We start from the raw sequence: 138,274 nt of genomic DNA, 5'->3' as shown, positions 1-138,274 counted from the left end.
GAAAACATCCCCATCTTCTTCGAAAAGTTGCACGGAGGACTGCAGAGTGTTAAGCACGAAGCAAAAGACAGATGCCAAAATGTCCTTTTCGATAAGAATGTCAATGGAAGAGGCAGGAGACTGGGAAGCTACTGTTTTCTAGAAAGTTGGAAGGTGATGACAGAATGCCGGTGTTGTGCGGCTTGGTTCTTCGCCTTTCCGAAGCCGCCTTTCTCTCCGTCTCCCGAAGGCGAAGAAGCGGCATCTTTGAGCGCACAGCATGGTGCCGGTGGCAGGGAGCTCCGGAGAGCGGCTTGAGTGGAAAGACACCGGGGACCGGTGTTTTACTTGGGGGAGCTCCGAATTTCAGTCTTCTAGCTCTCTTGCTGCCTAACACTAAGTAAAAAGCTTTTCCACTACGTCTGGCAAGGAGAACCTGTGCCAGTACAGAAAATATCGCCGATCTTGTTCTAGATCTGCACGGAGGTCTGCAGAACGTTTAGCAAGGAGCAAAAGATAGTTGTCCAAAACTCTTTTCATTGGAATAGAAGGAGAATGGCAATGGGTGGAGAGTAGCAAGGGAGTGTTTTCTCTCAGTTTGGGAGCTGCCCTCAGTATGCGGCTCTTGCTCGTCTTGGTTCTTCGCCTTTCGGAAGCTGCTGCTCTCTCCGTCTCCTGGAGGCAAAGAAGTGGCTTCCTCGTCGCAGAGAGCGTTGTGCTGGTGGCGGTGAGCTCTAGACAGGGGCTTGTGCTCTGAGACCCCAGAGACCGGCGCTTAGCTTCGGTGAGCTCTGTATATCTTTGGCCTCTGCCTCTCTTGCCGCCTAACACTCAGCAAAGAGCTTCTCCTTCATATCTTGCAAGGAGAAACTCTGCCGCTAGAGAAAAGATCTCAGTCTCTTGCTAGAAATTGCACGGTGGTCTGCAGAGTGTTTAGAGAGAAGCACAAGACTGTTGCCAAAAACTCCTTCAATTCAAAAGTTCATGTCAATGGAAAAGGTAAAACAGTGGGAAAGTACTGGTTTTGTACATTTGAAAGCTGCTCAAACTATGCCGGGGTGTGCGTCTTGCTCCTTCGCCTTTCGAAAACTGCCCCTCTCTCCGTCTCCCGGAGGCGAAGAAATGGCATCTTTGCGCACAGAGCATGGTGGCGGTCGCTGGGAGCTGCGGAGAGCGGCTTATGCTGAAAAACACCAGGGACCGGCGTTTAACTTGGGAGAGCTCCGAATTCCGGTCTTCTGCCTCTCTTGCCGCCTAACACTTAGAAAAAGCTTTTCCACGACGTCTTGCGAGGAGAAACTGTGCTAGTGCAGAAAACAACCCGGATGTCATTCTCCAAGTGGCACAGAGGTCTGCAGAGTGTTTCGCAAGAAGCAAAAGATAGTTCTCCAAAAGCCCTTCTATTCCTTCTATAACGTGAATGAGAGTGGGAAGAGATTGGTAAAGTACAGTTTTGGATAAGGTTGAAAGCTGCCCTCACTATGCCGCTGTTGTGCGGCTTGGTTCTGCGCCTTTCGGAAGCTGCCACGCTCTCCGTCTCCCGGAGGCAAAGAAGTTGACTTCTTCGCGCGCAGAGCATTGTGCTTTGTGCGGTGAGCTGCGGAGCAAGGCTTGTGTGGAAATACGCCACGCACCGGCGATCAGCTTGGGAGAGCCCGGTATCGCGGTCTTCTCCCTCTCTTGTCGCCTAATAGTTAGCAAGAAGCTTTTCCACTCTGTTTTGAAGAAGAAAGTGTGCCAGTAAAGAAAACCTCCCCAGTCTTCGTCTAGAATGTACACGGAAGTCTTTCGAGTGTTTAGGAAGACGTAAAAGAGAAATGCCATAAAACTGCTTCAATTCCAATCCTAATGTCAATGGGAAAGGTAAAAGAGTGGGAAAGTACTGTTTTCTCTCCGTTTGAAAGCTGCTCACACTATGCCGGGGTGTGCGGCTTGCTTCTTCGCCTTTCGGAAGCTGCCCCTCACTCCGTCTCTTGGAGGGGAAGAAGCAGAATCTTTGCGCACAGAGCATTGTGCCGGTCGCAGGGAGCTGCGGAGAGCGGCTTGTGTGGAAAAACGCCAGGCACCTGCGATTAGCTTCGGAGAGCTGCGTATCTGCGTCTTCTGCCTCTCTTGTGGCCCTACATTTAGCAAAACCTTTTCCAATATGTCTGGCAAGGAGAAACTGTGCAAGTGCAGAAAACATCCCCATCTTCTTCGAAAAGTTGCACGGAGGACTGCAGAGTGTTAAGCACGAAGCAAAAGACAGATGCCAAAATGTCCTTTTCGATAAGAATGTCAATGGAAGAGGCAGGAGACTGGGAAGCTACTGTTTTCTAGAAAGTTGGAAGGTGATGACAGAATGCCGGTGTTGTGCGGCTTGGTTCTTCGCCTTTCCGAAGCCGCCTTTCTCTCCGTCTCCCGAAGGCGAAGAAGCGGCATCTTTGAGCGCACAGCATGGTGCCGGTGGCAGGGAGCTCCGGAGAGCGGCTTGAGTGGAAAGACACCGGGGACCGGTGTTTTACTTGGGGGAGCTCCGAATTTCAGTCTTCTAGCTCTCTTGCTGCCTAACACTAAGTAAAAAGCTTTTCCACTACGTCTGGCAAGGAGAACCTGTGCCAGTACAGAAAATATCGCCGATCTTGTTCTAGATCTGCACGGAGGTCTGCAGAACGTTTAGCAAGGAGCAAAAGATAGTTGTCCAAAACTCTTTTCATTGGAATAGAAGGAGAATGGCAATGGGTGGAGAGTAGCAAGGGAGTGTTTTCTCTCAGTTTGGGAGCTGCCCTCAGTATGCGGCTCTTGCTCGTCTTGGTTCTTCGCCTTTCGGAAGCTGCTGCTCTCTCCGTCTCCTGGAGGCAAAGAAGTGGCTTCCTCGTCGCAGAGAGCGTTGTGCTGGTGGCGGTGAGCTCTAGACAGGGGCTTGTGCTCTGAGACCCCAGAGACCGGCGCTTAGCTTCGGTGAGCTCTGTATATCTTTGGCCTCTGCCTCTCTTGCCGCCTAACACTCAGCAAAGAGCTTCTCCTTCATATCTTGCAAGGAGAAACTCTGCCGCTAGAGAAAAGATCTCAGTCTCTTGCTAGAAATTGCACGGTGGTCTGCAGAGTGTTTAGAGAGAAGCACAAGACTGTTGCCAAAAACTCCTTCAATTCAAAAGTTCATGTCAATGGAAAAGGTAAAACAGTGGGAAAGTACTGGTTTTGTACATTTGAAAGCTGCTCAAACTATGCCGGGGTGTGCGTCTTGCTCCTTCGCCTTTCGAAAACTGCCCCTCTCTCCGTCTCCCGGAGGCGAAGAAATGGCATCTTTGCGCACAGAGCATGGTGGCGGTCGCTGGGAGCTGCGGAGAGCGGCTTATGCTGAAAAACACCAGGGACCGGCGTTTAACTTGGGAGAGCTCCGAATTCCGGTCTTCTGCCTCTCTTGCCGCCTAACACTTAGAAAAAGCTTTTCCACGACGTCTTGCGAGGAGAAACTGTGCTAGTGCAGAAAACAACCCGGATGTCATTCTCCAAGTGGCACAGAGGTCTGCAGAGTGTTTCGCAAGAAGCAAAAGATAGTTCTCCAAAAGCCCTTCTATTCCTTCTATAACGTGAATGAGAGTGGGAAGAGATTGGTAAAGTACAGTTTTGGATAAGGTTGAAAGCTGCCCTCACTATGCCGCTGTTGTGCGGCTTGGTTCTGCGCCTTTCGGAAGCTGCCACGCTCTCCGTCTCCCGGAGGCAAAGAAGTTGACTTCTTCGCGCGCAGAGCATTGTGCTTTGTGCGGTGAGCTGCGGAGCAAGGCTTGTGTGGAAATACGCCACGCACCGGCGATCAGCTTGGGAGAGCCCGGTATCGCGGTCTTCTCCCTCTCTTGTCGCCTAATAGTTAGCAAGAAGCTTTTCCACTCTGTTTTGAAGAAGAAAGTGTGCCAGTAAAGAAAACCTCCCCAGTCTTCGTCTAGAATGTACACGGAAGTCTTTCGAGTGTTTAGGAAGACGTAAAAGAGAAATGCCATAAAACTGCTTCAATTCCAATCCTAATGTCAATGGGAAAGGTAAAAGAGTGGGAAAGTACTGTTTTCTCTCCGTTTGAAAGCTGCTCACACTATGCCGGGGTGTGCGGCTTGCTTCTTCGCCTTTCGGAAGCTGCCCCTCACTCCGTCTCTTGGAGGGGAAGAAGCAGAATCTTTGCGCACAGAGCATTGTGCCGGTCGCAGGGAGCTGCGGAGAGCGGCTTGTGTGGAAAAACGCCAGGCACCTGCGATTAGCTTCGGAGAGCTGCGTATCTGCGTCTTCTGCCTCTCTTGTGGCCCTACATTTAGCAAAACCTTTTCCAATATGTCTGGCAAGGAGAAACTGTGCAAGTGCAGAAAACATCCCCATCTTCTTCGAAAAGTTGCACGGAGGACTGCAGAGTGTTAAGCACGAAGCAAAAGACAGATGCCAAAATGTCCTTTTCGATAAGAATGTCAATGGAAGAGGCAGGAGACTGGGAAGCTACTGTTTTCTAGAAAGTTGGAAGGTGATGACAGAATGCCGGTGTTGTGCGGCTTGGTTCTTCGCCTTTCCGAAGCCGCCTTTCTCTCCGTCTCCCGAAGGCGAAGAAGCGGCATCTTTGAGCGCACAGCATGGTGCCGGTGGCAGGGAGCTCCGGAGAGCGGCTTGAGTGGAAAGACACCGGGGACCGGTGTTTTACTTGGGGGAGCTCCGAATTTCAGTCTTCTAGCTCTCTTGCTGCCTAACACTAAGTAAAAAGCTTTTCCACTACGTCTGGCAAGGAGAACCTGTGCCAGTACAGAAAATATCGCCGATCTTGTTCTAGATCTGCACGGAGGTCTGCAGAACGTTTAGCAAGGAGCAAAAGATAGTTGTCCAAAACTCTTTTCATTGGAATAGAAGGAGAATGGCAATGGGTGGAGAGTAGCAAGGGAGTGTTTTCTCTCAGTTTGGGAGCTGCCCTCAGTATGCGGCTCTTGCTCGTCTTGGTTCTTCGCCTTTCGGAAGCTGCTGCTCTCTCCGTCTCCTGGAGGCAAAGAAGTGGCTTCCTCGTCGCAGAGAGCGTTGTGCTGGTGGCGGTGAGCTCTAGACAGGGGCTTGTGCTCTGAGACCCCAGAGACCGGCGCTTAGCTTCGGTGAGCTCTGTATATCTTTGGCCTCTGCCTCTCTTGCCGCCTAACACTCAGCAAAGAGCTTCTCCTTCATATCTTGCAAGGAGAAACTCTGCCGCTAGAGAAAAGATCTCAGTCTCTTGCTAGAAATTGCACGGTGGTCTGCAGAGTGTTTAGAGAGAAGCACAAGACTGTTGCCAAAAACTCCTTCAATTCAAAAGTTCATGTCAATGGAAAAGGTAAAACAGTGGGAAAGTACTGGTTTTGTACATTTGAAAGCTGCTCAAACTATGCCGGGGTGTGCGTCTTGCTCCTTCGCCTTTCGAAAACTGCCCCTCTCTCCGTCTCCCGGAGGCGAAGAAATGGCATCTTTGCGCACAGAGCATGGTGGCGGTCGCTGGGAGCTGCGGAGAGCGGCTTATGCTGAAAAACACCAGGGACCGGCGTTTAACTTGGGAGAGCTCCGAATTCCGGTCTTCTGCCTCTCTTGCCGCCTAACACTTAGAAAAAGCTTTTCCACGACGTCTTGCGAGGAGAAACTGTGCTAGTGCAGAAAACAACCCGGATGTCATTCTCCAAGTGGCACAGAGGTCTGCAGAGTGTTTCGCAAGAAGCAAAAGATAGTTCTCCAAAAGCCCTTCTATTCCTTCTATAACGTGAATGAGAGTGGGAAGAGATTGGTAAAGTACAGTTTTGGATAAGGTTGAAAGCTGCCCTCACTATGCCGCTGTTGTGCGGCTTGGTTCTGCGCCTTTCGGAAGCTGCCACGCTCTCCGTCTCCCGGAGGCAAAGAAGTTGACTTCTTCGCGCGCAGAGCATTGTGCTTTGTGCGGTGAGCTGCGGAGCAAGGCTTGTGTGGAAATACGCCACGCACCGGCGATCAGCTTGGGAGAGCCCGGTATCGCGGTCTTCTCCCTCTCTTGTCGCCTAATAGTTAGCAAGAAGCTTTTCCACTCTGTTTTGAAGAAGAAAGTGTGCCAGTAAAGAAAACCTCCCCAGTCTTCGTCTAGAATGTACACGGAAGTCTTTCGAGTGTTTAGGAAGACGTAAAAGAGAAATGCCATAAAACTGCTTCAATTCCAATCCTAATGTCAATGGGAAAGGTAAAAGAGTGGGAAAGTACTGTTTTCTCTCCGTTTGAAAGCTGCTCACACTATGCCGGGGTGTGCGGCTTGCTTCTTCGCCTTTCGGAAGCTGCCCCTCACTCCGTCTCTTGGAGGGGAAGAAGCAGAATCTTTGCGCACAGAGCATTGTGCCGGTCGCAGGGAGCTGCGGAGAGCGGCTTGTGTGGAAAAACGCCAGGCACCTGCGATTAGCTTCGGAGAGCTGCGTATCTGCGTCTTCTGCCTCTCTTGTGGCCCTACATTTAGCAAAACCTTTTCCAATATGTCTGGCAAGGAGAAACTGTGCAAGTGCAGAAAACATCCCCATCTTCTTCGAAAAGTTGCACGGAGGACTGCAGAGTGTTAAGCACGAAGCAAAAGACAGATGCCAAAATGTCCTTTTCGATAAGAATGTCAATGGAAGAGGCAGGAGACTGGGAAGCTACTGTTTTCTAGAAAGTTGGAAGGTGATGACAGAATGCCGGTGTTGTGCGGCTTGGTTCTTCGCCTTTCCGAAGCCGCCTTTCTCTCCGTCTCCCGAAGGCGAAGAAGCGGCATCTTTGAGCGCACAGCATGGTGCCGGTGGCAGGGAGCTCCGGAGAGCGGCTTGAGTGGAAAGACACCGGGGACCGGTGTTTTACTTGGGGGAGCTCCGAATTTCAGTCTTCTAGCTCTCTTGCTGCCTAACACTAAGTAAAAAGCTTTTCCACTACGTCTGGCAAGGAGAACCTGTGCCAGTACAGAAAATATCGCCGATCTTGTTCTAGATCTGCACGGAGGTCTGCAGAACGTTTAGCAAGGAGCAAAAGATAGTTGTCCAAAACTCTTTTCATTGGAATAGAAGGAGAATGGCAATGGGTGGAGAGTAGCAAGGGAGTGTTTTCTCTCAGTTTGGGAGCTGCCCTCAGTATGCGGCTCTTGCTCGTCTTGGTTCTTCGCCTTTCGGAAGCTGCTGCTCTCTCCGTCTCCTGGAGGCAAAGAAGTGGCTTCCTCGTCGCAGAGAGCGTTGTGCTGGTGGCGGTGAGCTCTAGACAGGGGCTTGTGCTCTGAGACCCCAGAGACCGGCGCTTAGCTTCGGTGAGCTCTGTATATCTTTGGCCTCTGCCTCTCTTGCCGCCTAACACTCAGCAAAGAGCTTCTCCTTCATATCTTGCAAGGAGAAACTCTGCCGCTAGAGAAAAGATCTCAGTCTCTTGCTAGAAATTGCACGGTGGTCTGCAGAGTGTTTAGAGAGAAGCACAAGACTGTTGCCAAAAACTCCTTCAATTCAAAAGTTCATGTCAATGGAAAAGGTAAAACAGTGGGAAAGTACTGGTTTTGTACATTTGAAAGCTGCTCAAACTATGCCGGGGTGTGCGTCTTGCTCCTTCGCCTTTCGAAAACTGCCCCTCTCTCCGTCTCCCGGAGGCGAAGAAATGGCATCTTTGCGCACAGAGCATGGTGGCGGTCGCTGGGAGCTGCGGAGAGCGGCTTATGCTGAAAAACACCAGGGACCGGCGTTTAACTTGGGAGAGCTCCGAATTCCGGTCTTCTGCCTCTCTTGCCGCCTAACACTTAGAAAAAGCTTTTCCATGACGTCTTGCGAGGAGAAACTGTGCTAGTGCAGAAAACAACCCGGATGTCATTCTCCAAGTGGCACAGAGGTCTGCAGAGTGTTTCGCAAGAAGCAAAAGATAGTTCTCCAAAAGCCCTTCTATTCCTTCTATAACGTGAATGAGAGTGGGAAGAGATTGGTAAAGTACAGTTTTGGATAAGGTTGAAAGCTGCCCTCACTATGCCGCTGTTGTGCGGCTTGGTTCTGCGCCTTTCGGAAGCTGCCACGCTCTCCGTCTCCCGGAGGCAAAGAAGTTGACTTCTTCGCGCGCAGAGCATTGTGCTTTGTGCGGTGAGCTGCGGAGCAAGGCTTGTGTGGAAATACGCCACGCACCGGCGATCAGCTTGGGAGAGCCCGGTATCGCGGTCTTCTCCCTCTCTTGTCGCCTAATAGTTAGCAAGAAGCTTTTCCACTCTGTTTTGAAGAAGAAAGTGTGCCAGTAAAGAAAACCTCCCCAGTCTTCGTCTAGAATGTACACGGAAGTCTTTCGAGTGTTTAGGAAGACGTAAAAGAGAAATGCCATAAAACTGCTTCAATTCCAATCCTAATGTCAATGGGAAAGGTAAAAGAGTGGGAAAGTACTGTTTTCTCTCCGTTTGAAAGCTGCTCACACTATGCCGGGGTGTGCGGCTTGCTTCTTCGCCTTTCGGAAGCTGCCCCTCACTCCGTCTCTTGGAGGGGAAGAAGCAGAATCTTTGCGCACAGAGCATTGTGCCGGTCGCAGGGAGCTGCGGAGAGCGGCTTGTGTGGAAAAACGCCAGGCACCTGCGATTAGCTTCGGAGAGCTGCGTATCTGCGTCTTCTGCCTCTCTTGTGGCCCTACATTTAGCAAAACCTTTTCCAATATGTCTGGCAAGGAGAAACTGTGCAAGTGCAGAAAACATCCCCATCTTCTTCGAAAAGTTGCACGGAGGACTGCAGAGTGTTAAGCACGAAGCAAAAGACAGATGCCAAAATGTCCTTTTCGATAAGAATGTCAATGGAAGAGGCAGGAGACTGGGAAGCTACTGTTTTCTAGAAAGTTGGAAGGTGATGACAGAATGCCGGTGTTGTGCGGCTTGGTTCTTCGCCTTTCCGAAGCCGCCTTTCTCTCCGTCTCCCGAAGGCGAAGAAGCGGCATCTTTGAGCGCACAGCATGGTGCCGGTGGCAGGGAGCTCCGGAGAGCGGCTTGAGTGGAAAGACACCGGGGACCGGTGTTTTACTTGGGGGAGCTCCGAATTTCAGTCTTCTAGCTCTCTTGCTGCCTAACACTAAGTAAAAAGCTTTTCCACTACGTCTGGCAAGGAGAACCTGTGCCAGTACAGAAAATATCGCCGATCTTGTTCTAGATCTGCACGGAGGTCTGCAGAACGTTTAGCAAGGAGCAAAAGATAGTTGTCCAAAACTCTTTTCATTGGAATAGAAGGAGAATGGCAATGGGTGGAGAGTAGCAAGGGAGTGTTTTCTCTCAGTTTGGGAGCTGCCCTCAGTATGCGGCTCTTGCTCGTCTTGGTTCTTCGCCTTTCGGAAGCTGCTGCTCTCTCCGTCTCCTGGAGGCAAAGAAGTGGCTTCCTCGTCGCAGAGAGCGTTGTGCTGGTGGCGGTGAGCTCTAGACAGGGGCTTGTGCTCTGAGACCCCAGAGACCGGCGCTTAGCTTCGGTGAGCTCTGTATATCTTTGGCCTCTGCCTCTCTTGCCGCCTAACACTCAGCAAAGAGCTTCTCCTTCATATCTTGCAAGGAGAAACTCTGCCGCTAGAGAAAAGATCTCAGTCTCTTGCTAGAAATTGCACGGTGGTCTGCAGAGTGTTTAGAGAGAAGCACAAGACTGTTGCCAAAAACTCCTTCAATTCAAAAGTTCATGTCAATGGAAAAGGTAAAACAGTGGGAAAGTACTGGTTTTGTACATTTGAAAGCTGCTCAAACTATGCCGGGGTGTGCGTCTTGCTCCTTCGCCTTTCGAAAACTGCCCCTCTCTCCGTCTCCCGGAGGCGAAGAAATGGCATCTTTGCGCACAGAGCATGGTGGCGGTCGCTGGGAGCTGCGGAGAGCGGCTTATGCTGAAAAACACCAGGGACCGGCGTTTAACTTGGGAGAGCTCCGAATTCCGGTCTTCTGCCTCTCTTGCCGCCTAACACTTAGAAAAAGCTTTTCCACGACGTCTTGCGAGGAGAAACTGTGCTAGTGCAGAAAACAACCCGGATGTCATTCTCCAAGTGGCACAGAGGTCTGCAGAGTGTTTCGCAAGAAGCAAAAGATAGTTCTCCAAAAGCCCTTCTATTCCTTCTATAACGTGAATGAGAGTGGGAAGAGATTGGTAAAGTACAGTTTTGGATAAGGTTGAAAGCTGCCCTCACTATGCCGCTGTTGTGCGGCTTGGTTCTGCGCCTTTCGGAAGCTGCCACGCTCTCCGTCTCCCGGAGGCAAAGAAGTTGACTTCTTCGCGCGCAGAGCATTGTGCTTTGTGCGGTGAGCTGCGGAGCAAGGCTTGTGTGGAAATACGCCACGCACCGGCGATCAGCTTGGGAGAGCCCGGTATCGCGGTCTTCTCCCTCTCTTGTCGCCTAATAGTTAGCAAGAAGCTTTTCCACTCTGTTTTGAAGAAGAAAGTGTGCCAGTAAAGAAAACCTCCCCAGTCTTCGTCTAGAATGTACACGGAAGTCTTTCGAGTGTTTAGGAAGACGTAAAAGAGAAATGCCATAAAACTGCTTCAATTCCAATCCTAATGTCAATGGGAAAGGTAAAAGAGTGGGAAAGTACTGTTTTCTCTCCGTTTGAAAGCTGCTCACACTATGCCGGGGTGTGCGGCTTGCTTCTTCGCCTTTCGGAAGCTGCCCCTCACTCCGTCTCTTGGAGGGGAAGAAGCAGAATCTTTGCGCACAGAGCATTGTGCCGGTCGCAGGGAGCTGCGGAGAGCGGCTTGTGTGGAAAAACGCCAGGCACCTGCGATTAGCTTCGGAGAGCTGCGTATCTGCGTCTTCTGCCTCTCTTGTGGCCCTACATTTAGCAAAACCTTTTCCAATATGTCTGGCAAGGAGAAACTGTGCAAGTGCAGAAAACATCCCCATCTTCTTCGAAAAGTTGCACGGAGGACTGCAGAGTGTTAAGCACGAAGCAAAAGACAGATGCCAAAATGTCCTTTTCGATAAGAATGTCAATGGAAGAGGCAGGAGACTGGGAAGCTACTGTTTTCTAGAAAGTTGGAAGGTGATGACAGAATGCCGGTGTTGTGCGGCTTGGTTCTTCGCCTTTCCGAAGCCGCCTTTCTCTCCGTCTCCCGAAGGCGAAGAAGCGGCATCTTTGAGCGCACAGCATGGTGCCGGTGGCAGGGAGCTCCGGAGAGCGGCTTGAGTGGAAAGACACCGGGGACCGGTGTTTTACTTGGGGGAGCTCCGAATTTCAGTCTTCTAGCTCTCTTGCTGCCTAACACTAAGTAAAAAGCTTTTCCACTACGTCTGGCAAGGAGAACCTGTGCCAGTACAGAAAATATCGCCGATCTTGTTCTAGATCTGCACGGAGGTCTGCAGAACGTTTAGCAAGGAGCAAAAGATAGTTGTCCAAAACTCTTTTCATTGGAATAGAAGGAGAATGGCAATGGGTGGAGAGTAGCAAGGGAGTGTTTTCTCTCAGTTTGGGAGCTGCCCTCAGTATGCGGCTCTTGCTCGTCTTGGTTCTTCGCCTTTCGGAAGCTGCTGCTCTCTCCGTCTCCTGGAGGCAAAGAAGTGGCTTCCTCGTCGCAGAGAGCGTTGTGCTGGTGGCGGTGAGCTCTAGACAGGGGCTTGTGCTCTGAGACCCCAGAGACCGGCGCTTAGCTTCGGTGAGCTCTGTATATCTTTGGCCTCTGCCTCTCTTGCCGCCTAACACTCAGCAAAGAGCTTCTCCTTCATATCTTGCAAGGAGAAACTCTGCCGCTAGAGAAAAGATCTCAGTCTCTTGCTAGAAATTGCACGGTGGTCTGCAGAGTGTTTAGAGAGAAGCACAAGACTGTTGCCAAAAACTCCTTCAATTCAAAAGTTCATGTCAATGGAAAAGGTAAAACAGTGGGAAAGTACTGGTTTTGTACATTTGAAAGCTGCTCAAACTATGCCGGGGTGTGCGTCTTGCTCCTTCGCCTTTCGAAAACTGCCCCTCTCTCCGTCTCCCGGAGGCGAAGAAATGGCATCTTTGCGCACAGAGCATGGTGGCGGTCGCTGGGAGCTGCGGAGAGCGGCTTATGCTGAAAAACACCAGGGACCGGCGTTTAACTTGGGAGAGCTCCGAATTCCGGTCTTCTGCCTCTCTTGCCGCCTAACACTTAGAAAAAGCTTTTCCACGACGTCTTGCGAGGAGAAACTGTGCTAGTGCAGAAAACAACCCGGATGTCATTCTCCAAGTGGCACAGAGGTCTGCAGAGTGTTTCGCAAGAAGCAAAAGATAGTTCTCCAAAAGCCCTTCTATTCCTTCTATAACGTGAATGAGAGTGGGAAGAGATTGGTAAAGTACAGTTTTGGATAAGGTTGAAAGCTGCCCTCACTATGCCGCTGTTGTGCGGCTTGGTTCTGCGCCTTTCGGAAGCTGCCACGCTCTCCGTCTCCCGGAGGCAAAGAAGTTGACTTCTTCGCGCGCAGAGCATTGTGCTTTGTGCGGTGAGCTGCGGAGCAAGGCTTGTGTGGAAATACGCCACGCACCGGCGATCAGCTTGGGAGAGCCCGGTATCGCGGTCTTCTCCCTCTCTTGTCGCCTAATAGTTAGCAAGAAGCTTTTCCACTCTGTTTTGAAGAAGAAAGTGTGCCAGTAAAGAAAACCTCCCCAGTCTTCGTCTAGAATGTACACGGAAGTCTTTCGAGTGTTTAGGAAGACGTAAAAGAGAAATGCCATAAAACTGCTTCAATTCCAATCCTAATGTCAATGGGAAAGGTAAAAGAGTGGGAAAGTACTGTTTTCTCTCCGTTTGAAAGCTGCTCACACTATGCCGGGGTGTGCGGCTTGCTTCTTCGCCTTTCGGAAGCTGCCCCTCACTCCGTCTCTTGGAGGGGAAGAAGCAGAATCTTTGCGCACAGAGCATTGTGCCGGTCGCAGGGAGCTGCGGAGAGCGGCTTGTGTGGAAAAACGCCAGGCACCTGCGATTAGCTTCGGAGAGCTGCGTATCTGCGTCTTCTGCCTCTCTTGTGGCCCTACATTTAGCAAAACCTTTTCCAATATGTCTGGCAAGGAGAAACTGTGCAAGTGCAGAAAACATCCCCATCTTCTTCGAAAAGTTGCACGGAGGACTGCAGAGTGTTAAGCACGAAGCAAAAGACAGATGCCAAAATGTCCTTTTCGATAAGAATGTCAATGGAAGAGGCAGGAGACTGGGAAGCTACTGTTTTCTAGAAAGTTGGAAGGTGATGACAGAATGCCGGTGTTGTGCGGCTTGGTTCTTCGCCTTTCCGAAGCCGCCTTTCTCTCCGTCTCCCGAAGGCGAAGAAGCGGCATCTTTGAGCGCACAGCATGGTGCCGGTGGCAGGGAGCTCCGGAGAGCGGCTTGAGTGGAAAGACACCGGGGACCGGTGTTTTACTTGGGGGAGCTCCGAATTTCAGTCTTCTAGCTCTCTTGCTGCCTAACACTAAGTAAAAAGCTTTTCCACTACGTCTGGCAAGGAGAACCTGTGCCAGTACAGAAAATATCGCCGATCTTGTTCTAGATCTGCACGGAGGTCTGCAGAACGTTTAGCAAGGAGCAAAAGATAGTTGTCCAAAACTCTTTTCATTGGAATAGAAGGAGAATGGCAATGGGTGGAGAGTAGCAAGGGAGTGTTTTCTCTCAGTTTGGGAGCTGCCCTCAGTATGCGGCTCTTGCTCGTCTTGGTTCTTCGCCTTTCGGAAGCTGCTGCTCTCTCCGTCTCCTGGAGGCAAAGAAGTGGCTTCCTCGTCGCAGAGAGCGTTGTGCTGGTGGCGGTGAGCTCTAGACAGGGGCTTGTGCTCTGAGACCCCAGAGACCGGCGCTTAGCTTCGGTGAGCTCTGTATATCTTTGGCCTCTGCCTCTCTTGCCGCCTAACACTCAGCAAAGAGCTTCTCCTTCATATCTTGCAAGGAGAAACTCTGCCGCTAGAGAAAAGATCTCAGTCTCTTGCTAGAAATTGCACGGTGGTCTGCAGAGTGTTTAGAGAGAAGCACAAGACTGTTGCCAAAAACTCCTTCAATTCAAAAGTTCATGTCAATGGAAAAGGTAAAACAGTGGGAAAGTACTGGTTTTGTACATTTGAAAGCTGCTCAAACTATGCCGGGGTGTGCGTCTTGCTCCTTCGCCTTTCGAAAACTGCCCCTCTCTCCGTCTCCCGGAGGCGAAGAAATGGCATCTTTGCGCACAGAGCATGGTGGCGGTCGCTGGGAGCTGCGGAGAGCGGCTTATGCTGAAAAACACCAGGGACCGGCGTTTAACTTGGGAGAGCTCCGAATTCCGGTCTTCTGCCTCTCTTGCCGCCTAACACTTAGAAAAAGCTTTTCCACGACGTCTTGCGAGGAGAAACTGTGCTAGTGCAGAAAACAACCCGGATGTCATTCTCCAAGTGGCACAGAGGTCTGCAGAGTGTTTCGCAAGAAGCAAAAGATAGTTCTCCAAAAGCCCTTCTATTCCTTCTATAACGTGAATGAGAGTGGGAAGAGATTGGTAAAGTACAGTTTTGGATAAGGTTGAAAGCTGCCCTCACTATGCCGCTGTTGTGCGGCTTGGTTCTGCGCCTTTCGGAAGCTGCCACGCTCTCCGTCTCCCGGAGGCAAAGAAGTTGACTTCTTCGCGCGCAGAGCATTGTGCTTTGTGCGGTGAGCTGCGGAGCAAGGCTTGTGTGGAAATACGCCACGCACCGGCGATCAGCTTGGGAGAGCCCGGTATCGCGGTCTTCTCCCTCTCTTGTCGCCTAATAGTTAGCAAGAAGCTTTTCCACTCTGTTTTGAAGAAGAAAGTGTGCCAGTAAAGAAAACCTCCCCAGTCTTCGTCTAGAATGTACACGGAAGTCTTTCGAGTGTTTAGGAAGACGTAAAAGAGAAATGCCATAAAACTGCTTCAATTCCAATCCTAATGTCAATGGGAAAGGTAAAAGAGTGGGAAAGTACTGTTTTCTCTCCGTTTGAAAGCTGCTCACACTATGCCGGGGTGTGCGGCTTGCTTCTTCGCCTTTCGGAAGCTGCCCCTCACTCCGTCTCTTGGAGGGGAAGAAGCAGAATCTTTGCGCACAGAGCATTGTGCCGGTCGCAGGGAGCTGCGGAGAGCGGCTTGTGTGGAAAAACGCCAGGCACCTGCGATTAGCTTCGGAGAGCTGCGTATCTGCGTCTTCTGCCTCTCTTGTGGCCCTACATTTAGCAAAACCTTTTCCAATATGTCTGGCAAGGAGAAACTGTGCAAGTGCAGAAAACATCCCCATCTTCTTCGAAAAGTTGCACGGAGGACTGCAGAGTGTTAAGCACGAAGCAAAAGACAGATGCCAAAATGTCCTTTTCGATAAGAATGTCAATGGAAGAGGCAGGAGACTGGGAAGCTACTGTTTTCTAGAAAGTTGGAAGGTGATGACAGAATGCCGGTGTTGTGCGGCTTGGTTCTTCGCCTTTCCGAAGCCGCCTTTCTCTCCGTCTCCCGAAGGCGAAGAAGCGGCATCTTTGAGCGCACAGCATGGTGCCGGTGGCAGGGAGCTCCGGAGAGCGGCTTGAGTGGAAAGACACCGGGGACCGGTGTTTTACTTGGGGGAGCTCCGAATTTCAGTCTTCTAGCTCTCTTGCTGCCTAACACTAAGTAAAAAGCTTTTCCACTACGTCTGGCAAGGAGAACCTGTGCCAGTACAGAAAATATCGCCGATCTTGTTCTAGATCTGCACGGAGGTCTGCAGAACGTTTAGCAAGGAGCAAAAGATAGTTGTCCAAAACTCTTTTCATTGGAATAGAAGGAGAATGGCAATGGGTGGAGAGTAGCAAGGGAGTGTTTTCTCTCAGTTTGGGAGCTGCCCTCAGTATGCGGCTCTTGCTCGTCTTGGTTCTTCGCCTTTCGGAAGCTGCTGCTCTCTCCGTCTCCTGGAGGCAAAGAAGTGGCTTCCTCGTCGCAGAGAGCGTTGTGCTGGTGGCGGTGAGCTCTAGACAGGGGCTTGTGCTCTGAGACCCCAGAGACCGGCGCTTAGCTTCGGTGAGCTCTGTATATCTTTGGCCTCTGCCTCTCTTGCCGCCTAACACTCAGCAAAGAGCTTCTCCTTCATATCTTGCAAGGAGAAACTCTGCCGCTAGAGAAAAGATCTCAGTCTCTTGCTAGAAATTGCACGGTGGTCTGCAGAGTGTTTAGAGAGAAGCACAAGACTGTTGCCAAAAACTCCTTCAATTCAAAAGTTCATGTCAATGGAAAAGGTAAAACAGTGGGAAAGTACTGGTTTTGTACATTTGAAAGCTGCTCAAACTATGCCGGGGTGTGCGTCTTGCTCCTTCGCCTTTCGAAAACTGCCCCTCTCTCCGTCTCCCGGAGGCGAAGAAATGGCATCTTTGCGCACAGAGCATGGTGGCGGTCGCTGGGAGCTGCGGAGAGCGGCTTATGCTGAAAAACACCAGGGACCGGCGTTTAACTTGGGAGAGCTCCGAATTCCGGTCTTCTGCCTCTCTTGCCGCCTAACACTTAGAAAAAGCTTTTCCACGACGTCTTGCGAGGAGAAACTGTGCTAGTGCAGAAAACAACCCGGATGTCATTCTCCAAGTGGCACAGAGGTCTGCAGAGTGTTTCGCAAGAAGCAAAAGATAGTTCTCCAAAAGCCCTTCTATTCCTTCTATAACGTGAATGAGAGTGGGAAGAGATTGGTAAAGTACAGTTTTGGATAAGGTTGAAAGCTGCCCTCACTATGCCGCTGTTGTGCGGCTTGGTTCTGCGCCTTTCGGAAGCTGCCACGCTCTCCGTCTCCCGGAGGCAAAGAAGTTGACTTCTTCGCGCGCAGAGCATTGTGCTTTGTGCGGTGAGCTGCGGAGCAAGGCTTGTGTGGAAATACGCCACGCACCGGCGATCAGCTTGGGAGAGCCCGGTATCGCGGTCTTCTCCCTCTCTTGTCGCCTAATAGTTAGCAAGAAGCTTTTCCACTCTGTTTTGAAGAAGAAAGTGTGCCAGTAAAGAAAACCTCCCCAGTCTTCGTCTAGAATGTACACGGAAGTCTTTCGAGTGTTTAGGAAGACGTAAAAGAGAAATGCCATAAAACTGCTTCAATTCCAATCCTAATGTCAATGGGAAAGGTAAAAGAGTGGGAAAGTACTGTTTTCTCTCCGTTTGAAAGCTGCTCACACTATGCCGGGGTGTGCGGCTTGCTTCTTCGCCTTTCGGAAGCTGCCCCTCACTCCGTCTCTTGGAGGGGAAGAAGCAGAATCTTTGCGCACAGAGCATTGTGCCGGTCGCAGGGAGCTGCGGAGAGCGGCTTGTGTGGAAAAACGCCAGGCACCTGCGATTAGCTTCGGAGAGCTGCGTATCTGCGTCTTCTGCCTCTCTTGTGGCCCTACATTTAGCAAAACCTTTTCCAATATGTCTGGCAAGGAGAAACTGTGCAAGTGCAGAAAACATCCCCATCTTCTTCGAAAAGTTGCACGGAGGACTGCAGAGTGTTAAGCACGAAGCAAAAGACAGATGCCAAAATGTCCTTTTCGATAAGAATGTCAATGGAAGAGGCAGGAGACTGGGAAGCTACTGTTTTCTAGAAAGTTGGAAGGTGATGACAGAATGCCGGTGTTGTGCGGCTTGGTTCTTCGCCTTTCCGAAGCCGCCTTTCTCTCCGTCTCCCGAAGGCGAAGAAGCGGCATCTTTGAGCGCACAGCATGGTGCCGGTGGCAGGGAGCTCCGGAGAGCGGCTTGAGTGGAAAGACACCGGGGACCGGTGTTTTACTTGGGGGAGCTCCGAATTTCAGTCTTCTAGCTCTCTTGCTGCCTAACACTAAGTAAAAAGCTTTTCCACTACGTCTGGCAAGGAGAACCTGTGCCAGTACAGAAAATATCGCCGATCTTGTTCTAGATCTGCACGGAGGTCTGCAGAACGTTTAGCAAGGAGCAAAAGATAGTTGTCCAAAACTCTTTTCATTGGAATAGAAGGAGAATGGCAATGGGTGGAGAGTAGCAAGGGAGTGTTTTCTCTCAGTTTGGGAGCTGCCCTCAGTATGCGGCTCTTGCTCGTCTTGGTTCTTCGCCTTTCGGAAGCTGCTGCTCTCTCCGTCTCCTGGAGGCAAAGAAGTGGCTTCCTCGTCGCAGAGAGCGTTGTGCTGGTGGCGGTGAGCTCTAGACAGGGGCTTGTGCTCTGAGACCCCAGAGACCGGCGCTTAGCTTCGGTGAGCTCTGTATATCTTTGGCCTCTGCCTCTCTTGCCGCCTAACACTCAGCAAAGAGCTTCTCCTTCATATCTTGCAAGGAGAAACTCTGCCGCTAGAGAAAAGATCTCAGTCTCTTGCTAGAAATTGCACGGTGGTCTGCAGAGTGTTTAGAGAGAAGCACAAGACTGTTGCCAAAAACTCCTTCAATTCAAAAGTTCATGTCAATGGAAAAGGTAAAACAGTGGGAAAGTACTGGTTTTGTACATTTGAAAGCTGCTCAAACTATGCCGGGGTGTGCGTCTTGCTCCTTCGCCTTTCGAAAACTGCCCCTCTCTCCGTCTCCCGGAGGCGAAGAAATGGCATCTTTGCGCACAGAGCATGGTGGCGGTCGCTGGGAGCTGCGGAGAGCGGCTTATGCTGAAAAACACCAGGGACCGGCGTTTAACTTGGGAGAGCTCCGAATTCCGGTCTTCTGCCTCTCTTGCCGCCTAACACTTAGAAAAAGCTTTTCCACGACGTCTTGCGAGGAGAAACTGTGCTAGTGCAGAAAACAACCCGGATGTCATTCTCCAAGTGGCACAGAGGTCTGCAGAGTGTTTCGCAAGAAGCAAAAGATAGTTCTCCAAAAGCCCTTCTATTCCTTCTATAACGTGAATGAGAGTGGGAAGAGATTGGTAAAGTACAGTTTTGGATAAGGTTGAAAGCTGCCCTCACTATGCCGCTGTTGTGCGGCTTGGTTCTGCGCCTTTCGGAAGCTGCCACGCTCTCCGTCTCCCGGAGGCAAAGAAGTTGACTTCTTCGCGCGCAGAGCATTGTGCTTTGTGCGGTGAGCTGCGGAGCAAGGCTTGTGTGGAAATACGCCACGCACCGGCGATCAGCTTGGGAGAGCCCGGTATCGCGGTCTTCTCCCTCTCTTGTCGCCTAATAGTTAGCAAGAAGCTTTTCCACTCTGTTTTGAAGAAGAAAGTGTGCCAGTAAAGAAAACCTCCCCAGTCTTCGTCTAGAATGTACACGGAAGTCTTTCGAGTGTTTAGGAAGACGTAAAAGAGAAATGCCATAAAACTGCTTCAATTCCAATCCTAATGTCAATGGGAAAGGTAAAAGAGTGGGAAAGTACTGTTTTCTCTCCGTTTGAAAGCTGCTCACACTATGCCGGGGTGTGCGGCTTGCTTCTTCGCCTTTCGGAAGCTGCCCCTCACTCCGTCTCTTGGAGGGGAAGAAGCAGAATCTTTGCGCACAGAGCATTGTGCCGGTCGCAGGGAGCTGCGGAGAGCGGCTTGTGTGGAAAAACGCCAGGCACCTGCGATTAGCTTCGGAGAGCTGCGTATCTGCGTCTTCTGCCTCTCTTGTGGCCCTACATTTAGCAAAACCTTTTCCAATATGTCTGGCAAGGAGAAACTGTGCAAGTGCAGAAAACATCCCCATCTTCTTCGAAAAGTTGCACGGAGGACTGCAGAGTGTTAAGCACGAAGCAAAAGACAGATGCCAAAATGTCCTTTTCGATAAGAATGTCAATGGAAGAGGCAGGAGACTGGGAAGCTACTGTTTTCTAGAAAGTTGGAAGGTGATGACAGAATGCCGGTGTTGTGCGGCTTGGTTCTTCGCCTTTCCGAAGCCGCCTTTCTCTCCGTCTCCCGAAGGCGAAGAAGCGGCATCTTTGAGCGCACAGCATGGTGCCGGTGGCAGGGAGCTCCGGAGAGCGGCTTGAGTGGAAAGACACCGGGGACCGGTGTTTTACTTGGGGGAGCTCCGAATTTCAGTCTTCTAGCTCTCTTGCTGCCTAACACTAAGTAAAAAGCTTTTCCACTACGTCTGGCAAGGAGAACCTGTGCCAGTACAGAAAATATCGCCGATCTTGTTCTAGATCTGCACGGAGGTCTGCAGAACGTTTAGCAAGGAGCAAAAGATAGTTGTCCAAAACTCTTTTCATTGGAATAGAAGGAGAATGGCAATGGGTGGAGAGTAGCAAGGGAGTGTTTTCTCTCAGTTTGGGAGCTGCCCTCAGTATGCGGCTCTTGCTCGTCTTGGTTCTTCGCCTTTCGGAAGCTGCTGCTCTCTCCGTCTCCTGGAGGCAAAGAAGTGGCTTCCTCGTCGCAGAGAGCGTTGTGCTGGTGGCGGTGAGCTCTAGACAGGGGCTTGTGCTCTGAGACCCCAGAGACCGGCGCTTAGCTTCGGTGAGCTCTGTATATCTTTGGCCTCTGCCTCTCTTGCCGCCTAACACTCAGCAAAGAGCTTCTCCTTCATATCTTGCAAGGAGAAACTCTGCCGCTAGAGAAAAGATCTCAGTCTCTTGCTAGAAATTGCACGGTGGTCTGCAGAGTGTTTAGAGAGAAGCACAAGACTGTTGCCAAAAACTCCTTCAATTCAAAAGTTCATGTCAATGGAAAAGGTAAAACAGTGGGAAAGTACTGGTTTTGTACATTTGAAAGCTGCTCAAACTATGCCGGGGTGTGCGTCTTGCTCCTTCGCCTTTCGAAAACTGCCCCTCTCTCCGTCTCCCGGAGGCGAAGAAATGGCATCTTTGCGCACAGAGCATGGTGGCGGTCGCTGGGAGCTGCGGAGAGCGGCTTATGCTGAAAAACACCAGGGACCGGCGTTTAACTTGGGAGAGCTCCGAATTCCGGTCTTCTGCCTCTCTTGCCGCCTAACACTTAGAAAAAGCTTTTCCACGACGTCTTGCAAGGAGAAACTGTGCTAGTGCAGAAAACAACCCGGATGTCATTCTCCAAGTGGCACAGAGGTCTGCAGAGTGTTTCGCAAGAAGCAAAAGATAGTTCTCCAAAAGCCCTTCTATTCCTTCTATAACGTGAATGAGAGTGGGAAGAGATTGGTAAAGTACAGTTTTGGATAAGGTTGAAAGCTGCCCTCACTATGCCGCTGTTGTGCGGCTTGGTTCTGCGCCTTTCGGAAGCTGCCACGCTCTCCGTCTCCCGGAGGCAAAGAAGTTGACTTCTTCGCGCGCAGAGCATTGTGCTTTGTGCGGTGAGCTGCGGAGCAAGGCTTGTGTGGAAATACGCCACGCACCGGCGATCAGCTTGGGAGAGCCCGGTATCGCGGTCTTCTCCCTCTCTTGTCGCCTAATAGTTAGCAAGAAGCTTTTCCACTCTGTTTTGAAGAAGAAAGTGTGCCAGTAAAGAAAACCTCCCCAGTCTTCGTCTAGAATGTACACGGAAGTCTTTCGAGTGTTTAGGAAGACGTAAAAGAGAAATGCCATAAAACTGCTTCAATTCCAATCCTAATGTCAATGGGAAAGGTAAAAGAGTGGGAAAGTACTGTTTTCTCTCCGTTTGAAAGCTGCTCACACTATGCCGGGGTGCGCGGCTTGCTTCTTCGCCTTTCGGAAGCTGCCCCTCACTCCGTCTCTTGGAGGGGAAGAAGCAGAATCTTTGCGCACAGAGCATTGTGCCGGTCGCAGGGAGCTGCGGAGAGCGGCTTGTGTGGAAAAACGCCAGGCACCTGCGATTAGCTTCGGAGAGCTGCGTATCTGCGTCTTCTGCCTCTCTTGTGGCCCTACATTTAGCAAAACCTTTTCCAATATGTCTGGCAAGGAGAAACTGTGCAAGTGCAGAAAACATCCCCATCTTCTTCGAAAAGTTGCACGGAGGACTGCAGAGTGTTAAGCACGAAGCAAAAGACAGATGCCAAAATGTCCTTTTCGATAAGAATGTCAATGGAAGAGGCAGGAGACTGGGAAGCTACTGTTTTCTAGAAAGTTGGAAGGTGATGACAGAATGCCGGTGTTGTGCGGCTTGGTTCTTCGCCTTTCCGAAGCCGCCTTTCTCTCCGTCTCCCGAAGGCGAAGAAGCGGCATCTTTGAGCGCACAGCATGGTGCCGGTGGCAGGGAGCTCCGGAGAGCGGCTTGAGTGGAAAGACACCGGGGACCGGTGTTTTACTTGGGGGAGCTCCGAATTTCAGTCTTCTAGCTCTCTTGCTGCCTAACACTAAGTAAAAAGCTTTTCCACTACGTCTGGCAAGGAGAACCTGTGCCAGTACAGAAAATATCGCCGATCTTGTTCTAGATCTGCACGGAGGTCTGCAGAACGTTTAGCAAGGAGCAAAAGATAGTTGTCCAAAACTCTTTTCATTGGAATAGAAGGAGAATGGCAATGGGTGGAGAGTAGCAAGGGAGTGTTTTCTCTCAGTTTGGGAGCTGCCCTCAGTATGCGGCTCTTGCTCGTCTTGGTTCTTCGCCTTTCGGAAGCTGCTGCTCTCTCCGTCTCCTGGAGGCAAAGAAGTGGCTTCCTCGTCGCAGAGAGCGTTGTGCTGGTGGCGGTGAGCTCTAGACAGGGGCTTGTGCTCTGAGACCCCAGAGACCGGCGCTTAGCTTCGGTGAGCTCTGTATATCTTTGGCCTCTGCCTCTCTTGCCGCCTAACACTCAGCAAAGAGCTTCTCCTTCATATCTTGCAAGGAGAAACTCTGCCGCTAGAGAAAAGATCTCAGTCTCTTGCTAGAAATTGCACGGTGGTCTGCAGAGTGTTTAGAGAGAAGCACAAGACTGTTGCCAAAAACTCCTTCAATTCAAAAGTTCATGTCAATGGAAAAGGTAAAACAGTGGGAAAGTACTGGTTTTGTACATTTGAAAGCTGCTCAAACTATGCCGGGGTGTGCGTCTTGCTCCTTCGCCTTTCGAAAACTGCCCCTCTCTCCGTCTCCCGGAGGCGAAGAAATGGCATCTTTGCGCACAGAGCATGGTGGCGGTCGCTGGGAGCTGCGGAGAGCGGCTTATGCTGAAAAACACCAGGGACCGGCGTTTAACTTGGGAGAGCTCCGAATTCCGGTCTTCTGCCTCTCTTGCCGCCTAACACTTAGAAAAAGCTTTTCCACGACGTCTTGCGAGGAGAAACTGTGCTAGTGCAGAAAACAACCCGGATGTCATTCTCCAAGTGGCACAGAGGTCTGCAGAGTGTTTCGCAAGAAGCAAAAGATAGTTCTCCAAAAGCCCTTCTATTCCTTCTATAACGTGAATGAGAGTGGGAAGAGATTGGTAAAGTACAGTTTTGGATAAGGTTGAAAGCTGCCCTCACTATGCCGCTGTTGTGCGGCTTGGTTCTGCGCCTTTCGGAAGCTGCCACGCTCTCCGTCTCCCGGAGGCAAAGAAGTTGACTTCTTCGCGCGCAGAGCATTGTGCTTTGTGCGGTGAGCTGCGGAGCAAGGCTTGTGTGGAAATACGCCACGCACCGGCGATCAGCTTGGGAGAGCCCGGTATCGCGGTCTTCTCCCTCTCTTGTCGCCTAATAGTTAGCAAGAAGCTTTTCCACTCTGTTTTGAAGAAGAAAGTGTGCCAGTAAAGAAAACCTCCCCAGTCTTCGTCTAGAATGTACACGGAAGTCTTTCGAGTGTTTAGGAAGACGTAAAAGAGAAATGCCATAAAACTGCTTCAATTCCAATCCTAATGTCAATGGGAAAGGTAAAAGAGTGGGAAAGTACTGTTTTCTCTCCGTTTGAAAGCTGCTCACACTATGCCGGGGTGTGCGGCTTGCTTCTTCGCCTTTCGGAAGCTGCCCCTCACTCCGTCTCTTGGAGGGGAAGAAGCAGAATCTTTGCGCACAGAGCATTGTGCCGGTCGCAGGGAGCTGCGGAGAGCGGCTTGTGTGGAAAAACGCCAGGCACCTGCGATTAGCTTCGGAGAGCTGCGTATCTGCGTCTTCTGCCTCTCTTGTGGCCCTACATTTAGCAAAACCTTTTCCAATATGTCTGGCAAGGAGAAACTGTGCAAGTGCAGAAAACATCCCCATCTTCTTCGAAAAGTTGCACGGAGGACTGCAGAGTGTTAAGCACGAAGCAAAAGACAGATGCCAAAATGTCCTTTTCGATAAGAATGTCAATGGAAGAGGCAGGAGACTGGGAAGCTACTGTTTTCTAGAAAGTTGGAAGGTGATGACAGAATGCCGGTGTTGTGCGGCTTGGTTCTTCGCCTTTCCGAAGCCGCCTTTCTCTCCGTCTCCCGAAGGCGAAGAAGCGGCATCTTTGAGCGCACAGCATGGTGCCGGTGGCAGGGAGCTCCGGAGAGCGGCTTGAGTGGAAAGACACCGGGGACCGGTGTTTTACTTGGGGGAGCTCCGAATTTCAGTCTTCTAGCTCTCTTGCTGCCTAACACTAAGTAAAAAGCTTTTCCACTACGTCTGGCAAGGAGAACCTGTGCCAGTACAGAAAATATCGCCGATCTTGTTCTAGATCTGCACGGAGGTCTGCAGAACGTTTAGCAAGGAGCAAAAGATAGTTGTCCAAAACTCTTTTCATTGGAATAGAAGGAGAATGGCAATGGGTGGAGAGTAGCAAGGGAGTGTTTTCTCTCAGTTTGGGAGCTGCCCTCAGTATGCGGCTCTTGCTCGTCTTGGTTCTTCGCCTTTCGGAAGCTGCTGCTCTCTCCGTCTCCTGGAGGCAAAGAAGTGGCTTCCTCGTCGCAGAGAGCGTTGTGCTGGTGGCGGTGAGCTCTAGACAGGGGCTTGTGCTCTGAGACCCCAGAGACCGGCGCTTAGCTTCGGTGAGCTCTGTATATCTTTGGCCTCTGCCTCTCTTGCCGCCTAACACTCAGCAAAGAGCTTCTCCTTCATATCTTGCAAGGAGAAACTCTGCCGCTAGAGAAAAGATCTCAGTCTCTTGCTAGAAATTGCACGGTGGTCTGCAGAGTGTTTAGAGAGAAGCACAAGACTGTTGCCAAAAACTCCTTCAATTCAAAAGTTCATGTCAATGGAAAAGGTAAAACAGTGGGAAAGTACTGGTTTTGTACATTTGAAAGCTGCTCAAACTATGCCGGGGTGTGCGTCTTGCTCCTTCGCCTTTCGAAAACTGCCCCTCTCTCCGTCTCCCGGAGGCGAAGAAATGGCATCTTTGCGCACAGAGCATGGTGGCGGTCGCTGGGAGCTGCGGAGAGCGGCTTATGCTGAAAAACACCAGGGACCGGCGTTTAACTTGGGAGAGCTCCGAATTCCGGTCTTCTGCCTCTCTTGCCGCCTAACACTTAGAAAAAGCTTTTCCACGACGTCTTGCGAGGAGAAACTGTGCTAGTGCAGAAAACAACCCGGATGTCATTCTCCAAGTGGCACAGAGGTCTGCAGAGTGTTTCGCAAGAAGCAAAAGATAGTTCTCCAAAAGCCCTTCTATTCCTTCTATAACGTGAATGAGAGTGGGAAGAGATTGGTAAAGTACAGTTTTGGATAAGGTTGAAAGCTGCCCTCACTATGCCGCTGTTGTGCGGCTTGGTTCTGCGCCTTTCGGAAGCTGCCACGCTCTCCGTCTCCCGGAGGCAAAGAAGTTGACTTCTTCGCGCGCAGAGCATTGTGCTTTGTGCGGTGAGCTGCGGAGCAAGGCTTGTGTGGAAATACGCCACGCACCGGCGATCAGCTTGGGAGAGCCCGGTATCGCGGTCTTCTCCCTCTCTTGTCGCCTAATAGTTAGCAAGAAGCTTTTCCACTCTGTTTTGAAGAAGAAAGTGTGCCAGTAAAGAAAACCTCCCCAGTCTTCGTCTAGAATGTACACGGAAGTCTTTCGAGTGTTTAGGAAGACGTAAAAGAGAAATGCCATAAAACTGCTTCAATTCCAATCCTAATGTCAATGGGAAAGGTAAAAGAGTGGGAAAGTACTGTTTTCTCTCCGTTTGAAAGCTGCTCACACTATGCCGGGGTGTGCGGCTTGCTTCTTCGCCTTTCGGAAGCTGCCCCTCACTCCGTCTCTTGGAGGGGAAGAAGCAGAATCTTTGCGCACAGAGCATTGTGCCGGTCGCAGGGAGCTGCGGAGAGCGGCTTGTGTGGAAAAACGCCAGGCACCTGCGATTAGCTTCGGAGAGCTGCGTATCTGCGTCTTCTGCCTCTCTTGTGGCCCTACATTTAGCAAAACCTTTTCCAATATGTCTGGCAAGGAGAAACTGTGCAAGTGCAGAAAACATCCCCATCTTCTTCGAAAAGTTGCACGGAGGACTGCAGAGTGTTAAGCACGAAGCAAAAGACAGATGCCAAAATGTCCTTTTCGATAAGAATGTCAATGGAAGAGGCAGGAGACTGGGAAGCTACTGTTTTCTAGAAAGTTGGAAGGTGATGACAGAATGCCGGTGTTGTGCGGCTTGGTTCTTCGCCTTTCCGAAGCCGCCTTTCTCTCCGTCTCCCGAAGGCGAAGAAGCGGCATCTTTGAGCGCACAGCATGGTGCCGGTGGCAGGGAGCTCCGGAGAGCGGCTTGAGTGGAAAGACACCGGGGACCGGTGTTTTACTTGGGGGAGCTCCGAATTTCAGTCTTCTAGCTCTCTTGCTGCCTAACACTAAGTAAAAAGCTTTTCCACTACGTCTGGCAAGGAGAACCTGTGCCAGTACAGAAAATATCGCCGATCTTGTTCTAGATCTGCACGGAGGTCTGCAGAACGTTTAGCAAGGAGCAAAAGATAGTTGTCCAAAACTCTTTTCATTGGAATAGAAGGAGAATGGCAATGGGTGGAGAGTAGCAAGGGAGTGTTTTCTCTCAGTTTGGGAGCTGCCCTCAGTATGCGGCTCTTGCTCGTCTTGGTTCTTCGCCTTTCGGAAGCTGCTGCTCTCTCCGTCTCCTGGAGGCAAAGAAGTGGCTTCCTCGTCGCAGAGAGCGTTGTGCTGGTGGCGGTGAGCTCTAGACAGGGGCTTGTGCTCTGAGACCCCAGAGACCGGCGCTTAGCTTCGGTGAGCTCTGTATATCTTTGGCCTCTGCCTCTCTTGCCGCCTAACACTCAGCAAAGAGCTTCTCCTTCATATCTTGCAAGGAGAAACTCTGCCGCTAGAGAAAAGATCTCAGTCTCTTGCTAGAAATTGCACGGTGGTCTGCAGAGTGTTTAGAGAGAAGCACAAGACTGTTGCCAAAAACTCCTTCAATTCAAAAGTTCATGTCAATGGAAAAGGTAAAACAGTGGGAAAGTACTGGTTTTGTACATTTGAAAGCTGCTCAAACTATGCCGGGGTGTGCGTCTTGCTCCTTCGCCTTTCGAAAACTGCCCCTCTCTCCGTCTCCCGGAGGCGAAGAAATGGCATCTTTGCGCACAGAGCATGGTGGCGGTCGCTGGGAGCTGCGGAGAGCGGCTTATGCTGAAAAACACCAGGGACCGGCGTTTAACTTGGGAGAGCTCCGAATTCCGGTCTTCTGCCTCTCTTGCCGCCTAACACTTAGAAAAAGCTTTTCCACGACGTCTTGCGAGGAGAAACTGTGCTAGTGCAGAAAACAACCCGGATGTCATTCTCCAAGTGGCACAGAGGTCTGCAGAGTGTTTCGCAAGAAGCAAAAGATAGTTCTCCAAAAGCCCTTCTATTCCTTCTATAACGTGAATGAGAGTGGGAAGAGATTGGTAAAGTACAGTTTTGGATAAGGTTGAAAGCTGCCCTCACTATGCCGCTGTTGTGCGGCTTGGTTCTGCGCCTTTCGGAAGCTGCCACGCTCTCCGTCTCCCGGAGGCAAAGAAGTTGACTTCTTCGCGCGCAGAGCATTGTGCTTTGTGCGGTGAGCTGCGGAGCAAGGCTTGTGTGGAAATACGCCACGCACCGGCGATCAGCTTGGGAGAGCCCGGTATCGCGGTCTTCTCCCTCTCTTGTCGCCTAATAGTTAGCAAGAAGCTTTTCCACTCTGTTTTGAAGAAGAAAGTGTGCCAGTAAAGAAAACCTCCCCAGTCTTCGTCTAGAATGTACACGGAAGTCTTTCGAGTGTTTAGGAAGACGTAAAAGAGAAATGCCATAAAACTGCTTCAATTCCAATCCTAATGTCAATGGGAAAGGTAAAAGAGTGGGAAAGTACTGTTTTCTCTCCGTTTGAAAGCTGCTCACACTATGCCGGGGTGTGCGGCTTGCTTCTTCGCCTTTCGGAAGCTGCCCCTCACTCCGTCTCTTGGAGGGGAAGAAGCAGAATCTTTGCGCACAGAGCATTGTGCCGGTCGCAGGGAGCTGCGGAGAGCGGCTTGTGTGGAAAAACGCCAGGCACCTGCGATTAGCTTCGGAGAGCTGCGTATCTGCGTCTTCTGCCTCTCTTGTGGCCCTACATTTAGCAAAACCTTTTCCAATATGTCTGGCAAGGAGAAACTGTGCAAGTGCAGAAAACATCCCCATCTTCTTCGAAAAGTTGCACGGAGGACTGCAGAGTGTTAAGCACGAAGCAAAAGACAGATGCCAAAATGTCCTTTTCGATAAGAATGTCAATGGAAGAGGCAGGAGACTGGGAAGCTACTGTTTTCTAGAAAGTTGGAAGGTGATGACAGAATGCCGGTGTTGTGCGGCTTGGTTCTTCGCCTTTCCGAAGCCGCCTTTCTCTCCGTCTCCCGAAGGCGAAGAAGCGGCATCTTTGAGCGCACAGCATGGTGCCGGTGGCAGGGAGCTCCGGAGAGCGGCTTGAGTGGAAAGACACCGGGGACCGGTGTTTTACTTGGGGGAGCTCCGAATTTCAGTCTTCTAGCTCTCTTGCTGCCTAACACTAAGTAAAAAGCTTTTCCACTACGTCTGGCAAGGAGAACCTGTGCCAGTACAGAAAATATCGCCGATCTTGTTCTAGATCTGCACGGAGGTCTGCAGAACGTTTAGCAAGGAGCAAAAGATAGTTGTCCAAAACTCTTTTCATTGGAATAGAAGGAGAATGGCAATGGGTGGAGAGTAGCAAGGGAGTGTTTTCTCTCAGTTTGGGAGCTGCCCTCAGTATGCGGCTCTTGCTCGTCTTGGTTCTTCGCCTTTCGGAAGCTGCTGCTCTCTCCGTCTCCTGGAGGCAAAGAAGTGGCTTCCTCGTCGCAGAGAGCGTTGTGCTGGTGGCGGTGAGCTCTAGACAGGGGCTTGTGCTCTGAGACCCCAGAGACCGGCGCTTAGCTTCGGTGAGCTCTGTATATCTTTGGCCTCTGCCTCTCTTGCCGCCTAACACTCAGCAAAGAGCTTCTCCTTCATATCTTGCAAGGAGAAACTCTGCCGCTAGAGAAAAGATCTCAGTCTCTTGCTAGAAATTGCACGGTGGTCTGCAGAGTGTTTAGAGAGAAGCACAAGACTGTTGCCAAAAACTCCTTCAATTCAAAAGTTCATGTCAATGGAAAAGGTAAAACAGTGGGAAAGTACTGGTTTTGTACATTTGAAAGCTGCTCAAACTATGCCGGGGTGTGCGTCTTGCTCCTTCGCCTTTCGAAAACTGCCCCTCTCTCCGTCTCCCGGAGGCGAAGAAATGGCATCTTTGCGCACAGAGCATGGTGGCGGTCGCTGGGAGCTGCGGAGAGCGGCTTATGCTGAAAAACACCAGGGACCGGCGTTTAACTTGGGAGAGCTCCGAATTCCGGTCTTCTGCCTCTCTTGCCGCCTAACACTTAGAAAAAGCTTTTCCACGACGTCTTGCGAGGAGAAACTGTGCTAGTGCAGAAAACAACCCGGATGTCATTCTCCAAGTGGCACAGAGGTCTGCAGAGTGTTTCGCAAGAAGCAAAAGATAGTTCTCCAAAAGCCCTTCTATTCCTTCTATAACGTGAATGAGAGTGGGAAGAGATTGGTAAAGTACAGTTTTGGATAAGGTTGAAAGCTGCCCTCACTATGCCGCTGTTGTGCGGCTTGGTTCTGCGCCTTTCGGAAGCTGCCACGCTCTCCGTCTCCCGGAGGCAAAGAAGTTGACTTCTTCGCGCGCAGAGCATTGTGCTTTGTGCGGTGAGCTGCGGAGCAAGGCTTGTGTGGAAATACGCCACGCACCGGCGATCAGCTTGGGAGAGCCCGGTATCGCGGTCTTCTCCCTCTCTTGTCGCCTAATAGTTAGCAAGAAGCTTTTCCACTCTGTTTTGAAGAAGAAAGTGTGCCAGTAAAGAAAACCTCCCCAGTCTTCGTCTAGAATGTACACGGAAGTCTTTCGAGTGTTTAGGAAGACGTAAAAGAGAAATGCCATAAAACTGCTTCAATTCCAATCCTAATGTCAATGGGAAAGGTAAAAGAGTGGGAAAGTACTGTTTTCTCTCCGTTTGAAAGCTGCTCACACTATGCCGGGGTGCGCGGCTTGCTTCTTCGCCTTTCGGAAGCTGCCCCTCACTCCGTCTCTTGGAGGGGAAGAAGCAGAATCTTTGCGCACAGAGCATTGTGCCGGTCGCAGGGAGCTGCGGAGAGCGGCTTGTGTGGAAAAACGCCAGGCACCTGCGATTAGCTTCGGAGAGCTGCGTATCTGCGTCTTCTGCCTCTCTTGTGGCCCTACATTTAGCAAAACCTTTTCCAATATGTCTGGCAAGGAGAAACTGTGCAAGTGCAGAAAACATCCCCATCTTCTTCGAAAAGTTGCACGGAGGACTGCAGAGTGTTAAGCACGAAGCAAAAGACAGATGCCAAAATGTCCTTTTCGATAAGAATGTCAATGGAAGAGGCAGGAGACTGGGAAGCTACTGTTTTCTAGAAAGTTGGAAGGTGATGACAGAATGCCGGTGTTGTGCGGCTTGGTTCTTCGCCTTTCCGAAGCCGCCTTTCTCTCCGTCTCCCGAAGGCGAAGAAGCGGCATCTTTGAGCGCACAGCATGGTGCCGGTGGCAGGGAGCTCCGGAGAGCGGCTTGAGTGGAAAGACACCGGGGACCGGTGTTTTACTTGGGGGAGCTCCGAATTTCAGTCTTCTAGCTCTCTTGCTGCCTAACACTAAGTAAAAAGCTTTTCCACTACGTCTGGCAAGGAGAACCTGTGCCAGTACAGAAAATATCGCCGATCTTGTTCTAGATCTGCACGGAGGTCTGCAGAACGTTTAGCAAGGAGCAAAAGATAGTTGTCCAAAACTCTTTTCATTGGAATAGAAGGAGAATGGCAATGGGTGGAGAGTAGCAAGGGAGTGTTTTCTCTCAGTTTGGGAGCTGCCCTCAGTATGCGGCTCTTGCTCGTCTTGGTTCTTCGCCTTTCGGAAGCTGCTGCTCTCTCCGTCTCCTGGAGGCAAAGAAGTGGCTTCCTCGTCGCAGAGAGCGTTGTGCTGGTGGCGGTGAGCTCTAGACAGGGGCTTGTGCTCTGAGACCCCAGAGACCGGCGCTTAGCTTCGGTGAGCTCTGTATATCTTTGGCCTCTGCCTCTCTTGCCGCCTAACACTCAGCAAAGAGCTTCTCCTTCATATCTTGCAAGGAGAAACTCTGCCGCTAGAGAAAAGATCTCAGTCTCTTGCTAGAAATTGCACGGTGGTCTGCAGAGTGTTTAGAGAGAAGCACAAGACTGTTGCCAAAAACTCCTTCAATTCAAAAGTTCATGTCAATGGAAAAGGTAAAACAGTGGGAAAGTACTGGTTTTGTACATTTGAAAGCTGCTCAAACTATGCCGGGGTGTGCGTCTTGCTCCTTCGCCTTTCGAAAACTGCCCCTCTCTCCGTCTCCCGGAGGCGAAGAAATGGCATCTTTGCGCACAGAGCATGGTGGCGGTCGCTGGGAGCTGCGGAGAGCGGCTTATGCTGAAAAACACCAGGGACCGGCGTTTAACTTGGGAGAGCTCCGAATTCCGGTCTTCTGCCTCTCTTGCCGCCTAACACTTAGAAAAAGCTTTTCCACGACGTCTTGCGAGGAGAAACTGTGCTAGTGCAGAAAACAACCCGGATGTCATTCTCCAAGTGGCACAGAGGTCTGCAGAGTGTTTCGCAAGAAGCAAAAGATAGTTCTCCAAAAGCCCTTCTATTCCTTCTATAACGTGAATGAGAGTGGGAAGAGATTGGTAAAGTACAGTTTTGGATAAGGTTGAAAGCTGCCCTCACTATGCCGCTGTTGTGCGGCTTGGTTCTGCGCCTTTCAGAAGCTGCCACGCTCTCCGTCTCCCGGAGGCAAAGAAGTTGACTTCTTCGCGCGCAGAGCATTGTGCTTTGTGCGGTGAGCTGCGGAGCAAGGCTTGTGTGGAAATACGCCACGCACCGGCGATCAGCTTGGGAGAGCCCGGTATCGCGGTCTTCTCCCTCTCTTGTCGCCTAATAGTTAGCAAGAAGCTTTTCCACTCTGTTTTGAAGAAGAAAGTGTGCCAGTAAAGAAAACCTCCCCAGTCTTCGTCTAGAATGTACACGGAAGTCTTTCGAGTGTTTAGGAAGACGTAAAAGAGAAATGCCATAAAACTGCTTCAATTCCAATCCTAATGTCAATGGGAAAGGTAAAAGAGTGGGAAAGTACTGTTTTCTCTCCGTTTGAAAGCTGCTCACACTATGCCGGGGTGCGCGGCTTGCTTCTTCGCCTTTCGGAAGCTGCCCCTCACTCCGTCTCTTGGAGGGGAAGAAGCAGAATCTTTGCGCACAGAGCATTGTGCCGGTCGCAGGGAGCTGCGGAGAGCGGCTTGTGTGGAAAAACGCCAGGCACCTGCGATTAGCTTCGGAGAGCTGCGTATCTGCGTCTTCTGCCTCTCTTGTGGCCCTACATTTAGCAAAACCTTTTCCAATATGTCTGGCAAGGAGAAACTGTGCAAGTGCAGAAAACATCCCCATCTTCTTCGAAAAGTTGCACGGAGGACTGCAGAGTGTTAAGCACGAAGCAAAAGACAGATGCCAAAATGTCCTTTTCGATAAGAATGTCAATGGAAGAGGCAGGAGACTGGGAAGCTACTGTTTTCTAGAAAGTTGGAAGGTGATGACAGAATGCCGGTGTTGTGCGGCTTGGTTCTTCGCCTTTCCGAAGCCGCCTTTCTCTCCGTCTCCCGAAGGCGAAGAAGCGGCATCTTTGAGCGCACAGCATGGTGCCGGTGGCAGGGAGCTCCGGAGAGCGGCTTGAGTGGAAAGACACCGGGGACCGGTGTTTTACTTGGGGGAGCTCCGAATTTCAGTCTTCTAGCTCTCTTGCTGCCTAACACTAAGTAAAAAGCTTTTCCACTACGTCTGGCAAGGAGAACCTGTGCCAGTACAGAAAATATCGCCGATCTTGTTCTAGATCTGCACGGAGGTCTGCAGAACGTTTAGCAAGGAGCAAAAGATAGTTGTCCAAAACTCTTTTCATTGGAATAGAAGGAGAATGGCAATGGGTGGAGAGTAGCAAGGGAGTGTTTTCTCTCAGTTTGGGAGCTGCCCTCAGTATGCGGCTCTTGCTCGTCTTGGTTCTTCGCCTTTCGGAAGCTGCTGCTCTCTCCGTCTCCTGGAGGCAAAGAAGTGGCTTCCTCGTCGCAGAGAGCGTTGTGCTGGTGGCGGTGAGCTCTAGACAGGGGCTTGTGCTCTGAGACCCCAGAGACCGGCGCTTAGCTTCGGTGAGCTCTGTATATCTTTGGCCTCTGCCTCTCTTGCCGCCTAACACTCAGCAAAGAGCTTCTCCTTCATATCTTGCAAGGAGAAACTCTGCCGCTAGAGAAAAGATCTCAGTCTCTTGCTAGAAATTGCACGGTGGTCTGCAGAGTGTTTAGAGAGAAGCACAAGACTGTTGCCAAAAACTCCTTCAATTCAAAAGTTCATGTCAATGGAAAAGGTAAAACAGTGGGAAAGTACTGGTTTTGTACATTTGAAAGCTGCTCAAACTATGCCGGGGTGTGCGTCTTGCTCCTTCGCCTTTCGAAAACTGCCCCTCTCTCCGTCTCCCGGAGGCGAAGAAATGGCATCTTTGCGCACAGAGCATGGTGGCGGTCGCTGGGAGCTGCGGAGAGCGGCTTATGCTGAAAAACACCAGGGACCGGCGTTTAACTTGGGAGAGCTCCGAATTCCGGTCTTCTGCCTCTCTTGCCGCCTAACACTTAGAAAAAGCTTTTCCACGACGTCTTGCGAGGAGAAACTGTGCTAGTGCAGAAAACAACCCGGATGTCATTCTCCAAGTGGCACAGAGGTCTGCAGAGTGTTTCGCAAGAAGCAAAAGATAGTTCTCCAAAAGCCCTTCTATTCCTTCTATAACGTGAATGAGAGTGGGAAGAGATTGGTAAAGTACAGTTTTGGATAAGGTTGAAAGCTGCCCTCACTATGCCGCTGTTGTGCGGCTTGGTTCTGCGCCTTTCGGAAGCTGCCACGCTCTCCGTCTCCCGGAGGCAAAGAAGTTGACTTCTTCGCGCGCAGAGCATTGTGCTTTGTGCGGTGAGCTGCGGAGCGGGGCTTGTGCCAAAACACACCCCGGACAGGCGCTTAGCTTCAGAGAGCTCCGGATCTCCTTCTTCTGTCTTTCTTTGTCACCTAAAACTTTACAGAAAGCTAAACCACCATATCTGCAAGGAGAAACTCTGCCACTAGAGAAAACATGCCCAATCTCTTGCTAGAAATTGCACGGCGGTCTGCAGAGTGTTTAGAGAGAAGCAAAAGATAGATGCCTAAAATTCCTTCAATTCAAATATGAATGTCAATGGAAAAGGTAAAACAGTGATAAGGTAGTGTTTTCTCTCCGTTTCAAAGCTGCTCACACGATGCCGGGGTGTGCGGCTTGCTTCTTCGCCTTTCGGAAGCTGCCCCTCTCTCCGTCTCCCGAAGGCGAAGAAGCGGCATCTTTACACACAGAGCATGCTGCCGGTCACTGGGAGCTCCGGAGAGCGGCTTGTGTGGAAAGACACCGGGGACCGGCGTTTTTCTTGGGAGAGCTCTCAGTTTCGGACTTCTGACTCTCTTGCCGCCTAACACTAAGTAAAAAGCTTTTTCCACTATGGCTTGCAAAGAGTAACTCTGCCGCTAGAGAAAACCTCCCCAGTCTCTTGCTAGAAATTGCACGGTGGTCTGCAGAATGTTTAGCACGAAGCAAAAGACAGACGCCAAAACCTGTTTCTATTCAAATATGAATGTCAATGGAAAAGGTAAAACAGTGGGAAAGTACTGTTTTCTCTCCGTTGGAAAGGTGCTCACCCTATGACGGGGTGCGCGGCTTGGTTCCTCGCCTTTTGGAAGCTGCCGCTCTCTCCGTCTCCCAGAGGCGAAGAAGCGGCATCTCTACGCGCAGAGCATGGTGCCGGTCGCAGGGAGCTGCGCAGAGCGGTTTGTGTGGAAAGACGCCAGACCGGCGCTTAGCTTCAGAGAGTTCCGTATCTCCGTCTTCTGCCTCTCTTGTTTCTTTACACTTAGGAAAATGCTTTTCCACGACGTCTTGCAAGGAGAAACTGTGCTAGTGCAGAAAACATCCCCATCTTCTTCGAGAAGTTGCACAGAGGTCTGCAGAGTGTTTCGCAAGAAGCAAAAGATAGTTCTCCAAAAGCCCTTCTATTCCTTCTATAACGTGAATGAGAGTGGGAAGAGATTGGTAAAGTACAGTTTTGGATAAGGTTGAAAGCTGCCCTCACTATGCCGCTGTTGTGCGGCTTGGTTCTGCGCCTTTCGGAAGCTGCCACGCTCTCCGTCTCCCGGAGGCAAAGAAGTTGACTTCTTCGCGCGCAGAGCATTGTGCTTTGTGCGGTGAGCTGCGGAGCAAGGCTTGTGTGGAAATACGCCACGCACCGGCGATCAGCTTGGGAGAGCCCGGTATCGCGGTCTTCTCCCTCTCTTGTCGCCTAATAGTTAGCAAGAAGCTTTTCCACTCTGTTTTGAAGAAGAAAGTGTGCCAGTAAAGAAAACCTCCCCAGTCTTCGTCTAGAATGTACACGGAAGTCTTTCGAGTGTTTAGGAAGACGTAAAAGAGAAATGCCATAAAACTGCTTCAATTCCAATCCTAATGTCAATGGGAAAGGTAAAAGAGTGGGAAAGTACTGTTTTCTCTCCGTTTGAAAGCTGCTCACACTATGCCGGGGTGCGCGGCTTGCTTCTTCGCCTTTCGGAAGCTGCCCCTCACTCCGTCTCTTGGAGGGGAAGAAGCAGAATCTTTGCGCACAGAGCATTGTGCCGGTCGCAGGGAGCTGCGGAGAGCGGCTTGTGTGGAAAAACGCCAGGCACCTGCGATTAGCTTCGGAGAGCTGCGTATCTGCGTCTTCTGCCTCTCTTGTGGCCCTACATTTAGCAAAACCTTTTCCAATATGTCTGGCAAGGAGAAACTGTGCAAGTGCAGAAAACATCCCCATCTTCTTCGAAAAGTTGCACGGAGGACTGCAGAGTGTTAAGCACGAAGCAAAAGACAGATGCCAAAATGTCCTTTTCGATAAGAATGTCAATGGAAGAGGCAGGAGACTGGGAAGCTACTGTTTTCTAGAAAGTTGGAAGGTGATGACAGAATGCCGGTGTTGTGCGGCTTGGTTCTTCGCCTTTCCGAAGCCGCCTTTCTCTCCGTCTCCCGAAGGCGAAGAAGCGGCATCTTTGAGCGCACAGCATGGTGCCGGTGGCAGGGAGCTCCGGAGAGCGGCTTGAGTGGAAAGACACCGGGGACCGGTGTTTTACTTGGGGGAGCTCCGAATTTCAGTCTTCTAGCTCTCTTGCTGCCTAACACTAAGTAAAAAGCTTTTCCACTACGTCTGGCAAGGAGAACCTGTGCCAGTACAGAAAATATCGCCGATCTTGTTCTAGATCTGCACGGAGGTCTGCAGAACGTTTAGCAAGGAGCAAAAGATAGTTGTCCAAAACTCTTTTCATTGGAATAGAAGGAGAATGGCAATGGGTGGAGAGTAGCAAGGGAGTGTTTTCTCTCAGTTTGGGAGCTGCCCTCAGTATGCGGCTCTTGCTCGTCTTGGTTCTTCGCCTTTCGGAAGCTGCTGCTCTCTCCGTCTCCTGGAGGCAAAGAAGTGGCTTCCTCGTCGCAGAGAGCGTTGTGCTGGTGGCGGTGAGCTCTAGACAGGGGCTTGTGCTCTGAGACCCCAGAGACCGGCGCTTAGCTTCGGTGAGCTCTGTATATCTTTGGCCTCTGCCTCTCTTGCCGCCTAACACTCAGCAAAGAGCTTCTCCTTCATATCTTGCAAGGAGAAACTCTGCCGCTAGAGAAAAGATCTCAGTCTCTTGCTAGAAATTGCACGGTGGTCTGCAGAGTGTTTAGAGAGAAGCACAAGACTGTTGCCAAAAACTCCTTCAATTCAAAAGTTCATGTCAATGGAAAAGGTAAAAGAGTGGGAAAGTACTGGTTTTGTACATTTGAAAGCTGCTCAAACTATGCCGGGGTGTGCGTCTTGCTCCTTCGCCTTTCGAAAACTGCCCCTCTCTCCGTCTCCCGGAGGCGAAGAAATGGCATCTTTGCGCACAGAGCATGGTGGCGGTCGCTGGGAGCTGCGGAGAGCGGCTTATGCTGAAAAACACCAGGGACCGGCGTTTAACTTGGGAGAGCTCCGAATTCCGGTCTTCTGCCTCTCTTGCCGCCTAACACTTAGAAAAAGCTTTTCCACGACGTCTTGCGAGGAGAAACTGTGCTAGTGCAGAAAACAACCCGGATGTCATTCTCCAAGTGGCACAGAGGTCTGCAGAGTGTTTCGCAAGAAGCAAAAGATAGTTCTCCAAAAGCCCTTCTATTCCTTCTATAACGTGAATGAGAGTGGGAAGAGATTGGTAAAGTACAGTTTTGGATAAGGTTGAAAGCTGCCCTCACTATGCCGCTGTTGTGCGGCTTGGTTCTGCGCCTTTCGGAAGCTGCCACGCTCTCCGTCTCCCGGAGGCAAAGAAGTTGACTTCTTCGCGCGCAGAGCATTGTGCTTTGTGCGGTGAGCTGCGGAGCGGGGCTTGTGCCAAAACACACCCCGGACAGGCGCTTAGCTTCAGAGAGCTCCGGATCTCCTTCTTCTGTCTTTCTTTGTCACCTAAAACTTTACAGAAAGCTAAACCACCATATCTGCAAGGAGAAACTCTGCCACTAGAGAAAACATGCCCAATCTCTTGCTAGAAATTGCACGGCGGTCTGCAGAGTGTTTAGAGAGAAGCAAAAGATAGATGCCTAAAATTCCTTCAATTCAAATATGAATGTCAATGGAAAAGGTAAAACAGTGATAAGGTAGTGTTTTCTCTCCGTTTCAAAGCTGCTCACACGATGCCGGGGTGTGCGGCTTGCTTCTTCGCCTTTCGGAAGCTGCCCCTCTCTCCGTCTCCCGAAGGCGAAGAAGCGGCATCTTTACACACAGAGCATGCTGCCGGTCACTGGGAGCTCCGGAGAGCGGCTTGTGTGGAAAGACACCGGGGACCGGCGTTTTTCTTGGGAGAGCTCTCAGTTTCGGACTTCTGACTCTCTTGCCGCCTAACACTAAGTAAAAAGCTTTTTCCACTATGGCTTGCAAAGAGTAACTCTGCCGCTAGAGAAAACCTCCCCAGTCTCTTGCTAGAAATTGCACGGTGGTCTGCAGAATGTTTAGCACGAAGCAAAAGACAGACGCCAAAACCTGTTTCTATTCAAATATGAATGTCAATGGAAAAGGTAAAACAGTGGGAAAGTACTGTTTTCTCTCCGTTGGAAAGGTGCTCACCCTATGACGGGGTGCGCGGCTTGGTTCCTCGCCTTTTGGAAGCTGCCGCTCTCTCCGTCTCCCAGAGGCGAAGAAGCGGCATCTCTACGCGCAGAGCATGGTGCCGGTCGCAGGGAGCTGCGCAGAGCGGTTTGTGTGGAAAGACGCCAGACCGGCGCTTAGCTTCAGAGAGTTCCGTATCTCCGTCTTCTGCCTCTCTTGTTTCTTTACACTTAGGAAAATGCTTTTCCACGACGTCTTGCAAGGAGAAACTGTGCTAGTGCAGAAAACATCCCCATCTTCTTCGAGAAGTTGCACAGAGGTCTGCAGAGTGTTTCGCAAGAAGCAAAAGATAGTTCTCCAAAAGCCCTTCTATTCCTTCTATAACGTGAATGAGAGTGGGAAGAGATTGGTAAAGTACAGTTTTGGATAAGGTTGAAAGCTGCCCTCACTATGCCGCTGTTGTGCGGCTTGGTTCTGCGCCTTTCGGAAGCTGCCACGCTCTCCGTCTCCCGGAGGCAAAGAAGTTGACTTCTTCGCGCGCAGAGCATTGTGCTTTGTGCGGTGAGCTGCGGAGCAAGGCTTGTGTGGAAATACGCCACGCACCGGCGATCAGCTTGGGAGAGCCCGGTATCGCGGTCTTCTCCCTCTCTTGTCGCCTAATAGTTAGCAAGAAGCTTTTCCACTCTGTTTTGAAGAAGAAAGTGTGCCAGTAAAGAAAACCTCCCCAGTCTTCGTCTAGAATGTACACGGAAGTCTTTCGAGTGTTTAGGAAGACGTAAAAGAGAAATGCCATAAAACTGCTTCAATTCCAATCCTAATGTCAATGGGAAAGGTAAAAGAGTGGGAAAGTACTGTTTTCTCTCCGTTTGAAAGCTGCTCACACTATGCCGGGGTGCGCGGCTTGCTTCTTCGCCTTTCGGAAGCTGCCCCTCACTCCGTCTCTTGGAGGGGAAGAAGCAGAATCTTTGCGCACAGAGCATTGTGCCGGTCGCAGGGAGCTGCGGAGAGCGGCTTGTGTGGAAAAACGCCAGGCACCTGCGATTAGCTTCGGAGAGCTGCGTATCTGCGTCTTCTGCCTCTCTTGTGGCCCTACATTTAGCAAAACCTTTTCCAATATGTCTGGCAAGGAGAAACTGTGCAAGTGCAGAAAACATCCCCATCTTCTTCGAAAAGTTGCACGGAGGACTGCAGAGTGTTAAGCACGAAGCAAAAGACAGATGCCAAAATGTCCTTTTCGATAAGAATGTCAATGGAAGAGGCAGGAGACTGGGAAGCTACTGTTTTCTAGAAAGTTGGAAGGTGATGACAGAATGCCGGTGTTGTGCGGCTTGGTTCTTCGCCTTTCCGAAGCCGCCTTTCTCTCCGTCTCCCGAAGGCGAAGAAGCGGCATCTTTGAGCGCACAGCATGGTGCCGGTCGCAGGGAGCTCCGGAGAGCGGCTTGAGTGGAAAGACACCGGGGACCGGTGTTTTACTTGGGGGAGCTCCGAATTTCAGTCTTCTAGCTCTCTTGCTGCCTAACACTAAGTAAAAAGCTTTTCCACTACGTCTGGCAAGGAGAACCTGTGCCAGTACAGAAAATATCGCCGATCTTGTTCTAGATCTGCACGGAGGTCTGCAGAACGTTTAGCAAGGAGCAAAAGATAGTTGTCCAAAACTCTTTTCATTGGAATAGAAGGAGAATGGCAATGGGTGGAGAGTAGCAAGGGAGTGTTTTCTCTCAGTTTGGGAGCTGCCCTCAGTATGCGGCTCTTGCTCGTCTTGGTTCTTCGCCTTTCGGAAGCTGCTGCTCTCTCCGTCTCCTGGAGGCAAAGAAGTGGCTTCCTCGTCGCAGAGAGCGTTGTGCTGGTGGCGGTGAGCTCTAGACAGGGGCTTGTGCTCTGAGACCCCAGAGACCGGCGCTTAGCTTCGGTGAGCTCTGTATATCTTTGGCCTCTGCCTCTCTTGCCGCCTAACACTCAGCAAAGAGCTTCTCCTTCATATCTTGCAAGGAGAAACTCTGCCGCTAGAGAAAAGATCTCAGTCTCTTGCTAGAAATTGCACGGTGGTCTGCAGAGTGTTTAGAGAGAAGCACAAGACTGTTGCCAAAAACTCCTTCAATTCAAAAGTTCATGTCAATGGAAAAGGTAAAACAGTGGGAAAGTACTGGTTTTGTACATTTGAAAGCTGCTCAAACTATGCCGGGGTGTGCGTCTTGCTCCTTCGCCTTTCGAAAACTGCCCCTCTCTCCGTCTCCCGGAGGCGAAGAAATGGCATCTTTGCGCACAGAGCATGGTGGCGGTCGCTGGGAGCTGCGGAGAGCGGCTTATGCTGAAAAACACCAGGGACCGGCGTTTAACTTGGGAGAGCTCCGAATTCCGGTCTTCTGCCTCTCTTGCCGCCTAACACTTAGAAAAAGCTTTTCCACGACGTCTTGCGAGGAGAAACTGTGCTAGTGCAGAAAACAACCCGGATGTCATTCTCCAAGTGGCACAGAGGTCTGCAGAGTGTTTCGCAAGAAGCAAAAGATAGTTCTCCAAAAGCCCTTCTATTCCTTCTATAACGTGAATGAGAGTGGGAAGAGATTGGTAAAGTACAGTTTTGGATAAGGTTGAAAGCTGCCCTCACTATGCCGCTGTTGTGCGGCTTGGTTCTGCGCCTTTCGGAAGCTGCCACGCTCTCCGTCTCCCGGAGGCAAAGAAGTTGACTTCTTCGCGCGCAGAGCATTGTGCTTTGTGCGGTGAGCTGCGGAGCAAGGCTTGTGTGGAAATACGCCACGCACCGGCGATCAGCTTGGGAGAGCCCGGTATCGCGGTCTTTTCCCTCTCTTGTCGCCTAATAGTTAGCAAGAAGCTTTTCCACTCTGTTTTGAAGAAGAAAGTGTGCCAGTAAAGAAAACCTCCCCAGTCTTCGTCTAGAATGTACACGGAAGTCTTTCGAGTGTTTAGGAAGACGTAAAAGAGAAATGCCATAAAACTGCTTCAATTCCAATCCTAATGTCAATGGGAAAGGTAAAAGAGTGGGAAAGTACTGTTTTCTCTCCGTTTGAAAGCTGCTCACACTATGCCGGGGTGCGCGGCTTGCTTCTTCGCCTTTCGGAAGCTGCCCCTCACTCCGTCTCTTGGAGGGGAAGAAGCAGAATCTTTGCGCACAGAGCATTGTGCCGGTCGCAGGGAGCTGCGGAGAGCGGCTTGTGTGGAAAAACGCCAGGCACCTGCGATTAGCTTCGGAGAGCTGCGTATCTGCGTCTTCTGCCTCTCTTGTGGCCCTACATTTAGCAAAACCTTTTCCAATATGTCTGGCAAGGAGAAACTGTGCAAGTGCAGAAAACATCCCCATCTTCTTCGAAAAGTTGCACGGAGGACTGCAGAGTGTTAAGCACGAAGCAAAAGACAGATGCCAAAATGTCCTTTTCGATAAGAATGTCAATGGAAGAGGCAGGAGACTGGGAAGCTACTGTTTTCTAGAAAGTTGGAAGGTGATGACAGAATGCCGGTGTTGTGCGGCTTGGTTCTTCGCCTTTCCGAAGCCGCCTTTCTCTCCGTCTCCCGAAGGCGAAGAAGCGGCATCTTTGAGCGCACAGCATGGTGCCGGTGGCAGGGAGCTCCGGAGAGCGGCTTGAGTGGAAAGACACCGGGGACCGGTGTTTTACTTGGGGGAGCTCCGAATTTCAGTCTTCTAGCTCTCTTGCTGCCTAACACTAAGTAAAAAGCTTTTCCACTACGTCTGGCAAGGAGAACCTGTGCCAGTACAGAAAATATCGCCGATCTTGTTCTAGATCTGCACGGAGGTCTGCAGAACGTTTAGCAAGGAGCAAAAGATAGTTGTCCAAAACTCTTTTCATTGGAATAGAAGGAGAATGGCAATGGGTGGAGAGTAGCAAGGGAGTGTTTTCTCTCAGTTTGGGAGCTGCCCTCAGTATGCGGCTCTTGCTCGTCTTGGTTCTTCGCCTTTCGGAAGCTGCTGCTCTCTCCGTCTCCTGGAGGCAAAGAAGTGGCTTCCTCGTCGCAGAGAGCGTTGTGCTGGTGGCGGTGAGCTCTAGACAGGGGCTTGTGCTCTGAGACCCCAGAGACCGGCGCTTAGCTTCGGTGAGCTCTGTATATCTTTGGCCTCTGCCTCTCTTGCCGCCTAACACTCAGCAAAGAGCTTCTCCTTCATATCTTGCAAGGAGAAACTCTGCCGCTAGAGAAAAGATCTCAGTCTCTTGCTAGAAATTGCACGGTGGTCTGCAGAGTGTTTAGAGAGAAGCACAAGACTGTTGCCAAAAACTCCTTCAATTCAAAAGTTCATGTCAATGGAAAAGGTAAAACAGTGGGAAAGTACTGGTTTTGTACATTTGAAAGCTGCTCAAACTATGCCGGGGTGTGCGTCTTGCTCCTTCGCCTTTCGAAAACTGCCCCTCTCTCCGTCTCCCGGAGGCGAAGAAATGGCATCTTTGCGCACAGAGCATGGTGGCGGTCGCTGGGAGCTGCGGAGAGCGGCTTATGCTGAAAAACACCAGGGACCGGCGTTTAACTTGGGAGAGCTCCGAATTCCGGTCTTCTGCCTCTCTTGCCGCCTAACACTTAGAAAAAGCTTTTCCACGACGTCTTGCGAGGAGAAACTGTGCTAGTGCAGAAAACAACCCGGATGTCATTCTCCAAGTGGCACAGAGGTCTGCAGAGTGTTTCGCAAGAAGCAAAAGATAGTTCTCCAAAAGCCCTTCTATTCCTTCTATAACGTGAATGAGAGTGGGAAGAGATTGGTAAAGTACAGTTTTGGATAAGGTTGAAAGCTGCCCTCACTATGCCGCTGTTGTGCGGCTTGGTTCTGCGCCTTTCGGAAGCTGCCACGCTCTCCGTCTCCCGGAGGCAAAGAAGTTGACTTCTTCGCGCGCAGAGCATTGTGCTTTGTGCGGTGAGCTGCGGAGCAAGGCTTGTGTGGAAATACGCCACGCACCGGCGATCAGCTTGGGAGAGCCCGGTATCGCGGTCTTCTCCCTCTCTTGTCGCCTAATAGTTAGCAAGAAGCTTTTCCACTCTGTTTTGAAGAAGAAAGTGTGCCAGTAAAGAAAACCTCCCCAGTCTTCGTCTAGAATGTACACGGAAGTCTTTCGAGTGTTTAGGAAGACGTAAAAGAGAAATGCCATAAAACTGCTTCAATTCCAATCCTAATGTCAATGGGAAAGGTAAAAGAGTGGGAAAGTACTGTTTTCTCTCCGTTTGAAAGCTGCTCACACTATGCCGGGGTGCGCGGCTTGCTTCTTCGCCTTTCGGAAGCTGCCCCTCACTCCGTCTCTTGGAGGGGAAGAAGCAGAATCTTTGCGCACAGAGCATTGTGCCGGTCGCAGGGAGCTGCGGAGAGCGGCTTGTGTGGAAAAACGCCAGGCACCTGCGATTAGCTTCGGAGAGCTGCGTATCTGCGTCTTCTGCCTCTCTTGTGGCCCTACATTTAGCAAAACCTTTTCCAATATGTCTGGCAAGGAGAAACTGTGCAAGTGCAGAAAACATCCCCATCTTCTTCGAAAAGTTGCACGGAGGACTGCAGAGTGTTAAGCACGAAGCAAAAGACAGATGCCAAAATGTCCTTTTCGATAAGAATGTCAATGGAAGAGGCAGGAGACTGGGAAGCTACTGTTTTCTAGAAAGTTGGAAGGTGATGACAGAATGCCGGTGTTGTGCGGCTTGGTTCTTCGCCTTTCCGAAGCCGCCTTTCTCTCCGTCTCCCGAAGGCGAAGAAGCGGCATCTTTGAGCGCACAGCATGGTGCCGGTGGCAGGGAGCTCCGGAGAGCGGCTTGAGTGGAAAGACACCGGGGACCGGTGTTTTACTTGGGGGAGCTCCGAATTTCAGTCTTCTAGCTCTCTTGCTGCCTAACACTAAGTAAAAAGCTTTTCCACTACGTCTGGCAAGGAGAACCTGTGCCAGTACAGAAAATATCGCCGATCTTGTTCTAGATCTGCACGGAGGTCTGCAGAACGTTTAGCAAGGAGCAAAAGATAGTTGTCCAAAACTCTTTTCATTGGAATAGAAGGAGAATGGCAATGGGTGGAGAGTAGCAAGGGAGTGTTTTCTCTCAGTTTGGGAGCTGCCCTCAGTATGCGGCTCTTGCTCGTCTTGGTTCTTCGCCTTTCGGAAGCTGCTGCTCTCTCCGTCTCCTGGAGGCAAAGAAGTGGCTTCCTCGTCGCAGAGAGCGTTGTGCTGGTGGCGGTGAGCTCTAGACAGGGGCTTGTGCTCTGAGACCCCAGAGACCGGCGCTTAGCTTCGGTGAGCTCTGTATATCTTTGGCCTCTGCCTCTCTTGCCGCCTAACACTCAGCAAAGAGCTTCTCCTTCATATCTTGCAAGGAGAAACTCTGCCGCTAGAGAAAAGATCTCAGTCTCTTGCTAGAAATTGCACGGTGGTCTGCAGAGTGTTTAGAGAGAAGCACAAGACTGTTGCCAAAAACTCCTTCAATTCAAAAGTTCATGTCAATGGAAAAGGTAAAACAGTGGGAAAGTACTGGTTTTGTACATTTGAAAGCTGCTCAAACTATGCCGGGGTGTGCGTCTTGCTCCTTCGCCTTTCGAAAACTGCCCCTCTCTCCGTCTCCCGGAGGCGAAGAAATGGCATCTTTGCGCACAGAGCATGGTGGCGGTCGCTGGGAGCTGCGGAGAGCGGCTTATGCTGAAAAACACCAGGGACCGGCGTTTAACTTGGGAGAGCTCCGAATTCCGGTCTTCTGCCTCTCTTGCCGCCTAACACTTAGAAAAAGCTTTTCCACGACGTCTTGCGAGGAGAAACTGTGCTAGTGCAGAAAACAACCCGGATGTCATTCTCCAAGTGGCACAGAGGTCTGCAGAGTGTTTCGCAAGAAGCAAAAGATAGTTCTCCAAAAGCCCTTCTATTCCTTCTATAACGTGAATGAGAGTGGGAAGAGATTGGTAAAGTACAGTTTTGGATAAGGTTGAAAGCTGCCCTCACTATGCCGCTGTTGTGCGGCTTGGTTCTGCGCCTTTCGGAAGCTGCCACGCTCTCCGTCTCCCGGAGGCAAAGAAGTTGACTTCTTCGCGCGCAGAGCATTGTGCTTTGTGCGGTGAGCTGCGGAGCAAGGCTTGTGTGGAAATACGCCACGCACCGGCGATCAGCTTGGGAGAGCCCGGTATCGCGGTCTTCTCCCTCTCTTGTCGCCTAATAGTTAGCAAGAAGCTTTTCCACTCTGTTTTGAAGAAGAAAGTGTGCCAGTAAAGAAAACCTCCCCAGTCTTCGTCTAGAATGTACACGGAAGTCTTTCGAGTGTTTAGGAAGACGTAAAAGAGAAATGCCATAAAACTGCTTCAATTCCAATCCTAATGTCAATGGGAAAGGTAAAAGAGTGGGAAAGTACTGTTTTCTCTCCGTTTGAAAGCTGCTCACACTATGCCGGGGTGCGCGGCTTGCTTCTTCGCCTTTCGGAAGCTGCCCCTCACTCCGTCTCTTGGAGGGGAAGAAGCAGAATCTTTGCGCACAGAGCATTGTGCCGGTCGCAGGGAGCTGCGGAGAGCGGCTTGTGTGGAAAAACGCCAGGCACCTGCGATTAGCTTCGGAGAGCTGCGTATCTGCGTCTTCTGCCTCTCTTGTGGCCCTACATTTAGCAAAACCTTTTCCAATATGTCTGGCAAGGAGAAACTGTGCAAGTGCAGAAAACATCCCCATCTTCTTCGAAAAGTTGCACGGAGGACTGCAGAGTGTTAAGCACGAAGCAAAAGACAGATGCCAAAATGTCCTTTTCGATAAGAATGTCAATGGAAGAGGCAGGAGACTGGGAAGCTACTGTTTTCTAGAAAGTTGGAAGGTGATGACAGAATGCCGGTGTTGTGCGGCTTGGTTCTTCGCCTTTCCGAAGCCGCCTTTCTCTCCGTCTCCCGAAGGCGAAGAAGCGGCATCTTTGAGCGCACAGCATGGTGCCGGTGGCAGGGAGCTCCGGAGAGCGGCTTGAGTGGAAAGACACCGGGGACCGGTGTTTTACTTGGGGGAGCTCCGAATTTCAGTCTTCTAGCTCTCTTGCTGCCTAACACTAAGTAAAAAGCTTTTCCACTACGTCTGGCAAGGAGAACCTGTGCCAGTACAGAAAATATCGCCGATCTTGTTCTAGATCTGCACGGAGGTCTGCAGAACGTTTAGCAAGGAGCAAAAGATAGTTGTCCAAAACTCTTTTCATTGGAATAGAAGGAGAATGGCAATGGGTGGAGAGTAGCAAGGGAGTGTTTTCTCTCAGTTTGGGAGCTGCCCTCAGTATGCGGCTCTTGCTCGTCTTGGTTCTTCGCCTTTCGGAAGCTGCTGCTCTCTCCGTCTCCTGGAGGCAAAGAAGTGGCTTCCTCGTCGCAGAGAGCGTTGTGCTGGTGGCGGTGAGCTCTAGACAGGGGCTTGTGCTCTGAGACCCCAGAGACCGGCGCTTAGCTTCGGTGAGCTCTGTATATCTTTGGCCTCTGCCTCTCTTGCCGCCTAACACTCAGCAAAGAGCTTCTCCTTCATATCTTGCAAGGAGAAACTCTGCCGCTAGAGAAAAGATCTCAGTCTCTTGCTAGAAATTGCACGGTGGTCTGCAGAGTGTTTAGAGAGAAGCACAAGACTGTTGCCAAAAACTCCTTCAATTCAAAAGTTCATGTCAATGGAAAAGGTAAAACAGTGGGAAAGTACTGGTTTTGTACATTTGAAAGCTGCTCAAACTATGCCGGGGTGTGCGTCTTGCTCCTTCGCCTTTCGAAAACTGCCCCTCTCTCCGTCTCCCGGAGGCGAAGAAATGGCATCTTTGCGCACAGAGCATGGTGGCGGTCGCTGGGAGCTGCGGAGAGCGGCTTATGCTGAAAAACACCAGGGACCGGCGTTTAACTTGGGAGAGCTCCGAATTCCGGTCTTCTGCCTCTCTTGCCGCCTAACACTTAGAAAAAGCTTTTCCACGACGTCTTGCGAGGAGAAACTGTGCTAGTGCAGAAAACAACCCGGATGTCATTCTCCAAGTGGCACAGAGGTCTGCAGAGTGTTTCGCAAGAAGCAAAAGATAGTTCTCCAAAAGCCCTTCTATTCCTTCTATAACGTGAATGAGAGTGGGAAGAGATTGGTAAAGTACAGTTTTGGATAAGGTTGAAAGCTGCCCTCACTATGCCGCTGTTGTGCGGCTTGGTTCTGCGCCTTTCGGAAGCTGCCACGCTCTCCGTCTCCCGGAGGCAAAGAAGTTGACTTCTTCGCGCGCAGAGCATTGTGCTTTGTGCGGTGAGCTGCGGAGCAAGGCTTGTGTGGAAATACGCCACGCACCGGCGATCAGCTTGGGAGAGCCCGGTATCGCGGTCTTCTCCCTCTCTTGTCGCCTAATAGTTAGCAAGAAGCTTTTCCACTCTGTTTTGAAGAAGAAAGTGTGCCAGTAAAGAAAACCTCCCCAGTCTTCGTCTAGAATGTACACGGAAGTCTTTCGAGTGTTTAGGAAGACGTAAAAGAGAAATGCCATAAAACTGCTTCAATTCCAATCCTAATGTCAATGGGAAAGGTAAAAGAGTGGGAAAGTACTGTTTTCTCTCCGTTTGAAAGCTGCTCACACTATGCCGGGGTGCGCGGCTTGCTTCTTCGCCTTTCGGAAGCTGCCCCTCACTCCGTCTCTTGGAGGGGAAGAAGCAGAATCTTTGCGCACAGAGCATTGTGCCGGTCGCAGGGAGCTCCGGAGAGCGGCTTGTGTGGAAAAACGCCAGGCACCTGCGATTAGCTTCGGAGAGCTGCGTATCTGCGTCTTCTGCCTCTCTTGTGGCCCTACATTTAGCAAAACCTTTTCCAATATGTCTGGCAAGGAGAAACTGTGCAAGTGCAGAAAACATCCCCATCTTCTTCGAAAAGTTGCACGGAGGACTGCAGAGTGTTAAGCACGAAGCAAAAGACAGATGCCAAAATGTCCTTTTCGATAAGAATGTCAATGGAAGAGGCAGGAGACTGGGAAGCTACTGTTTTCTAGAAAGTTGGAAGGTGATGACAGAATGCCGGTGTTGTGCGGCTTGGTTCTTCGCCTTTCCGAAGCCGCCTTTCTCTCCGTCTCCCGAAGGCGAAGAAGCGGCACCTTTGAGCGCACAGCATGGTGCCGGTGGCAGGGAGCTCCGGAGAGCGGCTTGAGTGGAAAGACACCGGGGACCGGTGTTTTACTTGGGGGAGCTCCGAATTTCAGTCTTCTAGCTCTCTTGCTGCCTAACACTAAGTAAAAAGCTTTTCCACTACGTCTGGCAAGGAGAACCTGTGCCAGTACAGAAAATATCGCCGATCTTGTTCTAGATCTGCACGGAGGTCTGCAGAACGTTTAGCAAGGAGCAAAAGATAGTTGTCCAAAACTCTTTTCATTGGAATAGAAGGAGAATGGCAATGGGTGGAGAGTAGCAAGGGAGTGTTTTCTCTCAGTTTGGGAGCTGCCCTCAGTATGCGGCTCTTGCTCGTCTTGGTTCTTCGCCTTTCGGAAGCTGCTGCTCTCTCCGTCTCCTGGAGGCAAAGAAGTGGCTTCCTCGTCGCAGAGAGCGTTGTGCTGGTGGCGGTGAGCTCTAGACAGGGGCTTGTGCTCTGAGACCCCAGAGACCGGCGCTTAGCTTCGGTGAGCTCTGTATATCTTTGGCCTCTGCCTCTCTTGCCGCCTAACACTCAGCAAAGAGCTTCTCCTTCATATCTTGCAAGGAGAAACTCTGCCGCTAGAGAAAAGATCTCAGTCTCTTGCTAGAAATTGCACGGTGGTCTGCAGAGTGTTTAGAGAGAAGCACAAGACTGTTGCCAAAAACTCCTTCAATTCAAAAGTTCATGTCAATGGAAAAGGTAAAACAGTGGGAAAGTACTGGTTTTGTACATTTGAAAGCTGCTCAAACTATGCCGGGGTGTGCGTCTTGCTCCTTCGCCTTTCGAAAACTGCCCCTCTCTCCGTCTCCCGGAGGCGAAGAAATGGCATCTTTGCGCACAGAGCATGGTGGCGGTCGCTGGGAGCTGCGGAGAGCGGCTTATGCTGAAAAACACCAGGGACCGGCGTTTAACTTGGGAGAGCTCCGAATTCCGGTCTTCTGCCTCTCTTGCCGCCTAACACTTAGAAAAAGCTTTTCCACGACGTCTTGCGAGGAGAAACTGTGCTAGTGCAGAAAACAACCCGGATGTCATTCTCCAAGTGGCACAGAGGTCTGCAGAGTGTTTCGCAAGAAGCAAAAGATAGTTCTCCAAAAGCCCTTCTATTCCTTCTATAACGTGAATGAGAGTGGGAAGAGATTGGTAAAGTACAGTTTTGGATAAGGTTGAAAGCTGCCCTCACTATGCCGCTGTTGTGCGGCTTGGTTCTGCGCCTTTCGGAAGCTGCCACGCTCTCCGTCTCCCGGAGGCAAAGAAGTTGACTTCTTCGCGCGCAGAGCATTGTGCTTTGTGCGGTGAGCTGCGGAGCAAGGCTTGTGTGGAAATACGCCACGCACCGGCGATCAGCTTGGGAGAGCCCGGTATCGCGGTCTTCTCCCTCTCTTGTCGCCTAATAGTTAGCAAGAAGCTTTTCCACTCTGTTTTGAAGAAGAAAGTGTGCCAGTAAAGAAAACCTCCCCAGTCTTCGTCTAGAATGTACACGGAAGTCTTTCGAGTGTTTAGGAAGACGTAAAAGAGAAATGCCATAAAACTGCTTCAATTCCAATCCTAATGTCAATGGGAAAGGTAAAAGAGTGGGAAAGTACTGTTTTCTCTCCGTTTGAAAGCTGCTCACACTATGCCGGGGTGCGCGGCTTGCTTCTTCGCCTTTCGGAAGCTGCCCCTCACTCCGTCTCTTGGAGGGGAAGAAGCAGAATCTTTGCGCACAGAGCATTGTGCCGGTCGCAGGGAGCTCCGGAGAGCGGCTTGTGTGGAAAAACGCCAGGCACCTGCGATTAGCTTCGGAGAGCTGCGTATCTGCGTCTTCTGCCTCTCTTGTGGCCCTACATTTAGCAAAACCTTTTCCAATATGTCTGGCAAGGAGAAACTGTGCAAGTGCAGAAAACATCCCCATCTTCTTCGAAAAGTTGCACGGAGGACTGCAGAGTGTTAAGCACGAAGCAAAAGACAGATGCCAAAATGTCCTTTTCGATAAGAATGTCAATGGAAGAGGCAGGAGACTGGGAAGCTACTGTTTTCTAGAAAGTTGGAAGGTGATGACAGAATGCCGGTGTTGTGCGGCTTGGTTCTTCGCCTTTCCGAAGCCGCCTTTCTCTCCGTCTCCCGAAGGCGAAGAAGCGGCATCTTTGAGCGCACAGCATGGTGCCGGTGGCAGGGAGCTCCGGAGAGCGGCTTGAGTGGAAAGACACCGGGGACCGGTGTTTTACTTGGGGGAGCTCCGAATTTCAGTCTTCTAGCTCTCTTGCTGCCTAACACTAAGTAAAAAGCTTTTCCACTACGTCTGGCAAGGAGAACCTGTGCCAGTACAGAAAATATCGCCGATCTTGTTCTAGATCTGCACGGAGGTCTGCAGAACGTTTAGCAAGGAGCAAAAGATAGTTGTCCAAAACTCTTTTCATTGGAATAGAAGGAGAATGGCAATGGGTGGAGAGTAGCAAGGGAGTGTTTTCTCTCAGTTTGGGAGCTGCCCTCAGTATGCGGCTCTTGCTCGTCTTGGTTCTTCGCCTTTCGGAAGCTGCTGCTCTCTCCGTCTCCTGGAGGCAAAGAAGTGGCTTCCTCGTCGCAGAGAGCGTTGTGCTGGTGGCGGTGAGCTCTAGACAGGGGCTTGTGCTCTGAGACCCCAGAGACCGGCGCTTAGCTTCGGTGAGCTCTGTATATCTTTGGCCTCTGCCTCTCTTGCCGCCTAACACTCAGCAAAGAGCTTCTCCTTCATATCTTGCAAGGAGAAACTCTGCCGCTAGAGAAAAGATCTCAGTCTCTTGCTAGAAATTGCACGGTGGTCTGCAGAGTGTTTAGAGAGAAGCACAAGACTGTTGCCAAAAACTCCTTCAATTCAAAAGTTCATGTCAATGGAAAAGGTAAAACAGTGGGAAAGTACTGGTTTTGTACATTTGAAAGCTGCTCAAACTATGCCGGGGTGTGCGTCTTGCTCCTTCGCCTTTCGAAAACTGCCCCTCTCTCCGTCTCCCGGAGGCGAAGAAATGGCATCTTTGCGCACAGAGCATGGTGGCGGTCGCTGGGAGCTGCGGAGAGCGGCTTATGCTGAAAAACACCAGGGACCGGCGTTTAACTTGGGAGAGCTCCGAATTCCGGTCTTCTGCCTCTCTTGCCGCCTAACACTTAGAAAAAGCTTTTCCACGACGTCTTGCGAGGAGAAACTGTGCTAGTGCAGAAAACAACCCGGATGTCATTCTCCAAGTGGCACAGAGGTCTGCAGAGTGTTTCGCAAGAAGCAAAAGATAGTTCTCCAAAAGCCCTTCTATTCCTTCTATAACGTGAATGAGAGTGGGAAGAGATTGGTAAAGTACAGTTTTGGATAAGGTTGAAAGCTGCCCTCACTATGCCGCTGTTGTGCGGCTTGGTTCTGCGCCTTTCGGAAGCTGCCACGCTCTCCGTCTCCCGGAGGCAAAGAAGTTGACTTCTTCGCGCGCAGAGCATTGTGCTTTGTGCGGTGAGCTGCGGAGCGGGGCTTGTGCCAAAACACACCCCGGACAGGCGCTTAGCTTCAGAGAGCTCCGGATCTCCTTCTTCTGTCTTTCTTTGTCACCTAAAACTTTACAGAAAGCTAAACCACCATATCTGCAAGGAGAAACTCTGCCACTAGAGAAAACATGCCCAATCTCTTGCTAGAAATTGCACGGCGGTCTGCAGAGTGTTTAGAGAGAAGCAAAAGATAGATGCCTAAAATTCCTTCAATTCAAATATGAATGTCAATGGAAATGATAAAACAGTGATAAGGTAGTGTTTTCTCTCCGTTTCAAAGCTGCTCACACGATGCCGGGGTGTGCGGCTTGCTTCTTCGCCTTTCGGAAGCTGCCCCTCTCTCCGTCTCCCGAAGGCGAAGAAGCGGCATCTTTACACACAGAGCATGCTGCCGGTCACTGGGAGCTCCGGAGAGCGGCTTGTGTGGAAAGACACCGGGGACCGGCGTTTTTCTTGGGAGAGCTCTCAGTTTCGGACTTCTGACTCTCTTGCCGCCTAACACTAAGTAAAAAGCTTTTTCCACTATGGCTTGCAAAGAGTAACTCTGCCGCTAGAGAAAACCTCCCCAGTCTCTTGCTAGAAATTGCACGGTGGTCTGCAGAATGTTTAGCACGAAGCAAAAGACAGACGCCAAAACCTGTTTCTATTCAAATATGAATGTCAATGGAAAAGGTAAAACAGTGGGAAAGTACTGTTTTCTCTCCGTTGGAAAGGTGCTCACCCTATGACGGGGTGCGCGGCTTGGTTCCTCGCCTTTTGGAAGCTGCCGCTCTCTCCGTCTCCCAGAGGCGAAGAAGCGGCATCTCTACGCGCAGAGCATGGTGCCGGTCGCAGGGAGCTGCGCAGAGCGGTTTGTGTGGAAAGACGCCAGACCGGCGCTTAGCTTCAGAGAGTTCCGTATCTCCATCTTCTGCCTCTCTTGTTTCTTTACACTTAGGAAAATGCTTTTCCACGACGTCTTGCAAGGAGAAACTGTGCTAGTGCAGAAAACATCCCCATCTTCTTCGAGAAGTTGCACAGAGGTCTGCAGAGTGTTTCGCAAGAAGCAAAAGATAGTTCTCCAAAAGCCCTTCTATTCCTTCTATAACGTGAATGAGAGTGGGAAGAGATTGGTAAAGTACAGTTTTGGATAAGGTTGAAAGCTGCCCTCACTATGCCGCTGTTGTGCGGCTTGGTTCTGCGCCTTTCGGAAGCTGCCACGCTCTCCGTCTCCCGGAGGCAAAGAAGTTGACTTCTTCGCGCGCAGAGCATTGTGCTTTGTGCGGTGAGCTGCGGAGCAAGGCTTGTGTGGAAATACGCCACGCACCGGCGATCAGCTTGGGAGAGCCCGGTATCGCGGTCTTCTCCCTCTCTTGTCGCCTAATAGTTAGCAAGAAGCTTTTCCACTCTGTTTTGAAGAAGAAAGTGTGCCAGTAAAGAAAACCTCCCCAGTCTTCGTCTAGAATGTACACGGAAGTCTTTCGAGTGTTTAGGAAGACGTAAAAGAGAAATGCCATAAAACTGCTTCAATTCCAATCCTAATGTCAATGGGAAAGGTAAAAGAGTGGGAAAGTACTGTTTTCTCTCCGTTTGAAAGCTGCTCACACTATGCCGGGGTGCGCGGCTTGCTTCTTCGCCTTTCGGAAGCTGCCCCTCACTCCGTCTCTTGGAGGGGAAGAAGCAGAATCTTTGCGCACAGAGCATTGTGCCGGTCGCAGGGAGCTGCGGAGAGCGGCTTGTGTGGAAAAACGCCAGGCACCTGCGATTAGCTTCGGAGAGCTGCGTATCTGCGTCTTCTGCCTCTCTTGTGGCCCTACATTTAGCAAAACCTTTTCCAATATGTCTGGCAAGGAGAAACTGTGCAAGTGCAGAAAACATCCCCATCTTCTTCGAAAAGTTGCACGGAGGACTGCAGAGTGTTAAGCACGAAGCAAAAGACAGATGCCAAAATGTCCTTTTCGATAAGAATGTCAATGGAAGAGGCAGGAGACTGGGAAGCTACTGTTTTCTAGAAAGTTGGAAGGTGATGACAGAATGCCGGTGTTGTGCGGCTTGGTTCTTCGCCTTTCCGAAGCCGCCTTTCTCTCCGTCTCCCGAAGGCGAAGAAGCGGCATCTTTGAGCGCACAGCATGGTGCCGGTGGCAGGGAGCTCCGGAGAGCGGCTTGAGTGGAAAGACACCGGGGACCGGTGTTTTACTTGGGGGAGCTCCGAATTTCAGTCTTCTAGCTCTCTTGCTGCCTAACACTAAGTAAAAAGCTTTTCCACTACGTCTGGCAAGGAGAACCTGTGCCAGTACAGAAAATATCGCCGATCTTGTTCTAGATCTGCACGGAGGTCTGCAGAACGTTTAGCAAGGAGCAAAAGATAGTTGTCCAAAACTCTTTTCATTGGAATAGAAGGAGAATGGCAATGGGTGGAGAGTAGCAAGGGAGTGTTTTCTCTCAGTTTGGGAGCTGCCCTCAGTATGCGGCTCTTGCTCGTCTTGGTTCTTCGCCTTTCGGAAGCTGCTGCTCTCTCCGTCTCCTGGAGGCAAAGAAGTGGCTTCCTCGTCGCAGAGAGCGTTGTGCTGGTGGCGGTGAGCTCTAGACAGGGGCTTGTGCTCTGAGACCCCAGAGACCGGCGCTTAGCTTCGGTGAGCTCTGTATATCTTTGGCCTCTGCCTCTCTTGCCGCCTAACACTCAGCAAAGAGCTTCTCCTTCATATCTTGCAAGGAGAAACTCTGCCGCTAGAGAAAAGATCTCAGTCTCTTGCTAGAAATTGCACGGTGGTCTGCAGAGTGTTTAGAGAGAAGCACAAGACTGTTGCCAAAAACTCCTTCAATTCAAAAGTTCATGTCAATGGAAAAGGTAAAACAGTGGGAAAGTACTGGTTTTGTACATTTGAAAGCTGCTCAAACTATGCCGGGGTGTGCGTCTTGCTCCTTCGCCTTTCGAAAACTGCCCCTCTCTCCGTCTCCCGGAGGCGAAGAAATGGCATCTTTGCGCACAGAGCATGGTGGCAGTCGCTGGGAGCTGCGGAGAGCGGCTTATGCTGAAAAACACCAGGGACCGGCGTTTAACTTGGGAGAGCTCCGAATTCCGGTCTTCTGCCTCTCTTGCCGCCTAACACTTAGAAAAAGCTTTTCCACAACGTCTTGCGAGGAGAAACTGTGCTAGTGCAGAAAACAACCCGGATGTCATTCTCCAAGTGGCACAGAGGTCTGCAGAGTGTTTCGCAAGAAGCAAAAGATAGTTCTCCAAAAGCCCTTCTATTCCTTCTATAACGTGAATGAGAGTGGGAAGAGATTGGTAAAGTACAGTTTTGGATAAGGTTGAAAGCTGCCCTCACTATGCCGCTGTTGTGCGGCTTGGTTCTGCGCCTTTCGGAAGCTGCCACGCTCTCCGTCTCCCGGAGGCAAAGAAGTTGACTTCTTCGCGCGCAGAGCATTGTGCTTTGTGCGGTGAGCTGCGGAGCAAGGCTTGTGTGGAAATACGCCACGCACCGGCGATCAGCTTGGGAGAGCCCGGTATCGCGGTCTTCTCCCTCTCTTGTCGCCTAATAGTTAGCAAGAAGCTTTTCCACTCTGTTTTGAAGAAGAAAGTGTGCCAGTAAAGAAAACCTCCCCAGTCTTCGTCTAGAATGTACACGGAAGTCTTTCGAGTGTTTAGGAAGAAGTAAAAGAGAAATGCCATAAAACTGCTTCAATTCCAATCCTAATGTCAATGGGAAAGGTAAAAGAGTGGGAAAGTACTGTTTTCTCTCCGTTTGAAAGCTGCTCACACTATGCCGGGGTGCGCGGCTTGCTTCTTCGCCTTTCGGAAGCTGCCCCTCACTCCGTCTCTTGGAGGGGAAGAAGCAGAATCTTTGCGCACAGAGCATTGTGCCGGTCGCAGGGAGCTGCGGAGAGCGGCTTGTGTGGAAAAACGCCAGGCACCTGCGATTAGCTTCGGAGAGCTGCGTATCTGCGTCTTCTGCCTCTCTTGTGGCCCTACATTTAGCAAAACCTTTTCCAATATGTCTGGCAAGGAGAAACTGTGCAAGTGCAGAAAACATCCCCATCTTCTTCGAAAAGTTGCACGGAGGACTGCAGAGTGTTAAGCACGAAGCAAAAGACAGATGCCAAAATGTCCTTTTCGATAAGAATGTCAATGGAAGAGGCAGGAGACTGGGAAGCTACTGTTTTCTAGAAAGTTGAAAGGTGATGACAGAATGCCGGTGTTGTGCGGCTTGGTTCTTCGCCTTTCCGAAGCCGCCTTTCTCTCCGTCTCCCGAAGGCGAAGAAGCGGCATCTTTGAGCGCACAGCATGGTGCCGGTGGCAGGGAGCTCCGGAGAGCGGCTTGAGTGGAAAGACACCGGGGACCGGTGTTTTACTTGGGGGAGCTCCGAATTTCAGTCTTCTAGCTCTCTTGCTGCCTAACACTAAGTAAAAAGCTTTTCCACTACGTCTGGCAAGGAGAACCTGTGCCAGTACAGAAAATATCGCCGATCTTGTTCTAGATCTGCACGGAGGTCTGCAGAACGTTTAGCAAGGAGCAAAAGATAGTTGTCCAAAACTCTTTTCATTGGAATAGAAGGAGAATGGCAATGGGTGGAGAGTAGCAAGGGAGTGTTTTCTCTCAGTTTGGGAGCTGCCCTCAGTATGCGGCTCTTGCTCGTCTTGGTTCTTCGCCTTTCGGAAGCTGCTGCTCTCTCCGTCTCCTGGAGGCAAAGAAGTGGCTTCCTCGTCGCAGAGAGCGTTGTGCTGGTGGCGGTGAGCTCTAGACAGGGGCTTGTGCTCTGAGACCCCAGAGACCGGCGCTTAGCTTCGGTGAGCTCTGTATATCTTTGGCCTCTGCCTCTCTTGCCGCCTAACACTCAGCAAAGAGCTTCTCCTTCATATCTTGCAAGGAGAAACTCTGCCGCTAGAGAAAAGATCTCAGTCTCTTGCTAGAAATTGCACGGTGGTCTGCAGAGTGTTTAGAGAGAAGCACAAGACTGTTGCCAAAAACTCCTTCAATTCAAAAGTTCATGTCAATGGAAAAGGTAAAACAGTGGGAAAGTACTGGTTTTGTACATTTGAAAGCTGCTCAAACTATGCCGGGGTGTGCGTCTTGCTCCTTCGCCTTTCGAAAACTGCCCCTCTCTCCGTCTCCCGGAGGCGAAGAAATGGCATCTTTGCGCACAGAGCATGGTGGCGGTCGCTGGGAGCTGCGGAGAGCGGCTTATGCTGAAAAACACCAGGGACCGGCGTTTAACTTGGGAGAGCTCCGAATTCCGGTCTTCTGCCTCTCTTGCCGCCTAACACTTAGAAAAAGCTTTTCCACGACGTCTTGCGAGGAGAAACTGTGCTAGTGCAGAAAACAACCCGGATGTCATTCTCCAAGTGGCACAGAGGTCTGCAGAGTGTTTCGCAAGAAGCAAAAGATAGTTCTCCAAAAGCCCTTCTATTCCTTCTATAACGTGAATGAGAGTGGGAAGAGATTGGTAAAGTACAGTTTTGGATAAGGTTGAAAGCTGCCCTCACTATGCCGCTGTTGTGCGGCTTGGTTCTGCGCCTTTCGGAAGCTGCCACGCTCTCCGTCTCCCGGAGGCAAAGAAGTTGACTTCTTCGCGCGCAGAGCATTGTGCTTTGTGCGGTGAGCTGCGGAGCGGGGCTTGTGCCAAAACACACCCCGGACAGGCGCTTAGCTTCAGAGAGCTCCGGATCTCCTTCTTCTGTCTTTCTTTGTCACCTAAAACTTTACAGAAAGCTAAACCACCATATCTGCAAGGAGAAACTCTGCCGCTAGAGAAAACATGCCCAATCTCTTGCTAGAAATTGCACGGCGGTCTGCAGAGTGTTTAGAGAGAAGCAAAAGATAGATGCCTAAAATTCCTTCAATTCAAATATGAATGTCAATGGAAATGATAAAACAGTGATAAGGTAGTGTTTTCTCTCCGTTTCAAAGCTGCTCACACGATGCCGGGGTGTGCGGCTTGCTTCTTCGCCTTTCGGAAGCTGCCCCTCTCTCCGTCTCCCGAAGGCGAAGAAGCGGCATCTTTACACACAGAGCATGCTGCCGGTCACTGGGAGCTCCGGAGAGCGGCTTGTGTGGAAAGACACCGGGGACCGGCGTTTTTCTTGGGAGAGCTCTCAGTTTCGGACTTCTGACTCTCTTGCCGCCTAACACTAAGTAAAAAGCTTTTTCCACTATGGCTTGCAAAGAGTAACTCTGCCGCTAGAGAAAACCTCCCCAGTCTCTTGCTAGAAATTGCACGGTGGTCTGCAGAATGTTTAGCACGAAGCAAAAGACAGACGCCAAAACCTGTTTCTATTCAAATATGAATGTCAATGGAAAAGGTAAAACAGTGGGAAAGTACTGTTTTCTCTCCGTTGGAAAGGTGCTCACCCTATGACGGGGTGCGCGGCTTGGTTCCTCGCCTTTTGGAAGCTGCCGCTCTCTCCGTCTCCCAGAGGCGAAGAAGCGGCATCTCTACGCGCAGAGCATGGTGCCGGTCGCAGGGAGCTGCGCAGAGCGGTTTGTGTGGAAAGACGCCAGACCGGCGCTTAGCTTCAGAGAGTTCCGTATCTCCATCTTCTGCCTCTCTTGTTTCTTTACACTTAGGAAAATGCTTTTCCACGACGTCTTGCAAGGAGAAACTGTGCTAGTGCAGAAAACATCCCCATCTTCTTCGAGAAGTTGCACAGAGGTCTGCAGAGTGTTTCGCAAGAAGCAAAAGATAGTTCTCCAAAAGCCCTTCTATTCCTTCTATAACGTGAATGAGAGTGGGAAGAGATTGGTAAAGTACAGTTTTGGATAAGGTTGAAAGCTGCCCTCACTATGCCGCTGTTGTGCGGCTTGGTTCTGCGCCTTTCGGAAGCTGCCACGCTCTCCGTCTCCCGGAGGCAAAGAAGTTGACTTCTTCGCGCGCAGAGCATTGTGCTTTGTGCGGTGAGCTGCGGAGCAAGGCTTGTGTGGAAATACGCCACGCACCGGCGATCAGCTTGGGAGAGCCCGGTATCGCGGTCTTCTCCCTCTCTTGTCGCCTAATAGTTAGCAAGAAGCTTTTCCACTCTGTTTTGAAGAAGAAAGTGTGCCAGTAAAGAAAACCTCCCCAGTCTTCGTCTAGAATGTACACGGAAGTCTTTCGAGTGTTTAGGAAGAAGTAAAAGAGAAATGCCATAAAACTGCTTCAATTCCAATCCTAATGTCAATGGGAAAGGTAAAAGAGTGGGAAAGTACTGTTTTCTCTCCGTTTGAAAGCTGCTCACACTATGCCGGGGTGCGCGGCTTGCTTCTTCGCCTTTCGGAAGCTGCCCCTCACTCCGTCTCTTGGAGGGGAAGAAGCAGAATCTTTGCGCACAGAGCATTGTGCCGGTCACAGGGAGCTGCGGAGAGCGGCTTGTGTGGAAAAACGCCAGGCACCTGCGATTAGCTTCGGAGAGCTGCGTATCTGCGTCTTCTGCCTCTCTTGTGGCCCTACATTTAGCAAAACCTTTTCCAATATGTCTGGCAAGGAGAAACTGTGCAAGTGCAGAAAACATCCCCATCTTCTTCGAAAAGTTGCACGGAGGACTGCAGAGTGTTAAGCACGAAGCAAAAGACAGATGCCAAAATGTCCTTTTCGATAAGAATGTCAATGGAAGAGGCAGGAGACTGGGAAGCTACTGTTTTCTAGAAAGTTGGAAGGTGATGACAGAATGCCGGTGTTGTGCGGCTTGGTTCTTCGCCTTTCCGAAGCCGCCTTTCTCTCCGTCTCCCGAAGGCGACGAAGCGGCATCTTTGAGCGCACAGCATGGTGCCGGTGGCAGGGAGCTCCGGAGAGCGGCTTGAGTGGAAAGACACCGGGGACCGGTGTTTTACTTGGGGGAGCTCCGAATTTCAGTCTTCTAGCTCTCTTGCTGCCTAACACTAAGTAAAAAGCTTTTCCACTACGTCTGGCAAGGAGAACCTGTGCCAGTACAGAAAATATCGCCGATCTTGTTCTAGATCTGCACGGAGGTCTGCAGAACGTTTAGCAAGGAGCAAAAGATAGTTGTCCAAAACTCTTTTCATTGGAATAGAAGGAGAATGGCAATGGGTGGAGAGTAGCAAGGGAGTGTTTTCTCTCAGTTTGGGAGCTGCCCTCAGTATGCGGCTCTTGCTCGTCTTGGTTCTTCGCCTTTCGGAAGCTGCTGCTCTCTCCGTCTCCTGGAGGCAAAGAAGTGGCTTCCTCGTCACAGAGAGCGTTGTGCTGGTGGCGGTGAGCTCTAGACAGGGGCTTGTGCTCTGAGACCCCAGAGACCGGCGCTTAGCTTCGGTGAGCTCTGTATATCTTTGGCCTCTGCCTCTCTTGCCGCCTAACACTCAGCAAAGAGCTTCTCCTTCATATCTTGCAAGGAGAAACTCTGCCGCTAGAGAAAAGATCTCAGTCTCTTGCTAGAAATTGCACGGTGGTCTGCAGAGTGTTTAGAGAGAAGCACAAGACTGTTGCCAAAAACTCCTTCAATTCAAAAGTTCATGTCAATGGAAAAGGTAAAACAGTGGGAAAGTACTGGTTTTGTACATTTGAAAGCTGCTCAAACTATGCCGGGGTGTGCGTCTTGCTCCTTCGCCTTTCGAAAACTGCCCCTCTCTCCGTCTCCCGGAGGCGAAGAAATGGCATCTTTGCGCACAGAGCATGGTGGCGGTCGCTGGGAGCTGCGGAGAGCGGCTTATGCTGAAAAACACCAGGGACCGGCGTTTAACTTGGGAGAGCTCCGAATTCCGGTCTTCTGCCTCTCTTGCCGCCTAACACTTAGAAAAAGCTTTTCCACGACGTCTTGCGAGGAGAAACTGTGCTAGTGCAGAAAACAACCCGGATGTCATTCTCCAAGTGGCACAGAGGTCTGCAGAGTGTTTCGCAAGAAGCAAAAGATAGTTCTCCAAAAGCCCTTCTATTCCTTCTATAACGTGAATGAGAGTGGGAAGAGATTGGTAAAGTACAGTTTTGGATAAGGTTGAAAGCTGCCCTCACTATGCCGCTGTTGTGCGGCTTGGTTCTGCGCCTTTCGGAAGCTGCCACGCTCTCCGTCTCCCGGAGGCAAAGAAGTTGACTTCTTCGCGCGCAGAGCATTGTGCTTTGTGCGGTGAGCTGCGGAGCAAGGCTTGTGTGGAAATACGCCACGCACCGGCGATCAGCTTGGGAGAGCCCGGTATCGCGGTCTTCTCCCTCTCTTGTCGCCTAATAGTTAGCAAGAAGCTTTTCCACTCTGTTTTGAAGAAGAAAGTGTGCCAGTAAAGAAAACCTCCCCAGTCTTCGTCTAGAATGTACACGGAAGTCTTTCGAGTGTTTAGGAAGAAGTAAAAGAGAAATGCCATAAAACTGCTTCAATTCCAATCCTAATGTCAATGGGAAAGGTAAAAGAGTGGGAAAGTACTGTTTTCTCTCCGTTTGAAAGCTGCTCACACTATGCCGGGGTGCGCGGCTTGCTTCTTCGCCTTTCGGAAGCTGCCCCTCACTCCGTCTCTTGGAGGGGAAGAAGCAGAATCTTTGCGCACAGAGCATTGTGCCGGTCGCAGGGAGCTGCGGAGAGCGGCTTGTGTGGAAAAACGCCAGGCACCTGCGATTAGCTTCGGAGAGCTGCGTATCTGCGTCTTCTGCCTCTCTTGTGGCCCTACATTTAGCAAAACCTTTTCCAATATGTCTGGCAAGGAGAAACTGTGCAAGTGCAGAAAACATCCCCATCTTCTTCGAAAAGTTGCACGGAGGACTGCAGAGTGTTAAGCACGAAGCAAAAGACAGATGCCAAAATGTCCTTTTCGATAAGAATGTCAATGGAAGAGGCAGGAGACTGGGAAGCTACTGTTTTCTAGAAAGTTGGAAGGTGATGACAGAATGCCGGTGTTGTGCGGCTTGGTTCTTCGCCTTTCCGAAGCCGCCTTTCTCTCCGTCTCCCGAAGGCGAAGAAGCGGCATCTTTGAGCGCACAGCATGGTGCCGGTGGCAGGGAGCTCCGGAGAGCGGCTTGAGTGGAAAGACACCGGGGACCGGTGTTTTACTTGGGGGAGCTCCGAATTTCAGTCTTCTAGCTCTCTTGCTGCCTAACACTAAGTAAAAAGCTTTTCCACTACGTCTGGCAAGGAGAACCTGTGCCAGTACAGAAAATATCGCCGATCTTGTTCTAGATCTGCACGGAGGTCTGCAGAACGTTTAGCAAGGAGCAAAAGATAGTTGTCCAAAACTCTTTTCATTGGAATAGAAGGAGAATGGCAATGGGTGGAGAGTAGCAAGGGAGTGTTTTCTCTCAGTTTGGGAGCTGCCCTCAGTATGCGGCTCTTGCTCGTCTTGGTTCTTCGCCTTTCGGAAGCTGCTGCTCTCTCCGTCTCCTGGAGGCAAAGAAGTGGCTTCCTCGTCGCAGAGAGCGTTGTGCTGGTGGCGGTGAGCTCTAGACAGGGGCTTGTGCTCTGAGACCCCAGAGACCGGCGCTTAGCTTCGGTGAGCTCTGTATATCTTTGGCCTCTGCCTCTCTTGCCGCCTAACACTCAGCAAAGAGCTTCTCCTTCATATCTTGCAAGGAGAAACTCTGCCGCTAGAGAAAAGATCTCAGTCTCTTGCTAGAAATTGCACGGTGGTCTGCAGAGTGTTTAGAGAGAAGCACAAGACTGTTGCCAAAAACTCCTTCAATTCAAAAGTTCATGTCAATGGAAAAGGTAAAACAGTGGGAAAGTACTGGTTTTGTACATTTGAAAGCTGCTCAAACTATGCCGGGGTGTGCGTCTTGCTCCTTCGCCTTTCGAAAACTGCCCCTCTCTCCGTCTCCCGGAGGCGAAGAAATGGCATCTTTGCGCACAGAGCATGGTGGCGGTCGCTGGGAGCTGCGGAGAGCGGCTTATGCTGAAAAACACCAGGGACCGGCGTTTAACTTGGGAGAGCTCCGAATTCCGGTCTTCTGCCTCTCTTGCCGCCTAACACTTAGAAAAAGCTTTTCCACGACGTCTTGCGAGGAGAAACTGTGCTAGTGCAGAAAACAACCCGGATGTCATTCTCCAAGTGGCACAGAGGTCTGCAGAGTGTTTCGCAAGAAGCAAAAGATAGTTCTCCAAAAGCCCTTCTATTCCTTCTATAACGTGAATGAGAGTGGGAAGAGATTGGTAAAGTACAGTTTTGGATAAGGTTGAAAGCTGCCCTCACTATGCCGCTGTTGTGCGGCTTGGTTCTGCGCCTTTCGGAAGCTGCCACGCTCTCCGTCTCCCGGAGGCAAAGAAGTTGACTTCTTCGCGCGCAGAGCATTGTGCTTTGTGCGGTGAGCTGCGGAGCAAGGCTTGTGTGGAAATACGCCACGCACCGGCGATCAGCTTGGGAGAGCCCGGTATCGCGGTCTTCTCCCTCTCTTGTCGCCTAATAGTTAGCAAGAAGCTTTTCCACTCTGTTTTGAAGAAGAAAGTGTGCCAGTAAAGAAAACCTCCCCAGTCTTCGTCTAGAATGTACACGGAAGTCTTTCGAGTGTTTAGGAAGAAGTAAAAGAGAAATGCCATAAAACTGCTTCAATTCCAATCCTAATGTCAATGGGAAAGGTAAAAGAGTGGGAAAGTACTGTTTTCTCTCCGTTTGAAAGCTGCTCACACTATGCCGGGGTGCGCGGCTTGCTTCTTCGCCTTTCGGAAGCTGCCCCTCACTCCGTCTCTTGGAGGGGAAGAAGCAGAATCTTTGCGCACAGAGCATTGTGCCGGTCGCAGGGAGCTGCGGAGAGCGGCTTGTGTGGAAAAACGCCAGGCACCTGCGATTAGCTTCGGAGAGCTGCGTATCTGCGTCTTCTGCCTCTCTTGTGGCCCTACATTTAGCAAAACCTTTTCCAATATGTCTGGCAAGGAGAAACTGTGCAAGTGCAGAAAACATCCCCATCTTCTTCGAAAAGTTGCACGGAGGACTGCAGAGTGTTAAGCACGAAGCAAAAGACAGATGCCAAAATGTCCTTTTCGATAAGAATGTCAATGGAAGAGGCAGGAGACTGGGAAGCTACTGTTTTCTAGAAAGTTGGAAGGTGATGACAGAATGCCGGTGTTGTGCGGCTTGGTTCTTCGCCTTTCCGAAGCCGCCTTTCTCTCCGTCTCCCGAAGGCGAAGAAGCGGCATCTTTGAGCGCACAGCATGGTGCCGGTGGCAGGGAGCTCCGGAGAGCGGCTTGAGTGGAAAGACACCGGGGACCGGTGTTTTACTTGGGGGAGCTCCGAATTTCAGTCTTCTAGCTCTCTTGCTGCCTAACACTAAGTAAAAAGCTTTTCCACTACGTCTGGCAAGGAGAACCTGTGCCAGTACAGAAAATATCGCCGATCTTGTTCTAGATCTGCACGGAGGTCTGCAGAACGTTTAGCAAGGAGCAAAAGATAGTTGTCCAAAACTCTTTTCATTGGAATAGAAGGAGAATGGCAATGGGTGGAGAGTAGCAAGGGAGTGTTTTCTCTCAGTTTGGGAGCTGCCCTCAGTATGCGGCTCTTGCTCGTCTTGGTTCTTCGCCTTTCGGAAGCTGCTGCTCTCTCCGTCTCCTGGAGGCAAAGAAGTGGCTTCCTCGTCGCAGAGAGCGTTGTGCTGGTGGCGGTGAGCTCTAGACAGGGGCTTGTGCTCTGAGACCCCAGAGACCGGCGCTTAGCTTCGGTGAGCTCTGTATATCTTTGGCCTCTGCCTCTCTTGCCGCCTAACACTCAGCAAAGAGCTTCTCCTTCATATCTTGCAAGGAGAAACTCTGCCGCTAGAGAAAAGATCTCAGTCTCTTGCTAGAAATTGCACGGTGGTCTGCAGAGTGTTTAGAGAGAAGCACAAGACTGTTGCCAAAAACTCCTTCAATTCAAAAGTTCATGTCAATGGAAAAGGTAAAACAGTGGGAAAGTACTGGTTTTGTACATTTGAAAGCTGCTCAAACTATGCCGGGGTGTGCGTCTTGCTCCTTCGCCTTTCGAAAACTGCCCCTCTCTCCGTCTCCCGGAGGCGAAGAAATGGCATCTTTGCGCACAGAGCATGGTGGCGGTCGCTGGGAGCTGCGGAGAGCGGCTTATGCTGAAAAACACCAGGGACCGGCGTTTAACTTGGGAGAGCTCCGAATTCCGGTCTTCTGCCTCTCTTGCCGCCTAACACTTAGAAAAAGCTTTTCCACGACGTCTTGCGAGGAGAAACTGTGCTAGTGCAGAAAACAACCCGGATGTCATTCTCCAAGTGGCACAGAGGTCTGCAGAGTGTTTCGCAAGAAGCAAAAGATAGTTCTCCAAAAGCCCTTCTATTCCTTCTATAACGTGAATGAGAGTGGGAAGAGATTGGTAAAGTACAGTTTTGGATAAGGTTGAAAGCTGCCCTCACTATGCCGCTGTTGTGCGGCTTGGTTCTGCGCCTTTCGGAAGCTGCCACGCTCTCCGTCTCCCGGAGGCAAAGAAGTTGACTTCTTCGCGCGCAGAGCATTGTGCTTTGTGCGGTGAGCTGCGGAGCAAGGCTTGTGTGGAAATACGCCACGCACCGGCGATCAGCTTGGGAGAGCCCGGTATCGCGGTCTTCTCCCTCTCTTGTCGCCTAATAGTTAGCAAGAAGCTTTTCCACTCTGTTTTGAAGAAGAAAGTGTGCCAGTAAAGAAAACCTCCCCAGTCTTCGTCTAGAATGTACACGGAAGTCTTTCGAGTGTTTAGGAAGAAGTAAAAGAGAAATGCCATAAAACTGCTTCAATTCCAATCCTAATGTCAATGGGAAAGGTAAAAGAGTGGGAAAGTACTGTTTTCTCTCCGTTTGAAAGCTGCTCACACTATGCCGGGGTGCGCGGCTTGCTTCTTCGCCTTTCGGAAGCTGCCCCTCACTCCGTCTCTTGGAGGGGAAGAAGCAGAATCTTTGCGCACAGAGCATTGTGCCGGTCACAGGGAGCTGCGGAGAGCGGCTTGTGTGGAAAAACGCCAGGCACCTGCGATTAGCTTCGGAGAGCTGCGTATCTGCGTCTTCTGCCTCTCTTGTGGCCCTACATTTAGCAAAACCTTTTCCAATATGTCTGGCAAGGAGAAACTGTGCAAGTGCAGAAAACATCCCCATCTTCTTCGAAAAGTTGCACGGAGGACTGCAGAGTGTTAAGCACGAAGCAAAAGACAGATGCCAAAATGTCCTTTTCGATAAGAATGTCAATGGAAGAGGCAGGAGACTGGGAAGCTACTGTTTTCTAGAAAGTTGGAAGGTGATGACAGAATGCCGGTGTTGTGCGGCTTGGTTCTTCGCCTTTCCGAAGCCGCCTTTCTCTCCGTCTCCCGAAGGCGAAGAAGCGGCATCTTTGAGCGCACAGCATGGTGCCGGTGGCAGGGAGCTCCGGAGAGCGGCTTGAGTGGAAAGACACCGGGGACCGGTGTTTTACTTGGGGGAGCTCCGAATTTCAGTCTTCTAGCTCTCTTGCTGCCTAACACTAAGTAAAAAGCTTTTCCACTACGTCTGGCAAGGAGAACCTGTGCCAGTACAGAAAATATCGCCGATCTTGTTCTAGATCTGCACGGAGGTCTGCAGAACGTTTAGCAAGGAGCAAAAGATAGTTGTCCAAAACTCTTTTCATTGGAATAGAAGGAGAATGGCAATGGGTGGAGAGTAGCAAGGGAGTGTTTTCTCTCAGTTTGGGAGCTGCCCTCAGTATGCGGCTCTTGCTCGTCTTGGTTCTTCGCCTTTCGGAAGCTGCTGCTCTCTCCGTCTCCTGGAGGCAAAGAAGTGGCTTCCTCGTCGCAGAGAGCGTTGTGCTGGTGGCGGTGAGCTCTAGACAGGGGCTTGTGCTCTGAGACCCCAGAGACCGGCGCTTAGCTTCGGTGAGCTCTGTATATCTTTGGCCTCTGCCTCTCTTGCCGCCTAACACTCAGCAAAGAGCTTCTCCTTCATATCTTGCAAGGAGAAACTCTGCCGCTAGAGAAAAGATCTCAGTCTCTTGCTAGAAATTGCACGGTGGTCTGCAGAGTGTTTAGAGAGAAGCACAAGACTGTTGCCAAAAACTCCTTCAATTCAAAAGTTCATGTCAATGGAAAAGGTAAAACAGTGGGAAAGTACTGGTTTTGTACATTTGAAAGCTGCTCAAACTATGCCGGGGTGTGCGTCTTGCTCCTTCGCCTTTCGAAAACTGCCCCTCTCTCCGTCTCCCGGAGGCGAAGAAATGGCATCTTTGCGCACAGAGCATGGTGGCGGTCGCTGGGAGCTGCGGAGAGCGGCTTATGCTGAAAAACACCAGGGACCGGCGTTTAACTTGGGAGAGCTCCGAATTCCGGTCTTCTGCCTCTCTTGCCGCCTAACACTTAGAAAAAGCTTTTCCACGACGTCTTGCGAGGAGAAACTGTGCTAGTGCAGAAAACAACCCGGATGTCATTCTCCAAGTGGCACAGAGGTCTGCAGAGTGTTTCGCAAGAAGCAAAAGATAGTTCTCCAAAAGCCCTTCTATTCCTTCTATAACGTGAATGAGAGTGGGAAGAGATTGGTAAAGTACAGTTTTGGATAAGGTTGAAAGCTGCCCTCACTATGCCGCTGTTGTGCGGCTTGGTTCTGCGCCTTTCGGAAGCTGCCACGCTCTCCGTCTCCCGGAGGCAAAGAAGTTGACTTCTTCGCGCGCAGAGCATTGTGCTTTGTGCGGTGAGCTGCGGAGCAAGGCTTGTGTGGAAATACGCCACGCACCGGCGATCAGCTTGGGAGAGCCCGGTATCGCGGTCTTCTCCCTCTCTTGTCGCCTAATAGTTAGCAAGAAGCTTTTCCACTCTGTTTTGAAGAAGAAAGTGTGCCAGTAAAGAAAACCTCCCCAGTCTTCGTCTAGAATGTACACGGAAGTCTTTCGAGTGTTTAGGAAGACGTAAAAGAGAAATGCCATAAAACTGCTTCAATTCCAATCCTAATGTCAATGGGAAAGGTAAAAGAGTGGGAAAGTACTGTTTTCTCTCCGTTTGAAAGCTGCTCACACTATGCCGGGGTGCGCGGCTTGCTTCTTCGCCTTTCGGAAGCTGCCCCTCACTCCGTCTCTTGGAGGGGAAGAAGCAGAATCTTTGCGCACAGAGCATTGTGCCGGTCGCAGGGAGCTGCGGAGAGCGGCTTGTGTGGAAAAACGCCAGGCACCTGCGATTAGCTTCGGAGAGCTGCGTATCTGCGTCTTCTGCCTCTCTTGTGGCCCTACATTTAGCAAAACCTTTTCCAATATGTCTGGCAAGGAGAAACTGTGCAAGTGCAGAAAACATCCCCATCTTCTTCGAAAAGTTGCACGGAGGACTGCAGAGTGTTAAGCACGAAGCAAAAGACAGATGCCAAAATGTCCTTTTCGATAAGAATGTCAATGGAAGAGGCAGGAGACTGGGAAGCTACTGTTTTCTAGAAAGTTGAAAGGTGATGACAGAATGCCGGTGTTGTGCGGCTTGGTTCTTCGCCTTTCCGAAGCCGCCTTTCTCTCCGTCTCCCGAAGGCGAAGAAGCGGCATCTTTGAGCGCACAGCATGGTGCCGGTGGCAGGGAGCTCCGGAGAGCGGCTTGAGTGGAAAGACACCGGGGACCGGTGTTTTACTTGGGGGAGCTCCGAATTTCAGTCTTCTAGCTCTCTTGCTGCCTAACACTAAGTAAAAAGCTTTTCCACTACGTCTGGCAAGGAGAACCTGTGCCAGTACAGAAAATATCGCCGATCTTGTTCTAGATCTGCACGGAGGTCTGCAGAACGTTTAGCAAGGAGCAAAAGATAGTTGTCCAAAACTCTTTTCATTGGAATAGAAGGAGAATGGCAATGGGTGGAGAGTAGCAAGGGAGTGTTTTCTCTCAGTTTGGGAGCTGCCCTCAGTATGCGGCTCTTGCTCGTCTTGGTTCTTCGCCTTTCGGAAGCTGCTGCTCTCTCCGTCTCCTGGAGGCAAAGAAGTGGCTTCCTCGTCGCAGAGAGCGTTGTGCTGGTGGCGGTGAGCTCTAGACAGGGGCTTGTGCTCTGAGACCCCAGAGACCGGCGCTTAGCTTCGGTGAGCTCTGTATATCTTTGGCCTCTGCCTCTCTTGCCGCCTAACACTCAGCAAAGAGCTTCTCCTTCATATCTTGCAAGGAGAAACTCTGCCGCTAGAGAAAAGATCTCAGTCTCTTGCTAGAAATTGCACGGTGGTCTGCAGAGTGTTTAGAGAGAAGCACAAGACTGTTGCCAAAAACTCCTTCAATTCAAAAGTTCATGTCAATGGAAAAGGTAAAAGAGTGGAAAAGTACTGGTTTTGTACATTTGAAAGCTGCTCAAACTATGCCGGGGTGTGCGTCTTGCTCCTTCGCCTTTCGAAAACTGCCCCTCTCTCCGTCTCCCGGAGGCGAAGAAATGGCATCTTTGCGCACAGAGCATGGTGGCGGTCGCTGGGAGCTGCGGAGAGCGGCTTATGCTGAAAAACACCAGGGACCGGCGTTTAACTTGGGAGAGCTCCGAATTCCGGTCTTCTGCCTCTCTTGCCGCCTAACACTTAGAAAAAGCTTTTCCACGACGTCTTGCGAGGAGAAACTGTGCTAGTGCAGAAAACAACCCGGATGTCATTCTCCAAGTGGCACAGAGGTCTGCAGAGTGTTTCGCAAGAAGCAAAAGATAGTTCTCCAAAAGCCCTTCTATTCCTTCTATAACGTGAATGAGAGTGGGAAGAGATTGGTAAAGTACAGTTTTGGATAAGGTTGAAAGCTGCCCTCACTATGCCGCTGTTGTGCGGCTTGGTTCTGCGCCTTTCGGAAGCTGCCACGCTCTCCGTCTCCCGGAGGCAAAGAAGTTGACTTCTTCGCGCGCAGAGCATTGTGCTTTGTGCGGTGAGCTGCGGAGCAAGGCTTGTGTGGAAATACGCCACGCACCGGCGATCAGCTTGGGAGAGCCCGGTATCGCGGTCTTCTCCCTCTCTTGTCGCCTAATAGTTAGCAAGAAGCTTTTCCACTCTGTTTTGAAGAAGAAAGTGTGCCAGTAAAGAAAACCTCCCCAGTCTTCGTCTAGAATGTACACGGAAGTCTTTCGAGTGTTTAGGAAGACGTAAAAGAGAAATGCCATAAAACTGCTTCAATTCCAATCCTAATGTCAATGGGAAAGGTAAAAGAGTGGGAAAGTACTGTTTTCTCTCCGTTTGAAAGCTGCTCACACTATGCCGGGGTGTGCGGCTTGCTTCTTCGCCTTTCGGAAGCTGCCCCTCACTCCGTCTCTTGGAGGGGAAGAAGCAGAATCTTTGCGCACAGAGCATTGTGCCGGTCGCAGGGAGCTGCGGAGAGCGGCTTGTGTGGAAAAACGCCAGGCACCTGCGATTAGCTTCGGAGAGCTGCGTATCTGCGTCTTCTGCCTCTCTTGTGGCCCTACATTTAGCAAAACCTTTTCCAATATGTCTGGCAAGGAGAAACTGTGCAAGTGCAGAAAACATCCCCATCTTCTTCGAAAAGTTGCACGGAGGACTGCAGAGTGTTAAGCACGAAGCAAAAGACAGATGCCAAAATGTCCTTTTCGATAAGAATGTCAATGGAAGAGGCAGGAGACTGGGAAGCTACTGTTTTCTAGAAAGTTGGAAGGTGATGACAGAATGCCGGTGTTGTGCGGCTTGGTTCTTCGCCTTTCCGAAGCCGCCTTTCTCTCCGTCTCCCGAAGGCGAAGAAGCGGCATCTTTGAGCGCACAGCATGGTGCCGGTGGCAGGGAGCTCCGGAGAGCGGCTTGAGTGGAAAGACACCGGGGACCGGTGTTTTACTTGGGGGAGCTCCGAATTTCAGTCTTCTAGCTCTCTTGCTGCCTAACACTAAGTAAAAAGCTTTTCCACTACGTCTGGCAAGGAGAACCTGTGCCAGTACAGAAAATATCGCCGATCTTGTTCTAGATCTGCACGGAGGTCTGCAGAACGTTTAGCAAGGAGCAAAAGATAGTTGTCCAAAACTCTTTTCATTGGAATAGAAGGAGAATGGCAATGGGTGGAGAGTAGCAAGGGAGTGTTTTCTCTCAGTTTGGGAGCTGCCCTCAGTATGCGGCTCTTGCTCGTCTTGGTTCTTCGCCTTTCGGAAGCTGCTGCTCTCTCCGTCTCCTGGAGGCAAAGAAGTGGCTTCCTCGTCGCAGAGAGCGTTGTGCTGGTGGCGGTGAGCTCTAGACAGGGGCTTGTGCTCTGAGACCCCAGAGACCGGCGCTTAGCTTCGGTGAGCTCTGTATATCTTTGGCCTCTGCCTCTCTTGCCGCCTAACACTCAGCAAAGAGCTTCTCCTTCATATCTTGCAAGGAGAAACTCTGCCGCTAGAGAAAAGATCTCAGTCTCTTGCTAGAAATTGCACGGTGGTCTGCAGAGTGTTTAGAGAGAAGCACAAGACTGTTGCCAAAAACTCCTTCAATTCAAAAGTTCATGTCAATGGAAAAGGTAAAACAGTGGGAAAGTACTGGTTTTGTACATTTGAAAGCTGCTCAAACTATGCCGGGGTGTGCGTCTTGCTCCTTCGCCTTTCGAAAACTGCCCCTCTCTCCGTCTCCCGGAGGCGAAGAAATGGCATCTTTGCGCACAGAGCATGGTGGCGGTCGCTGGGAGCTGCGGAGAGCGGCTTATGCTGAAAAACACCAGGGACCGGCGTTTAACTTGGGAGAGCTCCGAATTCCGGTCTTCTGCCTCTCTTGCCGCCTAACACTTAGAAAAAGCTTTTCCACGACGTCTTGCGAGGAGAAACTGTGCTAGTGCAGAAAACAACCCGGATGTCATTCTCCAAGTGGCACAGAGGTCTGCAGAGTGTTTCGCAAGAAGCAAAAGATAGTTCTCCAAAAGCCCTTCTATTCCTTCTATAACGTGAATGAGAGTGGGAAGAGATTGGTAAAGTACAGTTTTGGATAAGGTTGAAAGCTGCCCTCACTATGCCGCTGTTGTGCGGCTTGGTTCTGCGCCTTTCGGAAGCTGCCACGCTCTCCGTCTCCCGGAGGCAAAGAAGTTGACTTCTTCGCGCGCAGAGCATTGTGCTTTGTGCGGTGAGCTGCGGAGCAAGGCTTGTGTGGAAATACGCCACGCACCGGCGATCAGCTTGGGAGAGCCCGGTATCGCGGTCTTCTCCCTCTCTTGTCGCCTAATAGTTAGCAAGAAGCTTTTCCACTCTGTTTTGAAGAAGAAAGTGTGCCAGTAAAGAAAACCTCCCCAGTCTTTGTCTAGAATGTACACGGAAGTCTTTCGAGTGTTTAGGAAGAAGTAAAAGAGAAATGCCATAAAACTGCTTCAATTCCAATCCTAATGTCAATGGGAAAGGTAAAAGAGTGGGAAAGTACTGTTTTCTCTCCGTTTGAAAGCTGCTCACACTATGCCGGGGTGCGCGGCTTGCTTCTTCGCCTTTCGGAAGCTGCCCCTCACTCCGTCTCTTGGAGGGGAAGAAGCAGAATCTTTGCGCACAGAGCATTGTGCCGGTCGCAGGGAGCTGCGGAGAGCGGCTTGTGTGGAAAAACGCCAGGCACCTGCGATTAGCTTCGGAGAGCTGCGTATCTGCGTCTTCTGCCTCTCTTGTGGCCCTACATTTAGCAAAACCTTTTCCAATATGTCTGGCAAGGAGAAACTGTGCAAGTGCAGAAAACATCCCCATCTTCTTCGAAAAGTTGCACGGAGGACTGCAGAGTGTTAAGCACGAAGCAAAAGACAGATGCCAAAATGTCCTTTTCGATAAGAATGTCAATGGAAGAGGCAGGAGACTGGGAAGCTACTGTTTTCTAGAAAGTTGGAAGGTGATGACAGAATGCCGGTGTTGTGCGGCTTGGTTCTTCGCCTTTCCGAAGCCGCCTTTCTCTCCGTCTCCCGAAGGCGAAGAAGCGGCATCTTTGAGCGCACAGCATGGTGCCGGTGGCAGGGAGCTCCGGAGAGCGGCTTGAGTGGAAAGACACCGGGGACCGGTGTTTTACTTGGGGGAGCTCCGAATTTCAGTCTTCTAGCTCTCTTGCTGCCTAACACTAAGTAAAAAGCTTTTCCACTACGTCTGGCAAGGAGAACCTGTGCCAGTACAGAAAATATCGCCGATCTTGTTCTAGATCTGCACGGAGGTCTGCAGAACGTTTAGCAAGGAGCAAAAGATAGTTGTCCAAAACTCTTTTCATTGGAATAGAAGGAGAATGGCAATGGGTGGAGAGTAGCAAGGGAGTGTTTTCTCTCAGTTTGGGAGCTGCCCTCAGTATGCGGCTCTTGCTCGTCTTGGTTCTTCGCCTTTCGGAAGCTGCTGCTCTCTCCGTCTCCTGGAGGCAAAGAAGTGGCTTCCTCGTCGCAGAGAGCGTTGTGCTGGTGGCGGTGAGCTCTAGACAGGGGCTTGTGCTCTGAGACCCCAGAGACCGGCGCTTAGCTTCGGTGAGCTCTGTATATCTTTGGCCTCTGCCTCTCTTGCCGCCTAACACTCAGCAAAGAGCTTCTCCTTCATATCTTGCAAGGAGAAACTCTGCCGCTAGAGAAAAGATCTCAGTCTCTTGCTAGAAATTGCACGGTGGTCTGCAGAGTGTTTAGAGAGAAGCACAAGACTGTTGCCAAAAACTCCTTCAATTCAAAAGTTCATGTCAATGGAAAAGGTAAAACAGTGGGAAAGTACTGGTTTTGTACATTTGAAAGCTGCTCAAACTATGCCGGGGTGTGCGTCTTGCTCCTTCGCCTTTCGAAAACTGCCCCTCTCTCCGTCTCCCGGAGGCGAAGAAATGGCATCTTTGCGCACAGAGCATGGTGGCGGTCGCTGGGAGCTGCGGAGAGCGGCTTATGCTGAAAAACACCAGGGACCGGCGTTTAACTTGGGAGAGCTCCGAATTCCGGTCTTCTGCCTCTCTTGCCGCCTAACACTTAGAAAAAGCTTTTCCACGACGTCTTGCGAGGAGAAACTGTGCTAGTGCAGAAAACAACCCGGATGTCATTCTCCAAGTGGCACAGAGGTCTGCAGAGTGTTTCGCAAGAAGCAAAAGATAGTTCTCCAAAAGCCCTTCTATTCCTTCTATAACGTGAATGAGAGTGGGAAGAGATTGGTAAAGTACAGTTTTGGATAAGGTTGAAAGCTGCCCTCACTATGCCGCTGTTGTGCGGCTTGGTTCTGCGCCTTTCGGAAGCTGCCACGCTCTCCGTCTCCCGGAGGCAAAGAAGTTGACTTCTTCGCGCGCAGAGCATTGTGCTTTGTGCGGTGAGCTGCGGAGCAAGGCTTGTGTGGAAATACGCCACGCACCGGCGATCAGCTTGGGAGAGCCCGGTATCGCGGTCTTCTCCCTCTCTTGTCGCCTAATAGTTAGCAAGAAGCTTTTCCATTCTGTTTTGAAGAAGAAAGTGTGCCAGTAAAGAAAACCTCCCCAGTCTTCGTCTAGAATGTACACGGAAGTCTTTCGAGTGTTTAGGAAGAAGTAAAAGAGAAATGCCATAAAACTGCTTCAATTCCAATCCTAATGTCAATGGGAAAGGTAAAAGAGTGGGAAAGTACTGTTTTCTCTCCGTTTGAAAGCTGCTCACACTATGCCGGGGTGCGCGGCTTGCTTCTTCGCCTTTCGGAAGCTGCCCCTCACTCCGTCTCTTGGAGGGGAAGAAGCAGAATCTTTGCGCACAGAGCATTGTGCCGGTCGCAGGGAGCTGCGGAGAGCGGCTTGTGTGGAAAAACGCCAGGCACCTGCGATTAGCTTCGGAGAGCTGCGTATCTGCGTCTTCTGCCTCTCTTGTGGCCCTACATTTAGCAAAACCTTTTCCAATATGTCTGGCAAGGAGAAACTGTGCAAGTGCAGAAAACATCCCCATCTTCTTCGAAAAGTTGCACGGAGGACTGCAGAGTGTTAAGCACGAAGCAAAAGACAGATGCCAAAATGTCCTTTTCGATAAGAATGTCAATGGAAGAGGCAGGAGACTGGGAAGCTACTGTTTTCTAGAAAGTTGGAAGGTGATGACAGAATGCCGGTGTTGTGCGGCTTGGTTCTTCGCCTTTCCGAAGCCGCCTTTCTCTCCGTCTCCCGAAGGCGAAGAAGCGGCATCTTTGAGCGCACAGCATGGTGCCGGTGGCAGGGAGCTCCGGAGAGCGGCTTGAGTGGAAAGACACCGGGGACCGGTGTTTTACTTGGGGGAGCTCCGAATTTCAGTCTTCTAGCTCTCTTGCTGCCTAACACTAAGTAAAAAGCTTTTCCACTACGTCTGGCAAGGAGAACCTGTGCCAGTACAGAAAATATCGCCGATCTTGTTCTAGATCTGCACGGAGGTCTGCAGAACGTTTAGCAAGGAGCAAAAGATAGTTGTCCAAAACTCTTTTCATTGGAATAGAAGGAGAATGGCAATGGGTGGAGAGTAGCAAGGGAGTGTTTTCTCTCAGTTTGGGAGCTGCCCTCAGTATGCGGCTCTTGCTCGTCTTGGTTCTTCGCCTTTCGGAAGCTGCTGCTCTCTCCGTCTCCTGGAGGCAAAGAAGTGGCTTCCTCGTCGCAGAGAGCGTTGTGCTGGTGGCGGTGAGCTCTAGACAGGGGCTTGTGCTCTGAGACCCCAGAGACCGGCGCTTAGCTTCGGTGAGCTCTGTATATCTTTGGCCTCTGCCTCTCTTGCCGCCTAACACTCAGCAAAGAGCTTCTCCTTCATATCTTGCAAGGAGAAACTCTGCCGCTAGAGAAAAGATCTCAGTCTCTTGCTAGAAATTGCACGGTGGTCTGCAGAGTGTTTAGAGAGAAGCACAAGACTGTTGCCAAAAACTCCTTCAATTCAAAAGTTCATGTCAATGGAAAAGGTAAAACAGTGGGAAAGTACTGGTTTTGTACATTTGAAAGCTGCTCAAACTATGCCGGGGTGTGCGTCTTGCTCCTTCGCCTTTCGAAAACTGCCCCTCTCTCCGTCTCCCGGAGGCGAAGAAATGGCATCTTTGCGCACAGAGCATGGTGGCGGTCGCTGGGAGCTGCGGAGAGCGGCTTATGCTGAAAAACACCAGGGACCGGCGTTTAACTTGGGAGAGCTCCGAATTCCGGTCTTCTGCCTCTCTTGCCGCCTAACACTTAGAAAAAGCTTTTCCACGACGTCTTGCGAGGAGAAACTGTGCTAGTGCAGAAAACAACCCGGATGTCATTCTCCAAGTGGCACAGAGGTCTGCAGAGTGTTTCGCAAGAAGCAAAAGATAGTTCTCCAAAAGCCCTTCTATTCCTTCTATAACGTGAATGAGAGTGGGAAGAGATTGGTAAAGTACAGTTTTGGATAAGGTTGAAAGCTGCCCTCACTATGCCGCTGTTGTGCGGCTTGGTTCTGCGCCTTTCGGAAGCTGCCACGCTCTCCGTCTCCCGGAGGCAAAGAAGTTGACTTCTTCGCGCGCAGAGCATTGTGCTTTGTGCGGTGAGCTGCGGAGCAAGGCTTGTGTGGAAATACGCCACGCACCGGCGATCAGCTTGGGAGAGCCCGGTATCGCGGTCTTCTCCCTCTCTTGTCGCCTAATAGTTAGCAAGAAGCTTTTCCACTCTGTTTTGAAGAAGAAAGTGTGCCAGTAAAGAAAACCTCCCCAGTCTTCGTCTAGAATGTACACGGAAGTCTTTCGAGTGTTTAGGAAGAAGTAAAAGAGAAATGCCATAAAACTGCTTCAATTCCAATCCTAATGTCAATGGGAAAGGTAAAAGAGTGGGAAAGTACTGTTTTCTCTCCGTTTGAAAGCTGCTCACACTATGCCGGGGTGCGCGGCTTGCTTCTTCGCCTTTCGGAAGCTGCCCCTCACTCCGTCTCTTGGAGGGGAAGAAGCAGAATCTTTGCGCACAGAGCATTGTGCCGGTCGCAGGGAGCTGCGGAGAGCGGCTTGTGTGGAAAAACGCCAGGCACCTGCGATTAGCTTCGGAGAGCTGCGTATCTGCGTCTTCTGCCTCTCTTGTGGCCCTACATTTAGCAAAACCTTTTCCAATATGTCTGGCAAGGAGAAACTGTGCAAGTGCAGAAAACATCCCCATCTTCTTCGAAAAGTTGCACGGAGGACTGCAGAGTGTTAAGCACGAAGCAAAAGACAGATGCCAAAATGTCCTTTTCGATAAGAATGTCAATGGAAGAGGCAGGAGACTGGGAAGCTACTGTTTTCTAGAAAGTTGGAAGGTGATGACAGAATGCCGGTGTTGTGCGGCTTGGTTCTTCGCCTTTCCGAAGCCGCCTTTCTCTCCGTCTCCCGAAGGCGAAGAAGCGGCATCTTTGAGCGCACAGCATGGTGCCGGTGGCAGGGAGCTCCGGAGAGCGGCTTGAGTGGAAAGACACCGGGGACCGGTGTTTTACTTGGGGGAGCTCCGAATTTCAGTCTTCTAGCTCTCTTGCTGCCTAACACTAAGTAAAAAGCTTTTCCACTACGTCTGGCAAGGAGAACCTGTGCCAGTACAGAAAATATCGCCGATCTTGTTCTAGATCTGCACGGAGGTCTGCAGAACGTTTAGCAAGGAGCAAAAGATAGTTGTCCAAAACTCTTTTCATTGGAATAGAAGGAGAATGGCAATGGGTGGAGAGTAGCAAGGGAGTGTTTTCTCTCAGTTTGGGAGCTGCCCTCAGTATGCGGCTCTTGCTCGTCTTGGTTCTTCGCCTTTCGGAAGCTGCTGCTCTCTCCGTCTCCTGGAGGCAAAGAAGTGGCTTCCTCGTCGCAGAGAGCGTTGTGCTGGTGGCGGTGAGCTCTAGACAGGGGCTTGTGCTCTGAGACCCCAGAGACCGGCGCTTAGCTTCGGTGAGCTCTGTATATCTTTGGCCTCTGCCTCTCTTGCCGCCTAACACTCAGCAAAGAGCTTCTCCTTCATATCTTGCAAGGAGAAACTCTGCCGCTAGAGAAAAGATCTCAGTCTCTTGCTAGAAATTGCACGGTGGTCTGCAGAGTGTTTAGAGAGAAGCACAAGACTGTTGCCAAAAACTCCTTCAATTCAAAAGTTCATGTCAATGGAAAAGGTAAAACAGTGGGAAAGTACTGGTTTTGTACATTTGAAAGCTGCTCAAACTATGCCGGGGTGTGCGTCTTGCTCCTTCGCCTTTCGAAAACTGCCCCTCTCTCCGTCTCCCGGAGGCGAAGAAATGGCATCTTTGCGCACAGAGCATGGTGGCGGTCGCTGGGAGCTGCGGAGAGCGGCTTATGCTGAAAAACACCAGGGACCGGCGTTTAACTTGGGAGAGCTCCGAATTCCGGTCTTCTGCCTCTCTTGCCGCCTAACACTTAGAAAAAGCTTTTCCACGACGTCTTGCGAGGAGAAACTGTGCTAGTGCAGAAAACAACCCGGATGTCATTCTCCAAGTGGCACAGAGGTCTGCAGAGTGTTTCGCAAGAAGCAAAAGATAGTTCTCCAAAAGCCCTTCTATTCCTTCTATAACGTGAATGAGAGTGGGAAGAGATTGGTAAAGTACAGTTTTGGATAAGGTTGAAAGCTGCCCTCACTATGCCGCTGTTGTGCGGCTTGGTTCTGCGCCTTTCGGAAGCTGCCACGCTCTCCGTCTCCCGGAGGCAAAGAAGTTGACTTCTTCGCGCGCAGAGCATTGTGCTTTGTGCGGTGAGCTGCGGAGCGGGGCTTGTGTGGAAATACGCCACGCACCGGCGATCAGCTTCAGAGAGCTCCGGATCTCCTTCTTCTGTCTTTCTTTGTCACCTAAAACTTTACAGAAAGCTAAACCACCATATCTGCAAGGAGAAACTCTGCCACTAGAGAAAACATGCCCAATCTCTTGCTAGAAATTGCACGGCGGTCTGCAGAGTGTTTAGAGAGAAGCAAAAGATAGATGCCTAAAATTCCTTCAATTCAAATATGAATGTCAATGGAAATGATAAAACAGTGATAAGGTAGTGTTTTCTCTCCGTTTCAAAGCTGCTCACACGATGCCGGGGTGTGCGGCTTGCTTCTTCGCCTTTCGGAAGCTGCCCCTCTCTCCGTCTCCCGAAGGCGAAGAAGCGGCATCTTTACACACAGAGCATGCTGCCGGTCACTGGGAGCTCCGGAGAGCGGCTTGTGTGGAAAGACACCGGGGACCGGCGTTTTTCTTGGGAGAGCTCTCAGTTTCGGACTTCTGACTCTCTTGCCGCCTAACACTAAGTAAAAAGCTTTTTCCACTATGGCTTGCAAAGAGTAACTCTGCCGCTAGAGAAAACCTCCCCAGTCTCTTGCTAGAAATTGCACGGTGGTCTGCAGAATGTTTAGCACGAAGCAAAAGACAGACGCCAAAACCTGTTTCTATTCAAATATGAATGTCAATGGAAAAGGTAAAACAGTGGGAAAGTACTGTTTTCTCTCCGTTGGAAAGGTGCTCACCCTATGACGGGGTGCGCGGCTTGGTTCCTCGCCTTTTGGAAGCTGCCGCTCTCTCCGTCTCCCAGAGGCGAAGAAGCGGCATCTCTACGCGCAGAGCATGGTGCCGGTCGCAGGGAGCTGCGCAGAGCGGTTTGTGTGGAAAGACGCCAGACCGGCGCTTAGCTTCAGAGAGTTCCGTATCTCCATCTTCTGCCTCTCTTGTTTCTTTACACTTAGGAAAATGCTTTTCCACGACGTCTTGCAAGGAGAAACTGTGCTAGTGCAGAAAACATCCCCATCTTCTTCGAGAAGTTGCACAGAGGTCTGCAGAGTGTTTCGCAAGAAGCAAAAGATAGTTCTCCAAAAGCCCTTCTATTCCTTCTATAACGTGAATGAGAGTGGGAAGAGATTGGTAAAGTACAGTTTTGGATAAGGTTGAAAGCTGCCCTCACTATGCCGCTGTTGTGCGGCTTGGTTCTGCGCCTTTCGGAAGCTGCCACGCTCTCCGTCTCCCGGAGGCAAAGAAGTTGACTTCTTCGCGCGCAGAGCATTGTGCTTTGTGCGGTGAGCTGCGGAGCAAGGCTTGTGTGGAAATACGCCACGCACCGGCGATCAGCTTGGGAGAGCCCGGTATCGCGGTCTTCTCCCTCTCTTGTCGCCTAATAGTTAGCAAGAAGCTTTTCCACTCTGTTTTGAAGAAGAAAGTGTGCCAGTAAAGAAAACCTCCCCAGTCTTCGTCTAGAATGTACACGGAAGTCTTTCGAGTGTTTAGGAAGACGTAAAAGAGAAATGCCATAAAACTGCTTCAATTCCAATCCTAATGTCAATGGGAAAGGTAAAAGAGTGGGAAAGTACTGTTTTCTCTCCGTTTGAAAGCTGCTCACACTATGCCGGGGTGCGCGGCTTGCTTCTTCGCCTTTCGGAAGCTGCCCCTCACTCCGTCTCTTGGAGGGGAAGAAGCAGAATCTTTGCGCACAGAGCATTGTGCCGGTCGCAGGGAGCTGCGGAGAGCGGCTTGTGTGGAAAAACGCCAGGCACCTGCGATTAGCTTCGGAGAGCTGCGTATCTGCGTCTTCTGCCTCTCTTGTGGCCCTACATTTAGCAAAACCTTTTCCAATATGTCTGGCAAGGAGAAACTGTGCAAGTGCAGAAAACATCCCCATCTTCTTCGAAAAGTTGCACGGAGGACTGCAGAGTGTTAAGCACGAAGCAAAAGACAGATGCCAAAATGTCCTTTTCGATAAGAATGTCAATGGAAGAGGCAGGAGACTGGGAAGCTACTGTTTTCTAGAAAGTTGGAAGGTGATGACAGAATGCCGGTGTTGTGCGGCTTGGTTCTTCGCCTTTCCGAAGCCGCCTTTCTCTCCGTCTCCCGAAGGCGAAGAAGCGGCATCTTTGAGCGCACAGCATGGTGCCGGTGGCAGGGAGCTCCGGAGAGCGGCTTGAGTGGAAAGACACCGGGGACCGGTGTTTTACTTGGGGGAGCTCCGAATTTCAGTCTTCTAGCTCTCTTGCTGCCTAACACTAAGTAAAAAGCTTTTCCACTACGTCTGGCAAGGAGAACCTGTGCCAGTACAGAAAATATCGCCGATCTTGTTCTAGATCTGCACGGAGGTCTGCAGAACGTTTAGCAAGGAGCAAAAGATAGTTGTCCAAAACTCTTTTCATTGGAATAGAAGGAGAATGGCAATGGGTGGAGAGTAGCAAGGGAGTGTTTTCTCTCAGTTTGGGAGCTGCCCTCAGTATGCGGCTCTTGCTCGTCTTGGTTCTTCGCCTTTCGGAAGCTGCTGCTCTCTCCGTCTCCTGGAGGCAAAGAAGTGGCTTCCTCGTCGCAGAGAGCGTTGTGCTGGTGGCGGTGAGCTCTAGACAGGGGCTTGTGCTCTGAGACCCCAGAGACCGGCGCTTAGCTTCGGTGAGCTCTGTATATCTTTGGCCTCTGCCTCTCTTGCCGCCTAACACTCAGCAAAGAGCTTCTCCTTCATATCTTGCAAGGAGAAACTCTGCCGCTAGAGAAAAGATCTCAGTCTCTTGCTAGAAATTGCACGGTGGTCTGCAGAGTGTTTAGAGAGAAGCACAAGACTGTTGCCAAAAACTCCTTCAATTCAAAAGTTCATGTCAATGGAAAAGGTAAAACAGTGGGAAAGTACTGGTTTTGTACATTTGAAAGCTGCTCAAACTATGCCGGGGTGTGCGTCTTGCTCCTTCGCCTTTCGAAAACTGCCCCTCTCTCCGTCTCCCGGAGGCGAAGAAATGGCATCTTTGCGCACAGAGCATGGTGGCGGTCGCTGGGAGCTGCGGAGAGCGGCTTATGCTGAAAAACACCAGGGACCGGCGTTTAACTTGGGAGAGCTCCGAATTCCGGTCTTCTGCCTCTCTTGCCGCCTAACACTTAGAAAAAGCTTTTCCACGACGTCTTGCGAGGAGAAACTGTGCTAGTGCAGAAAACAACCCGGATGTCATTCTCCAAGTGGCACAGAGGTCTGCAGAGTGTTTCGCAAGAAGCAAAAGATAGTTCTCCAAAAGCCCTTCTATTCCTTCTATAACGTGAATGAGAGTGGGAAGAGATTGGTAAAGTACAGTTTTGGATAAGGTTGAAAGCTGCCCTCACTATGCCGCTGTTGTGCGGCTTGGTTCTGCGCCTTTCGGAAGCTGCCACGCTCTCCGTCTCCCGGAGGCAAAGAAGTTGACTTCTTCGCGCGCAGAGCATTGTGCTTTGTGCGGTGAGCTGCGGAGCAAGGCTTGTGTGGAAATACGCCACGCACCGGCGATCAGCTTGGGAGAGCCCGGTATCGCGGTCTTCTCCCTCTCTTGTCGCCTAATAGTTAGCAAGAAGCTTTTCCACTCTGTTTTGAAGAAGAAAGTGTGCCAGTAAAGAAAACCTCCCCAGTCTTCGTCTAGAATGTACACGGAAGTCTTTCGAGTGTTTAGGAAGAAGTAAAAGAGAAATGCCATAAAACTGCTTCAATTCCAATCCTAATGTCAATGGGAAAGGTAAAAGAGTGGGAAAGTACTGTTTTCTCTCCGTTTGAAAGCTGCTCACACTATGCCGGGGTGCGCGGCTTGCTTCTTCGCCTTTCGGAAGCTGCCCCTCACTCCGTCTCTTGGAGGGGAAGAAGCAGAATCTTTGCGCACAGAGCATTGTGCCGGTCGCAGGGAGCTGCGGAGAGCGGCTTGTGTGGAAAAACGCCAGGCACCTGCGATTAGCTTCGGAGAGCTGCGTATCTGCGTCTTCTGCCTCTCTTGTGGCCCTACATTTAGCAAAACCTTTTCCAATATGTCTGGCAAGGAGAAACTGTGCAAGTGCAGAAAACATCCCCATCTTCTTCGAAAAGTTGCACGGAGGACTGCAGAGTGTTAAGCACGAAGCAAAAGACAGATGCCAAAATGTCCTTTTCGATAAGAATGTCAATGGAAGAGGCAGGAGACTGGGAAGCTACTGTTTTCTAGAAAGTTGGAAGGTGATGACAGAATGCCGGTGTTGTGCGGCTTGGTTCTTCGCCTTTCCGAAGCCGCCTTTCTCTCCGTCTCCCGAAGGCGAAGAAGCGGCATCTTTGAGCGCACAGCATGGTGCCGGTGGCAGGGAGCTCCGGAGAGCGGCTTGAGTGGAAAGACACCGGGGACCGGTGTTTTACTTGGGGGAGCTCCGAATTTCAGTCTTCTAGCTCTCTTGCTGCCTAACACTAAGTAAAAAGCTTTTCCACTACGTCTGGCAAGGAGAACCTGTGCCAGTACAGAAAATATCGCCGATCTTGTTCTAGATCTGCACGGAGGTCTGCAGAACGTTTAGCAAGGAGCAAAAGATAGTTGTCCAAAACTCTTTTCATTGGAATAGAAGGAGAATGGCAATGGGTGGAGAGTAGCAAGGGAGTGTTTTCTCTCAGTTTGGGAGCTGCCCTCAGTATGCGGCTCTTGCTCGTCTTGGTTCTTCGCCTTTCGGAAGCTGCTGCTCTCTCCGTCTCCTGGAGGCAAAGAAGTGGCTTCCTCGTCGCAGAGAGCGTTGTGCTGGTGGCGGTGAGCTCTAGACAGGGGCTTGTGCTCTGAGACCCCAGAGACCGGCGCTTAGCTTCGGTGAGCTCTGTATATCTTTGGCCTCTGCCTCTCTTGCCGCCTAACACTCAGCAAAGAGCTTCTCCTTCATATCTTGCAAGGAGAAACTCTGCCGCTAGAGAAAAGATCTCAGTCTCTTGCTAGAAATTGCACGGTGGTCTGCAGAGTGTTTAGAGAGAAGCACAAGACTGTTGCCAAAAACTCCTTCAATTCAAAAGTTCATGTCAATGGAAAAGGTAAAACAGTGGGAAAGTACTGGTTTTGTACATTTGAAAGCTGCTCAAACTATGCCGGGGTGTGCGTCTTGCTCCTTCGCCTTTCGAAAACTGCCCCTCTCTCCGTCTCCCGGAGGCGAAGAAATGGCATCTTTGCGCACAGAGCATGGTGGCGGTCGCTGGGAGCTGCGGAGAGCGGCTTATGCTGAAAAACACCAGGGACCGGCGTTTAACTTGGGAGAGCTCCGAATTCCGGTCTTCTGCCTCTCTTGCCGCCTAACACTTAGAAAAAGCTTTTCCACGACGTCTTGCGAGGAGAAACTGTGCTAGTGCAGAAAACAACCCGGATGTCATTCTCCAAGTGGCACAGAGGTCTGCAGAGTGTTTCGCAAGAAGCAAAAGATAGTTCTCCAAAAGCCCTTCTATTCCTTCTATAACGTGAATGAGAGTGGGAAGAGATTGGTAAAGTACAGTTTTGGATAAGGTTGAAAGCTGCCCTCACTATGCCGCTGTTGTGCGGCTTGGTTCTGCGCCTTTCGGAAGCTGCCACGCTCTCCGTCTCCCGGAGGCAAAGAAGTTGACTTCTTCGCGCGCAGAGCATTGTGCTTTGTGCGGTGAGCTGCGGAGCGGGGCTTGTGTGGAAATACGCCACGCACCGGCGATCAGCTTCAGAGAGCTCCGGATCTCCTTCTTCTGTCTTTCTTTGTCACCTAAAACTTTACAGAAAGCTAAACCACCATATCTGCAAGGAGAAACTCTGCCACTAGAGAAAACATGCCCAATCTCTTGCTAGAAATTGCACGGCGGTCTGCAGAGTGTTTAGAGAGAAGCAAAAGATAGATGCCTAAAATTCCTTCAATTCAAATATGAATGTCAATGGAAATGATAAAACAGTGATAAGGTAGTGTTTTCTCTCCGTTTCAAAGCTGCTCACACGATGCCGGGGTGTGCGGCTTGCTTCTTCGCCTTTCGGAAGCTGCCCCTCTCTCCGTCTCCCGAAGGCGAAGAAGCGGCATCTTTACACACAGAGCATGCTGCCGGTCACTGGGAGCTCCGGAGAGCGGCTTGTGTGGAAAGACACCGGGGACCGGCGTTTTTCTTGGGAGAGCTCTCAGTTTCGGACTTCTGACTCTCTTGCCGCCTAACACTAAGTAAAAAGCTTTTTCCACTATGGCTTGCAAAGAGTAACTCTGCCGCTAGAGAAAACCTCCCCAGTCTCTTGCTAGAAATTGCACGGTGGTCTGCAGAATGTTTAGCACGAAGCAAAAGACAGACGCCAAAACCTGTTTCTATTCAAATATGAATGTCAATGGAAAAGGTAAAACAGTGGGAAAGTACTGTTTTCTCTCCGTTGGAAAGGTGCTCACCCTATGACGGGGTGCGCGGCTTGGTTCCTCGCCTTTTGGAAGCTGCCGCTCTCTCCGTCTCCCAGAGGCGAAGAAGCGGCATCTCTACGCGCAGAGCATGGTGCCGGTCGCAGGGAGCTGCGCAGAGCGGTTTGTGTGGAAAGACGCCAGACCGGCGCTTAGCTTCAGAGAGTTCCGTATCTCCATCTTCTGCCTCTCTTGTTTCTTTACACTTAGGAAAATGCTTTTCCACGACGTCTTGCAAGGAGAAACTGTGCTAGTGCAGAAAACATCCCCATCTTCTTCGAGAAGTTGCACAGAGGTCTGCAGAGTGTTTCGCAAGAAGCAAAAGATAGTTCTCCAAAAGCCCTTCTATTCCTTCTATAACGTGAATGAGAGTGGGAAGAGATTGGTAAAGTACAGTTTTGGATAAGGTTGAAAGCTGCCCTCACTATGCCGCTGTTGTGCGGCTTGGTTCTGCGCCTTTCGGAAGCTGCCACGCTCTCCGTCTCCCGGAGGCAAAGAAGTTGACTTCTTCGCGCGCAGAGCATTGTGCTTTGTGCGGTGAGCTGCGGAGCAAGGCTTGTGTGGAAATACGCCACGCACCGGCGATCAGCTTGGGAGAGCCCGGTATCGCGGTCTTCTCCCTCTCTTGTCGCCTAATAGTTAGCAAGAAGCTTTTCCACTCTGTTTTGAAGAAGAAAGTGTGCCAGTAAAGAAAACCTCCCCAGTCTTCGTCTAGAATGTACACGGAAGTCTTTCGAGTGTTTAGGAAGACGTAAAAGAGAAATGCCATAAAACTGCTTCAATTCCAATCCTAATGTCAATGGGAAAGGTAAAAGAGTGGGAAAGTACTGTTTTCTCTCCGTTTGAAAGCTGCTCACACTATGCCGGGGTGTGCGGCTTGCTTCTTCGCCTTTCGGAAGCTGCCCCTCACTCCGTCTCTTGGAGGGGAAGAAGCAGAATCTTTGCGCACAGAGCATTGTGCCGGTCACAGGGAGCTGCGGAGAGCGGCTTGTGTGGAAAAACGCCAGGCACCTGCGATTAGCTTCGGAGAGCTGCGTATCTGCGTCTTCTGCCTCTCTTGTGGCCCTACATTTAGCAAAACCTTTTCCAATATGTCTGGCAAGGAGAAACTGTGCAAGTGCAGAAAACATCCCCATCTTCTTCGAAAAGTTGCACGGAGGACTGCAGAGTGTTAAGCACGAAGCAAAAGACAGATGCCAAAATGTCCTTTTCGATAAGAATGTCAATGGAAGAGGCAGGAGACTGGGAAGCTACTGTTTTCTAGAAAGTTGGAAGGTGATGACAGAATGCCGGTGTTGTGCGGCTTGGTTCTTCGCCTTTCCGAAGCCGCCTTTCTCTCCGTCTCCCGAAGGCGACGAAGCGGCATCTTTGAGCGCACAGCATGGTGCCGGTGGCAGGGAGCTCCGGAGAGCGGCTTGAGTGGAAAGACACCGGGGACCGGTGTTTTACTTGGGGGAGCTCCGAATTTCAGTCTTCTAGCTCTCTTGCTGCCTAACACTAAGTAAAAAGCTTTTCCACTACGTCTGGCAAGGAGAACCTGTGCCAGTACAGAAAATATCGCCGATCTTGTTCTAGATCTGCACGGAGGTCTGCAGAACGTTTAGCAAGGAGCAAAAGATAGTTGTCCAAAACTCTTTTCATTGGAATAGAAGGAGAATGGCAATGGGTGGAGAGTAGCAAGGGAGTGTTTTCTCTCAGTTTGGGAGCTGCCCTCAGTATGCGGCTCTTGCTCGTCTTGGTTCTTCGCCTTTCGGAAGCTGCTGCTCTCTCCGTCTCCTGGAGGCAAAGAAGTGGCTTCCTCGTCGCAGAGAGCGTTGTGCTGGTGGCGGTGAGCTCTAGACAGGGGCTTGTGCTCTGAGACCCCAGAGACCGGCGCTTAGCTTCGGTGAGCTCTGTATATCTTTGGCCTCTGCCTCTCTTGCCGCCTAACACTCAGCAAAGAGCTTCTCCTTCATATCTTGCAAGGAGAAACTCTGCCGCTAGAGAAAAGATCTCAGTCTCTTGCTAGAAATTGCACGGTGGTCTGCAGAGTGTTTAGAGAGAAGCACAAGACTGTTGCCAAAAACTCCTTCAATTCAAAAGTTCATGTCAATGGAAAAGGTAAAACAGTGGGAAAGTACTGGTTTTGTACATTTGAAAGCTGCTCAAACTATGCCGGGGTGTGCGTCTTGCTCCTTCGCCTTTCGAAAACTGCCCCTCTCTCCGTCTCCCGGAGGCGAAGAAATGGCATCTTTGCGCACAGAGCATGGTGGCGGTCGCTGGGAGCTGCGGAGAGCGGCTTATGCTGAAAAACACCAGGGACCGGCGTTTAACTTGGGAGAGCTCCGAATTCCGGTCTTCTGCCTCTCTTGCCGCCTAACACTTAGAAAAAGCTTTTCCACGACGTCTTGCGAGGAGAAACTGTGCTAGTGCAGAAAACAACCCGGATGTCATTCTCCAAGTGGCACAGAGGTCTGCAGAGTGTTTCGCAAGAAGCAAAAGATAGTTCTCCAAAAGCCCTTCTATTCCTTCTATAACGTGAATGAGAGTGGGAAGAGATTGGTAAAGTACAGTTTTGGATAAGGTTGAAAGCTGCCCTCACTATGCCGCTGTTGTGCGGCTTGGTTCTGCGCCTTTCGGAAGCTGCCACGCTCTCCGTCTCCCGGAGGCAAAGAAGTTGACTTCTTCGCGCGCAGAGCATTGTGCTTTGTGCGGTGAGCTGCGGAGCAAGGCTTGTGTGGAAATACGCCACGCACCGGCGATCAGCTTGGGAGAGCCCGGTATCGCGGTCTTCTCCCTCTCTTGTCGCCTAATAGTTAGCAAGAAGCTTTTCCACTCTGTTTTGAAGAAGAAAGTGTGCCAGTAAAGAAAACCTCCCCAGTCTTCGTCTAGAATGTACACGGAAGTCTTTCGAGTGTTTAGGAAGAAGTAAAAGAGAAATGCCATAAAACTGCTTCAATTCCAATCCTAATGTCAATGGGAAAGGTAAAAGAGTGGGAAAGTACTGTTTTCTCTCCGTTTGAAAGCTGCTCACACTATGCCGGGGTGTGCGGCTTGCTTCTTCGCCTTTCGGAAGCTGCCCCTCACTCCGTCTCTTGGAGGGGAAGAAGCAGAATCTTTGCGCACAGAGCATTGTGCCGGTCGCAGGGAGCTGCGGAGAGCGGCTTGTGTGGAAAAACGCCAGGCACCTGCGATTAGCTTCGGAGAGCTGCGTATCTGCGTCTTCTGCCTCTCTTGTGGCCCTACATTTAGCAAAACCTTTTCCAATATGTCTGGCAAGGAGAAACTGTGCAAGTGCAGAAAACATCCCCATCTTCTTCGAAAAGTTGCACGGAGGACTGCAGAGTGTTAAGCACGAAGCAAAAGACAGATGCCAAAATGTCCTTTTCGATAAGAATGTCAATGGAAGAGGCAGGAGACTGGGAAGCTACTGTTTTCTAGAAAGTTGGAAGGTGATGACAGAATGCCGGTGTTGTGCGGCTTGGTTCTTCGCCTTTCCGAAGCCGCCTTTCTCTCCGTCTCCCGAAGGCGAAGAAGCGGCATCTTTGAGCGCACAGCATGGTGCCGGTGGCAGGGAGCTCCGGAGAGCGGCTTGAGTGGAAAGACACCGGGGACCGGTGTTTTACTTGGGGGAGCTCCGAATTTCAGTCTTCTAGCTCTCTTGCTGCCTAACACTAAGTAAAAAGCTTTTCCACTACGTCTGGCAAGGAGAACCTGTGCCAGTACAGAAAATATCGCCGATCTTGTTCTAGATCTGCACGGAGGTCTGCAGAACGTTTAGCAAGGAGCAAAAGATAGTTGTCCAAAACTCTTTTCATTGGAATAGAAGGAGAATGGCAATGGGTGGAGAGTAGCAAGGGAGTGTTTTCTCTCAGTTTGGGAGCTGCCCTCAGTATGCGGCTCTTGCTCGTCTTGGTTCTTCGCCTTTCGGAAGCTGCTGCTCTCTCCGTCTCCTGGAGGCAAAGAAGTGGCTTCCTCGTCGCAGAGAGCGTTGTGCTGGTGGCGGTGAGCTCTAGACAGGGGCTTGTGCTCTGAGACCCCAGAGACCGGCGCTTAGCTTCGGTGAGCTCTGTATATCTTTGGCCTCTGCCTCTCTTGCCGCCTAACACTCAGCAAAGAGCTTCTCCTTCATATCTTGCAAGGAGAAACTCTGCCGCTAGAGAAAAGATCTCAGTCTCTTGCTAGAAATTGCACGGTGGTCTGCAGAGTGTTTAGAGAGAAGCACAAGACTGTTGCCAAAAACTCCTTCAATTCAAAAGTTCATGTCAATGGAAAAGGTAAAAGAGTGGGAAAGTACTGGTTTTGTACATTTGAAAGCTGCTCAAACTATGCCGGGGTGTGCGTCTTGCTCCTTCGCCTTTCGAAAACTGCCCCTCTCTCCGTCTCCCGGAGGCGAAGAAATGGCATCTTTGCGCACAGAGCATGGTGGCGGTCGCTGGGAGCTGCGGAGAGCGGCTTATGCTGAAAAACACCAGGGACCGGCGTTTAACTTGGGAGAGCTCCGAATTCCGGTCTTCTGCCTCTCTTGCCGCCTAACACTTAGAAAAAGCTTTTCCACGACGTCTTGCGAGGAGAAACTGTGCTAGTGCAGAAAACAACCCGGATGTCATTCTCCAAGTGGCACAGAGGTCTGCAGAGTGTTTCGCAAGAAGCAAAAGATAGTTCTCCAAAAGCCCTTCTATTCCTTCTATAACGTGAATGAGAGTGGGAAGAGATTGGTAAAGTACAGTTTTGGATAAGGTTGAAAGCTGCCCTCACTATGCCGCTGTTGTGCGGCTTGGTTCTGCGCCTTTCGGAAGCTGCCACGCTCTCCGTCTCCCGGAGGCAAAGAAGTTGACTTCTTCGCGCGCAGAGCATTGTGCTTTGTGCGGTGAGCTGCGGAGCAAGGCTTGTGTGGAAATACGCCACGCACCGGCGATCAGCTTGGGAGAGCCCGGTATCGCGGTCTTCTCCCTCTCTTGTCGCCTAATAGTTAGCAAGAAGCTTTTCCACTCTGTTTTGAAGAAGAAAGTGTGCCAGTAAAGAAAACCTCCCCAGTCTTCGTCTAGAATGTACACGGAAGTCTTTCGAGTGTTTAGGAAGAAGTAAAAGAGAAATGCCATAAAACTGCTTCAATTCCAATCCTAATGTCAATGGGAAAGGTAAAAGAGTGGGAAAGTACTGTTTTCTCTCCGTTTGAAAGCTGCTCACACTATGCCGGGGTGCGCGGCTTGCTTCTTCGCCTTTCGGAAGCTGCCCCTCACTCCGTCTCTTGGAGGGGAAGAAGCAGAATCTTTGCGCACAGAGCATTGTGCCGGTCGCAGGGAGCTGCGGAGAGCGGCTTGTGTGGAAAAACGCCAGGCACCTGCGATTAGCTTCGGAGAGCTGCGTATCTGCGTCTTCTGCCTCTCTTGTGGCCCTACATTTAGCAAAACCTTTTCCAATATGTCTGGCAAGGAGAAACTGTGCAAGTGCAGAAAACATCCCCATCTTCTTCGAAAAGTTGCACGGAGGACTGCAGAGTGTTAAGCACGAAGCAAAAGACAGATGCCAAAATGTCCTTTTCGATAAGAATGTCAATGGAAGAGGCAGGAGACTGGGAAGCTACTGTTTTCTAGAAAGTTGGAAGGTGATGACAGAATGCCGGTGTTGTGCGGCTTGGTTCTTCGCCTTTCCGAAGCCGCCTTTCTCTCCGTCTCCCGAAGGCGAAGAAGCGGCATCTTTGAGCGCACAGCATGGTGCCGGTGGCAGGGAGCTCCGGAGAGCGGCTTGAGTGGAAAGACACCGGGGACCGGTGTTTTACTTGGGGGAGCTCCGAATTTCAGTCTTCTAGCTCTCTTGCTGCCTAACACTAAGTAAAAAGCTTTTCCACTACGTCTGGCAAGGAGAACCTGTGCCAGTACAGAAAATATCGCCGATCTTGTTCTAGATCTGCACGGAGGTCTGCAGAACGTTTAGCAAGGAGCAAAAGATAGTTGTCCAAAACTCTTTTCATTGGAATAGAAGGAGAATGGCAATGGGTGGAGAGTAGCAAGGGAGTGTTTTCTCTCAGTTTGGGAGCTGCCCTCAGTATGCGGCTCTTGCTCGTCTTGGTTCTTCGCCTTTCGGAAGCTGCTGCTCTCTCCGTCTCCTGGAGGCAAAGAAGTGGCTTCCTCGTCGCAGAGAGCGTTGTGCTGGTGGCGGTGAGCTCTAGACAGGGGCTTGTGCTCTGAGACCCCAGAGACCGGCGCTTAGCTTCGGTGAGCTCTGTATATCTTTGGCCTCTGCCTCTCTTGCCGCCTAACACTCAGCAAAGAGCTTCTCCTTCATATCTTGCAAGGAGAAACTCTGCCGCTAGAGAAAAGATCTCAGTCTCTTGCTAGAAATTGCACGGTGGTCTGCAGAGTGTTTAGAGAGAAGCACAAGACTGTTGCCAAAAACTCCTTCAATTCAAAAGTTCATGTCAATGGAAAAGGTAAAACAGTGGGAAAGTACTGGTTTTGTACATTTGAAAGCTGCTCAAACTATGCCGGGGTGTGCGTCTTGCTCCTTCGCCTTTCGAAAACTGCCCCTCTCTCCGTCTCCCGGAGGCGAAGAAATGGCATCTTTGCGCACAGAGCATGGTGGCGGTCGCTGGGAGCTGCGGAGAGCGGCTTATGCTGAAAAACACCAGGGACCGGCGTTTAACTTGGGAGAGCTCCGAATTCCGGTCTTCTGCCTCTCTTGCCGCCTAACACTTAGAAAAAGCTTTTCCACGACGTCTTGCGAGGAGAAACTGTGCTAGTGCAGAAAACAACCCGGATGTCATTCTCCAAGTGGCACAGAGGTCTGCAGAGTGTTTCGCAAGAAGCAAAAGATAGTTCTCCAAAAGCCCTTCTATTCCTTCTATAACGTGAATGAGAGTGGGAAGAGATTGGTAAAGTACAGTTTTGGATAAGGTTGAAAGCTGCCCTCACTATGCCGCTGTTGTGCGGCTTGGTTCTGCGCCTTTCGGAAGCTGCCACGCTCTCCGTCTCCCGGAGGCAAAGAAGTTGACTTCTTCGCGCGCAGAGCATTGTGCTTTGTGCGGTGAGCTGCGGAGCAAGGCTTGTGTGGAAATACGCCACGCACCGGCGATCAGCTTGGGAGAGCCCGGTATCGCGGTCTTCTCCCTCTCTTGTCGCCTAATAGTTAGCAAGAAGCTTTTCCACTCTGTTTTGAAGAAGAAAGTGTGCCAGTAAAGAAAACCTCCCCAGTCTTCGTCTAGAATGTACACGGAAGTCTTTCGAGTGTTTAGGAAGAAGTAAAAGAGAAATGCCATAAAACTGCTTCAATTCCAATCCTAATGTCAATGGGAAAGGTAAAAGAGTGGGAAAGTACTGTTTTCTCTCCGTTTGAAAGCTGCTCACACTATGCCGGGGTGTGCGGCTTGCTTCTTCGCCTTTCGGAAGCTGCCCCTCACTCCGTCTCTTGGAGGGGAAGAAGCAGAATCTTTGCGCACAGAGCATTGTGCCGGTCGCAGGGAGCTGCGGAGAGCGGCTTGTGTGGAAAAACGCCAGGCACCTGCGATTAGCTTCGGAGAGCTGCGTATCTGCGTCTTCTGCCTCTCTTGTGGCCCTACATTTAGCAAAACCTTTTCCAATATGTCTGGCAAGGAGAAACTGTGCAAGTGCAGAAAACATCCCCATCTTCTTCGAAAAGTTGCACGGAGGACTGCAGAGTGTTAAGCACGAAGCAAAAGACAGATGCCAAAATGTCCTTTTCGATAAGAATGTCAATGGAAGAGGCAGGAGACTGGGAAGCTACTGTTTTCTAGAAAGTTGGAAGGTGATGACAGAATGCCGGTGTTGTGCGGCTTGGTTCTTCGCCTTTCCGAAGCCGCCTTTCTCTCCGTCTCCCGAAGGCGAAGAAGCGGCATCTTTGAGCGCACAGCATGGTGCCGGTGGCAGGGAGCTCCGGAGAGCGGCTTGAGTGGAAAGACACCGGGGACCGGTGTTTTACTTGGGGGAGCTCCGAATTTCAGTCTTCTAGCTCTCTTGCTGCCTAACACTAAGTAAAAAGCTTTTCCACTACGTCTGGCAAGGAGAACCTGTGCCAGTACAGAAAATATCGCCGATCTTGTTCTAGATCTGCACGGAGGTCTGCAGAACGTTTAGCAAGGAGCAAAAGATAGTTGTCCAAAACTCTTTTCATTGGAATAGAAGGAGAATGGCAATGGGTGGAGAGTAGCAAGGGAGTGTTTTCTCTCAGTTTGGGAGCTGCCCTCAGTATGCGGCTCTTGCTCGTCTTGGTTCTTCGCCTTTCGGAAGCTGCTGCTCTCTCCGTCTCCTGGAGGCAAAGAAGTGGCTTCCTCGTCGCAGAGAGCGTTGTGCTGGTGGCGGTGAGCTCTAGACAGGGGCTTGTGCTCTGAGACCCCAGAGACCGGCGCTTAGCTTCGGTGAGCTCTGTATATCTTTGGCCTCTGCCTCTCTTGCCGCCTAACACTCAGCAAAGAGCTTCTCCTTCATATCTTGCAAGGAGAAACTCTGCCGCTAGAGAAAAGATCTCAGTCTCTTGCTAGAAATTGCACGGTGGTCTGCAGAGTGTTTAGAGAGAAGCACAAGACTGTTGCCAAAAACTCCTTCAATTCAAAAGTTCATGTCAATGGAAAAGGTAAAACAGTGGGAAAGTACTGGTTTTGTACATTTGAAAGCTGCTCAAACTATGCCGGGGTGTGCGTCTTGCTCCTTCGCCTTTCGAAAACTGCCCCTCTCTCCGTCTCCCGGAGGCGAAGAAATGGCATCTTTGCGCACAGAGCATGGTGGCGGTCGCTGGGAGCTGCGGAGAGCGGCTTATGCTGAAAAACACCAGGGACCGGCGTTTAACTTGGGAGAGCTCCGAATTCCGGTCTTCTGCCTCTCTTGCCGCCTAACACTTAGAAAAAGCTTTTCCACGACGTCTTGCGAGGAGAAACTGTGCTAGTGCAGAAAACAACCCGGATGTCATTCTCCAAGTGGCACAGAGGTCTGCAGAGTGTTTCGCAAGAAGCAAAAGATAGTTCTCCAAAAGCCCTTCTATTCCTTCTATAACGTGAATGAGAGTGGGAAGAGATTGGTAAAGTACAGTTTTGGATAAGGTTGAAAGCTGCCCTCACTATGCCGCTGTTGTGCGGCTTGGTTCTGCGCCTTTCGGAAGCTGCCACGCTCTCCGTCTCCCGGAGGCAAAGAAGTTGACTTCTTCGCGCGCAGAGCATTGTGCTTTGTGCGGTGAGCTGCGGAGCGGGGCTTGTGTGGAAATACGCCACGCACCGGCGATCAGCTTCAGAGAGCTCCGGATCTCCTTCTTCTGTCTTTCTTTGTCACCTAAAACTTTACAGAAAGCTAAACCACCATATCTGCAAGGAGAAACTCTGCCACTAGAGAAAACATGCCCAATCTCTTGCTAGAAATTGCACGGCGGTCTGCAGAGTGTTTAGAGAGAAGCAAAAGATAGATGCCTAAAATTCCTTCAATTCAAATATGAATGTCAATGGAAATGATAAAACAGTGATAAGGTAGTGTTTTCTCTCCGTTTCAAAGCTGCTCACACGATGCCGGGGTGTGCGGCTTGCTTCTTCGCCTTTCGGAAGCTGCCCCTCTCTCCGTCTCCCGAAGGCGAAGAAGCGGCATCTTTACACACAGAGCATGCTGCCGGTCACTGGGAGCTCCGGAGAGCGGCTTGTGTGGAAAGACACCGGGGACCGGCGTTTTTCTTGGGAGAGCTCTCAGTTTCGGACTTCTGACTCTCTTGCCGCCTAACACTAAGTAAAAAGCTTTTTCCACTATGGCTTGCAAAGAGTAACTCTGCCGCTAGAGAAAACCTCCCCAGTCTCTTGCTAGAAATTGCACGGTGGTCTGCAGAATGTTTAGCACGAAGCAAAAGACAGACACCAAAACCTGTTTCTATTCAAATATGAATGTCAATGGAAAAGGTAAAACAGTGGGAAAGTACTGTTTTCTCTCCGTTGGAAAGGTGCTCACCCTATGACGGGGTGCGCGGCTTGGTTCCTCGCCTTTTGGAAGCTGCCGCTCTCTCCGTCTCCCAGAGGCGAAGAAGCGGCATCTCTACGCGCAGAGCATGGTGCCGGTCGCAGGGAGCTGCGCAGAGCGGTTTGTGTGGAAAGACGCCAGACCGGCGCTTAGCTTCAGAGAGTTCCGTATCTCCATCTTCTGCCTCTCTTGTTTCTTTACACTTAGGAAAATGCTTTTCCACGACGTCTTGCAAGGAGAAACTGTGCTAGTGCAGAAAACATCCCCATCTTCTTCGAGAAGTTGCACAGAGGTCTGCAGAGTGTTTCGCAAGAAGCAAAAGATAGTTCTCCAAAAGCCCTTCTATTCCTTCTATAACGTGAATGAGAGTGGGAAGAGATTGGTAAAGTACAGTTTTGGATAAGGTTGAAAGCTGCCCTCACTATGCCGCTGTTGTGCGGCTTGGTTCTGCGCCTTTCGGAAGCTGCCACGCTCTCCGTCTCCCGGAGGCAAAGAAGTTGACTTCTTCGCGCGCAGAGCATTGTGCTTTGTGCGGTGAGCTGCGGAGCAAGGCTTGTGTGGAAATACGCCACGCACCGGCGATCAGCTTGGGAGAGCCCGGTATCGCGGTCTTCTCCCTCTCTTGTCGCCTAATAGTTAGCAAGAAGCTTTTCCACTCTGTTTTGAAGAAGAAAGTGTGCCAGTAAAGAAAACCTCCCCAGTCTTCGTCTAGAATGTACACGGAAGTCTTTCGAGTGTTTAGGAAGACGTAAAAGAGAAATGCCATAAAACTGCTTCAATTCCAATCCTAATGTCAATGGGAAAGGTAAAAGAGTGGGAAAGTACTGTTTTCTCTCCGTTTGAAAGCTGCTCACACTATGCCGGGGTGTGCGGCTTGCTTCTTCGCCTTTCGGAAGCTGCCCCTCACTCCGTCTCTTGGAGGGGAAGAAGCAGAATCTTTGCGCACAGAGCATTGTGCCAGTCGCAGGGAGCTGCGGAGAGCGGCTTGTGTGGAAAAACGCCAGGCACCTGCGATTAGCTTCGGAGAGCTGCGTATCTGCGTCTTCTGCCTCTCTTGTGGCCCTACATTTAGCAAAACCTTTTCCAATATGTCTGGCAAGGAGAAACTGTGCAAGTGCAGAAAACATCCCCATCTTCTTCGAAAAGTTGCACGGAGGACTGCAGAGTGTTAAGCACGAAGCAAAAGACAGATGCCAAAATGTCCTTTTCGATAAGAATGTCAATGGAAGAGGCAGGAGACTGGGAAGCTACTGTTTTCTAGAAAGTTGGAAGGTGATGACAGAATGCCGGTGTTGTGCGGCTTGGTTCTTCGCCTTTCCGAAGCCGCTTTTCTCTCCGTCTCCCGAAGGCGACGAAGCGGCATCTTTGAGCGCACAGCATGGTGCCGGTGGCAGGGAGCTCCGGAGAGCGGCTTGAGTGGAAAGACACCGGGGACCGGTGTTTTACTTGGGGGAGCTCCGAATTTCAGTCTTCTAGCTCTCTTGCTGCCTAACACTAAGTAAAAAGCTTTTCCACTACGTCTGGCAAGGAGAACCTGTGCCAGTACAGAAAATATCGCCGATCTTGTTCTAGATCTGCACGGAGGTCTGCAGAACGTTTAGCAAGGAGCAAAAGATAGTTGTCCAAAACTCTTTTCATTGGAATAGAAGGAGAATGGCAATGGGTGGAGAGTAGCAAGGGAGTGTTTTCTCTCAGTTTGGGAGCTGCCCTCAGTATGCGGCTCTTGCTCGTCTTGGTTCTTCGCCTTTCGGAAGCTGCTGCTCTCTCCGTCTCCTGGAGGCAAAGAAGTGGCTTCCTCGTCGCAGAGAGCGTTGTGCTGGTGGCGGTGAGCTCTAGACAGGGGCTTGTGCTCTGAGACCCCAGAGACCGGCGCTTAGCTTCGGTGAGCTCTGTATATCTTTGGCCTCTGCCTCTCTTGCCGCCTAACACTCAGCAAAGAGCTTCTCCTTCATATCTTGCAAGGAGAAACTCTGCCGCTAGAGAAAAGATCTCAGTCTCTTGCTAGAAATTGCACGGTGGTCTGCAGAGTGTTTAGAGAGAAGCACAAGACTGTTGCCAAAAACTCCTTCAATTCAAAAGTTCATGTCAATGGAAAAGGTAAAACAGTGGGAAAGTACTGGTTTTGTACATTTGAAAGCTGCTCAAACTATGCCGGGGTGTGCGTCTTGCTCCTTCGCCTTTCGAAAACTGCCCCTCTCTCCGTCTCCCGGAGGCGAAGAAATGGCATCTTTGCGCACAGAGCATGGTGGCGGTCGCTGGGAGCTGCGGAGAGCGGCTTATGCTGAAAAACACCAGGGACCGGCGTTTAACTTGGGAGAGCTCCGAATTCCGGTCTTCTGCCTCTCTTGCCGCCTAACACTTAGAAAAAGCTTTTCCACGACGTCTTGCGAGGAGAAACTGTGCTAGTGCAGAAAACAACCCGGATGTCATTCTCCAAGTGGCACAGAGGTCTGCAGAGTGTTTCGCAAGAAGCAAAAGATAGTTCTCCAAAAGCCCTTCTATTCCTTCTATAACGTGAATGAGAGTGGGAAGAGATTGGTAAAGTACAGTTTTGGATAAGGTTGAAAGCTGCCCTCACTATGCCGCTGTTGTGCGGCTTGGTTCTGCGCCTTTCGGAAGCTGCCACGCTCTCCGTCTCCCGGAGGCAAAGAAGTTGACTTCTTCGCGCGCAGAGCATTGTGCTTTGTGCGGTGAGCTGCGGAGCAAGGCTTGTGTGGAAATACGCCACGCACCGGCGATCAGCTTGGGAGAGCCCGGTATCGCGGTCTTCTCCCTCTCTTGTCGCCTAATAGTTAGCAAGAAGCTTTTCCATTCTGTTTTGAAGAAGAAAGTGTGCCAGTAAAGAAAACCTCCCCAGTCTTCGTCTAGAATGTACACGGAAGTCTTTCGAGTGTTTAGGAAGAAGTAAAAGAGAAATGCCATAAAACTGCTTCAATTCCAATCCTAATGTCAATGGGAAAGGTAAAAGAGTGGGAAAGTACTGTTTTCTCTCCGTTTGAAAGCTGCTCACACTATGCCGGGGTGCGCGGCTTGCTTCTTCGCCTTTCGGAAGCTGCCCCTCACTCCGTCTCTTGGAGGGGAAGAAGCAGAATCTTTGCGCACAGAGCATTGTGCCGGTCGCAGGGAGCTGCGGAGAGCGGCTTGTGTGGAAAAACGCCAGGCACCTGCGATTAGCTTCGGAGAGCTGCGTATCTGCGTCTTCTGCCTCTCTTGTGGCCCTACATTTAGCAAAACCTTTTCCAATATGTCTGGCAAGGAGAAACTGTGCAAGTGCAGAAAACATCCCCATCTTCTTCGAAAAGTTGCACGGAGGACTGCAGAGTGTTAAGCACGAAGCAAAAGACAGATGCCAAAATGTCCTTTTCGATAAGAATGTCAATGGAAGAGGCAGGAGACTGGGAAGCTACTGTTTTCTAGAAAGTTGGAAGGTGATGACAGAATGCCGGTGTTGTGCGGCTTGGTTCTTCGCCTTTCCGAAGCCGCCTTTCTCTCCGTCTCCCGAAGGCGAAGAAGCGGCATCTTTGAGCGCACAGCATGGTGCCGGTGGCAGGGAGCTCCGGAGAGCGGCTTGAGTGGAAAGACACCGGGGACCGGTGTTTTACTTGGGGGAGCTCCGAATTTCAGTCTTCTAGCTCTCTTGCTGCCTAACACTAAGTAAAAAGCTTTTCCACTACGTCTGGCAAGGAGAACCTGTGCCAGTACAGAAAATATCGCCGATCTTGTTCTAGATCTGCACGGAGGTCTGCAGAACGTTTAGCAAGGAGCAAAAGATAGTTGTCCAAAACTCTTTTCATTGGAATAGAAGGAGAATGGCAATGGGTGGAGAGTAGCAAGGGAGTGTTTTCTCTCAGTTTGGGAGCTGCCCTCAGTATGCGGCTCTTGCTCGTCTTGGTTCTTCGCCTTTCGGAAGCTGCTGCTCTCTCCGTCTCCTGGAGGCAAAGAAGTGGCTTCCTCGTCGCAGAGAGCGTTGTGCTGGTGGCGGTGAGCTCTAGACAGGGGCTTGTGCTCTGAGACCCCAGAGACCGGCGCTTAGCTTCGGTGAGCTCTGTATATCTTTGGCCTCTGCCTCTCTTGCCGCCTAACACTCAGCAAAGAGCTTCTCCTTCATATCTTGCAAGGAGAAACTCTGCCGCTAGAGAAAAGATCTCAGTCTCTTGCTAGAAATTGCACGGTGGTCTGCAGAGTGTTTAGAGAGAAGCACAAGACTGTTGCCAAAAACTCCTTCAATTCAAAAGTTCATGTCAATGGAAAAGGTAAAACAGTGGGAAAGTACTGGTTTTGTACATTTGAAAGCTGCTCAAACTATGCCGGGGTGTGCGTCTTGCTCCTTCGCCTTTCGAAAACTGCCCCTCTCTCCGTCTCCCGGAGGCGAAGAAATGGCATCTTTGCGCACAGAGCATGGTGGCGGTCGCTGGGAGCTGCGGAGAGCGGCTTATGCTGAAAAACACCAGGGACCGGCGTTTAACTTGGGAGAGCTCCGAATTCCGGTCTTCTGCCTCTCTTGCCGCCTAACACTTAGAAAAAGCTTTTCCACGACGTCTTGCGAGGAGAAACTGTGCTAGTGCAGAAAACAACCCGGATGTCATTCTCCAAGTGGCACAGAGGTCTGCAGAGTGTTTCGCAAGAAGCAAAAGATAGTTCTCCAAAAGCCCTTCTATTCCTTCTATAACGTGAATGAGAGTGGGAAGAGATTGGTAAAGTACAGTTTTGGATAAGGTTGAAAGCTGCCCTCACTATGCCGCTGTTGTGCGGCTTGGTTCTGCGCCTTTCGGAAGCTGCCACGCTCTCCGTCTCCCGGAGGCAAAGAAGTTGACTTCTTCGCGCGCAGAGCATTGTGCTTTGTGCGGTGAGCTGCGGAGCAAGGCTTGTGTGGAAATACGCCACGCACCGGCGATCAGCTTCAGAGAGCTCCGGATCTCCTTCTTCTGTCTTTCTTTGTCACCTAAAACTTTACAGAAAGCTAAACCACCATATCTGCAAGGAGAAACTCTGCCACTAGAGAAAACATGCCCAATCTCTTGCTAGAAATTGCACGGCGGTCTGCAGAGTGTTTAGAGAGAAGCAAAAGATAGATGCCTAAAATTCCTTCAATTCAAATATGAATGTCAATGGAAAAGGTAAAACAGTGATAAGGTAGTGTTTTCTCTCCGTTTCAAAGCTGCTCACACGATGCCGGGGTGTGCGGCTTGCTTCTTCGCCTTTCGGAAGCTGCCCCTCTCTCCGTCTCCCGAAGGCGAAGAAGCGGCATCTTTACACACAGAGCATGCTGCCGGTCACTGGGAGCTCCGGAGAGCGGCTTGTGTGGAAAGACACCGGGGACCGGCGTTTTTCTTGGGAGAGCTCTCAGTTTCGGACTTCTGACTCTCTTGCCGCCTAACACTAAGTAAAAAGCTTTTTCCACTATGGCTTGCAAAGAGTAACTCTGCCGCTAGAGAAAACCTCCCCAGTCTCTTGCTAGAAATTGCACGGTGGTCTGCAGAATGTTTAGCACGAAGCAAAAGACAGACGCCAAAACCTGTTTCTATTCAAATATGAATGTCAATGGAAAAGGTAAAACAGTGGGAAAGTACTGTTTTCTCTCCGTTGGAAAGGTGCTCACCCTATGACGGGGTGCGCGGCTTGGTTCCTCGCCTTTTGGAAGCTGCCGCTCTCTCCGTCTCCCAGAGGCGAAGAAGCGGCATCTCTACGCGCAGAGCATGGTGCCGGTCGCAGGGAGCTGCGCAGAGCGGTTTGTGTGGAAAGACGCCAGACCGGCGCTTAGCTTCAGAGAGTTCCGTATCTCCATCTTCTGCCTCTCTTGTTTCTTTACACTTAGGAAAATGCTTTTCCACGACGTCTTGCAAGGAGAAACTGTGCTAGTGCAGAAAACATCCCCATCTTCTTCGAGAAGTTGCACAGAGGTCTGCAGAGTGTTTCGCAAGAAGCAAAAGATAGTTCTCCAAAAGCCCTTCTATTCCTTCTATAACGTGAATGAGAGTGGGAAGAGATTGGTAAAGTACAGTTTTGGATAAGGTTGAAAGCTGCCCTCACTATGCCGCTGTTGTGCGGCTTGGTTCTGCGCCTTTCGGAAGCTGCCACGCTCTCCGTCTCCCGGAGGCAAAGAAGTTGACTTCTTCGCGCGCAGAGCATTGTGCTTTGTGCGGTGAGCTGCGGAGCAAGGCTTGTGTGGAAATACGCCACGCACCGGCGATCAGCTTGGGAGAGCCCGGTATCGCGGTCTTCTCCCTCTCTTGTCGCCTAATAGTTAGCAAGAAGCTTTTCCATTCTGTTTTGAAGAAGAAAGTGTGCCAGTAAAGAAAACCTCCCCAGTCTTCGTCTAGAATGTACACGGAAGTCTTTCGAGTGTTTAGGAAGAAGTAAAAGAGAAATGCCATAAAACTGCTTCAATTCCAATCCTAATGTCAATGGGAAAGGTAAAAGAGTGGGAAAGTACTGTTTTCTCTCCGTTTGAAAGCTGCTCACACTATGCCGGGGTGCGCGGCTTGCTTCTTCGCCTTTCGGAAGCTGCCCCTCACTCCGTCTCTTGGAGGGGAAGAAGCAGAATCTTTGCGCACAGAGCATTGTGCCGGTCGCAGGGAGCTCCGGAGAGCGGCTTGTGTGGAAAAACGCCAGGCACCTGCGATTAGCTTCGGAGAGCTGCGTATCTGCGTCTTCTGCCTCTCTTGTGGCCCTACATTTAGCAAAACCTTTTCCAATATGTCTGGCAAGGAGAAACTGTGCAAGTGCAGAAAACATCCCCATCTTCTTCGAAAAGTTGCACGGAGGACTGCAGAGTGTTAAGCACGAAGCAAAAGACAGATGCCAAAATGTCCTTTTCGATAAGAATGTCAATGGAAGAGGCAGGAGACTGGGAAGCTACTGTTTTCTAGAAAGTTGGAAGGTGATGACAGAATGCCGGTGTTGTGCGGCTTGGTTCTTCGCCTTTCCGAAGCCGCCTTTCTCTCCGTCTCCCGAAGGCGAAGAAGCGGCATCTTTGAGCGCACAGCATGGTGCCGGTGGCAGGGAGCTCCGGAGAGCGGCTTGAGTGGAAAGACACCGGGGACCGGTGTTTTACTTGGGGGAGCTCCGAATTTCAGTCTTCTAGCTCTCTTGCTGCCTAACACTAAGTAAAAAGCTTTTCCACTACGTCTGGCAAGGAGAACCTGTGCCAGTACAGAAAATATCGCCGATCTTGTTCTAGATCTGCACGGAGGTCTGCAGAACGTTTAGCAAGGAGCAAAAGATAGTTGTCCAAAACTCTTTTCATTGGAATAGAAGGAGAATGGCAATGGGTGGAGAGTAGCAAGGGAGTGTTTTCTCTCAGTTTGGGAGCTGCCCTCAGTATGCGGCTCTTGCTCGTCTTGGTTCTTCGCCTTTCGGAAGCTGCTGCTCTCTCCGTCTCCTGGAGGCAAAGAAGTGGCTTCCTCGTCGCAGAGAGCGTTGTGCTGGTGGCGGTGAGCTCTAGACAGGGGCTTGTGCTCTGAGACCCCAGAGACCGGCGCTTAGCTTCGGTGAGCTCTGTATATCTTTGGCCTCTGCCTCTCTTGCCGCCTAACACTCAGCAAAGAGCTTCTCCTTCATATCTTGCAAGGAGAAACTCTGCCGCTAGAGAAAAGATCTCAGTCTCTTGCTAGAAATTGCACGGTGGTCTGCAGAGTGTTTAGAGAGAAGCACAAGACTGTTGCCAAAAACTCCTTCAATTCAAAAGTTCATGTCAATGGAAAAGGTAAAACAGTGGGAAAGTACTGGTTTTGTACATTTGAAAGCTGCTCAAACTATGCCGGGGTGTGCGTCTTGCTCCTTCGCCTTTCGAAAACTGCCCCTCTCTCCGTCTCCCGGAGGCGAAGAAATGGCATCTTTGCGCACAGAGCATGGTGGCGGTCGCTGGGAGCTGCGGAGAGCGGCTTATGCTGAAAAACACCAGGGACCGGCGTTTAACTTGGGAGAGCTCCGAATTCCGGTCTTCTGCCTCTCTTGCCGCCTAACCCTTAGAAAAAGCTTTTCCACGACGTCTTGCGAGGAGAAACTGTGCTAGTGCAGAAAACAACCCGGATGTCATTCTCCAAGTGGCACAGAGGTCTGCAGAGTGTTTCGCAAGAAGCAAAAGATAGTTCTCCAAAAGCCCTTCTATTCCTTCTATAACGTGAATGAGAGTGGGAAGAGATTGGTAAAGTACAGTTTTGGATAAGGTTGAAAGCTGCCCTCACTATGCCGCTGTTGTGCGGCTTGGTTCTGCGCCTTTCGGAAGCTGCCACGCTCTCCGTCTCCCGGAGGCAAAGAAGTTGACTTCTTCGCGCGCAGAGCATTGTGCTTTGTGCGGTGAGCTGCGGAGCAAGGCTTGTGTGGAAATACGCCACGCACCGGCGATCAGCTTGGGAGAGCCCGGTATCGCGGTCTTCTCCCTCTCTTGTCGCCTAATAGTTAGCAAGAAGCTTTTCCACTCTGTTTTGAAGAAGAAAGTGTGCCAGTAAAGAAAACCTCCCCAGTCTTCGTCTAGAATGTACACGGAAGTCTTTCGAGTGTTTAGGAAGAAGTAAAAGAGAAATGCCATAAAACTGCTTCAATTCCAATCCTAATGTCAATGGGAAAGGTAAAAGAGTGGGAAAGTACTGTTTTCTCTCCGTTTGAAAGCTGCTCACACTATGCCGGGGTGCGCGGCTTGCTTCTTCGCCTTTCGGAAGCTGCCCCTCACTCCGTCTCTTGGAGGGGAAGAAGCAGAATCTTTGCGCACAGAGCATTGTGCCGGTCGCAGGGAGCTGCGGAGAGCGGCTTGTGTGGAAAAACGCCAGGCACCTGCGATTAGCTTCGGAGAGCTGCGTATCTGCGTCTTCTGCCTCTCTTGTGGCCCTACATTTAGCAAAACCTTTTCCAATATGTCTGGCAAGGAGAAACTGTGCAAGTGCAGAAAACATCCCCATCTTCTTCGAAAAGTTGCACGGAGGACTGCAGAGTGTTAAGCATGAAGCAAAAGACAGATGCCAAAATGTCCTTTTCGATAAGAATGTCAATGGAAGAGGCAGGAGACTGGGAAGCTACTGTTTTCTAGAAAGTTGGAAGGTGATGACAGAATGCCGGTGTTGTGCGGCTTGGTTCTTCGCCTTTCCGAAGCCGCCTTTCTCTCCGTCTCCCGAAGGCGAAGAAGCGGCATCTTTGAGCGCACAGCATGGTGCCGGTGGCAGGGAGCTCCGGAGAGCGGCTTGAGTGGAAAGACACCGGGGACCGGTGTTTTACTTGGGGGAGCTCCGAATTTCAGTCTTCTAGCTCTCTTGCTGCCTAACACTAAGTAAAAAGCTTTTCCACTACGTCTGGCAAGGAGAACCTGTGCCAGTACAGAAAATATCGCCGATCTTGTTCTAGATCTGCACGGAGGTCTGCAGAACGTTTAGCAAGGAGCAAAAGATAGTTGTCCAAAACTCTTTTCATTGGAATAGAAGGAGAATGGCAATGGGTGGAGAGTAGCAAGGGAGTGTTTTCTCTCAGTTTGGGAGCTGCCCTCAGTATGCGGCTCTTGCTCGTCTTGGTTCTTCGCCTTTCGGAAGCTGCTGCTCTCTCCGTCTCCTGGAGGCAAAGAAGTGGCTTCCTCGTCGCAGAGAGCGTTGTGCTGGTGGCGGTGAGCTCTAGACAGGGGCTTGTGCTCTGAGACCCCAGAGACCGGCGCTTAGCTTCGGTGAGCTCTGTATATCTTTGGCCTCTGCCTCTCTTGCCGCCTAACACTCAGCAAAGAGCTTCTCCTTCATATCTTGCAAGGAGAAACTCTGCCGCTAGAGAAAAGATCTCAGTCTCTTGCTAGAAATTGCACGGTGGTCTGCAGAGTGTTTAGAGAGAAGCACAAGACTGTTGCCAAAAACTCCTTCAATTCAAAAGTTCATGTCAATGGAAAAGGTAAAACAGTGGGAAAGTACTGGTTTTGTACATTTGAAAGCTGCTCAAACTATGCCGGGGTGTGCGTCTTGCTCCTTCGCCTTTCGAAAACTGCCCCTCTCTCCGTCTCCCGGAGGCGAAGAAATGGCATCTTTGCGCACAGAGCATGGTGGCGGTCGCTGGGAGCTGCGGAGAGCGGCTTATGCTGAAAAACACCAGGGACCGGCGTTTAACTTGGGAGAGCTCCGAATTCCGGTCTTCTGCCTCTCTTGCCGCCTAACACTTAGAAAAAGCTTTTCCACGACGTCTTGCGAGGAGAAACTGTGCTAGTGCAGAAAACAACCCGGATGTCATTCTCCAAGTGGCACAGAGGTCTGCAGAGTGTTTCGCAAGAAGCAAAAGATAGTTCTCCAAAAGCCCTTCTATTCCTTCTATAACGTGAATGAGAGTGGGAAGAGATTGGTAAAGTACAGTTTTGGATAAGGTTGAAAGCTGCCCTCACTATGCCGCTGTTGTGCGGCTTGGTTCTGCGCCTTTCGGAAGCTGCCACGCTCTCCGTCTCCCGGAGGCAAAGAAGTTGACTTCTTCGCGCGCAGAGCATTGTGCTTTGTGCGGTGAGCTGCGGAGCAAGGCTTGTGTGGAAATACGCCACGCACCGGCGATCAGCTTCAGAGAGCTCCGGATCTCCTTCTTCTGTCTTTCTTTGTCACCTAAAACTTTACAGAAAGCTAAACCACCATATCTGCAAGGAGAAACTCTGCCACTAGAGAAAACATGCCCAATCTCTTGCTAGAAATTGCACGGCGGTCTGCAGAGTGTTTAGAGAGAAGCAAAAGATAGATGCCTAAAATTCCTTCAATTCAAATATGAATGTCAATGGAAAAGGTAAAACAGTGATAAGGTAGTGTTTTCTCTCCGTTTCAAAGCTGCTCACACGATGCCGGGGTGTGCGGCTTGCTTCTTCGCCTTTCGGAAGCTGCCCCTCTCTCCGTCTCCCGAAGGCGAAGAAGCGGCATCTTTACACACAGAGCATGCTGCCGGTCACTGGGAGCTCCGGAGAGCGGCTTGTGTGGAAAGACACCGGGGACCGGCGTTTTTCTTGGGAGAGCTCTCAGTTTCGGACTTCTGACTCTCTTGCCGCCTAACACTAAGTAAAAAGCTTTTTCCACTATGGCTTGCAAAGAGTAACTCTGCCGCTAGAGAAAACCTCCCCAGTCTCTTGCTAGAAATTGCACGGTGGTCTGCAGAATGTTTAGCACGAAGCAAAAGACAGACGCCAAAACCTGTTTCTATTCAAATATGAATGTCAATGGAAAAGGTAAAACAGTGGGAAAGTACTGTTTTCTCTCCGTTGGAAAGGTGCTCACCCTATGACGGGGTGCGCGGCTTGGTTCCTCGCCTTTTGGAAGCTGCCGCTCTCTCCGTCTCCCAGAGGCGAAGAAGCGGCATCTCTACGCGCAGAGCATGGTGCCGGTCGCAGGGAGCTGCGCAGAGCGGTTTGTGTGGAAAGACGCCAGACCGGCGCTTAGCTTCAGAGAGTTCCGTATCTCCATCTTCTGCCTCTCTTGTTTCTTTACACTTAGGAAAATGCTTTTCCACGACGTCTTGCAAGGAGAAACTGTGCTAGTGCAGAAAACATCCCCATCTTCTTCGAGAAGTTGCACAGAGGTCTGCAGAGTGTTTCGCAAGAAGCAAAAGATAGTTCTCCAAAAGCCCTTCTATTCCTTCTATAACGTGAATGAGAGTGGGAAGAGATTGGTAAAGTACAGTTTTGGATAAGGTTGAAAGCTGCCCTCACTATGCCGCTGTTGTGCGGCTTGGTTCTGCGCCTTTCGGAAGCTGCCACGCTCTCCGTCTCCCGGAGGCAAAGAAGTTGACTTCTTCGCGCGCAGAGCATTGTGCTTTGTGCGGTGAGCTGCGGAGCAAGGCTTGTGTGGAAATACGCCACGCACCGGCGATCAGCTTGGGAGAGCCCGGTATCGCGGTCTTCTCCCTCTCTTGTCGCCTAATAGTTAGCAAGAAGCTTTTCCACTCTGTTTTGAAGAAGAAAGTGTGCCAGTAAAGAAAACCTCCCCAGTCTTCGTCTAGAATGTACACGGAAGTCTTTCGAGTGTTTAGGAAGAAGTAAAAGAGAAATGCCATAAAACTGCTTCAATTCCAATCCTAATGTCAATGGGAAAGGTAAAAGAGTGGGAAAGTACTGTTTTCTCTCCGTTTGAAAGCTGCTCACACTATGCCGGGGTGCGCGGCTTGCTTCTTCGCCTTTCGGAAGCTGCCCCTCACTCCGTCTCTTGGAGGGGAAGAAGCAGAATCTTTGCGCACAGAGCATTGTGCCGGTCGCAGGGAGCTCCGGAGAGCGGCTTGTGTGGAAAAACGCCAGGCACCTGCGATTAGCTTCGGAGAGCTGCGTATCTGCGTCTTCTGCCTCTCTTGTGGCCCTACATTTAGCAAAACCTTTTCCAATATGTCTGGCAAGGAGAAACTGTGCAAGTGCAGAAAACATCCCCATCTTCTTCGAAAAGTTGCACGGAGGACTGCAGAGTGTTAAGCACGAAGCAAAAGACAGATGCCAAAATGTCCTTTTCGATAAGAATGTCAATGGAAGAGGCAGGAGACTGGGAAGCTACTGTTTTCTAGAAAGTTGGAAGGTGATGACAGAATGCCGGTGTTGTGCGGCTTGGTTCTTCGCCTTCCCGAAGCCGCTTTTCTCTCCGTCTCCCGAAGGCGAAGAAGCGGCATCTTTGAGCGCACAGCATGGTGCCGGTGGCAGGGAGCTCCGGAGAGCGGCTTGAGTGGAAAGACACCGGGGACCGGTGTTTTACTTGGGGGAGCTCCGAATTTCAGTCTTCTAGCTCTCTTGCTGCCTAACACTAAGTAAAAAGCTTTTCCACTACGTCTGGCAAGGAGAACCTGTGCCAGTACAGAAAATATCGCCGATCTTGTTCTAGATCTGCACGGAGGTCTGCAGAACGTTTAGCAAGGAGCAAAAGATAGTTGTCCAAAACTCTTTTCATTGGAATAGAAGGAGAATGGCAATGGGTGGAGAGTAGCAAGGGAGTGTTTTCTCTCAGTTTGGGAGCTGCCCTCAGTATGCGGCTCTTGCTCGTCTTGGTTCTTCGCCTTTCGGAAGCTGCTGCTCTCTCCGTCTCCTGGAGGCAAAGAAGTGGCTTCCTCGTCGCAGAGAGCGTTGTGCTGGTGGCGGTGAGCTCTAGACAGGGGCTTGTGCTCTGAGACCCCAGAGACCGGCGCTTAGCTTCGGTGAGCTCTGTATATCTTTGGCCTCTGCCTCTCTTGCCGCCTAACACTCAGCAAAGAGCTTCTCCTTCATATCTTGCAAGGAGAAACTCTGCCGCTAGAGAAAAGATCTCAGTCTCTTGCTAGAAATTGCACGGTGGTCTGCAGAGTGTTTAGAGAGAAGCACAAGACTGTTGCCAAAAACTCCTTCAATTCAAAAGTTCATGTCAATGGAAAAGGTAAAAGAGTGGGAAAGTACTGGTTTTGTACATTTGAAAGCTGCTCAAACTATGCCGGGGTGTGCGTCTTGCTCCTTCGCCTTTCGAAAACTGCCCCTCTCTCCGTCTCCCGGAGGCGAAGAAATGGCATCTTTGCGCACAGAGCATGGTGGCGGTCGCTGGGAGCTGCGGAGAGCGGCTTATGCTGAAAAACACCAGGGACCGGCGTTTAACTTGGGAGAGCTCCGAATTCCGGTCTTCTGCCTCTCTTGCCGCCTAACACTTAGAAAAAGCTTTTCCACGACGTCTTGCGAGGAGAAACTGTGCTAGTGCAGAAAACAACCCGGATGTCATTCTCCAAGTGGCACAGAGGTCTGCAGAGTGTTTCGCAAGAAGCAAAAGATAGTTCTCCAAAAGCCCTTCTATTCCTTCTATAACGTGAATGAGAGTGGGAAGAGATTGGTAAAGTACAGTTTTGGATAAGGTTGAAAGCTGCCCTCACTATGCCGCTGTTGTGCGGCTTGGTTCTGCGCCTTTCGGAAGCTGCCACGCTCTCCGTCTCCCGGAGGCAAAGAAGTTGACTTCTTCGCGCGCAGAGCATTGTGCTTTGTGCGGTGAGCTGCGGAGCAAGGCTTGTGTGGAAATACGCCACGCACCGGCGATCAGCTTGGGAGAGCCCGGTATCGCGGTCTTCTCCCTCTCTTGTCGCCTAATAGTTAGCAAGAAGCTTTTCCACTCTGTTTTGAAGAAGAAAGTGTGCCAGTAAAGAAAACCTCCCCAGTCTTCGTCTAGAATGTACACGGAAGTCTTTCGAGTGTTTAGGAAGAAGTAAAAGAGAAATGCCATAAAACTGCTTCAATTCCAATCCTAATGTCAATGGGAAAGGTAAAAGAGTGGGAAAGTACTGTTTTCTCTCCGTTTGAAAGCTGCTCACACTATGCCGGGGTGCGCGGCTTGCTTCTTCGCCTTTCGGAAGCTGCCCCTCACTCCGTCTCTTGGAGGGGAAGAAGCAGAATCTTTGCGCACAGAGCATTGTGCCGGTCGCAGGGAGCTGCGGAGAGCGGCTTGTGTGGAAAAACGCCAGGCACCTGCGATTAGCTTCGGAGAGCTGCGTATCTGCGTCTTCTGCCTCTCTTGTGGCCCTACATTTAGCAAAACCTTTTCCAATATGTCTGGCAAGGAGAAACTGTGCAAGTGCAGAAAACATCCCCATCTTCTTCGAAAAGTTGCACGGAGGACTGCAGAGTGTTAAGCACGAAGCAAAAGACAGATGCCAAAATGTCCTTTTCGATAAGAATGTCAATGGAAGAGGCAGGAGACTGGGAAGCTACTGTTTTCTAGAAAGTTGGAAGGTGATGACAGAATGCCGGTGTTGTGCGGCTTGGTTCTTCGCCTTTCCGAAGCCGCCTTTCTCTCCGTCTCCCGAAGGCGAAGAAGCGGCATCTTTGAGCGCACAGCATGGTGCCGGTGGCAGGGAGCTCCGGAGAGCGGCTTGAGTGGAAAGACACCGGGGACCGGTGTTTTACTTGGGGGAGCTCCGAATTTCAGTCTTCTAGCTCTCTTGCTGCCTAACACTAAGTAAAAAGCTTTTCCACTACGTCTGGCAAGGAGAACCTGTGCCAGTACAGAAAATATCGCCGATCTTGTTCTAGATCTGCACGGAGGTCTGCAGAACGTTTAGCAAGGAGCAAAAGATAGTTGTCCAAAACTCTTTTCATTGGAATAGAAGGAGAATGGCAATGGGTGGAGAGTAGCAAGGGAGTGTTTTCTCTCAGTTTGGGAGCTGCCCTCAGTATGCGGCTCTTGCTCGTCTTGGTTCTTCGCCTTTCGGAAGCTGCTGCTCTCTCCGTCTCCTGGAGGCAAAGAAGTGGCTTCCTCGTCGCAGAGAGCGTTGTGCTGGTGGCGGTGAGCTCTAGACAGGGGCTTGTGCTCTGAGACCCCAGAGACCGGCGCTTAGCTTCGGTGAGCTCTGTATATCTTTGGCCTCTGCCTCTCTTGCCGCCTAACACTCAGCAAAGAGCTTCTCCTTCATATCTTGCAAGGAGAAACTCTGCCGCTAGAGAAAAGATCTCAGTCTCTTGCTAGAAATTGCACGGTGGTCTGCAGAGTGTTTAGAGAGAAGCACAAGACTGTTGCCAAAAACTCCTTCAATTCAAAAGTTCATGTCAATGGAAAAGGTAAAACAGTGGGAAAGTACTGGTTTTGTACATTTGAAAGCTGCTCAAACTATGCCGGGGTGTGCGTCTTGCTCCTTCGCCTTTCGAAAACTGCCCCTCTCTCCGTCTCCCGGAGGCGAAGAAATGGCATCTTTGCGCACAGAGCATGGTGGCGGTCGCTGGGAGCTGCGGAGAGCGGCTTATGCTGAAAAACACCAGGGACCGGCGTTTAACTTGGGAGAGCTCCGAATTCCGGTCTTCTGCCTCTCTTGCCGCCTAACACTTAGAAAAAGCTTTTCCACAACGTCTTGCAAGGAGAAACTGTGCTAGTGCAGAAAACAACCCGGATGTCATTCTCCAAGTGGCACAGAGGTCTGCAGAGTGTTTCGCAAGAAGCAAAAGATAGTTCTCCAAAAGCCCTTCTATTCCTTCTATAACGTGAATGAGAGTGGGAAGAGATTGGTAAAGTACAGTTTTGGATAAGGTTGAAAGCTGCCCTCACTATGCCGCTGTTGTGCGGCTTGGTTCTGCGCCTTTCGGAAGCTGCCACGCTCTCCGTCTCCCGGAGGCAAAGAAGTTGACTTCTTCGCGCGCAGAGCATTGTGCTTTGTGCGGTGAGCTGCGGAGCAAGGCTTGTGTGGAAATACGCCACGCACCGGCGATCAGCTTCAGAGAGCTCCGGATCTCCTTCTTCTGTCTTTCTTTGTCACCTAAAACTTTACAGAAAGCTAAACCACCATATCTGCAAGGAGAAACTCTGCCACTAGAGAAAACATGCCCAATCTCTTGCTAGAAATTGCACGGCGGTCTGCAGAGTGTTTAGAGAGAAGCAAAAGATAGATGCCTAAAATTCCTTCAATTCAAATATGAATGTCAATGGAAAAGGTAAAACAGTGATAAGGTAGTGTTTTCTCTCCGTTTCAAAGCTGCTCACACGATGCCGGGGTGTGCGGCTTGCTTCTTCGCCTTTCGGAAGCTGCCCCTCTCTCCGTCTCCCGAAGGCGAAGAAGCGGCATCTTTACACACAGAGCATGCTGCCGGTCACTGGGAGCTCCGGAGAGCGGCTTGTGTGGAAAGACACCGGGGACCGGCGTTTTTCTTGGGAGAGCTCTCAGTTTCGGACTTCTGACTCTCTTGCCGCCTAACACTAAGTAAAAAGCTTTTTCCACTATGGCTTGCAAAGAGTAACTCTGCCGCTAGAGAAAACCTCCCCAGTCTCTTGCTAGAAATTGCACGGTGGTCTGCAGAATGTTTAGCACGAAGCAAAAGACAGACGCCAAAACCTGTTTCTATTCAAATATGAATGTCAATGGAAAAGGTAAAACAGTGGGAAAGTACTGTTTTCTCTCCGTTGGAAAGGTGCTCACCCTATGACGGGGTGCGCGGCTTGGTTCCTCGCCTTTTGGAAGCTGCCGCTCTCTCCGTCTCCCAGAGGCGAAGAAGCGGCATCTCTACGCGCAGAGCATGGTGCCGGTCGCAGGGAGCTGCGCAGAGCGGTTTGTGTGGAAAGACGCCAGACCGGCGCTTAGCTTCAGAGAGTTCCGTATCTCCATCTTCTGCCTCTCTTGTTTCTTTACACTTAGGAAAATGCTTTTCCACGACGTCTTGCAAGGAGAAACTGTGCTAGTGCAGAAAACATCCCCATCTTCTTCGAGAAGTTGCACAGAGGTCTGCAGAGTGTTTCGCAAGAAGCAAAAGATAGTTCTCCAAAAGCCCTTCTATTCCTTCTATAACGTGAATGAGAGTGGGAAGAGATTGGTAAAGTACAGTTTTGGATAAGGTTGAAAGCTGCCCTCACTATGCCGCTGTTGTGCGGCTTGGTTCTGCGCCTTTCGGAAGCTGCCACGCTCTCCGTCTCCCGGAGGCAAAGAAGTTGACTTCTTCGCGCGCAGAGCATTGTGCTTTGTGCGGTGAGCTGCGGAGCAAGGCTTGTGTGGAAATACGCCACGCACCGGCGATCAGCTTGGGAGAGCCCGGTATCGCGGTCTTCTCCCTCTCTTGTCGCCTAATAGTTAGCAAGAAGCTTTTCCATTCTGTTTTGAAGAAGAAAGTGTGCCAGTAAAGAAAACCTCCCCAGTCTTCGTCTAGAATGTACACGGAAGTCTTTCGAGTGTTTAGGAAGAAGTAAAAGAGAAATGCCATAAAACTGCTTCAATTCCAATCCTAATGTCAATGGGAAAGGTAAAAGAGTGGGAAAGTACTGTTTTCTCTCCGTTTGAAAGCTGCTCACACTATGCCGGGGTGCGCGGCTTGCTTCTTCGCCTTTCGGAAGCTGCCCCTCACTCCGTCTCTTGGAGGGGAAGAAGCAGAATCTTTGCGCACAGAGCATTGTGCCGGTCGCAGGGAGCTCCGGAGAGCGGCTTGTGTGGAAAAACGCCAGGCACCTGCGATTAGCTTCGGAGAGCTGCGTATCTGCGTCTTCTGCCTCTCTTGTGGCCCTACATTTAGCAAAACCTTTTCCAATATGTCTGGCAAGGAGAAACTGTGCAAGTGCAGAAAACATCCCCATCTTCTTCGAAAAGTTGCACGGAGGACTGCAGAGTGTTAAGCACGAAGCAAAAGACAGATGCCAAAATGTCCTTTTCGATAAGAATGTCAATGGAAGAGGCAGGAGACTGGGAAGCTACTGTTTTCTAGAAAGTTGGAAGGTGATGACAGAATGCCGGTGTTGTGCGGCTTGGTTCTTCGCCTTTCCGAAGCCGCCTTTCTCTCCGTCTCCCGAAGGCGAAGAAGCGGCATCTTTGAGCGCACAGCATGGTGCCGGTGGCAGGGAGCTCCGGAGAGCGGCTTGAGTGGAAAGACACCGGGGACCGGTGTTTTACTTGGGGGAGCTCCGAATTTCAGTCTTCTAGCTCTCTTGCTGCCTAACACTAAGTAAAAAGCTTTTCCACTACGTCTGGCAAGGAGAACCTGTGCCAGTACAGAAAATATCGCCGATCTTGTTCTAGATCTGCACGGAGGTCTGCAGAACGTTTAGCAAGGAGCAAAAGATAGTTGTCCAAAACTCTTTTCATTGGAATAGAAGGAGAATGGCAATGGGTGGAGAGTAGCAAGGGAGTGTTTTCTCTCAGTTTGGGAGCTGCCCTCAGTATGCGGCTCTTGCTCGTCTTGGTTCTTCGCCTTTCGGAAGCTGCTGCTCTCTCCGTCTCCTGGAGGCAAAGAAGTGGCTTCCTCGTCGCAGAGAGCGTTGTGCTGGTGGCGGTGAGCTCTAGACAGGGGCTTGTGCTCTGAGACCCCAGAGACCGGCGCTTAGCTTCGGTGAGCTCTGTATATCTTTGGCCTCTGCCTCTCTTGCCGCCTAACACTCAGCAAAGAGCTTCTCCTTCATATCTTGCAAGGAGAAACTCTGCCGCTAGAGAAAAGATCTCAGTCTCTTGCTAGAAATTGCACGGTGGTCTGCAGAGTGTTTAGAGAGAAGCACAAGACTGTTGCCAAAAACTCCTTCAATTCAAAAGTTCATGTCAATGGAAAAGGTAAAAGAGTGGGAAAGTACTGGTTTTGTACATTTGAAAGCTGCTCAAACTATGCCGGGGTGTGCGTCTTGCTCCTTCGCCTTTCGAAAACTGCCCCTCTCTCCGTCTCCCGGAGGCGAAGAAATGGCATCTTTGCGCACAGAGCATGGTGGCGGTCGCTGGGAGCTGCGGAGAGCGGCTTATGCTGAAAAACACCAGGGACCGGCGTTTAACTTGGGAGAGCTCCGAATTCCGGTCTTCTGCCTCTCTTGCCGCCTAACACTTAGAAAAAGCTTTTCCACGACGTCTTGCGAGGAGAAACTGTGCTAGTGCAGAAAACAACCCGGATGTCATTCTCCAAGTGGCACAGAGGTCTGCAGAGTGTTTCGCAAGAAGCAAAAGATAGTTCTCCAAAAGCCCTTCTATTCCTTCTATAACGTGAATGAGAGTGGGAAGAGATTGGTAAAGTACAGTTTTGGATAAGGTTGAAAGCTGCCCTCACTATGCCGCTGTTGTGCGGCTTGGTTCTGCGCCTTTCGGAAGCTGCCACGCTCTCCGTCTCCCGGAGGCAAAGAAGTTGACTTCTTCGCGCGCAGAGCATTGTGCTTTGTGCGGTGAGCTGCGGAGCAAGGCTTGTGTGGAAATACGCCACGCACCGGCGATCAGCTTGGGAGAGCCCGGTATCGCGGTCTTCTCCCTCTCTTGTCGCCTAATAGTTAGCAAGAAGCTTTTCCACTCTGTTTTGAAGAAGAAAGTGTGCCAGTAAAGAAAACCTCCCCAGTCTTCGTCTAGAATGTACACGGAAGTCTTTCGAGTGTTTAGGAAGAAGTAAAAGAGAAATGCCATAAAACTGCTTCAATTCCAATCCTAATGTCAATGGGAAAGGTAAAAGAGTGGGAAAGTACTGTTTTCTCTCCGTTTGAAAGCTGCTCACACTATGCCGGGGTGCGCGGCTTGCTTCTTCGCCTTTCGGAAGCTGCCCCTCACTCCGTCTCTTGGAGGGGAAGAAGCAGAATCTTTGCGCACAGAGCATTGTGCCGGTCGCAGGGAGCTGCGGAGAGCGGCTTGTGTGGAAAAACGCCAGGCACCTGCGATTAGCTTCGGAGAGCTGCGTATCTGCGTCTTCTGCCTCTCTTGTGGCCCTACATTTAGCAAAACCTTTTCCAATATGTCTGGCAAGGAGAAACTGTGCAAGTGCAGAAAACATCCCCATCTTCTTCGAAAAGTTGCACGGAGGACTGCAGAGTGTTAAGCATGAAGCAAAAGACAGATGCCAAAATGTCCTTTTCGATAAGAATGTCAATGGAAGAGGCAGGAGACTGGGAAGCTACTGTTTTCTAGAAAGTTGGAAGGTGATGACAGAATGCCGGTGTTGTGCGGCTTGGTTCTTCGCCTTTCCGAAGCCGCCTTTCTCTCCGTCTCCCGAAGGCGAAGAAGCGGCATCTTTGAGCGCACAGCATGGTGCCGGTGGCAGGGAGCTCCGGAGAGCGGCTTGAGTGGAAAGACACCGGGGACCGGTGTTTTACTTGGGGGAGCTCCGAATTTCAGTCTTCTAGCTCTCTTGCTGCCTAACACTAAGTAAAAAGCTTTTCCACTACGTCTGGCAAGGAGAACCTGTGCCAGTACAGAAAATATCGCCGATCTTGTTCTAGATCTGCACGGAGGTCTGCAGAACGTTTAGCAAGGAGCAAAAGATAGTTGTCCAAAACTCTTTTCATTGGAATAGAAGGAGAATGGCAATGGGTGGAGAGTAGCAAGGGAGTGTTTTCTCTCAGTTTGGGAGCTGCCCTCAGTATGCGGCTCTTGCTCGTCTTGGTTCTTCGCCTTTCGGAAGCTGCTGCTCTCTCCGTCTCCTGGAGGCAAAGAAGTGGCTTCCTCGTCGCAGAGAGCGTTGTGCTGGTGGCGGTGAGCTCTAGACAGGGGCTTGTGCTCTGAGACCCCAGAGACCGGCGCTTAGCTTCGGTGAGCTCTGTATATCTTTGGCCTCTGCCTCTCTTGCCGCCTAACACTCAGCAAAGAGCTTCTCCTTCATATCTTGCAAGGAGAAACTCTGCCGCTAGAGAAAAGATCTCAGTCTCTTGCTAGAAATTGCACGGTGGTCTGCAGAGTGTTTAGAGAGAAGCACAAGACTGTTGCCAAAAACTCCTTCAATTCAAAAGTTCATGTCAATGGAAAAGGTAAAACAGTGGGAAAGTACTGGTTTTGTACATTTGAAAGCTGCTCAAACTATGCCGGGGTGTGCGTCTTGCTCCTTCGCCTTTCGAAAACTGCCCCTCTCTCCGTCTCCCGGAGGCGAAGAAATGGCATCTTTGCGCACAGAGCATGGTGGCGGTCGCTGGGAGCTGCGGAGAGCGGCTTATGCTGAAAAACACCAGGGACCGGCGTTTAACTTGGGAGAGCTCCGAATTCCGGTCTTCTGCCTCTCTTGCCGCCTAACACTTAGAAAAAGCTTTTCCACAACGTCTTGCGAGGAGAAACTGTGCTAGTGCAGAAAACAACCCGGATGTCATTCTCCAAGTGGCACAGAGGTCTGCAGAGTGTTTCGCAAGAAGCAAAAGATAGTTCTCCAAAAGCCCTTCTATTCCTTCTATAACGTGAATGAGAGTGGGAAGAGATTGGTAAAGTACAGTTTTGGATAAGGTTGAAAGCTGCCCTCACTATGCCGCTGTTGTGCGGCTTGGTTCTGCGCCTTTCGGAAGCTGCCACGCTCTCCGTCTCCCGGAGGCAAAGAAGTTGACTTCTTCGCGCGCAGAGCATTGTGCTTTGTGCGGTGAGCTGCGGAGCAAGGCTTGTGTGGAAATACGCCACGCACCGGCGATCAGCTTCAGAGAGCTCCGGATCTCCTTCTTCTGTCTTTCTTTGTCACCTAAAACTTTACAGAAAGCTAAACCACCATATCTGCAAGGAGAAACTCTGCCACTAGAGAAAACATGCCCAATCTCTTGCTAGAAATTGCACGGCGGTCTGCAGAGTGTTTAGAGAGAAGCAAAAGATAGATGCCTAAAATTCCTTCAATTCAAATATGAATGTCAATGGAAAAGGTAAAACAGTGATAAGGTAGTGTTTTCTCTCCGTTTCAAAGCTGCTCACACGATGCCGGGGTGTGCGGCTTGCTTCTTCGCCTTTCGGAAGCTGCCCCTCTCTCCGTCTCCCGAAGGCGAAGAAGCGGCATCTTTACACACAGAGCATGCTGCCGGTCACTGGGAGCTCCGGAGAGCGGCTTGTGTGGAAAGACACCGGGGACCGGCGTTTTTCTTGGGAGAGCTCTCAGTTTCGGACTTCTGACTCTCTTGCCGCCTAACACTAAGTAAAAAGCTTTTTCCACTATGGCTTGCAAAGAGTAACTCTGCCGCTAGAGAAAACCTCCCCAGTCTCTTGCTAGAAATTGCACGGTGGTCTGCAGAATGTTTAGCACGAAGCAAAAGACAGACGCCAAAACCTGTTTCTATTCAAATATGAATGTCAATGGAAAAGGTAAAACAGTGGGAAAGTACTGTTTTCTCTCCGTTGGAAAGGTGCTCACCCTATGACGGGGTGCGCGGCTTGGTTCCTCGCCTTTTGGAAGCTGCCGCTCTCTCCGTCTCCCAGAGGCGAAGAAGCGGCATCTCTACGCGCAGAGCATGGTGCCGGTCGCAGGGAGCTGCGCAGAGCGGTTTGTGTGGAAAGACGCCAGACCGGCGCTTAGCTTCAGAGAGTTCCGTATCTCCATCTTCTGCCTCTCTTGTTTCTTTACACTTAGGAAAATGCTTTTCCACGACGTCTTGCAAGGAGAAACTGTGCTAGTGCAGAAAACATCCCCATCTTCTTCGAGAAGTTGCACAGAGGTCTGCAGAGTGTTTCGCAAGAAGCAAAAGATAGTTCTCCAAAAGCCCTTCTATTCCTTCTATAACGTGAATGAGAGTGGGAAGAGATTGGTAAAGTACAGTTTTGGATAAGGTTGAAAGCTGCCCTCACTATGCCGCTGTTGTGCGGCTTGGTTCTGCGCCTTTCGGAAGCTGCCACGCTCTCCGTCTCCCGGAGGCAAAGAAGTTGACTTCTTCGCGCGCAGAGCATTGTGCTTTGTGCGGTGAGCTGCGGAGCAAGGCTTGTGTGGAAATACGCCACGCACCGGCGATCAGCTTGGGAGAGCCCGGTATCGCGGTCTTCTCCCTCTCTTGTCGCCTAATAGTTAGCAAGAAGCTTTTCCACTCTGTTTTGAAGAAGAAAGTGTGCCAGTAAAGAAAACCTCCCCAGTCTTCGTCTAGAATGTACACGGAAGTCTTTCGAGTGTTTAGGAAGAAGTAAAAGAGAAATGCCATAAAACTGCTTCAATTCCAATCCTAATGTCAATGGGAAAGGTAAAAGAGTGGGAAAGTACTGTTTTCTCTCCGTTTGAAAGCTGCTCACACTATGCCGGGGTGCGCGGCTTGCTTCTTCGCCTTTCGGAAGCTGCCCCTCACTCCGTCTCTTGGAGGGGAAGAAGCAGAATCTTTGCGCACAGAGCATTGTGCCGGTCGCAGGGAGCTCCGGAGAGCGGCTTGTGTGGAAAAACGCCAGGCACCTGCGATTAGCTTCGGAGAGCTGCGTATCTGCGTCTTCTGCCTCTCTTGTGGCCCTACATTTAGCAAAACCTTTTCCAATATGTCTGGCAAGGAGAAACTGTGCAAGTGCAGAAAACATCCCCATCTTCTTCGAAAAGTTGCACGGAGGACTGCAGAGTGTTAAGCACGAAGCAAAAGACAGATGCCAAAATGTCCTTTTCGATAAGAATGTCAATGGAAGAGGCAGGAGACTGGGAAGCTACTGTTTTCTAGAAAGTTGGAAGGTGATGACAGAATGCCGGTGTTGTGCGGCTTGGTTCTTCGCCTTCCCGAAGCCGCTTTTCTCTCCGTCTCCCGAAGGCGAAGAAGCGGCATCTTTGAGCGCACAGCATGGTGCCGGTGGCAGGGAGCTCCGGAGAGCGGCTTGAGTGGAAAGACACCGGGGACCGGTGTTTTACTTGGGGGAGCTCCGAATTTCAGTCTTCTAGCTCTCTTGCTGCCTAACACTAAGTAAAAAGCTTTTCCACTACGTCTGGCAAGGAGAACCTGTGCCAGTACAGAAAATATCGCCGATCTTGTTCTAGATCTGCACGGAGGTCTGCAGAACGTTTAGCAAGGAGCAAAAGATAGTTGTCCAAAACTCTTTTCATTGGAATAGAAGGAGAATGGCAATGGGTGGAGAGTAGCAAGGGAGTGTTTTCTCTCAGTTTGGGAGCTGCCCTCAGTATGCGGCTCTTGCTCGTCTTGGTTCTTCGCCTTTCGGAAGCTGCTGCTCTCTCCGTCTCCTGGAGGCAAAGAAGTGGCTTCCTCGTCGCAGAGAGCGTTGTGCTGGTGGCGGTGAGCTCTAGACAGGGGCTTGTGCTCTGAGACCCCAGAGACCGGCGCTTAGCTTCGGTGAGCTCTGTATATCTTTGGCCTCTGCCTCTCTTGCCGCCTAACACTCAGCAAAGAGCTTCTCCTTCATATCTTGCAAGGAGAAACTCTGCCGCTAGAGAAAAGATCTCAGTCTCTTGCTAGAAATTGCACGGTGGTCTGCAGAGTGTTTAGAGAGAAGCACAAGACTGTTGCCAAAAACTCCTTCAATTCAAAAGTTCATGTCAATGGAAAAGGTAAAAGAGTGGGAAAGTACTGGTTTTGTACATTTGAAAGCTGCTCAAACTATGCCGGGGTGTGCGTCTTGCTCCTTCGCCTTTCGAAAACTGCCCCTCTCTCCGTCTCCCGGAGGCGAAGAAATGGCATCTTTGCGCACAGAGCATGGTGGCGGTCGCTGGGAGCTGCGGAGAGCGGCTTATGCTGAAAAACACCAGGGACCGGCGTTTAACTTGGGAGAGCTCCGAATTCCGGTCTTCTGCCTCTCTTGCCGCCTAACACTTAGAAAAAGCTTTTCCACGACGTCTTGCGAGGAGAAACTGTGCTAGTGCAGAAAACAACCCGGATGTCATTCTCCAAGTGGCACAGAGGTCTGCAGAGTGTTTCGCAAGAAGCAAAAGATAGTTCTCCAAAAGCCCTTCTATTCCTTCTATAACGTGAATGAGAGTGGGAAGAGATTGGTAAAGTACAGTTTTGGATAAGGTTGAAAGCTGCCCTCACTATGCCGCTGTTGTGCGGCTTGGTTCTGCGCCTTTCGGAAGCTGCCACGCTCTCCGTCTCCCGGAGGCAAAGAAGTTGACTTCTTCGCGCGCAGAGCATTGTGCTTTGTGCGGTGAGCTGCGGAGCAAGGCTTGTGTGGAAATACGCCACGCACCGGCGATCAGCTTGGGAGAGCCCGGTATCGCGGTCTTCTCCCTCTCTTGTCGCCTAATAGTTAGCAAGAAGCTTTTCCACTCTGTTTTGAAGAAGAAAGTGTGCCAGTAAAGAAAACCTCCCCAGTCTTCGTCTAGAATGTACACGGAAGTCTTTCGAGTGTTTAGGAAGAAGTAAAAGAGAAATGCCATAAAACTGCTTCAATTCCAATCCTAATGTCAATGGGAAAGGTAAAAGAGTGGGAAAGTACTGTTTTCTCTCCGTTTGAAAGCTGCTCACACTATGCCGGGGTGCGCGGCTTGCTTCTTCGCCTTTCGGAAGCTGCCCCTCACTCCGTCTCTTGGAGGGGAAGAAGCAGAATCTTTGCGCACAGAGCATTGTGCCGGTCGCAGGGAGCTGCGGAGAGCGGCTTGTGTGGAAAAACGCCAGGCACCTGCGATTAGCTTCGGAGAGCTGCGTATCTGCGTCTTCTGCCTCTCTTGTGGCCCTACATTTAGCAAAACCTTTTCCAATATGTCTGGCAAGGAGAAACTGTGCAAGTGCAGAAAACATCCCCATCTTCTTCGAAAAGTTGCACGGAGGACTGCAGAGTGTTAAGCACGAAGCAAAAGACAGATGCCAAAATGTCCTTTTCGATAAGAATGTCAATGGAAGAGGCAGGAGACTGGGAAGCTACTGTTTTCTAGAAAGTTGGAAGGTGATGACAGAATGCCGGTGTTGTGCGGCTTGGTTCTTCGCCTTTCCGAAGCCGCCTTTCTCTCCGTCTCCCGAAGGCGAAGAAGCGGCATCTTTGAGCGCACAGCATGGTGCCGGTGGCAGGGAGCTCCGGAGAGCGGCTTGAGTGGAAAGACACCGGGGACCGGTGTTTTACTTGGGGGAGCTCCGAATTTCAGTCTTCTAGCTCTCTTGCTGCCTAACACTAAGTAAAAAGCTTTTCCACTACGTCTGGCAAGGAGAACCTGTGCCAGTACAGAAAATATCGCCGATCTTGTTCTAGATCTGCACGGAGGTCTGCAGAACGTTTAGCAAGGAGCAAAAGATAGTTGTCCAAAACTCTTTTCATTGGAATAGAAGGAGAATGGCAATGGGTGGAGAGTAGCAAGGGAGTGTTTTCTCTCAGTTTGGGAGCTGCCCTCAGTATGCGGCTCTTGCTCGTCTTGGTTCTTCGCCTTTCGGAAGCTGCTGCTCTCTCCGTCTCCTGGAGGCAAAGAAGTGGCTTCCTCGTCGCAGAGAGCGTTGTGCTGGTGGCGGTGAGCTCTAGACAGGGGCTTGTGCTCTGAGACCCCAGAGACCGGCGCTTAGCTTCGGTGAGCTCTGTATATCTTTGGCCTCTGCCTCTCTTGCCGCCTAACACTCAGCAAAGAGCTTCTCCTTCATATCTTGCAAGGAGAAACTCTGCCGCTAGAGAAAAGATCTCAGTCTCTTGCTAGAAATTGCACGGTGGTCTGCAGAGTGTTTAGAGAGAAGCACAAGACTGTTGCCAAAAACTCCTTCAATTCAAAAGTTCATGTCAATGGAAAAGGTAAAACAGTGGGAAAGTACTGGTTTTGTACATTTGAAAGCTGCTCAAACTATGCCGGGGTGTGCGTCTTGCTCCTTCGCCTTTCGAAAACTGCCCCTCTCTCCGTCTCCCGGAGGCGAAGAAATGGCATCTTTGCGCACAGAGCATGGTGGCGGTCGCTGGGAGCTGCGGAGAGCGGCTTATGCTGAAAAACACCAGGGACCGGCGTTTAACTTGGGAGAGCTCCGAATTCCGGTCTTCTGCCTCTCTTGCCGCCTAACACTTAGAAAAAGCTTTTCCACAACGTCTTGCAAGGAGAAACTGTGCTAGTGCAGAAAACAACCCGGATGTCATTCTCCAAGTGGCACAGAGGTCTGCAGAGTGTTTCGCAAGAAGCAAAAGATAGTTCTCCAAAAGCCCTTCTATTCCTTCTATAACGTGAATGAGAGTGGGAAGAGATTGGTAAAGTACAGTTTTGGATAAGGTTGAAAGCTGCCCTCACTATGCCGCTGTTGTGCGGCTTGGTTCTGCGCCTTTCGGAAGCTGCCACGCTCTCCGTCTCCCGGAGGCAAAGAAGTTGACTTCTTCGCGCGCAGAGCATTGTGCTTTGTGCGGTGAGCTGCGGAGCAAGGCTTGTGTGGAAATACGCCACGCACCGGCGATCAGCTTCAGAGAGCTCCGGATCTCCTTCTTCTGTCTTTCTTTGTCACCTAAAACTTTACAGAAAGCTAAACCACCATATCTGCAAGGAGAAACTCTGCCACTAGAGAAAACATGCCCAATCTCTTGCTAGAAATTGCACGGCGGTCTGCAGAGTGTTTAGAGAGAAGCAAAAGATAGATGCCTAAAATTCCTTCAATTCAAATATGAATGTCAATGGAAAAGGTAAAACAGTGATAAGGTAGTGTTTTCTCTCCGTTTCAAAGCTGCTCACACGATGCCGGGGTGTGCGGCTTGCTTCTTCGCCTTTCGGAAGCTGCCCCTCTCTCCGTCTCCCGAAGGCGAAGAAGCGGCATCTTTACACACAGAGCATGCTGCCGGTCACTGGGAGCTCCGGAGAGCGGCTTGTGTGGAAAGACACCGGGGACCGGCGTTTTTCTTGGGAGAGCTCTCAGTTTCGGACTTCTGACTCTCTTGCCGCCTAACACTAAGTAAAAAGCTTTTTCCACTATGGCTTGCAAAGAGTAACTCTGCCGCTAGAGAAAACCTCCCCAGTCTCTTGCTAGAAATTGCACGGTGGTCTGCAGAATGTTTAGCACGAAGCAAAAGACAGACGCCAAAACCTGTTTCTATTCAAATATGAATGTCAATGGAAAAGGTAAAACAGTGGGAAAGTACTGTTTTCTCTCCGTTGGAAAGGTGCTCACCCTATGACGGGGTGCGCGGCTTGGTTCCTCGCCTTTTGGAAGCTGCCGCTCTCTCCGTCTCCCAGAGGCGAAGAAGCGGCATCTCTACGCGCAGAGCATGGTGCCGGTCGCAGGGAGCTGCGCAGAGCGGTTTGTGTGGAAAGACGCCAGACCGGCGCTTAGCTTCAGAGAGTTCCGTATCTCCATCTTCTGCCTCTCTTGTTTCTTTACACTTAGGAAAATGCTTTTCCACGACGTCTTGCAAGGAGAAACTGTGCTAGTGCAGAAAACATCCCCATCTTCTTCGAGAAGTTGCACAGAGGTCTGCAGAGTGTTTCGCAAGAAGCAAAAGATAGTTCTCCAAAAGCCCTTCTATTCCTTCTATAACGTGAATGAGAGTGGGAAGAGATTGGTAAAGTACAGTTTTGGATAAGGTTGAAAGCTGCCCTCACTATGCCGCTGTTGTGCGGCTTGGTTCTGCGCCTTTCGGAAGCTGCCACGCTCTCCGTCTCCCGGAGGCAAAGAAGTTGACTTCTTCGCGCGCAGAGCATTGTGCTTTGTGCGGTGAGCTGCGGAGCAAGGCTTGTGTGGAAATACGCCACGCACCGGCGATCAGCTTGGGAGAGCCCGGTATCGCGGTCTTCTCCCTCTCTTGTCGCCTAATAGTTAGCAAGAAGCTTTTCCACTCTGTTTTGAAGAAGAAAGTGTGCCAGTAAAGAAAACCTCCCCAGTCTTCGTCTAGAATGTACACGGAAGTCTTTCGAGTGTTTAGGAAGAAGTAAAAGAGAAATGCCATAAAACTGCTTCAATTCCAATCCTAATGTCAATGGGAAAGGTAAAAGAGTGGGAAAGTACTGTTTTCTCTCCGTTTGAAAGCTGCTCACACTATGCCGGGGTGCGCGGCTTGCTTCTTCGCCTTTCGGAAGCTGCCCCTCACTCCGTCTCTTGGAGGGGAAGAAGCAGAATCTTTGCGCACAGAGCATTGTGCCGGTCGCAGGGAGCTCCGGAGAGCGGCTTGTGTGGAAAAACGCCAGGCACCTGCGATTAGCTTCGGAGAGCTGCGTATCTGCGTCTTCTGCCTCTCTTGTGGCCCTACATTTAGCAAAACCTTTTCCAATATGTCTGGCAAGGAGAAACTGTGCAAGTGCAGAAAACATCCCCATCTTCTTCGAAAAGTTGCACGGAGGACTGCAGAGTGTTAAGCACGAAGCAAAAGACAGATGCCAAAATGTCCTTTTCGATAAGAATGTCAATGGAAGAGGCAGGAGACTGGGAAGCTACTGTTTTCTAGAAAGTTGGAAGGTGATGACAGAATGCCGGTGTTGTGCGGCTTGGTTCTTCGCCTTCCCGAAGCCGCTTTTCTCTCCGTCTCCCGAAGGCGAAGAAGCGGCATCTTTGAGCGCACAGCATGGTGCCGGTGGCAGGGAGCTCCGGAGAGCGGCTTGAGTGGAAAGACACCGGGGACCGGTGTTTTACTTGGGGGAGCTCCGAATTTCAGTCTTCTAGCTCTCTTGCTGCCTAACACTAAGTAAAAAGCTTTTCCACTACGTCTGGCAAGGAGAACCTGTGCCAGTACAGAAAATATCGCCGATCTTGTTCTAGATCTGCACGGAGGTCTGCAGAACGTTTAGCAAGGAGCAAAAGATAGTTGTCCAAAACTCTTTTCATTGGAATAGAAGGAGAATGGCAATGGGTGGAGAGTAGCAAGGGAGTGTTTTCTCTCAGTTTGGGAGCTGCCCTCAGTATGCGGCTCTTGCTCGTCTTGGTTCTTCGCCTTTCGGAAGCTGCTGCTCTCTCCGTCTCCTGGAGGCAAAGAAGTGGCTTCCTCGTCGCAGAGAGCGTTGTGCTGGTGGCGGTGAGCTCTAGACAGGGGCTTGTGCTCTGAGACCCCAGAGACCGGCGCTTAGCTTCGGTGAGCTCTGTATATCTTTGGCCTCTGCCTCTCTTGCCGCCTAACACTCAGCAAAGAGCTTCTCCTTCATATCTTGCAAGGAGAAACTCTGCCGCTAGAGAAAAGATCTCAGTCTCTTGCTAGAAATTGCACGGTGGTCTGCAGAGTGTTTAGAGAGAAGCACAAGACTGTTGCCAAAAACTCCTTCAATTCAAAAGTTCATGTCAATGGAAAAGGTAAAAGAGTGGGAAAGTACTGGTTTTGTACATTTGAAAGCTGCTCAAACTATGCCGGGGTGTGCGTCTTGCTCCTTCGCCTTTCGAAAACTGCCCCTCTCTCCGTCTCCCGGAGGCGAAGAAATGGCATCTTTGCGCACAGAGCATGGTGGCGGTCGCTGGGAGCTGCGGAGAGCGGCTTATGCTGAAAAACACCAGGGACCGGCGTTTAACTTGGGAGAGCTCCGAATTCCGGTCTTCTGCCTCTCTTGCCGCCTAACACTTAGAAAAAGCTTTTCCACGACGTCTTGCGAGGAGAAACTGTGCTAGTGCAGAAAACAACCCGGATGTCATTCTCCAAGTGGCACAGAGGTCTGCAGAGTGTTTCGCAAGAAGCAAAAGATAGTTCTCCAAAAGCCCTTCTATTCCTTCTATAACGTGAATGAGAGTGGGAAGAGATTGGTAAAGTACAGTTTTGGATAAGGTTGAAAGCTGCCCTCACTATGCCGCTGTTGTGCGGCTTGGTTCTGCGCCTTTCGGAAGCTGCCACGCTCTCCGTCTCCCGGAGGCAAAGAAGTTGACTTCTTCGCGCGCAGAGCATTGTGCTTTGTGCGGTGAGCTGCGGAGCAAGGCTTGTGTGGAAATACGCCACGCACCGGCGATCAGCTTGGGAGAGCCCGGTATCGCGGTCTTCTCCCTCTCTTGTCGCCTAATAGTTAGCAAGAAGCTTTTCCACTCTGTTTTGAAGAAGAAAGTGTGCCAGTAAAGAAAACCTCCCCAGTCTTCGTCTAGAATGTACACGGAAGTCTTTCGAGTGTTTAGGAAGAAGTAAAAGAGAAATGCCATAAAACTGCTTCAATTCCAATCCTAATGTCAATGGGAAAGGTAAAAGAGTGGGAAAGTACTGTTTTCTCTCCGTTTGAAAGCTGCTCACACTATGCCGGGGTGCGCGGCTTGCTTCTTCGCCTTTCGGAAGCTGCCCCTCACTCCGTCTCTTGGAGGGGAAGAAGCAGAATCTTTGCGCACAGAGCATTGTGCCGGTCGCAGGGAGCTGCGGAGAGCGGCTTGTGTGGAAAAACGCCAGGCACCTGCGATTAGCTTCGGAGAGCTGCGTATCTGCGTCTTCTGCCTCTCTTGTGGCCCTACATTTAGCAAAACCTTTTCCAATATGTCTGGCAAGGAGAAACTGTGCAAGTGCAGAAAACATCCCCATCTTCTTCGAAAAGTTGCACGGAGGACTGCAGAGTGTTAAGCACGAAGCAAAAGACAGATGCCAAAATGTCCTTTTCGATAAGAATGTCAATGGAAGAGGCAGGAGACTGGGAAGCTACTGTTTTCTAGAAAGTTGGAAGGTGATGACAGAATGCCGGTGTTGTGCGGCTTGGTTCTTCGCCTTTCCGAAGCCGCCTTTCTCTCCGTCTCCCGAAGGCGAAGAAGCGGCATCTTTGAGCGCACAGCATGGTGCCGGTGGCAGGGAGCTCCGGAGAGCGGCTTGAGTGGAAAGACACCGGGGACCGGTGTTTTACTTGGGGGAGCTCCGAATTTCAGTCTTCTAGCTCTCTTGCTGCCTAACACTAAGTAAAAAGCTTTTCCACTACGTCTGGCAAGGAGAACCTGTGCCAGTACAGAAAATATCGCCGATCTTGTTCTAGATCTGCACGGAGGTCTGCAGAACGTTTAGCAAGGAGCAAAAGATAGTTGTCCAAAACTCTTTTCATTGGAATAGAAGGAGAATGGCAATGGGTGGAGAGTAGCAAGGGAGTGTTTTCTCTCAGTTTGGGAGCTGCCCTCAGTATGCGGCTCTTGCTCGTCTTGGTTCTTCGCCTTTCGGAAGCTGCTGCTCTCTCCGTCTCCTGGAGGCAAAGAAGTGGCTTCCTCGTCGCAGAGAGCGTTGTGCTGGTGGCGGTGAGCTCTAGACAGGGGCTTGTGCTCTGAGACCCCAGAGACCGGCGCTTAGCTTCGGTGAGCTCTGTATATCTTTGGCCTCTGCCTCTCTTGCCGCCTAACACTCAGCAAAGAGCTTCTCCTTCATATCTTGCAAGGAGAAACTCTGCCGCTAGAGAAAAGATCTCAGTCTCTTGCTAGAAATTGCACGGTGGTCTGCAGAGTGTTTAGAGAGAAGCACAAGACTGTTGCCAAAAACTCCTTCAATTCAAAAGTTCATGTCAATGGAAAAGGTAAAACAGTGGGAAAGTACTGGTTTTGTACATTTGAAAGCTGCTCAAACTATGCCGGGGTGTGCGTCTTGCTCCTTCGCCTTTCGAAAACTGCCCCTCTCTCCGTCTCCCGGAGGCGAAGAAATGGCATCTTTGCGCACAGAGCATGGTGGCGGTCGCTGGGAGCTGCGGAGAGCGGCTTATGCTGAAAAACACCAGGGACCGGCGTTTAACTTGGGAGAGCTCCGAATTCCGGTCTTCTGCCTCTCTTGCCGCCTAACACTTAGAAAAAGCTTTTCCACAACGTCTTGCAAGGAGAAACTGTGCTAGTGCAGAAAACAACCCGGATGTCATTCTCCAAGTGGCACAGAGGTCTGCAGAGTGTTTCGCAAGAAGCAAAAGATAGTTCTCCAAAAGCCCTTCTATTCCTTCTATAACGTGAATGAGAGTGGGAAGAGATTGGTAAAGTACAGTTTTGGATAAGGTTGAAAGCTGCCCTCACTATGCCGCTGTTGTGCGGCTTGGTTCTGCGCCTTTCGGAAGCTGCCACGCTCTCCGTCTCCCGGAGGCAAAGAAGTTGACTTCTTCGCGCGCAGAGCATTGTGCTTTGTGCGGTGAGCTGCGGAGCAAGGCTTGTGTGGAAATACGCCACGCACCGGCGATCAGCTTCAGAGAGCTCCGGATCTCCTTCTTCTGTCTTTCTTTGTCACCTAAAACTTTACAGAAAGCTAAACCACCATATCTGCAAGGAGAAACTCTGCCACTAGAGAAAACATGCCCAATCTCTTGCTAGAAATTGCACGGCGGTCTGCAGAGTGTTTAGAGAGAAGCAAAAGATAGATGCCTAAAATTCCTTCAATTCAAATATGAATGTCAATGGAAAAGGTAAAACAGTGATAAGGTAGTGTTTTCTCTCCGTTTCAAAGCTGCTCACACGATGCCGGGGTGTGCGGCTTGCTTCTTCGCCTTTCGGAAGCTGCCCCTCTCTCCGTCTCCCGAAGGCGAAGAAGCGGCATCTTTACACACAGAGCATGCTGCCGGTCACTGGGAGCTCCGGAGAGCGGCTTGTGTGGAAAGACACCGGGGACCGGCGTTTTTCTTGGGAGAGCTCTCAGTTTCGGACTTCTGACTCTCTTGCCGCCTAACACTAAGTAAAAAGCTTTTTCCACTATGGCTTGCAAAGAGTAACTCTGCCGCTAGAGAAAACCTCCCCAGTCTCTTGCTAGAAATTGCACGGTGGTCTGCAGAATGTTTAGCACGAAGCAAAAGACAGACGCCAAAACCTGTTTCTATTCAAATATGAATGTCAATGGAAAAGGTAAAACAGTGGGAAAGTACTGTTTTCTCTCCGTTGGAAAGGTGCTCACCCTATGACGGGGTGCGCGGCTTGGTTCCTCGCCTTTTGGAAGCTGCCGCTCTCTCCGTCTCCCAGAGGCGAAGAAGCGGCATCTCTACGCGCAGAGCATGGTGCCGGTCGCAGGGAGCTGCGCAGAGCGGTTTGTGTGGAAAGACGCCAGACCGGCGCTTAGCTTCAGAGAGTTCCGTATCTCCATCTTCTGCCTCTCTTGTTTCTTTACACTTAGGAAAATGCTTTTCCACGACGTCTTGCAAGGAGAAACTGTGCTAGTGCAGAAAACATCCCCATCTTCTTCGAGAAGTTGCACAGAGGTCTGCAGAGTGTTTCGCAAGAAGCAAAAGATAGTTCTCCAAAAGCCCTTCTATTCCTTCTATAACGTGAATGAGAGTGGGAAGAGATTGGTAAAGTACAGTTTTGGATAAGGTTGAAAGCTGCCCTCACTATGCCGCTGTTGTGCGGCTTGGTTCTGCGCCTTTCGGAAGCTGCCACGCTCTCCGTCTCCCGGAGGCAAAGAAGTTGACTTCTTCGCGCGCAGAGCATTGTGCTTTGTGCGGTGAGCTGCGGAGCAAGGCTTGTGTGGAAATACGCCACGCACCGGCGATCAGCTTGGGAGAGCCCGGTATCGCGGTCTTCTCCCTCTCTTGTCGCCTAATAGTTAGCAAGAAGCTTTTCCATTCTGTTTTGAAGAAGAAAGTGTGCCAGTAAAGAAAACCTCCCCAGTCTTCGTCTAGAATGTACACGGAAGTCTTTCGAGTGTTTAGGAAGAAGTAAAAGAGAAATGCCATAAAACTGCTTCAATTCCAATCCTAATGTCAATGGGAAAGGTAAAAGAGTGGGAAAGTACTGTTTTCTCTCCGTTTGAAAGCTGCTCACACTATGCCGGGGTGCGCGGCTTGCTTCTTCGCCTTTCGGAAGCTGCCCCTCACTCCGTCTCTTGGAGGGGAAGAAGCAGAATCTTTGCGCACAGAGCATTGTGCCGGTCGCAGGGAGCTCCGGAGAGCGGCTTGTGTGGAAAAACGCCAGGCACCTGCGATTAGCTTCGGAGAGCTGCGTATCTGCGTCTTCTGCCTCTCTTGTGGCCCTACATTTAGCAAAACCTTTTCCAATATGTCTGGCAAGGAGAAACTGTGCAAGTGCAGAAAACATCCCCATCTTCTTCGAAAAGTTGCACGGAGGACTGCAGAGTGTTAAGCACGAAGCAAAAGACAGATGCCAAAATGTCCTTTTCGAGAAGAATGTCAATGGAAGAGGCAGGAGACTGGAAAGCTACTGTTTTCTAGAAAGTTGAAAGGTGATGACAGAATGCCGGTGTTGTGCGGCTTGGTTCTTCGCCTTTCCGAAGCCGCCTTTCTCTCCGTCTCCCGAAGGCGAAGAAGCGGCATCTTTGAGCGCACAGCATGGTGCCGGTGGCAGGGAGCTCCGGAGAGCGGCTTGAGTGGAAAGACACCGGGGACCGGTGTTTTACTTGGGGGAGCTCCGAATTTCAGTCTTCTAGCTCTCTTGCTGCCTAACACTAAGTAAAAAGCTTTTCCACTACGTCTGGCAAGGAGAACCTGTGCCAGTACAGAAAATATCGCCGATCTTGTTCTAGATCTGCACGGAGGTCTGCAGAACGTTTAGCAAGGAGCAAAAGATAGTTGTCCAAAACTCTTTTCATTGGAATAGAAGGAGAATGGCAATGGGTGGAGAGTAGCAAGGGAGTGTTTTCTCTCAGTTTGGGAGCTGCCCTCAGTATGCGGCTCTTGCTCGTCTTGGTTCTTCGCCTTTCGGAAGCTGCTGCTCTCTCCGTCTCCTGGAGGCAAAGAAGTGGCTTCCTCGTCGCAGAGAGCGTTGTGCTGGTGGCGGTGAGCTCTAGACAGGGGCTTGTGCTCTGAGACCCCAGAGACCGGCGCTTAGCTTCGGTGAGCTCTGTATATCTTTGGCCTCTGCCTCTCTTGCCGCCTAACACTCAGCAAAGAGCTTCTCCTTCATATCTTGCAAGGAGAAACTCTGCCGCTAGAGAAAAGATCTCAGTCTCTTGCTAGAAATTGCACGGTGGTCTGCAGAGTGTTTAGAGAGAAGCACAAGACTGTTGCCAAAAACTCCTTCAATTCAAAAGTTCATGTCAATGGAAAAGGTAAAAGAGTGGGAAAGTACTGGTTTTGTACATTTGAAAGCTGCTCAAACTATGCCGGGGTGTGCGTCTTGCTCCTTCGCCTTTCGAAAACTGCCCCTCTCTCCGTCTCCCGGAGGCGAAGAAATGGCATCTTTGCGCACAGAGCATGGTGGCGGTCGCTGGGAGCTGCGGAGAGCGGCTTATGCTGAAAAACACCAGGGACCGGCGTTTAACTTGGGAGAGCTCCGAATTCCGGTCTTCTGCCTCTCTTGCCGCCTAACACTTAGAAAAAGCTTTTCCACGACGTCTTGCGAGGAGAAACTGTGCTAGTGCAGAAAACAACCCGGATGTCATTCTCCAAGTGGCACAGAGGTCTGCAGAGTGTTTCGCAAGAAGCAAAAGATAGTTCTCCAAAAGCCCTTCTATTCCTTCTATAACGTGAATGAGAGTGGGAAGAGATTGGTAAAGTACAGTTTTGGATAAGGTTGAAAGCTGCCCTCACTATGCCGCTGTTGTGCGGCTTGGTTCTGCGCCTTTCGGAAGCTGCCACGCTCTCCGTCTCCCGGAGGCAAAGAAGTTGACTTCTTCGCGCGCAGAGCATTGTGCTTTGTGCGGTGAGCTGCGGAGCAAGGCTTGTGTGGAAATACGCCACGCACCGGCGATCAGCTTGGGAGAGCCCGGTATCGCGGTCTTCTCCCTCTCTTGTCGCCTAATAGTTAGCAAGAAGCTTTTCCACTCTGTTTTGAAGAAGAAAGTGTGCCAGTAAAGAAAACCTCCCCAGTCTTCGTCTAGAATGTACACGGAAGTCTTTCGAGTGTTTAGGAAGAAGTAAAAGAGAAATGCCATAAAACTGCTTCAATTCCAATCCTAATGTCAATGGGAAAGGTAAAAGAGTGGGAAAGTACTGTTTTCTCTCCGTTTGAAAGCTGCTCACACTATGCCGGGGTGCGCGGCTTGCTTCTTCGCCTTTCGGAAGCTGCCCCTCACTCCGTCTCTTGGAGGGGAAGAAGCAGAATCTTTGCGCACAGAGCATTGTGCCGGTCGCAGGGAGCTGCGGAGAGCGGCTTGTGTGGAAAAACGCCAGGCACCTGCGATTAGCTTCGGAGAGCTGCGTATCTGCGTCTTCTGCCTCTCTTGTGGCCCTACATTTAGCAAAACCTTTTCCAATATGTCTGGCAAGGAGAAACTGTGCAAGTGCAGAAAACATCCCCATCTTCTTCGAAAAGTTGCACGGAGGACTGCAGAGTGTTAAGCATGAAGCAAAAGACAGATGCCAAAATGTCCTTTTCGATAAGAATGTCAATGGAAGAGGCAGGAGACTGGGAAGCTACTGTTTTCTAGAAAGTTGGAAGGTGATGACAGAATGCCGGTGTTGTGCGGCTTGGTTCTTCGCCTTTCCGAAGCCGCCTTTCTCTCCGTCTCCCGAAGGCGAAGAAGCGGCATCTTTGAGCGCACAGCATGGTGCCGGTGGCAGGGAGCTCCGGAGAGCGGCTTGAGTGGAAAGACACCGGGGACCGGTGTTTTACTTGGGGGAGCTCCGAATTTCAGTCTTCTAGCTCTCTTGCTGCCTAACACTAAGTAAAAAGCTTTTCCACTACGTCTGGCAAGGAGAACCTGTGCCAGTACAGAAAATATCGCCGATCTTGTTCTAGATCTGCACGGAGGTCTGCAGAACGTTTAGCAAGGAGCAAAAGATAGTTGTCCAAAACTCTTTTCATTGGAATAGAAGGAGAATGGCAATGGGTGGAGAGTAGCAAGGGAGTGTTTTCTCTCAGTTTGGGAGCTGCCCTCAGTATGCGGCTCTTGCTCGTCTTGGTTCTTCGCCTTTCGGAAGCTGCTGCTCTCTCCGTCTCCTGGAGGCAAAGAAGTGGCTTCCTCGTCGCAGAGAGCGTTGTGCTGGTGGCGGTGAGCTCTAGACAGGGGCTTGTGCTCTGAGACCCCAGAGACCGGCGCTTAGCTTCGGTGAGCTCTGTATATCTTTGGCCTCTGCCTCTCTTGCCGCCTAACACTCAGCAAAGAGCTTCTCCTTCATATCTTGCAAGGAGAAACTCTGCCGCTAGAGAAAAGATCTCAGTCTCTTGCTAGAAATTGCACGGTGGTCTGCAGAGTGTTTAGAGAGAAGCACAAGACTGTTGCCAAAAACTCCTTCAATTCAAAAGTTCATGTCAATGGAAAAGGTAAAACAGTGGGAAAGTACTGGTTTTGTACATTTGAAAGCTGCTCAAACTATGCCGGGGTGTGCGTCTTGCTCCTTCGCCTTTCGAAAACTGCCCCTCTCTCCGTCTCCCGGAGGCGAAGAAATGGCATCTTTGCGCACAGAGCATGGTGGCGGTCGCTGGGAGCTGCGGAGAGCGGCTTATGCTGAAAAACACCAGGGACCGGCGTTTAACTTGGGAGAGCTCCGAATTCCGGTCTTCTGCCTCTCTTGCCGCCTAACACTTAGAAAAAGCTTTTCCACAACGTCTTGCGAGGAGAAACTGTGCTAGTGCAGAAAACAACCCGGATGTCATTCTCCAAGTGGCACAGAGGTCTGCAGAGTGTTTCGCAAGAAGCAAAAGATAGTTCTCCAAAAGCCCTTCTATTCCTTCTATAACGTGAATGAGAGTGGGAAGAGATTGGTAAAGTACAGTTTTGGATAAGGTTGAAAGCTGCCCTCACTATGCCGCTGTTGTGCGGCTTGGTTCTGCGCCTTTCGGAAGCTGCCACGCTCTCCGTCTCCCGGAGGCAAAGAAGTTGACTTCTTCGCGCGCAGAGCATTGTGCTTTGTGCGGTGAGCTGCGGAGCAAGGCTTGTGTGGAAATACGCCACGCACCGGCGATCAGCTTCAGAGAGCTCCGGATCTCCTTCTTCTGTCTTTCTTTGTCACCTAAAACTTTACAGAAAGCTAAACCACCATATCTGCAAGGAGAAACTCTGCCACTAGAGAAAACATGCCCAATCTCTTGCTAGAAATTGCACGGCGGTCTGCAGAGTGTTTAGAGAGAAGCAAAAGATAGATGCCTAAAATTCCTTCAATTCAAATATGAATGTCAATGGAAAAGGTAAAACAGTGATAAGGTAGTGTTTTCTCTCCGTTTCAAAGCTGCTCACACGATGCCGGGGTGTGCGGCTTGCTTCTTCGCCTTTCGGAAGCTGCCCCTCTCTCCGTCTCCCGAAGGCGAAGAAGCGGCATCTTTACACACAGAGCATGCTGCCGGTCACTGGGAGCTCCGGAGAGCGGCTTGTGTGGAAAGACACCGGGGACCGGCGTTTTTCTTGGGAGAGCTCTCAGTTTCGGACTTCTGACTCTCTTGCCGCCTAACACTAAGTAAAAAGCTTTTTCCACTATGGCTTGCAAAGAGTAACTCTGCCGCTAGAGAAAACCTCCCCAGTCTCTTGCTAGAAATTGCACGGTGGTCTGCAGAATGTTTAGCACGAAGCAAAAGACAGACGCCAAAACCTGTTTCTATTCAAATATGAATGTCAATGGAAAAGGTAAAACAGTGGGAAAGTACTGTTTTCTCTCCGTTGGAAAGGTGCTCACCCTATGACGGGGTGCGCGGCTTGGTTCCTCGCCTTTTGGAAGCTGCCGCTCTCTCCGTCTCCCAGAGGCGAAGAAGCGGCATCTCTACGCGCAGAGCATGGTGCCGGTCGCAGGGAGCTGCGCAGAGCGGTTTGTGTGGAAAGACGCCAGACCGGCGCTTAGCTTCAGAGAGTTCCGTATCTCCATCTTCTGCCTCTCTTGTTTCTTTACACTTAGGAAAATGCTTTTCCACGACGTCTTGCAAGGAGAAACTGTGCTAGTGCAGAAAACATCCCCATCTTCTTCGAGAAGTTGCACAGAGGTCTGCAGAGTGTTTCGCAAGAAGCAAAAGATAGTTCTCCAAAAGCCCTTCTATTCCTTCTATAACGTGAATGAGAGTGGGAAGAGATTGGTAAAGTACAGTTTTGGATAAGGTTGAAAGCTGCCCTCACTATGCCGCTGTTGTGCGGCTTGGTTCTGCGCCTTTCGGAAGCTGCCACGCTCTCCGTCTCCCGGAGGCAAAGAAGTTGACTTCTTCGCGCGCAGAGCATTGTGCTTTGTGCGGTGAGCTGCGGAGCAAGGCTTGTGTGGAAATACGCCACGCACCGGCGATCAGCTTGGGAGAGCCCGGTATCGCGGTCTTCTCCCTCTCTTGTCGCCTAATAGTTAGCAAGAAGCTTTTCCACTCTGTTTTGAAGAAGAAAGTGTGCCAGTAAAGAAAACCTCCCCAGTCTTCGTCTAGAATGTACACGGAAGTCTTTCGAGTGTTTAGGAAGAAGTAAAAGAGAAATGCCATAAAACTGCTTCAATTCCAATCCTAATGTCAATGGGAAAGGTAAAAGAGTGGGAAAGTACTGTTTTCTCTCCGTTTGAAAGCTGCTCACACTATGCCGGGGTGCGCGGCTTGCTTCTTCGCCTTTCGGAAGCTGCCCCTCACTCCGTCTCTTGGAGGGGAAGAAGCAGAATCTTTGCGCACAGAGCATTGTGCCGGTCGCAGGGAGCTCCGGAGAGCGGCTTGTGTGGAAAAACGCCAGGCACCTGCGATTAGCTTCGGAGAGCTGCGTATCTGCGTCTTCTGCCTCTCTTGTGGCCCTACATTTAGCAAAACCTTTTCCAATATGTCTGGCAAGGAGAAACTGTGCAAGTGCAGAAAACATCCCCATCTTCTTCGAAAAGTTGCACGGAGGACTGCAGAGTGTTAAGCACGAAGCAAAAGACAGATGCCAAAATGTCCTTTTCGATAAGAATGTCAATGGAAGAGGCAGGAGACTGGGAAGCTACTGTTTTCTAGAAAGTTGGAAGGTGATGACAGAATGCCGGTGTTGTGCGGCTTGGTTCTTCGCCTTCCCGAAGCCGCTTTTCTCTCCGTCTCCCGAAGGCGAAGAAGCGGCATCTTTGAGCGCACAGCATGGTGCCGGTGGCAGGGAGCTCCGGAGAGCGGCTTGAGTGGAAAGACACCGGGGACCGGTGTTTTACTTGGGGGAGCTCCGAATTTCAGTCTTCTAGCTCTCTTGCTGCCTAACACTAAGTAAAAAGCTTTTCCACTACGTCTGGCAAGGAGAACCTGTGCCAGTACAGAAAATATCGCCGATCTTGTTCTAGATCTGCACGGAGGTCTGCAGAACGTTTAGCAAGGAGCAAAAGATAGTTGTCCAAAACTCTTTTCATTGGAATAGAAGGAGAATGGCAATGGGTGGAGAGTAGCAAGGGAGTGTTTTCTCTCAGTTTGGGAGCTGCCCTCAGTATGCGGCTCTTGCTCGTCTTGGTTCTTCGCCTTTCGGAAGCTGCTGCTCTCTCCGTCTCCTGGAGGCAAAGAAGTGGCTTCCTCGTCGCAGAGAGCGTTGTGCTGGTGGCGGTGAGCTCTAGACAGGGGCTTGTGCTCTGAGACCCCAGAGACCGGCGCTTAGCTTCGGTGAGCTCTGTATATCTTTGGCCTCTGCCTCTCTTGCCGCCTAACACTCAGCAAAGAGCTTCTCCTTCATATCTTGCAAGGAGAAACTCTGCCGCTAGAGAAAAGATCTCAGTCTCTTGCTAGAAATTGCACGGTGGTCTGCAGAGTGTTTAGAGAGAAGCACAAGACTGTTGCCAAAAACTCCTTCAATTCAAAAGTTCATGTCAATGGAAAAGGTAAAAGAGTGGGAAAGTACTGGTTTTGTACATTTGAAAGCTGCTCAAACTATGCCGGGGTGTGCGTCTTGCTCCTTCGCCTTTCGAAAACTGCCCCTCTCTCCGTCTCCCGGAGGCGAAGAAATGGCATCTTTGCGCACAGAGCATGGTGGCGGTCGCTGGGAGCTGCGGAGAGCGGCTTATGCTGAAAAACACCAGGGACCGGCGTTTAACTTGGGAGAGCTCCGAATTCCGGTCTTCTGCCTCTCTTGCCGCCTAACACTTAGAAAAAGCTTTTCCACGACGTCTTGCGAGGAGAAACTGTGCTAGTGCAGAAAACAACCCGGATGTCATTCTCCAAGTGGCACAGAGGTCTGCAGAGTGTTTCGCAAGAAGCAAAAGATAGTTCTCCAAAAGCCCTTCTATTCCTTCTATAACGTGAATGAGAGTGGGAAGAGATTGGTAAAGTACAGTTTTGGATAAGGTTGAAAGCTGCCCTCACTATGCCGCTGTTGTGCGGCTTGGTTCTGCGCCTTTCGGAAGCTGCCACGCTCTCCGTCTCCCGGAGGCAAAGAAGTTGACTTCTTCGCGCGCAGAGCATTGTGCTTTGTGCGGTGAGCTGCGGAGCAAGGCTTGTGTGGAAATACGCCACGCACCGGCGATCAGCTTGGGAGAGCCCGGTATCGCGGTCTTCTCCCTCTCTTGTCGCCTAATAGTTAGCAAGAAGCTTTTCCACTCTGTTTTGAAGAAGAAAGTGTGCCAGTAAAGAAAACCTCCCCAGTCTTCGTCTAGAATGTACACGGAAGTCTTTCGAGTGTTTAGGAAGAAGTAAAAGAGAAATGCCATAAAACTGCTTCAATTCCAATCCTAATGTCAATGGGAAAGGTAAAAGAGTGGGAAAGTACTGTTTTCTCTCCGTTTGAAAGCTGCTCACACTATGCCGGGGTGCGCGGCTTGCTTCTTCGCCTTTCGGAAGCTGCCCCTCACTCCGTCTCTTGGAGGGGAAGAAGCAGAATCTTTGCGCACAGAGCATTGTGCCGGTCGCAGGGAGCTGCGGAGAGCGGCTTGTGTGGAAAAACGCCAGGCACCTGCGATTAGCTTCGGAGAGCTGCGTATCTGCGTCTTCTGCCTCTCTTGTGGCCCTACATTTAGCAAAACCTTTTCCAATATGTCTGGCAAGGAGAAACTGTGCAAGTGCAGAAAACATCCCCATCTTCTTCGAAAAGTTGCACGGAGGACTGCAGAGTGTTAAGCACGAAGCAAAAGACAGATGCCAAAATGTCCTTTTCGATAAGAATGTCAATGGAAGAGGCAGGAGACTGGGAAGCTACTGTTTTCTAGAAAGTTGGAAGGTGATGACAGAATGCCGGTGTTGTGCGGCTTGGTTCTTCGCCTTTCCGAAGCCGCCTTTCTCTCCGTCTCCCGAAGGCGAAGAAGCGGCATCTTTGAGCGCACAGCATGGTGCCGGTGGCAGGGAGCTCCGGAGAGCGGCTTGAGTGGAAAGACACCGGGGACCGGTGTTTTACTTGGGGGAGCTCCGAATTTCAGTCTTCTAGCTCTCTTGCTGCCTAACACTAAGTAAAAAGCTTTTCCACTACGTCTGGCAAGGAGAACCTGTGCCAGTACAGAAAATATCGCCGATCTTGTTCTAGATCTGCACGGAGGTCTGCAGAACGTTTAGCAAGGAGCAAAAGATAGTTGTCCAAAACTCTTTTCATTGGAATAGAAGGAGAATGGCAATGGGTGGAGAGTAGCAAGGGAGTGTTTTCTCTCAGTTTGGGAGCTGCCCTCAGTATGCGGCTCTTGCTCGTCTTGGTTCTTCGCCTTTCGGAAGCTGCTGCTCTCTCCGTCTCCTGGAGGCAAAGAAGTGGCTTCCTCGTCGCAGAGAGCGTTGTGCTGGTGGCGGTGAGCTCTAGACAGGGGCTTGTGCTCTGAGACCCCAGAGACCGGCGCTTAGCTTCGGTGAGCTCTGTATATCTTTGGCCTCTGCCTCTCTTGCCGCCTAACACTCAGCAAAGAGCTTCTCCTTCATATCTTGCAAGGAGAAACTCTGCCGCTAGAGAAAAGATCTCAGTCTCTTGCTAGAAATTGCACGGTGGTCTGCAGAGTGTTTAGAGAGAAGCACAAGACTGTTGCCAAAAACTCCTTCAATTCAAAAGTTCATGTCAATGGAAAAGGTAAAAGAGTGGGAAAGTACTGGTTTTGTACATTTGAAAGCTGCTCAAACTATGCCGGGGTGTGCGTCTTGCTCCTTCGCCTTTCGAAAACTGCCCCTCTCTCCGTCTCCCGGAGGCGAAGAAATGGCATCTTTGCGCACAGAGCATGGTGGCGGTCGCTGGGAGCTGCGGAGAGCGGCTTATGCTGAAAAACACCAGGGACCGGCGTTTAACTTGGGAGAGCTCCGAATTCCGGTCTTCTGCCTCTCTTGCCGCCTAACACTTAGAAAAAGCTTTTCCACGACGTCTTGCGAGGAGAAACTGTGCTAGTGCAGAAAACAACCCGGATGTCATTCTCCAAGTGGCACAGAGGTCTGCAGAGTGTTTCGCAAGAAGCAAAAGATAGTTCTCCAAAAGCCCTTCTATTCCTTCTATAACGTGAATGAGAGTGGGAAGAGATTGGTAAAGTACAGTTTTGGATAAGGTTGAAAGCTGCCCTCACTATGCCGCTGTTGTGCGGCTTGGTTCTGCGCCTTTCGGAAGCTGCCACGCTCTCCGTCTCCCGGAGGCAAAGAAGTTGACTTCTTCGCGCG

Source organism: Agelaius phoeniceus, chromosome 4, assembly GCF_051311805.1.
Source record: "Agelaius phoeniceus isolate bAgePho1 chromosome 4, bAgePho1.hap1, whole genome shotgun sequence".
Taxonomy (NCBI): Eukaryota; Metazoa; Chordata; class Aves; order Passeriformes; family Icteridae; genus Agelaius; species Agelaius phoeniceus.
Note: the sequence above shows the minus strand (reverse complement) of the source record.